Genomic DNA, 139,722 nt, shown 5'->3' with positions numbered 1-139,722 from the left:
ATTTCCTTAACTACTTTTAAGAGGTAAATGTTGGAATTTTTAAGAGTTCTCTTTTGAAAACTTTATTTTCAAGGAAAGAATTGTGCAAAAACAAAACAAAACAAAACAAAACAAAACAAAACATGTGAGTCTGTAGGTTTGTGAGAAATGGGTTTATTGGGTCAATATTGAGTGTGCAGATTTAAAATGATATGATCTTAATTAACTGATATCACACCCTGTATTCATTCAGTCAAAGTCCAAGCCAAGCTGTCATATCTAGCTGTTCCTAGTCGTGAAGGATGTGAATATCATCTGAATGCTGAGCCATAGAGCCAACAGACTGAGAGGCTCAGCTGCTCCAAGCCTTGTCAACCGCAGTTATTGTCACTGTCATCAGCAGGAATGTATATCTGAAGAAGTAATACTAAGACAGGACTGAAGACTTTAAAATGAGCTTAAATGAAATCTATGGAGTTTTCTTTTCAGCACTCTTTACATTCAGTGTTTCTCACCAAACACACTGTGTGTATTTTATTTTTTGTCTGCATTGTTTCAGTTTTGCTATGTGGGACACTTTGGACTGCCTTTTTCTATGAAAGATGCTCTATAAATAAAGTTGTTTCTTTCTGTTACTGACTCAGTAGAACAAGTTCACCAAAGAAGACTAAATAGTCAAAATGGGAACTCACTCAAAGGATCCCCATTAAACTTTTTTTTTTTTTTTTTGCTTCAGCTGTTGTTGTTAGTCATAGCAGTGGTAGGAGCCTTGGCAGCAGTTGCAGTACCAGTAGTGGAGTGTTAGAGGCAGGAGCAATAGTAACAGCAGGAGTTGTTGCAATGACAGTGGCAGTGAAGCAGTCGTTTTGGGGAAGCTACTCTTCAAATTCAGTCAACAGAAAATGTCATTCACAATTATTCTTCATTCTTTTGTCCTTAAATCATTTTGAATATAAAATGTATTGATCAAAATGACATCCTCCTGCATCTTTGTGCTTACAGTTACAGTTTCCATACAGATGGGTGACACTTATTTTGGGTCCAATGGTTTCATATGATTTGCTCGTAAAAACATGGCGATAAATTCCTCGGAAGGTGTTTGGGAAAGATCATGTAATTTAATGTAAATGTTCTTGTTCTCTCTAATGTTCTTTGGCGGAAATTCTTTGCAGGAACCACCTCAGGAAATTATGGACCTGTTAAATAATGCATTTCCCAAATCAACACTTACAGTTTGATATTGCAAAAGAAAATGCCTGTCAATAAATGTGTGTTGTAACTACAGATGGGATGACAATTTAAAGGACAAATCTGAATAAATGAGTGGAGGAACACCAAATGCAGATGTTCCATACAGGGCACAAGGGCTCACTGAATGGAGCATGAAAATGATGGGAATGATGGCATGGCGTTCACAGTCACCAGATCTCAACCCAGTCAAATATCAATGGGAGATTTTGGAGCCGCATGTTAAGATGGCACTTTCCTCCACCGTGATCCAAACACTAAAGACAGAGTATCTTTTGGAAGAATGATGTTCATCCATTTATGGAGAATCTATGCAAACAACAACAACAACAACAACAACAACAACAACAACAACAACAACAACCAAAAAAAGGTTGTTTTTAAGTAATGATTAGCATTGCATTTGTAACCTCTTCTACCTTTACATTAAAACATTCATTAAAAATCTAATGAAATAAGAATGCATTTTAGATTGTCCTTTGGCTGTTCATCTCAAATCTTTTCTCTTGCTGTGCAAAGGTTAGTATGGTGAGTCAAGAACAGGAGAAAAAAATGTAGTTCCATATTACTATGTTGCCATTTGTTTCATCTCATACATTGACTGATGAGCAACTGAAACAAGGTGTCAGAAACTGCAGGGAAGTATTAGATAGATAATTAAACTAGTGTATGAACAACAGGAGTTAAATTGGATGGAACATTGTCAAAGGGTTTGGGGTCAGGGAGGGCGAGACCCTCCTAAACTCTGAATCTTCTGTTACGAGGTCGTTAGATTGAGTTCTCCATAGCACAGCAAACAGTGTAGATGGTTTTGTGGTTTAAGCAGATCAGTAATAGTAGCCAGCAGTCACAAGTTTCCTGCTGTGTCCTGTGCTTTTTACTGATAGACACTAAATAATGACAATAAAATGTAATACAAATGCAATGACTGATTTAATTTACTAAAACAAAGCACTTTAGAATATGATAAGTTTGGTGTAATATGGTAGGCCTTGTCCTTCTTTTTCTGTTTTTATTTATTTTATTTCATTCTATTTTATTTATACTCTTTGTATATAATGTATACAAAGATATATAATAATAATAATATTATAATAATGTATAATAATAATGTATCTATTTTATTGTCTGTTTGTTGTACTTATTCTATTTTTTACCTCTCCTTTTATTCTGCTGTTGTCAGAAGAGAATTTCCCCTGGCTGGAATCAATAAAGTCTTATCTTATCTTATCTTATCTTATCATATCTTATCTTATCTTATCTTATCTTAATCATGAAATTGTTGCCACCACATTTCCCAGTGGCTCATTTAACTTATGCGTACCTCTAATCTTATAAAGCTTTCAAAGGTTCTGCTTTGACAACTTTTTTCTTTGTGCATTTAAGAACAGAGGGCTGGAAAAAAAAAAAATGTTTGACTTGCAGTCAGTAAAAACGCCGGCTGTCACTCAGGCAGTAAAAATCCTAACCTCTGATGTAGTCACGCTGTAATCTCGCGTTGTACGACGAGACTTCTGGCGCACCCGGCTCCCGGTGCTAAATCTTCTCAACTCGGCAAGTGAACGGCTGTAACATATGGGAATAAACATCTTATCCACAACGGTCTGTTAAACAGGACACGTATTTTCATGATGTGCGATACACGAGCTCCGTATAAACTGTAATGGTCGATGCTGTGAAGATATTTTACGGTCAGGGCGCTGACAGCTCAGGATCTTTATCTTGTCACCGCTTGTCGCCTCACCGGCAAATAACTCTAACGTTGAGGTTATGTTGAAAACAAACGTTAGCTAGCTGAGCTAATTTATCAAGTGGAATTAGTGAGAGGACCCATTTTCACTTCACGTATGTGTTCGCGGTGAAAAGCCACCAACACAGAGAAGTTAACGGGCAGCTGGTAGTTTTCCTTTCTGTACCGGCAGGAATGGAGGACATGTGACGTGGTAGCGCTCGAGGTGTAACGGTGGCCTGTAGTTCTCTTTGACTTGGCTCTCAGCCGGTTGACATTGTAGCTAGAAGAGTGTTCATCTCTTCACCGATGCACCAGCAGGACTCGTTGATGCCTCACTTGCTCGGTGATGTATTGTGCCAGTGCCGATCCGCCGAGACCCACCCAGGGGTCGACCCGGGCGGCGGAGGCGGGCATACCGAGGATCCCCCCTCAGCCTCCCAATCGAAACCGGTCACTCGACAGCCCGTGGCCGGTGAGTGGCACCTGGACCGCGGCCAGTCAGCGCATCCATGTGACATGTGTGGAGGACCTGAGCAGGAGCACAGACTGAAGGTGCTGTTCCAGGTCCTGGATGTGAACGGTGATGGAGGCATTTGTGTCAACGACCTGACCATTGGCTTGAAGAAGTTAGGGGTACATCGCACTGAACATGAGCTCAGGGTGAGTTGACACTGGCCTAGTTCATCTCAGATGAGTCGTTGTCTTTATGTTTTATTCTTCCTGTCTTGTTCTGTTGCTGTCCGTATTTCTGTCTTTACATTGCATTTCTCATTGGAAGATAGCAGTGCATAATTGTGTAAGAAAATACTATTCTGAATGCGAGGAAAACTATTGGGTATAATTTGTCAGCAAGGGAAATAAGTAACAACAAGACACTCCGATAAAACAGCACAACAGCTGGGAAAGCCCCAGAACTGTGGAACATAAGAAATGGACAAATATACAGTATCACAAAAGGCTGTTGACATATTTTGGGGAAAAATGTAAAGCCACAAGTGAATCCAAATTTGAATCAGATATGCAAGTGACCTAATGATTTGGTTATTTGTGGGCCAAAAGACACCTAGTGTCTGGATTAAAACTAACTAACTAAGTTTGGTTGACAAGTGAAAGTTGATTTCACTTGTCTTGGTTCTCATCGGTGGATGATACATATTTGATTTTATACACATCGTGCAGCAGTTGTAGTCGCTACTTTGCAGAAATAGTGACTGAGGGAGTGCCATCTGACCTCATCTGATGCCTGGACTGGAAGCAGATCAGAGCTGTGGAAATACCTGCTTCTTTGGAAGTTTCTGTCTTTGTTTACTGAGGATAGTCACATTATCTCAGTGCATTATGATGCATTAGTGCATTATTATTGCAGTGGCTGAACATGGTGTAGGTGCCAGGCATAGTGTCAGCATTTGAGAAATGCAGTCACCCTCCTGGTGTTTTACTCAATGTGCATTTAAGAGTGAGTGATGTTGCAGGAAGGTGGACAGATATGTTCAAGCTGACTGGCCTTGTCAAGCCACAGGTACAGATATAACAGCAGTTGACTAGAAGTTAGTTTTTAAACACACACATAGTTGAATCTTAAGATTAGCTACAGCAGAGTCTCAGTGATGGTGATGGTGATAAACTTGTGTGGAGAATGGTACACTTTAGATACATTTTCTGTATTGCATGTTCTATACCAAGATATTTTGATGTATTTCGACTCAACAGAGACATCAGTGCAATGTAATAAGTTTGTTTGCTGCTGTTTTTCTTCCTGGGCGTTTTGGTAATGATGATGATGATGATGAACATGTTGATTAATGCATAAATAGGGTACAGTGTGCTAACAAGTGTATGTCAGCTGTTGTGTTCACAGCTTGTTTCTGCTACCCCCAAGTGGCAAATTTAATGACACACATTAAATCGCAAAAACAGTCACAAGATTTGTGTTAAAACGGTTTTAGAATTTTTATATTCATTTACAGTTTGATGCTGTGAAGACCAAGTACATAATATAGTATGTAGTGTAGTTTTACCATAGCAGGGCCTGTTGACCATTACAAATGTGTTATGCATGGTGCTCAGCCACTGTGGAGCGTCAAATGTTTAACAGTCATACGTGTGATGCACACCCCCTTCCAAGAAAAACAGTATAACACTAGTTTAGTAAACTGTAACACTTCCTCTTCCTACCATACAGTGTGTAGGAAGGGTGAGTTCAAAATGAGATAAGTGCCCGTTCTCCATGAAGAAGAATTTGCAGACCACCCTCCCTGCTCGCTGATAATATAGTGCTGACTCACTGCCATTATTCAGTTAACCAGAGACAACAGCTTGTAAAACCTACAGTCAAATGACACAGCTGCTCACTGCCAACCAGTCGAGATGACGGACGACCAACGAAAAGTGCATTTAGAGAAAAGACATTGTGCAGGAGACAGGCATTAGATTGAACAGTAATGTACTGATATTCCACCAAATTAGACTGAAGTCTTTTAAAACATATACACATACAGATACAAAGCAACACTGACTGAAAACCAAACTTTGCATTGTATTATATTGTAATGTATTATATTTTAGCAATAAGGCATGAACATTTCTTTCTTCTACTTCTATAATGACAGTAACAGCGACATCAATAATGTCTTGTAGTTTAATAGTAAAGCAAAACAGCAGCAAAATGGTACCAGTAAAACCAGGTCTTGTAATTCAGGTTGTGGTCTGAGCTGTTACAGACATGAACTTTTTGAAAGCCGCGTCATGGTTCAGTTGTGACCTGTTATACTAAGCCTAGTTGTGTGCAGTCACATGTTTATAGTATCATAGACAACTACAGTTGACATTTTGAGTCTGTTCACCAACATTTCTTCCTCCAAATAATGAATACTTGATCATCTGGTAAAACTGGGAAATTGTTTACAACTTGTCTGATCACCTAAATTCTTGGTTTACTTCACCCACGGGACTGTTGCCACACCCCCAGTTAACAACAATAAAATTGAGGATTAAGATATTAACATGAACAGGAGTGACAACTCAGGCTGCCCAAACATGCTTTGCAGGGTATGGCTGGCAATATTATGTATTTTTCTTTTTGCCAATAACCCCCACATAAAGAACAAAATCAACAATAAATATAAGCTGCTAAGAAGTGTTTGTATCAAAGCCTGAAATATTTTATTCCTCTGAGCTCCAGTGTTATCCAAAAACTATTGAAAACACATCAGTGAGTCACAGTGTTGCACTGGGTGACATGTTCCTCCATTACCATGAACACACACACTGTAGTCTATTTTGACTCAGTCCCACACACACACTGTCCTGCTGTCCCAATTACTCACTAGAGCACCAAATGTGGTGACCAGCTGGAAATTACAGAGCCTTTCCAACATTGAAACTATATATTTGTGAGGTGTTTTTAAATGTTTATGTCTTCAGTGGTAACCATCCCTTCCGTGTCTGTTACTAAGTGTTCAGAGATGGACTAATACACTGCTGGTTTTGGTCTTTTCATGGGATTTGTTATAATAATGAAGAAATGTAATAATGCCAGCCTTATCCTTTAGTAAGTGGAGACTTTTCTTTGCTAAAATGTAAAAATCCCTCATGCTGGTGGGGAGAGAGTAGTTATAGTATTTGTGAATAGGGTCTTCTTGCAGGTTTTATGGTGGATTTACTGTAATTAAGAGAACCCTTGTTTCTGTCAATAATCAATTGGCCTGATCAGTAGGACCGGACTGCAGAAAGCAGCTGGAGATAATGAGGATTTTATGAAGAGATGGACATACTTTGCTGCGTCACGCTGTAGTTTTCCCAGCGGGAGGAACTCAGTGCACTGACAAGAAAAATGTGGCGGAGCTCGGTTGCCGGGTGGATGTGATCGCCTGCAGAATGCTGACGGTGTGTTTGGAATGACTCAGAGGGAATGCAGAAGGACAGTGAGGGAGGCATCACTCAGCAGATTCTCTGCTGTGAGGAAGGTGCCACTGAGGGGAAACCCTGAGCGCTACCCTGCCCCCTCCTTCTACTTTGGCTGACAAATGAAAGCATAAATTAATTTCCATGCTGCTATTCTTCCTCCATTGGCTGAGGGGCTTGTTCCACGACAGTCAGACCTGCTAGTATGGGCTGCAGTGATTGGTCGGGCTTGGCTGCAGTGAGGATGCAGGTTTCTGGAGGCTCTCTCTGCTGCATTTCTCTAGCCGCTGATACTGAAGCTGGCTAAGTGGCAAATCCTGTCTGTCTTTCGCTGCTGCCATCATTTTATCATTCTCAACAATGTGAGATATTTACAATGTGAAATTCTAGGTTTGATAAATTGAGAACTAATCGTGCCTCAGAACTTACATGGTCAGAGTTAGTTTGGAGCATTTTGTTTCATCTTGCTGCATTTGATGTCTATGGACCTGAGCCTGGAGGTCTGCCAGTGGAGTGTTTTTAATGAGAAAAAGATCCATTAAGAAGACGAGACACGGAGACACTGAACTTGAGCAGTAAAGTGGAAGAAAATGGAGGCGCCCTCTCTGCAGTCCCACACTGTCCTCAGATGATGACCTTTCTACACTTAACCTGCTAATTCAACTCTTTGCTTTCAACCAACAGACACAGTTAAGTGTTGTTGTTGTTTTTGAGTGGTGGGAAGTCACCCGGTTTTAGGATGCTGCATTACATGGTGAGTTTCCTGTGCCAGAGACTTTTTGGCATGACACAGTGTAAGCCTGCTGAAACGCAGTTGCAAGGGGAGAAAGAGACTGAGGCTACTGGGAACTGCAGAGAGGTGCAAGCTGGTGTCCACGAAAAGACTGCACACTGCACCGACAGTAAAGAAAGCAGCAGAAGTAATGTTACTCCAAAGAAAACCACAGTATTAATCATGGTGGCACCACCTACGGATCTTCAACAGGTAGGATAAAGCCGGTGGCTGTAATCTCTTGTCCTACTTACAGTAATGTACTGTAGGTCAAGGATGGGGAACCTGTTTCTTATCAAGGCTCATTTAAATTTTTATAACATCCTTTGACGGCCATACTCGGATGTTTTTCAGAGGGGTAGCACACAGGGGTGTCACTAGTGATGATGATGATGATGATGATGATGATGCTACTTGCAGCTGGTTTTCCATGGTTGGGTCAGTCGATCTCGAGTGGAACTTAGTCTTTGCAGAACTGCTCTCAGAAACAGGTTGATGCTTTGCAGCTCAATGATTTTGTGTGGTTGGTTGTCAGCTGGTTCCACATTAAAGAGCACAGCAAATATGTTCAGTTCCTTCTATTTACTTTTCATGTTCTGAAACCTCTCACCAAATGCCTGAAGGAGTTTCCACATTCATCAGCATATTCAGATGCCATAGCAGCTTTTGTTCTTGCACAGTAGGAAAATGCACAGTTTTTCCTCTTTCTAGTTGCACTTGCCACAGCTTTAATGTCACTTCAAATGATTTGATGTTTGAAAGCAGAGAGCTGAGAAGCTGGCTGGAGCTTGAGGTTCAGCTCTGAGAGGTACCTGGTAATGTCCACCATGAAGACACAGACACTTGCTATCACTGAGTTTCCGCATCAGGTTTTGCTTCATCTCAGTGAATTATTCCAGACAAACAGACACTTTGGAACTGTTTTACTTTATCCGATGTTAGCACCTCCAAAGGGCCTGCAAGGCACTTCACAAATTCTCCTTCTGAATGAGGTTTCAGCTTCTTAGTTTTTAGCTGACTCGTCACAAACTGCATAACACTGCCTCTGTCAGAATCTGGTCTTGTAAAAGCTCCTTGTTGGGAATCCAGACTCCACTGAAGAGCGTTAACTTTATCCAAGTGCATTTGTCCTTGCAGCTCATCCAGTTTACCATGGTTGAAGCTGTAATGACTCTTGAGATGAGCCTTTTTCATTACTATGAGCTCGTCCCCACAAACTAACTGAGATACACTGGCATACCTTTTACTTCAACAAACACATAACCTTTTGTTCACTTCTCTTTAATAGCGCAATACTTCACAACTACTTTTTTTTTTTAACTTTCACTATCTCTTTAGCGCCTCTACTAACTACTTGGGGCAGGCAGCGTGATGTACCAATACAGCTGTCTTGCAAGCTCACATGACTTGGGCACTGCTTACCCCTTTCTCGCGGGACGTGAGAGGAACTGTTGTTGGTGGTAATGCAGCTTTATTGCATCTTTGTTGTTTTCTTTTGGAAGCCTAAAGTTTCCATCTTGAAAAAAGGTAGTTTTAATATTTTGAGTCATATATTTTTAAACTCAAGTGTTTACAGAACAATTACTAAAGGTGATGCATACCGTTACCTTGATATAAAATTTCATATGCCCTGATAGAAGATTTTGACTGTATCACCCACCCCTACATTTAAATACCAACAACAGGTGTCAGGTGATCAAACCTGCCATTTACTCTTCAGTTCTCCAAAAAACTTCACTAACACTCAAAGTTACAGAAAATGACCAGTCAGTGATATTATGGCATGTTGACTTCAACATCTGGTGTGACACACTCCTGTGCCTATGTAAAGCCTTACAGAGCTGCTGAGCATGGCGGTAGGCTCTCATTCTAGTTAACTTGTTTACCCAGTGCTGGTTCTCTGAGTTAGAAGATCTTTTCCAGGAACACACCTGTCCTCATTTAGACATTTACACTTGGATGCCCGCAAGTACACACACACTGATTGTTTGGGAACTGGCAGCTCTGGTGGAGGGATATGTGTCTTGCACTGTACCTTGGTTGTGAGGAGGGTCAAGCACTGCTTTTTCACTTCACCCAACACAATTTGTGTTCCAGTCTGGAGATTAAACAGGAGCTTGATATTTTTTCCCTTCTATTTTTGATCTTTATTGCCTTTTATCTCATTCCAAAGTGACTGCTTTTCCCTTCTCAAGGTTTGCTGTTTGCTGCTACAGAGATCTTTTCTGTTACCTCAGCAGGGTTTCATCAGCTCTGAGCAGCAGTCCAGACAGAGATGAAAATGTGCAGTTGCTATCTGTGTGTTTGTTGTTGTATAATTTAGTGTGCCATAAATGGCTAATGAATGTATTTTCATCTTGTTTAGTCCCTTAGTTAGTTAGTGATAGTTTTTTCACTTTGGTCGTGGTACAACTGCAAGGAACATAAATTACTGAAAGTGTTTATCCATTTTTTTATATGACTTACAGTGGAATTAACTAGAGACTAGAGTGTGTCAAGGAGATGTTACAGATGTCTGCTTTCCTCCTGTCTTTACTCAAATGACCACTTATGTTAGACAGTGTTGTGGCTGATTGTTAACCTGTCAGTTGTTAGCCATTGTATTCAGGTATGAGAGGAAATAAAGCAACTTGCATGGAAGTGAGCTATCAGTAATTATGATATTTGTGATATTTGGCCTAGATACCGTGCACAGTCAAGCAGCTTTGGTCAAATCATCTCATGACAGCTGCACAGTTTACATTAATGTTTCAGCAACTCTGCATAAAGTATGATGACTGAACTTCTTGAACACTTTTCTTTAAATGGTTTTTAAATAAGTCATTTTATCTCATGGCATTACATGTGTATGTTTTTGAGAAAAGGCGGTGCACCATCCAGCTGCTTATGGTCAAACATAAGCATGGTGTTTACCATGTTAACAGCTGATGGTCCAATGGGAAGCAGGCTGCAGTGCTGGTGGGCAGGTGTTGAGCTCTGTATATGCTTCATATCGGTGCTCGAATGACACTGTTTTTCAGGAATATTCCACAAAGAGCAAACAGTCTGCCTTCTATGTAGTACATTTACTTCTTAGTGCTTTCAGTTAGACAGTAGAGGAAACCTGATGTGTCTGTGTCTCTATGTCCCCGTGTCCAATGTGGACCACAATAAATTTGAGTGTTTTGAATCAAATGGATTACCGTCTGGAACAAAGTCAGTGTTCAAGCTGAGCTTATTTCTCCCTTCGCATGAATTGGTGACATATCGTATGTGGAAGGTATGGTAGGTTTTAAGGTTTTAAGATTGTTTGCTTATTTGCAGAATTGAGGGTACAGTTGGCTTTGTTTCTGTGCTGTGTAGATGATCTGTCTCAGTGCAATAAGGGTGAACCTCTCTTTTTACCAATTGCCTTTGTCAAATGATACTCTCATGTACTGTTTATTACAGGTGGCTTCTCAAATTCTGTGTATTTTTAAATGTGGCATCATGTATTTGAGTAATAATTTCTACTCATTGTCAAAGATCAAGTGCTTTGCCAATGACAGCAACTTATACAAATTAGGCTTTTTTTACTCATGTAACATCCATCTTATTAAGCATGTCATAATCTGTTAATAGGTTCAATAGAAGTAGAAGCAATAGCGATGCTACCTGGGAAATTGCACTGAGAGTCACTATGCCTCACAGCTTGTAAAGTACTGTTCACTGTCCAGAGGACCGCTTTATAAAAAGTGACTAATGGTGGCGTCTGTGTAGCAGTACATCAGTGTACACTGATGTACCCCTCTGTGTCTTTTTGGATACTATCCAACTATCCTACATACGTAGATTTAACTGGCCAACAGGAATGAAGCAGGCAGCTCCATCTCCACTAGCTACAATGATAAAATGGTGCTTACATGTTAATGCATCAGTTACTAATTATTTTCATTAGATATTAATCTGTCAGTTATTTCTTTGATTAATTGATGATTGATTGATTAATCATTTAGTCTGTAAAATGTGAAAAATGCCAAGGAGTCCAGGGTGACTTCTTCAACAGTCTGAACCCCAAAGCTATTCATAGTACTGCAGCTGCATTACCTTGCCATGTTAATGTGTTCTAACTTTTAAAGATGTAAAAGGCAAAACATGTAAAAATGCTGATCATATCCTTTTAGTTGTTTTTTTGCAGTGATATCATGAATTATAAAAACACAATGGACTGGTCTCTACCATGTGGGTCACATGGCTGATTTATTTCAGTCAGTTTTACCCCCTTGCTAGCAGAGCAAGTCATTTGGCAAAGTATTGCTTAGGTTCATCTGGTGATAGACAAACATGTAGATTTCCTCTGTAGCCTGTAGACCCAACTGTTCCTTCCCTCAGGTAGCCATTTCTTCCAGTGAGTGCATATTCATGTTCCAGCTAACTCTTAATTCCTTGTAGAAATCCTTCCATTTGGCTTGACAGGCTGTATTGGCAAAAAGTGCCATGGACTGTTCAAGATGCTTAATAGCCTTATATGTGTGATGGCTGTAAAGTGGTCTAAATTGCAGGCTGAGTCAACAGTGCACAGATGGCAGGAGATGGAGGAAGCTTCCTCGCTCTGACCTCTGCTGCTGTTTGTGACATCACTCTGTCCACAAAGTGAAATGGCTGCCTTTAATAACTGCGATGAACAAGTTCAAGTTAATATCCTTTACAGATAATGCTGCTGTATATACAGCTAATGCATCATGATAGCTGAAACATGTTGACCTCATTTAAATACTAAAATGAGGCAAAATAGTCATGAATTGCTGTCCCCTGTCCCTCACAAGTTTGTTTCTCAATGAACACGTGTTCCTCAAAGGGTTCTCTTGTCTCTTCTCTCCTGACAGAAAATAGTGAAAGCAGGAGACAAAGACCTGGATGGACAGTTAGACTTTGAGGAGTTTGTTCATTATCTCAGAGACCACGAGAAGAAACTTCGGCTGGTCTTTAAGAGTCTGGACAAGAAAAACGATGGTAAGCAGTCTAGAGACTTACTTTTCAGGTCTATTTTGGGTTCATAAGTACAGATAGGATCTACACAGTAGACAAATAAATGGGTTTTCCTCAGTGATTTGGGGTCCTCACAAGAGGTGGAAGGAGAAGAATGTTCAAAAAGCAGCAGTGGCAGTGATATCTTAATTCTGATCCCTAGTCTGGGTTAAGATCCAAATAAACTCTGGATCCTACAATTCCCATAATGCAATAAATAGCATCTTTTTTGTTACACTTGATAAAGCTTCTCCAGAAACTCAAAAGACATATACTCCACCTGTGTTTACAGGCTGAGTGTAACACACTCTGACTAGTAAACTGACCTTTATGTATATAATCAGTGGAGTTCACCTTTAATGAATAATTACAGTGCCTAATCTATGTCTGTGGTGCAGGGCGGATAGACTCACAAGAAATCATGCAGTCTCTGCGGGACCTGGGAGTGAACATCTCTGAGGAACAGGCTGATAAAATTCTCAAAAGGTGAGAGTGATGCTGTGGTCCACATTCTTTAATACACTTAACAGATTTACAAATCCCTCTACTCTTTTCTGTGAGTTTGTGCCTGTGATGTCTCTCATCTTTTTCATTCTGTAATATAACTCACATGTGCATGTGATTGCATTTAGACAACAACTACAGGCAGCAGTTAGGTCATAGTTGGGCCAGTTTTTGTCGCATTCTTCTCTTTAGCCTCTTTCAGACATGTACCTCTTTACATAGAAGTGTAAGAATAAGCAACTCTGAGTTGCTTATAGACCTGATAATAATCTTGCGTGGTCAGGCCCGAAATATTTCTGGATCATTTTCAACATAAGTCTGAATTGGATGTCATCAGACTAACATAAAGGCTGCAGCAGCAGCACAGAGTTAAATACACAGAGATTGAATGGAAGTCCTCTTCCACCTTTTTAAGAGCCCTGTAGAATTGATTTTCTTATTTTATTTATTGTTATCATCTCCTTTGCACGAAGACAATGAAATCAGTTTGATAGACCAGAAAACACTGTAAATGAGGTGATTTTACATTCTCCCAATGTTATTCTACTTTATCCTTTTGTTGCCAAGTGTCATTTAGTGATCGTGTGCTGTGAAACATTTTGAAAAATGTAGCACAATTCTCTAATAAATGATAAAATTAATAAGAATATTTAGTTGAGCATAATGGCCTCATTATATCTGATTGACAACAAGCCGTCACTTTAACAGATACATTAAGCTAGCAGTGTTCCATGTGTGAACACGGCTTTAGTCTTTAGCAGTGGTGCCTGTCACTGCTCATTGGACCATTTGTTCTATGTATTTAGCAGCAAGTGGCTCATGTTGTTAAGGCCCAGTGTGTCTAGTTCTTCTAACCTCCTGTCTGTGTTTCTGTCTGTCTCTTCTCTCTGGCTGGTCTCAGAATAAGGAGGGGTCATATCTGGGCCCCTATCTTGTAGTAAGTAGTAGATTCTACAGTCTGCTTGCTAAGCTAGTGCAACACTGATCACCATTGCATAGTGTGTCTAATTCAGTTAGCAGCTGCCATTTTATTGAGTGATTTTAAATGAAAAGAACAAGAAATATCACATTGGCCAGACAAAGAAATGCTATGATAATATGGTGACTCAGTTGTGGCACAGAGCACTCAAGCATCCTGCTACAACAGAATGCACTTGAACTCATAAAGGAAGCCATAAAAACAAATGTTACTATTATTGAGAAGTAAAAGAGCATGTGATCACATTTGTGACAGTCTGTAATTCCTGTGTTATTTTACGTTCCCAGTATGGATAAAAATGGCACAATGACAATTGACTGGAATGAGTGGCGGGATTACCACCTCCTGCATCCAGCAGACAACATTCCTGAGATCATCCTGCACTGGAAACATTCCACGGTAACAACAACAACATGGTTCCGACAGACAATGATGAAAATACCAATGAAACATTAATAGGCACTTATCCACAAAAGTAATAGTAATGAGAAAAGGATTTTCCAAAGACAAGAAAAGTTTGTTGCTATAAAGGGAAACTGAGCACTTTTTTGTCATGGTGACAGCAATTCATAGCCATTATGTTTAATATAATGCTGTTAATATTTTTTTCAAATTCCTTTTGCATTATATTTTTATATGTTTTAAAAGGACACAACTTCAACTCTGTTATCACAATAATTTGTTGAATTAAACCCACTTCAGACAGGATTTATTAGAATATTGCATGCAGCAGTTAGTGACCTTAATCCTGTTCAGACTGCATGCCAGATTTTCACCCATACCCAGTAATAATTACAGCCACAGTTACCTGTTGTTTTCAATGCATTCTTTGGTCGTCCTGTAATTTAGATCCCAGATGACCAGAGAGACACGTTTTAAAAGTGCATGTGAGTTTCAGTTTCATCAGCTCAGTGTTTGAATTCTATGTCGCAACTTAATAAATAAGAAAGGATTTTTCTGCCTGATAGATGCCAGCACATTAATACTCAATCAAACTCAATACTCATCAAATAGACTGCCACGTTGTCACGTTACAGGCGAGTCTGCATTTGTATAGCTCAAACCGATTCTATGTGCAGTGAGTGAGCAATGCCAGTCCTCTTGTCATAAGTAACCTATGATTAATAGTTTTTTCTCAGGCTTCTGACTGGTCAGCATGGCGTTAGAGTGAGAGCTCTATTGCTGCCTGCTGATTTGGCTTGCTCTTGACAGCGCTGTTTTTCAGACTTGTGTCCATCCTTGGAACCTGGTGGAAATGTTTGACATTTAGTCCATGAAAATGTGTGGGAACCCTGAATTGAGTTTTTTGATTTCTGTCCAAATTGAAGCCAAGTATTTCTCAGCTCTGAGGCCACATTATTAAAATGTCTCTTTTTATACCTAAAACAGACCAATATACAGTTACACTGGTTTGTCTCAAGTAGCTCAGCAGGACAAAACCATGAGCATCACACAAAAGGGTATAAATTCAATATTATAGCTACATTTGAAACAACTGCTTCCAAAAGTACCTCTAGAGTTCTAATGTGAAATGATTGCACTGTGACTTGAACATCTAGACTGGCACATCTTTAATGAGCATGGTGCATGATGTTCATTGATGTCATGGACTCATGCCTCTGGAACTCCAAAAGGCAACTGCCACAGTGCGTGATGACAGTCCCTTCCTTACAAAAAGAAGTTTATTTAAATATACTATTAGTATACTTCTTTTAAACTAAAAATGAGAGAGGATACTTTCAGTTGACTTTTGTTGTACTTATCAGAGATATACTTAACAAAGTTATACTTAAATATACTTATACTGATAAGTATACAGAAAAGTCTAAGTATATTTGGTTTATACTTGTACCTGAACTTTTGATCGAGATATACTTAGGAAAGTATAATAATGTTCAAGTATATTTGGATTGCAGTTGTGCTTATTCTTTCGATAGTAGCCTATTAAAATATTTTTCCCATACATATTGGCTTCTTTGAAGTACACTGCCGTGTAGACGTGTGTGTGTGTACATCCATTTGATATTGCATTGATATTAGTATACTTGCTGCATAAAGTATACTTGGGAAAATGTACTTAAGCTTTACTTAAGTATACTTAATAAAATGAACTTGAAGTATACTCCTTTTTTTTAGAACTGCCACAGTGCGTGATGACAGTTCCTGCCTACTCTCGCAACGCAAGTTCAGTGTGTAGACGTGTGTGTGTACATGCATTTGATGTGTGCACACATGCACCGTTTGATATCTTCCTGTCCGACAGCTGAATTGCGTTCAGTTGTCTTGTGTGAACAGTATTGTTGGCATTAGCGTTTCCAGGCATGAACCCTCTGCTTCCTCCTCAGATCTTTGATGTTGGGGAGAGTTTGTTGGTGCCTGATGAGTTCACGGCAGAAGAGAAGAAAACAGGAATGTGGTGGCGACACCTGGTGGCTGGAGGAGGAGCTGGTGCTGTGTCTCGAACCTGCACAGCGCCGCTGGACAGGCTCAAAGTTCTCATGCAGGTAAAACCCAACACTCAGCTGAGAAATGACAGAGAATTTTGGCAATTGACTCTCAAAGAGGGATTTTCATTCTTGTCAATGTGAACAACGGGATGTGAAATAGTGATCACAGTGTGACCGTTTGTCCTGGTCCTGGCCTTCCCAGGTTCACGCCTCCAAGAGCAACAGCATGCGCATTGCTGGGGGCTTTGCCCAGATGATCCGAGAGGGCGGTGTGAGGTCACTGTGGCGAGGCAACGGTATCAATGTCATCAAAATTGCACCCGAGTCTGCTATTAAATTCATGGCCTACGAACAGGTATACAACAATACAGCTGTGACTCCAATATACTGCCATATTTTCAGTTGTTGATAACAATAAAGGATGGCCTATCCTTCAGATTAAGCGATTGATTGGAAGCAACCAGGAGACGTTGGGCATTGCAGAGAGATTGGTGGCAGGCTCCCTGGCTGGGGCAATTGCTCAGAGTAGCATCTACCCCATGGAGGTGAGAGACCACTGAACACAGACAGAATGAGACTATTTTTCAAGACCGTGCTTAAAAAACAACTCCAAGCAGCCATTCAGCTTGTTAATTGTGTAATTGTCATTGTTTGTATGCAGATATATCCAGCTGGATTCTTTTTGTCTTGTGACTGACTGCCAATTTTAACTTTTAGCCTTGAACTCATCATGTGAAACTGCACTGTGACCTCTTATCTGGAGGAAATCAGACCTTTACATCTAGACTCACAGACCTTCAGTTATGCACAAAGCGTGAGCGAGTCATTTATGTAAATGAGGTTCATGACAAAGCTTATTTTCATATCCAAGATAATGCACGGCACATGTCAGTCTGTTTGTTATCTCTGAAAGATTTTCTACAACTCTTGGACAACACAGTGGGGGTTAGTTTCATCTGTCAGGAGGCCTGACATCACTTCTTGTACTCTCAGGTCCTGAAGACACGGTTAGCTCTGAGGAAGACTGGCCAGTACTCAGGCATCTTGGATTGTGCCAAACATATTTTCCGGAAGGAAGGCGTGGCTGCTTTCTACAAGGGCTACATCCCCAACATGCTGGGCATCATCCCCTATGCTGGCATCGATCTGGCTGTCTATGAGGTGTGTGGTTGTTGTTGTCATGGGACAACTTCTCTTTTTGTTTATTGTTTTTTTGGTTCAGTCTGACTCCTTTGCGCTCCTCCTCTCTCAGACGCTGAAGAATTCCTGGCTGCAGCGCTTCGCCACAGACAGTGCTGATCCAGGAGTGTTTGTGCTCCTGGCTTGTTGCACCACCTCCAGCACCTGTGGTCAGCTGTCCAGCTACCCACTCGCCCTGGTCAGGACTCGAATGCAAGCACAAGGTCAGTCATTGCCAAGCTCTACTGTATGATTATGAGTTTCCCAAAAGAGTGATTACTCATTAGTCAGCCAGTTTATTAGAATGAGTGGACTTCATGCAAGAACATTTTTGTATTTTTATCCTAAATCTCTTACTTTTTCTGTGAAGCTTGTTTCTATAAGTTTTCCAGATTTGATCCAGAAAACTCTACTAACAAATTTGTCTGAAATCATTTGTCTCATACATATTATATTATACATAACATTTTGTTTACTATGACATACGTTTCTTCATTTTCTCTCCCCATTACATCTCTCGACGAATGTGCCTCCAAACATGAACATGTTACTACAGCTACGCATAGCACTTTAAATGTAATACAGCATCCATTGCTATAAAAACTGTGGCCGCTGAAATACTTTGGGCTCTCGAGGTGACCTTTTTCACTTGACAGTGCATTGAGAGTACATTTACATGATGCTTGAAAGAACTGTTAAGAAATGTTGTTTGGAACAGGGCCGACATGCTAATGTTGCCACAGTGCTTTTCAGACTTGTGTCCATCCTTGGAACCTCGTGGAAATGTTTGAAATTTAGTCCATGAAAATGTGTGGGAACCCTGAATTGAGTTCTTTAGATTTCTGTCCAAACTGAAGCCAAGTATTTCTCAGCTCTGAGGCCACATTATTATCATGTCTCTTTTTATACCTAAAACAGACAAAACCATGAGCATCACACAAAAGGGTATAAATTCAATATTATAGCTGCATTTGAAGCAACTGCTTCCAAAAGTACCTATAGAGTTCTAATGTGAAATGATTGTTCTGTGACTTGAACATCTAGACTGGCACATCATTAATGAGCATGGTGCATGATGTTCATTGACGTCATGGACTCATGCCTCTGGCACTCCAGAAGGCAACATGTGAGTAGCAATGGTGCAATTGGAGTACAATTAAGGGCAATTTGCTCACTGAATTTGGAAACATGCATTCTTGAACAGAGAAAATGAGGTTTTAGAACTGCCACAGTGCGTGATGACAGTTCCTGCCTACTCTTGCAACACAAGTTCAGTGCGTAGACGTGTGTGTGTACATGCATTTGATGTGTGCACACATGCACTGTGTGATAACTTTCTGTTACCAAGGACTTTGTTTCCATCATCTTGGCTTGAGCTGAACTAAACATGCCACAGCCAGGCTGAGTGAGTTTGGGCAAAAGTGCACTGCTATAAAGGAAAGGTCTGCGCTGCATTATAATACAAGACAAAACGAGAGCATCCTTGGGAAATGGAATGTGGTGCACTAATTGTATAATTTCATAATCATTGGAAGCCAAAATCATAATTGAAAATAAAATTTGATTGACTTCCTATACCTGTGTTTGATGAGCCTGTCCTCCCTTTGTGGTCCTCAGCTACCCTGGAAGGAGGCCCTCAGATGAGCATGACAGGCCTGTTCAGACATATCATTAGGACCGAGGGGGCCATGGGACTCTACCGAGGCCTGGCACCCAACTTCATGAAGGTCATTCCATCTGTCAGCATCAGCTACGTGGTCTATGAGCACCTCAAGTTGACACTGGGGGTCCAGTCAAGGTGAAGAGGGAAACAGAGAGGAGATCAAGACGCCAAAGGTTTTTTTTGCTTGTCTTTGAGCTGAAGATTGACTGAGTTTGGCTCTAAGGAACATGCAACTGACATTCAGCATATTTAAATCAATCAAATTCCAGGGTTTAAAAGGTGAATGTGAGATGATGTGAATGAAGACGAATGTAAACTTGAAAGCAGAGAATTTGATGAAGACTTTCTAGATGCAGGAAGTCTTCATTGAAGAAGTCTGTTATTTGCTCTTATTTAAATCTTTCTTTTAGCATCAGCAGCTGTTGATCTTAGCTTAGGAAAACACAAGTTTACATTAAATGAATTTAAGTGGTTTATTGGTGTACCAGTAAAATGCATCTGCTTGTTTTGGGCACTGACATTGATGTGGCAGGAGCAGTCCTGCTATAAAAAGAAGCTTTGTCTTGAAGGGCTTTGCTAAGGCGTATCACGAAGCATTTCCCACATCTTCCTACTGGAAGGCTTGAACACTACTGATCAGCGAAAGTACACTGCACAAAACCAGTGTGGATATAACCTCTGTATGTAATATGCTCCTTTACGTTGATCTAGATGAAATCCACCGCTTTGTTCTGTGTAACAAGGTGATCAATGGTCAAACAAGACCTAATTAAGTAATGAAATTAGTGAAAATGTATTCGACTGCAGCTACTTTTTTATATCTACAAACATTACTGTGGATTGGGAAACTAGGAGCTTTATGTCATTGATGGTAAATGGACCATTTATATTGCGCTTTTGTAGTCTTAATGACCACTCAGAGCGCTTTTACAGTCTGTTCCTTCACTCTGCCCAAAGGTTCAGCCTTCCCATTATGGCCACTCCAAACTCCCTCAGGCCTAAATGTGAACTTTCCACAGTTCACATTAGTTTGCCAAAACAAAGGGACGAATGTTGTAATGTGACTCACCCCTTGTCTCCAGCGCTACCCTCACATTTTTTACTCCACTTCTTTAAGGATCTAGGAGTAGCATTGTTGGTTTTATGTTGTTTGTTCCGTCCCACACTTTTGTTTTGTGGATGAAGTTTTGAAGAGAATGGAAAAGTCTTGATTTATGATTGGTTATACTATTCCAGTCATCATAATTTTCATTTGAATCGTCAAGTTGGAGATTAAGGACAGCCTGACCTGTCAAACAACTTGACGTAGTGCACTTTGATGTCCTTGTTTCTAGGACTGGGTCAGTTTCGGAATTTACTGTTCCAGAGTTCCAGCTTCAACCGGTTTGATTTCATGCGGACTAATTCAAGTGTTTGTCATGGAATATTGTAACAAATCACACAGAGACAAGAAAAAGAGTGCTGTTAACTTTATTCAGTACAGAGAACAAGATCTCATAAACACTGTCGGAAAAATACATCTATTCAATTCAGTTTTATTTATGTATCACCAAACCACAACAGAAGTTGTCTCAGGACACTGTCCATGTAGAGCAGACCAGGACCATACTCTTAATCTACAGAGCCCCAACAATTCCCCCATGAGCGAGCACGACTGGGACCAAGAAATGTCAAAGCTACTTCACTAAAGGTTTAAACTTCAAACTGGCACAAAAATGACATTTACCAACATAAACCACCATGTTCTGAAGAGACGCATTACAAACACTACCAAAAAGCAACATTTGCATTTTGGTACAAAAAACAGCTAACTGCTTAGTCCAGCACGAGGCATGCATTATGAGAAATGTGGGCTGTCGCTACAAGATTAAAGATTTGCATTGATCTGCATGGCACGGATGCAGGCAGGAAATTTGCATGAAGGCAACATAAAGGGAAAGTGAACATGACAGAAACCCTTCATTTCTTAACAAGGCCTTTAATGTGAAGGGTGTGCAGGAATGTGTTGTGGGAAAACTCATTAACTTGCAGGTTCAGCGTTTGAAATTTTGATTTTGAACTTATTTTGACATCAAGTTGCACCAGGCCGAAGTCTTGTTAAATCTATTATTTTGATGTTAAAATTAAGAAGAGGAAAAGTTAAGTTGAATGGTTTTTATGAGAAATAAAAGCCCAATGTGTCTCTCAGTTGTCATTCATGGGCCCTCACTATGTTCCACTGAGTCAGGCACAACACATCCTGGTAAAATTTGCCATTCCCGGTCCTGTTCAGTATTTGGCTCAATATATCAATTATTTTTTTATTGGCCCAACACTTTTTGATGCAAATGTACACAGCAGTGACAGCCTTCCCGATGGCTGAATGAGTGGCATTTACAGGATAATGACACTTTGAATTTCATTTTGTCACCAGTGTTTCCCTTGAGTGAGCATCTTTAAAGACATTCAATTACATTCAGTCTGTTGCTTTAAAGAGCGAAGTGTAACCACAAGCAGGAAATTACTAAAGTGTTCCCTGGTGGGTACCTTGCATTTATACTTCCTATTTTAGTGTTGCAATAGAACCACTGAAAGAAATAGCAGCACATTATTATAAAGGTTATAATGTCAGTGAACTGACTCAGTAATGTATATTACACAGCATATCTAAAGTTTGCTAACATTAGCTACTGAATATGTTTGTAACAAAATACAAAATGCTTTGAACCTCATTCAAAAGTCATAGACATAAAAAATCTAAATGAAGTAAAGCAACAGGATGATACTCTTTTTTGTTTTTTTGCTATAAATCTGTTGGAGGATGAAACACCACACGTTCTTCAAACAGTGTTTTTCTTTGGTAATGTCATATTTGCAACACTAACAGTACAATGTTGTGAGGTTAGTGTTCCTCCTAAAACTCTACAGAATCTTCTTAGAAGTCTCTTTGGGATACACCTCCATTCCTCTTGGAATCCATATCCTGTTGCCGCTGGCAGGATTTGACATGCGTACTTCTCATAAACATAACTCCTAGACCGTTTATGATATGTAGACAATTCAAAAACTACCAGAAAGCAGAGAAATCATTATAGTGGCCCCCAGGACTTCCACAGCTCGACCATTCCAATCACAGACAAGATTCACTACCGTGTCACACATTTGTAACATGAGCTTCTCAGTACTGTAACTCCCTCACCCATTGAAGTTGACACCCAAAAGAGCTCCAGGAGTTTAGCCACCTCTCAACTGCCACCTCTCGACTCCAGGTGAAATTTTCTCACACTTTACAAAAGTACCTGGGCTTGTTGCCGTACATGGCAGTGCTGGACCTACCAAAGGTGGCAGACTTTTGGAGGACAAATTCAATTTTCCATGTGGCCTTCCCCTCCATGGTCATGTCCAGGGACAGGGTCATGGCAATTTCTTCCAATCTGCATATGAGTGATCCAGCAGAGGATGCACTCAATGACCAGAAGAAGGGCACAAGGGAGTATGACTGTCTCCTCCAGGTCAGACCTCTCCTGGACATCATGAGGAACTGCAGCATGTCGGTTTACCATCCATAGCAGCACATCTCAGTGGATGAGAGGATGGTTGCCACAAAAGCCAGGATTGCCATCAAGCAATACATGAAGGCCAAGTTGATCAAGTGGGGGCTGATGTTCTTCGTGCTGGCTGATGTGAATGGCTACACACATCAAGTAAGGGGCTCTCTTATGACGTGGTGGCGTCACTGGTAAATAAAGACTTCCTGGGGTCTGGATACATAGTTTTCTGTGACACCTTTTACACAAGCCCCCTCCTCTTCCGTCACCTGGGCTAGCAGGGATTTGGGGCCTGGCAAAGGAGTGTTGATGTTCCAGCCACCACAGAAAAAGTCAGCAAGAGGCTCCATTCACTGGATCAGGGATGGTGACCTTTTACTTGTGAAGTGGATGGACAGCAGAGAGGTCTCCATCTCTACAAACGTACATCCTGTTTACAATGGGGATACAGTGCATCGCTGGCAGAAGGCAGAAGAACAACATCAGAGGGTCCCTGTCCCCAAACCAACAGCTGTGAGCAAGTACGACAAGTCCATGGGAGGGGTGGACACATCGGACCAGATGGTTAGAACCAACCCCACCCACAGGAGAACCAGAAGGTGGCATGTGAAGGATTTCCAGCAATTTCTGGACATTGCTGTCACGCACAGCTACATCCTTCACAAGGAGTTATGTGCCAGCCAGCAGCAAAGGCCCGAAATACACCAGCAATTCCAGGAGGAGCTTGCTGCATTGCTCCTTGGAGTCCCACTGGACGGCAGGCCACAGAGGACCCCATCACTTCCGTGTTCCCACGAGCCAAAGACAGGAGAAGGCACAGAGAGCCAGCCTGTGGCAACGGCAGTGCACTCTGTGCAAGAGAAGTACCCTGTGGCAATGTGAGGTATGCAATGTGGGGTTCTGTCTGCAGCTGGAGAGGAAATGCTTCAGGGACTACCACACCAAAAAACATGCAGAAAAAATTGAGAACCAAAAGGCCAGGACTGACACTCTTTTTGTATATATGTAAAATAGTTCAAAGTTCAAATTGTTCATGGGAAGTTGTTCATGTCATTTCAGAGTTCTTATCCTGTTATAAACTCGAAAAATCCAAATCCGTTTTTTGTCTTTTTTCCCTTTAAACTGTTATCGCACAGTCAAAAACCCACAGTAATATTGAATAACTGCCAGATATTGAAAGTTGAAGTGATCTTGGAAAAAGGGGCAGAACTCACTCAATTCATAATTGAGTGAGTTCTACAGCCATAAAATCCAAATAAACCACTGCATTTTATTGTCTCTGTGCTGCACTCTGTCGATGACAATAAAGTTGAATCTAATCTAATCTAATAAATCCAGGTGGCCTGAAAATAATTATAGTCATAATATTACATGACAGTATGATACCACAGTATATCATTCATCATGTTCACCTTTAGTTTCCCAGGTTCCCTTTGCACAGATTTAACATTAGCCACCAGGTAAAAAATCGACTTTGTGACGAGGATTTACTGGTTATATTGCTGTCAGTGTTTTTTCAAATGTTGTTGGGACTCTGAAACTAAGGAATCTCAAAGGAATATGTGTAACTGGCTTGTCAGCTCAAGACATTTTCCATTCTTGTACAATGTAAATAAACACTCCTTTAAGTCACATAGCAGGACATGGAAGCAGAGGCAGCAATCTCGACTGATGCCTGTGTCAAATGATCACAGATTCCCCTGAGTGCCTTGTGTGCCAATCCTCTCTTATGTAAACGTACCTGAATACTATTAGAGGTGGAGTCTGTGGAGCATTGAATGCACTTTAAGGTACTCTGCTTTAATCCCTGTTTTTTATTTATTACTGTATTTATTTATTTTTACAAAAAAGGATGAATGGCTGAATTTATGATCTGTTGGTTCTGCTCAATATGTAATATTCAAGTGGCATTTTGAGTAATCTGTGGTCTTGGTTAAAAACTGAGGCTCTTGGTTTGTTTTTGAGTGATAGAAGTGACTGATGTGGTTTAAAATTCAAAGCCTCAAGGATGTGGAACCCCAAAGTGTTCACTAATACTTAATAATCATATGAATACATTGTGTAAAATATATTAAGGAACCAATCATTTGTGAAATACTTGAAGAAAATTCTTAACTTATTCTTATAAAAGATTTTGTCGTTGGTCATTCTTTGCTGGATATAATTTTTATTAGAGTACAGATATTTTTATTTCAAATGCCCCTTCTCAGAACTTCATTTCATACTGGCACTTTTATTTCATGTAAAGTTTTATTATCTAACTTTGCTTTTCATTTCATTGGTGTTTCATTTCATGGTGTCGTCACGGCCTGCCCACCGTTCATGCCTCCTGCCTCTCTGAAGCTGGCAAGTGCTACAACTGCTAAACAACTTAGCCAGTTAGCTAGAGCAACAATGTCAAATTAATGGTAATTAACCCTTTTTAGTTTTTTGCCTTAGCTTAAAAAGGCCGCTCATGCTACCTGCCTTTTCATCTAACTAGCTAGACTAGCTTGTCATCTTGGATCATAACTCTGTGTGAAGAGCCAGTTTTAGCAGTGTTAGCTAGCTCCTGTCAAATAGAGCAACACGGTGAAAGTAGAAAGTCTTTTTTGTGTCTTTCTCTGCGCAACATCTTTAGAATAAAAGTGTGTCAGACGTAATATTAACTAACTAATTATTACTTTGGCAATGTTGTTGATCTAGCTAACACGTGCTAACTGGCTAAGTTATCTTGCCATTGCTGAGCTTGCAAGCTAAAGAGACAAGAGGCATGTGATAGGCTGAAAGGTGCGAGGGGATGTTGGACCACTGCTGTCATTAATAGTGACATAAATTACAAAAAAAGAAAATGTTTGGAAAAAGATCCTTTCAAATAAATAGAAATGAAATTGTATAAATCTCGTACAAAAATAAGATGAAATAATAGTTTAGAATGAGTTCAGTTTAAAAATCAAATTTTATTTTTTGTCTTAGAAATATTTTGCCTAATTTATTTATATTACTCTCATTTTAGAATTATTTATTCATTTGCTATTGAACACTTTGGGGCCCGATACAAAGATTCTGCCATGACACACATTCTAAGCAGCGAGAGATACAATCCCAACAAGATCTTATCATATTGAATCAAGCCTGTATTGTGGAAAATACTGTAATAAGAGGAAGGATGTGTTCATTAAAAGAGCAGCTCCCCTGCTGATCAAAGCAGCGTGCTGTACACTCTGTGTGTCTCTGGTAGAACTGCAGTCTCACATGTTGGACTCTCTGCTTGTGACCTGCAGAATGCTGCTTTTGTCAGCTGCCTTAAGCACCATGTCTGCATTTGAAATCACACTGTGTCTTTGTAGCAGGTGGAAAGGAGATGATGGGTTTACATCTGCTCATTTGATTGTTGATCCTTACAGGTGTAGAAGCAAATGTCTCAGTCCATCTCTCTCTCTTTGCTTCTATTTCTTTTTCGCTCAACAAGTGTGTATCTGACCCCTCATTCTGATATCAATTCTGCATAAATTTGTGACGCTGAATGATGTCAGTATGTGGCTGCATGCAAATGTTTTCCATATTTTGTACAGCGTAAAGTAACCATACGATGTCTTAAATGTAGCCCTTACTGTATGTTGTACTGACCAGCAGGCAGTTAGGCAAACTGCAAGCGGGACTTAAAATGTACACAAACTACTACACTATACAAACTGAAGGCTACAATGCATATTGGTAAATGCTGGCATAGTTTATGAAGTATATTCAGTATATATGTTGCTATTTTATTATGCTAGCTATATGTGACAGAGATGCCAGAATGAGTATGTGAGTTCTTGTACAGCAGTTGTTTGTAGATGCATCCATTGAAAGAATGTTGGGGTGTTATGCTTGTATATCTCAGATGTGAAATAAACTAGTTCAGCAGTGTTTTGATTTGGGCTCATTTGATGTTCATCTCTACAACTGAAATCATTCCTGAGTTTGCACAACGTGACAAATGTTTGTTGTTTATGTCAATGTCATAAAAAGCAAAGCTTTACAATCATCTTATATGATGTTATTGTCCTTTCTCAAGTGAGTCATCACCTGGAGAAGACATTCACCTGAGACTGTAACGTCCAAATGTCACATCAGGTTTCAGTGGTAGAGGGAGACCGAATGACAAAGACAAAGACTGAAACTGAGTGTGTCAGGTTGCTCCTCCAAAAACCTTGCAAATGTGATTTTATGTTGTGACTGTTTACAATCCTGCACCAGAGAATCATTTGAAATAGTCAGTTAACAGCGGATCATGCTAGGCCCTGTGCAAGGGGACCACCAGTCAACTCTGCCTCCACATCCACCCTTCCATGACAGGGCCCTGTATGAAGAACAGTGGGGCTCCAGGCACGGCAGCGCGCACTCACAGGACAAAATACATCACCTCTTGAATTGTACAGGCTTGTTCACAAGGTTAAAAGACTCAGGGGGTGGGGAGCCAAAATCATTAAAAAGTCTGATAGAAAGCAGTTACATCAAGGTACAGAGTCACAGCACAGCCAGGCCGTCTGGTCAGGTGGAAGTGAAAGTATGCAAGTTATTCCAAGTGCAAAAACAATGAGACTCAACAACTTTCAGCTGGTTGTGGACGTGTAGAAGCCAATTGAAAAAGTAGTAAGGTGTCTTGAGTGGGAAATACTTCCTGCCTTGTATGTATGGCTGCAATCACATAATATTAATGTATCAATAAGGTCAAGGTATCCAACGTCAGGACTAATGGATTTCACTCTGACGAAATTGTTGCATTAGACCTGGCTAGGAAATTAAAACTGATGTTGCACATAGATGTAGACAAAGTTTAAAGCTTTGTAAAGCTGCTTATTACAGATAATGGTACCAGGAAAGAACATCAATTCTAAGATTGTTTTTCCTTGTGTTCTAGTGTTTTTTGTTCAAATTTTAAGTCAAGTTGGAATTAACATTTTCATAGAAAGTCGAGACTGAAATGAACCATTCACACATCAGCTGCAGTTTGTTGAAGGCAAAAAATATGCATGAACATGAACATGAACTCTTTATTGTTAAATGCTGTGCTCTCAGCTTGCCTATTGTGATTGTTCAGTTGGTGATATTCCTCAAGGCAGTTCTCTATTTCAGCAGTATGTTTGGGGTGGATGACTCACCTCCTGCTGGCCAGAATCCGGCCCTCAACGCCATGTGCTAGAGGTGGAGGGCTGGGGGCTGGAGATCCTCGCCTGCTTATCGGGAATCACCTGTTGTCAACAGGTGGAGGCTGGTGAAGATGAAAAACCTGGTTAAACCAGGTCAGAGTTATACATTCAGGGAGCAGTTACATCTTCATAAAGTAGTTGTGACTGATTAAAAAAAATAATTAATTTCATAAAGTTCACAGCATTCCACAAGGTCCATTTGTGGTGTGCTTACTCTCCCTCAGTCTGAGTCTGATTTCTCAGTCAGGGATTTCCAAGATGAAAACGTGTGTTTTCTACTGTCTTTCATCTATGTCTGCAATGGTTAACTAGGACGGACCCAAACGCACAACACAGACTGAGCTTGAATGAATAAGAAAATGTTTATTGGCTGGTTTCAGGGGATGACGTCTGCCCTGTGGCAGCATGTGCTCATTGTGGCTCAGTGCCAATGTGAACCAGTAAGGACTGTGTGCTATTTTAATGTCCAGATAAAGTGTCATCTGCTTTCAAAAACATTTGGCTGGCAGTCAGTTACAAAATAATGATTCTTAGCAAGTGTTAGATATTAGATGATACTCTGGAATTATTGAAAAACTTACGGTTTCATAAGAATTTTAAACCCTTCATAAACTACAAGCTTTTTTGTTGGTTCAATCAAGCTGTCAGAAAACATTTATAGTGGCAGAATAATTTTTCTCCTTCTTCAGAACCATTAAACTAAACAAAATTCTTCTATTTGTAGATGTAATGGAATCCCACTCACTTGTATTCATGCTGAATTCATCCTGGAGAAGATTGGAGGGTATTAACTGTTCCATTCTGTGAGGGTATTGCATCTCTTTGTTCAAAGTGTGTGTCTTCTGTCTGCTTGTTGTAACACTGCCATCTGCTGCTAACAGCAAACTGGCTGAGGAGACCTCTGAGCTCTCTGAAATCATTTGGCAGCTGAGGCCAAGTGTGAACACTGGCAGCAACACCAAAATGAAGTCAAATAAAGTGTATGTATGGCAGCATCATGATTGGTGATAGCCCTCCATAAATGGATGCTGGTACATAAACACATAATAAATGACAAAATAATACAGTTTTACAACTGTATTATTTTGTCATGAAACATATCTTGAAGTTGTAATTGTTGAAAATACTGTATATTTATACTCCAAAATATCCCTTATAGCTTTATTATAATGTGTTCTAAACAATGTATTAGATGTTTACATATTTCTGATAAATGATAAATATTGGGGTTAAAATACCCAAAAAAGACTGAAATTTAACTTAAACATCAATGACTCATTATCTCACTTGGACGTTAGTCTCTTGACTTGAAACAGGTTGATATCCTCCCTGACCCCAATTATTATACATAATGTTATAATAAACTCTTAATTTTTCACATATACCTTGAATGAATCTGACAGCAGCCAATCATGTCGTGTGAGTTGGAGAGAAAAATGCATTTGTCAGTGCAGACAACAGATGATACCTGGAATGATCACAGTCACTACTTGACAGAAGCTACTTTTGCTTTTAAAAGTTTATTTAAAAGTGATGAATCAAACTCCAAACTTTAAAAGCAGTCCTGCTTTCTGTACATTAAGCCTACTAGCTGTTACTGTGCTTGTGTTTCTAAATGTACATTTTCTGTTTGGGGTTGTACTGAAAACTCCCTAAAACTGCCATATAGTTATACAATATACTTAAATGGTTGCCATACAACCATATAAGTGTGGTTGTAGCTAAAAGGGTTGTTTTGAGCAAATGGGAATCTGTTTCTCATCCTTGTTTGAACGAATGGATAAATAACAAGGTTTCTTTTCTTTATTTGGAGGAAATTGGCTACTCTGCATCTGACTCTTGCTGTCAGTTTGTTCAAATTGTAGGATCCTTTATTAATTATATCAGAAATCAAAGCGAATCAAGTACAAAGACGCTGTGTCTGTTGACTTATGTGCCCCTCAGTGTACACTTTATTTGAACTTTTTAAATCCGGCCCAGTGTACATCTCCCAGCTGTGACAACGTACAGTTCAATTCCAGCCAGACATCTCTGTCATGGCGGCTGCGGACACTGGAAACACAGCATATCAGGACATGCATGGACAATCATTTGCTTCTCTGTCAACCTTCTTTGTTTTTGTTTTGATTTGTTTGGTTTTTCTATGTTTGTTGGAGGGCAGTTTGAGGTGGGAATACCTTCTCTTAAAGCTCTAAATAAAAGAAAAAGGAAAAATGCATTACATTTCTTGAGGGAGCATTATGACTTGTTTAATACTTGAAACATGAAGTTTAAGACTTGGACTTGACTTGGGACTTTATAGCCAAGACCTGACAGTTGTGACTCGCAACAAGAAAAAAAAAAAAAAAAAGTTCAAGGCAAACATTTTGACATGTCATGGTAGAAAAATCACAGGTGTTACAGATAACATTAACAAAGACTCTGCTCTGAATGTCCCACTGAGTCATGACAGTGTGATGGTGAGCCTGCATGGATCTGAAACTCAAGTAACTAAATGGACTTCAGCCATCATTCATTTCCTTCACTACACCTGTACTTTTCTTACCTGTCACGTGAACATGTCCTCTTTGAAAAAGGCCTAGGACTTTGTCCCACATAAACTATGTGTGTACACAGACAGGGTGAGTTATTATTATTTATTTATTTTTCCCCAAAATAATCATTTCAAGCTGAACATGTCAACATGATCTTTTCAGCTCTGAATATTTTAGAGGTAAAAGTGTTTACTCTTGTTTTTAGGTTAGGTTGTGTAAATAGTTGTAAATGTATCTTGGGTTTTTCTGTACACACACTCACACAAAAAACATAACATTTAATAGACACATTTTACATTACATATTACATTATTTTTAGTAGTAGTACTACTAGTAGTAGTAGTAATAGTAGTAATAGTAGTAGTAGTAGTAGTAGTAGTAGTAGTTTTTAAAATAAATAGATTTTTTAATTGCTTTTATTTGGATTCATTTTTCGTATCAATTTTCTAGTCAACAGAAAAAAACATGCTCCTATTCACAAACTACGTCTGTAGCATAAAGTGACATAACTGTGAGAATTTTTATTTGGCGTTTGAATCACCGTTTGTTTGGCTCGTTGAGTGACTGGCGTTTGATTGAGCCAATAGGAAAAAAGAATCTAGCATGACCGCGAGATACCAAACCAATTGGATCTCAATGGGCGGGGCTACACGCCCAGCTAACGTAAGCGTTGTTAGTAGGAAGAAGAAGCCGATTCTGGAAGCCATTACGTTGCGCACATCAATTGAGTAAATCCTACTATTTTTGCGTACAATACGCACAATTACCTCTCCAAAAGAGGAATTTCTGCGGTTATGGCATCGGTCGCGAAAAAGAGAAAAATGAATTTCTCGGAGAGAGAGGTGGAAATTATCGTGGAAGAAATAGAGAAACAAAAGCACACACTGGTTAACCACTTCAATGCTGGAGTCACACACATGGCAAAGAATAACGCGTGGGTGGATATCCTGAAAAAGGTGAACGCTGTCACCACCTGTCCCAGAGAGTTGCCTGAGGTGAAAAAGAAGTGGTCTGACATGAAGACGGAGGTTCGGCGAAAAGTGGCCCAGGCGCGGGCAGCCATAGAGGGGACCTCTGCTGACTGCACTCCAGTTCCCGTCATCCTCACTGCGATGCAGCAGAGGATCTGTAACCTCCTGGGAGAGGCCACCATCATCAGCTTACCTGCGGCAGACTCGGATGCTGAGATAACTTTACCTGTTACAGTGAACACCACCGCCACCGTCACACTGGCAGAGAGTAAGTTGATTGAAGTTTTTTTCCACAGGATACAGTGACAGTGGTCGCTGTCTGCTGCTGGACAGCAGCAAAAGTTCACAACGTTATGTCATGTGTTCAGAACCTGGTGAAAATGTTGCTTCTTAAATGTGCAAAATGTAATAAGTAAGTAATAATTTCATTTTAAAGCATTCAAAAATGAACCAAAATTATCAGCAGAAGGTGAATTAATAACTGTCTCGAGTAATGTCAAAGGCGTCTGTGTGTTGTGTTGCAGATATCTACTGAAGTTAGCATGCTAACCAGCTAGCCTGACCCATCTTGTCTTGTAATACCACTTCATACCTCTAGAGGCGATAGTCCTATAATAGGCCCCCGCATTTTTAACTGGAAGCTAAACAGTTTCCTATGTTTCACCAGCTCTTTTAGCTTTTTTCATCTCGTAAATAAACAAAATAAACTCACAAAATGTCCAGAAACAAAATAATCCTACGCCAGTGTCCTTCAGAATACAACCACGCATCTTTTTAAGTCAAGTTTCTCTCTGTTACTGATCTAAGAAAAGCTTAATTGCCAAGTTAACTCAAAAAACCAAATCAAATTTACCCAAACCGTCTTGTCTTTCCACTGTTACGACAATCACCACTTCTGGTTTGTTTGATATACACACTTAATTCACACAGTTAGATGTGAAAATGTGTGCTGCTGATGCCTCGCCTGTCCCCGCCTAGAATGTCCTCGTCATCCCTGGAATCAGAGTCCTGGTGCGAGCCATTGTAAACCCCTCTGAACTGTATTCCCTGTCATGAAAGTGACCTCCATCAGTACAGAGGCCACATTCACAGTCCAGCCATGTTCACTGGACACTGCTGAGCCTGGTTCCGTTTTCTGCATTGTAAACACCGACATTCAAGACTTCAAATGGCCCCAGAAGACATACTCCAGTCAGCTAATAGGACCACTCTAACTACATGGCTAACTGAGCTAAGTAGCTAATGGCAGCTAGTAGCTAGCCAGAGCAAAGAGTATAGTGAGCAGCAGCTGCCATTACTCTGGTGATATACTGCCCCCTGTTTGTTTGGAGCGACGTACGACAGGTGGCCGATTCTTACATATTTCACCTTTAAGTGGACTGAGAGGCTGAGGCTCACTGCAGGTGCAAAATTGAACACAATTCAATTTAATGCTTTAAAATGAAATATATATCCAACAGCAGAACAGATGCTGTAATACTCACAGTAGCTTTTGCTAAAAAGTGACAAGAGAGCATGCAGCATGACACTGTGCACCCTGCTGTGCAAGGATTTGAGAAAAAGAGTGCTGGATTATGGCGAACACTCAATTAATTATACAGGAGCTGATGCATTATTTAATCAAACCCGTGAAACCAGCCTTGGCAAAAAAGGATTCAGAACTGCAAATGTGCTCAGATTCAGCATGCACCTCTGTTGCAAATGTTTAATTAAACTGTGCCACCCTAAAAGCCCCTCAAGGTCTGCAGGTTTCCTTTAAAGTAGCGGTTCCCGGCCTTTTTGGCTTATCACTCCCCCAACACAAAGCTGTCTACATGTGACTCTCATCAGAGGTTACATATGTCAACAGCTTGTAAATAACTGAAGACTGAAAGAGGAATTATTTCATTTCGGATTTCTTTGAATATTATTGTAATATTGAGGAGATAAAACAAAACAATATTCTACAAGAAATCAGTAAAGATTAAAAGAAAGTGAGAAGGTAAACCTAGGTACAGTGTGTGTCGCTGCGTTGCTATCCTCTGAATCCTCTGATGGCCCCAGATTGATCTTGCAGCCTCTCAAGGCGTCCTGACCCACAGGTGGGGAACCAGAGCTTTACAGCACAAACATTTCAGGAGTTGATCTTGCTCATTAGTTCCACCTCTCTTACCAAAGCTGTCTCAAAAACGCCCTACTACCCTCACCCCTTTTCATTCGTGAGCCTAAAACTAATTAAGTCATTTAAAGGGGCACTCAAATAGTAATCTATTACTCCTCTGTGGTCAAAATGGTCTGTGGTCAAAATTGAAGCAGCAGAGACTAAAATATTCAAATTTTAGTCCCTAGTATGAGTCCTTCAGAACAGTGGATCCCACAATTCCCATAATGCAAATTTATTTTGTCTTTTTGTGAGACCCTCCTTGCCTTTTAAAGGTTCATGTTTTCCAATTCCTCAGGCCTTTAGTGGTACATTTATAGTCTCCAAGCCCAAATTGAGATGACATCATCAGGGTTATTTTGTCAGATTTGCCTCAGAAGGCACAACGTGACGGTTTTTACATATGAACTGACATGTAAAATCAGTTGAGTGTTCTTTTAATTGCTGCCGACTTGCCACTCATGCAAGCATTAGAGGAAACAAGCTGGGAAGCTTTAGGCTCCCCTCACATTAAAACCTGCCCCCCCAGCTTGATTTTTCTCCACTGATAAGAATAACATGTGGTTGACAGGTAGAATTAAAGCTCCCCTCCACATATTTGAAAATAATGTTCTTTGAATAATAATTAGTGTCTAATTTGGTATTTACACAAAAATGTTAAATTTCCTTATTTAAAACTTCTTAAATTGACATCTCCTTCTTCCTTATTCAGAAAAATCCAGAATCTGTGAATATTGTTCATTTCAGGCATTTTACTGCTGGACTGTATGTGACCTGGAGGCATCAAGTTTCCGCATCGCACTTTTGTTAAATTGCTACTGGACCATGACTGGCTCCCAAACTTGTGATGTCACAAAATCATGCTTGTACATAGATGTGTTCATCTGAGATTTAAGGGGAGCACATGTTCTGCAGATGAAAATAACAGCCTGCACATACATACAAACAAGAGGCAAAACACTTTTTTTGGATTGGAGGTGACATTTGATTAATGTTGAATTAATCATGATCTATTGAATTCTCTATTTTTGTGATTGTCTTTAATGCTGGTATTTGTGGACGTTTTTGGTGATTTAAGCGAACAGCTGCCCCAGCTCTAGTCTCTCTTGTCTTCTCTCATTCACCACATCACTCGCTCCTTCCTGGTAGGTAATGATGACCAGTGGTAATGAGGGAGGAAAGACAAATGGGATGCACCTGCAGACTCTGACCCTGATGGCATGGTTGTCTGTCCGTGACTCACTGTAGACTTGTACACCATCTCTCAGCCACTGAAACGCTTTGTTAATGAGTTTCATACATCAGTCCTACTTTTCCTCCGGTGCCTCCTCCATGTATTGCTTACTATTATCCTCAATTCTAGATCCAGTGAGTCGCATGTTTAGATTAGATTCAACTTTATTGTCATCGTCAGAGTGCAACACAGACAATGAAATGCGGTTAGTTGTGGCATGGAAATAGAATTCTGGCACTCTTAGGAGAAAAATATTAAGGACCATGCAGTTGTTTTTGCATGTTTTAGCTGATTTGTATTTTACTGTATTTTAGATTTACTTATTCTTTGATTGTTGGTTGTTTTTCTTGTGTTTTTGCATCACATCCTGTCTGTATTTTTCAGCTCTTCCAGCTGGCACAGGAACAGTCTGCGATGAGGCAAAGCCACTGAATGGTAAGGGGTTTCTTTCTGCAATATCCCTCCATACCTGCATAATATTGTATACATGCAGAGCAGTCACCCTATTACTTAGCTGAAAGGACACATATCTCCGTACAGTACAAAGGATACAAATATTAAATTGATCATTACATAAGATTTCTTATCAGCATAAACTGTGACTGCAGATACCTGAGGCGTATGAAGATAAATTAAAGAGTATGTGTCCTTTAATACTCTCTGTTGGTAGAAGTTACTGATTTTTGTGTTTTTTGGATCCATCCATGAAAGATGAAAGAGCCTGAGTGACAATAATGATGCCTGATTGGCTCTATTACATTTTAAGAACCAGTTGGTAGTTTGGACAAAATGCTGACTCGTCACACCCAGTGTAGACTCACTTCTAAGGACACTCAGGCTGTAAAGCGTCACATGGTCAGCACATGTCATGTCTGTGTGCATTTCTTGCTGAGGTACTTTCTGTCACTTTACAGCTGAGGAGGGTGTTCAGATGAATACTGAAGTGTTTTGGTGATTGTTGTTTTAACTGTCCAGTGATATTAATAAACATTTGTAATAGTTTAGACAAAGTTAATTAATACAATTAAATTGTGGGTAGAAAGTCAGTGTGTCCAACAAAGGGGGTTAAATGGGTGAAAATGTAATATAATAAATTGACTTGCATATTCATGACCATCCAATTCAAACCATTCCCACCTGAAATCCACCCTCCTGGCTCCACCCTTCACCTTCTCATCTCAGCCTCACCAAGAAAGCAAGCAGGTTTCCCAAAGTGTTTGACACTCCTTTAACTGGTGCATTGTGTGAGGATTAGAGATCACCACTTTATTTTCAGTTTTGTGTTTTGAATGGAAACTTAGAGACTCGTCAGACACAATAACAGTTTTTTCTGTCCTGTTTCCAGCTGAAACAACTTACCACACTCTGGAAGATGGAGGTGTGGTGGAGTACTGCACCACCACTGTAAGTGACTCTGCTCCCACTGTGGTGGCGGCCGTTGAGGCTCCAGTGGAGATGCTTGCTTCATCCTCAGCTTCCCCGCCCCCGCCTCAGGGTCAGGCCAAACCTCAGGAGCTGAAGAGCCGTATTGCCCTCAACTCAGCCCGCCTCCTGCAGGAGCAGAGAGTCACCAACGTTCACATCCGACAGATCGCCCAGCACCTGGAGGGCCAGAATGAGCTGCTGCAGATGATGCGCCGCTCCCAGGAGGCTCAGGCCTTCGCCCAGGAAAGACAGGCCCAGGCCCTGGAAGGTACCCAGGCTGCCCTTCTAGCATTGGTGCAGATGCTCAGGCCTGCTCTGAAAGACCTGCGCAAGTTCCTGCAGAGTGGGACTGAGGTTGCAAACCCTAGCAGCTCAGCAGCAGGAGCAACAGCTGATGGCGCAGGAGCAGAGGAACAGAGCAGGCCCAAAACACCACCACCTCTGCCACAGCCAGCCAAAGAGACACAATAGACTCTGTGTGTGTGTGTGTGTGTGTGTGTGTGTGTGTGTGTGTGTGTGTGTGTGTCCTGCCTGCATTGCAAATTGAGAAGTCAATGCGCACAGACTTCAGAGAACAATGAAAAGCTTGTCAAAAGTTGCCTTAGAGAAAGTGTGTACAGAATTTGACTTCTTTTGTGTGACCGTCAGAGAAGCTTTGAAAAGGTTCTGTTGAGAACATTATTTTTATTGTGAGTTGATGTTATTTAATACAGGTCACCACCCTGATTTGGGAGGAACATTTAATTCTTTGTTTCTTCAAGTCATCCTACAGTTCACCCTGAATAAAGAACAGTCAGTCTTGTTTTTAAGACCGGATCCAGCTGGGGTCTCCAGTTAGTGTGCATCATGTCTTAACTGAATAAAATGTGAAGAAAAATCAGCTGCCTGTGTTTTCCCTGCAGGGTGCATCATACTCATCAACCACAAGAGGTCAGCAGATTTCATTTCTTAGGGGAAGGCTCTGATTATTGTTTGAGTCTTTGCAGTGAACAGCAGTTTGGAGTATCCAGCCTTCTGAGAGCCTGTAGGTGGAGTCCTGGAAAGGATACCGCCTTGGGACTCTATGGTTACTTCTACTTCAGCGCTCATTGTTTCATTGTTTCCAGGGTTGGGCGTGCAGCTTTCGGCCCCAATGTTCTGACAGTCGGCACTACCCACGGGATGAGCTGCTGGTAGCTCCTGTCAGACCAGTCTGATGACCTAAGCCTGTCACCTGTAATGACCAACACAAGTAAAAAACATTGTTTAGTAGCTACTCAGGTCATGTGTGAGAAGCAGACATGGAATCCATATGAATGGGACTAAAATTAGGGTAGCTCCTGCTGTCAGGATGGAAATCTCAATCAGAATGGACTACGACCACAACTGTAGATGTAGTTAAAAGCAGAGTAAGCTCATGCTGTCAGGTAGGTAATATCTATGGGCATGGATTCCTACCTCTGTGCATGTAGTTCTAAGTAGAGTAGCTCATTGTCTGTTTTAGAAAATTTATTAGACTGGACTTCTACCTCTATAAATGTGGTTAAAGGTAGCTGACTGTGAAGTAGGAAAAAATCAGAATGGACTTCTACCACTATACATGTAGCTATAGCTCATTCTGTCAGGTAGGAAATATCATACTTACTACTTCTGTTTTATCTCACGAGACAACTGTTGCACTACATTTTTCAAGAGCAGACTGAGAGTACTAGTTCAAGATACTTCATGTAATCAACCATTTACAGGCACAGAAATGACCAATATACTGTCAATTTCATGTTACATGTAATTATGGAGTGAGATTAATTTATGATGACATGCTGGATCTCTGTATTATTCTCTATGACAGTTTTAAGTTCAAAGAAGAGGAAACATAAAGAAACATATACTTGACACTTACCTTCTGTTCTTGCGATGTGAAGGTAACTCAATTACCTGAATCCAAGGCAGTCAATCAACTGTAATTAACAATGATTTTTGTGCTCCAAGCATTTTTGTAAGTCCTACCTCATCTGACAGCTACTTCATCCCTTTAAATGTTTTAATGATGAATTGTATGTTTTGTATGGTTCTACCACAGCTTCAACTCTTAAACACTTGTGACCAAATCTGTAAAATTTGTGGGAAAAAGACAAGAGTTTTATATGAAAATCCCCAAATCAACATCTCGCACTTAATACTGCTTCAAGTATTAAAAGTATTCCAAGAAGGATTTGCACCTCAGTCTAGTCTGTGACATAACAAAAATGGGACTGTTCTTACGGTCCTATTTGAACATGTTGTATAATACAATGCCAAGCTGCAAACCCTCTCTCTGATTTCATTTCAACTTCCTGTCTTCTTTTCCCGAATGTCTTTTTCTTCACTGGTTGTGTCTCTTTCCCTTCCAATTTAAGAAAAGAATGTTTTGCTTAAGGATGAGTCCGTTTTGTAACTGATTACATGTGGTCTCTGGTTTTGAAAGGTGGTTCATTGGCAGAAAGAATTTCTGCTGTCAGTGGTGTTTCTGTGCTGTCTGCCATTAAGTGCCCTCTCTTGTATGGTTTTATGTTATGTTGTATGGATACTTCAGTCAATGACTGTTTGTCAGTGACAGCGTGATGCACTGTAAACAACCTATGGTCCGGAGAAGTCTACTTCCATTCTACTACCCTTCCTTCCACTTTTTCTGACATTGTAAAGGAGGATTTTGTTTCCGATGTGAAAAGTTAGATTCTTGCTTTACGTAGGCCTCTTGTTTCAATCACAATTCCAGAATCCCTTTCTTTTTGTTCAACAAATGTCCTGCAGCCATCAGTCACAGGGAGAATCACTTCTTAAAACTGCAGTATGAAGAAACAAAACGTTGTTTCTTGTGGAAGCACAGAACACAAACTTTCCACATTTCTTTCATGAAATGTTGAACAAGGTCTGTTTATTTGCATTTTTCAGGTTACAAAAACAATTAAACAAAAAAATACAGCCAAATGATAAGCTGGTTTATAGAAAACAAGAAAAAACAAACAAACAAACAAACAAAAACAGATACACACAGGTCTAGATGAACAGAACTGTCTGAGTGGATCGGAACACACACAGACTAAAGTCGCTCCCCAAGCTGAGTAAAAGTCAAGTTTTTCCTCATTGTCTCAACTTCTCTGCCTCAATATTTCCTATAAATGTCAAGAAAGGCTGCCAGGTAGCATAAACTTCTTGATTGAGCCTTGAATAGAGTATCTTATTTTTTCAAGTTTGAGATATGTCATAACCTCCTTAACCTGATGTGAATAAACAGGGGGGTGGGGGTCCTTCCACCTGAACAAAGTAAGTCGTCTGGCTAGAAGCGTACAGAAGGCCAGAATGTTGCCATGCCGTTTATTATTAATATTTGTATTCTGTGGTAGAACCCCACATAGAGCAATTAATGGAGATGGATTGAGTGGAACTTTCAACATCCTGGAAAAGGCTTCAAAAATGGAGTGCCAGAAAGTAGGCATTCATTTTTATATGACTTATAAAAGTTTGGTAAGTCAGTAACACATTCTCAGCCTACTGACTAAATGCAGAGTTCAAAATCCTTTAGAGTATTATGAAACTGTCTGAGAAAATTATGACTAAAACATTTGACTAAAATTAGACAAAAACTGGATTCGACCGACTAAATCTCGACGAAAACAAAATAAAAGATTAAAATGTGACTGAAACCAACTAAAATTTTCAGTGAAGCAACTAAGACAAAAACTAAAACTAAATTTAAAATTATTTTCAGTAAGTGACTAAAACCAAACTAAATTTAAAATTTGTCAAAATTAACACTGCTGTCTACAGTTTTGGTGTGTATTTCCTGTCCTGACAGTAGGACTGACTTGAGAGCCAAGCCTATACCTGAAGTGACCCCACAGCGGAGCCCTGCAAAGAAAAAAGGTTTCTGGGAGGGATGAAGGGCCACATTGACCTCTGTAAAATGTGAATAATTCATTCAGTTATTACATTGGGCATTTACCAGTAATAGCAATAACCGTGTACTGACAAACGGGATTTGATGTAAATTCATTCCTCATACCATATGCTGGTTTCTCAGGCAGAATCTTAATATCAGTCACAGAGATGTTTTACGTTAATAAAATATTTAATTGAATACATTGTGCCCATTTACTCCAAGAGAACTTTGCAGGCTCTTCTTTTGTTAAGACCTGCATATGCAAGAGTGGGTCTGTCCTGGGCCGACAACATCTACAGAAAGCTCAATAGAGAAATCTCCTAATCAGGCATCATCCTGATCGACCTAAGTCCTTCTTCAGAAGACTGCTTGCCTATGCAACATCCATGTAAATCAGAGGCCCATGCTGACTCTTGTGCAGCATAAGCGATCAAATCTGTGTATGTATTTATTAATCATTTACACATGCCTTCCCCAGCAATAGGCTCTGTGCACAAGCCTCGTGACGTACTTCCGATTCCGCCTGAAATCGGCAAACCAGTTTCCGGTTTACTTCCCTCTCCAGTCAAAACAGCGCTAATATAAATACAAGGAATGAAAAATGAATCAACATCCACGAAAGAAGACGAAGTATAATGTGAGAGGGACTTTTAAGTTCCAGAAGACGGTGGGTGGCTCTAATGAGCACTGTTGTGTGCCACTTTGTGCCAGCTCAAGTCGCTATAACAGCGAGCTTAGCTTCCACTGCTTCCCGAAGGACACCGAACTTCGTGCACAGTGGCTGCAGAAAATATGCAGGACGGGATTTTCGGTAACTCAGCATACGAAGGTATGCAGCCGACATTTCGAAAATGCCCAAATTCGAAATACCCCCAAAGGTAGACGGGTTTTAGCAGCAAACGCAGTGCCAAGACTGTTTGAATGGAACAGTTACACAGCAACCAAGACAAGAGCCGGTGTTTGGGATCGCCGCCCTCGACTGACATCAAGCCCAGAAACATCACCTGTGCCCTGATCTTTGTCTGACACTGAAATGGACATAAAGTCAACACAGGTAGCACAACAAGTAACAGTAAAGAACATACGTTGCTAACGTCAGCTAGTCATCACAATGAACTTTACAAGATGCCTGCAAAATCTGTCAAAGATATCTATCAACGATGTTCATCGTATCGTGGATGCCCACTCTCCTGCTCCGAAGAGCAAACGGGAAAAAGGGTTTCGTCTCTACATCTCTAGTTACGTTCACCAGTACGAGGATAAGTGATTTATTGGTGACGTTAGCTGACTAGCTGACGTTAGCAACGTGCTAATTTTTTAGTTTTGTGTTTGCTTCGTATGTTCTTTACTGTTACTTGTTGTGCTAACTGTGTTGACTTTATGTCCATTTCAGTGTCAGACAAAGATCAGGGCACAGGTGATGTTTCTCGGCTTGATGTCAGTCGAGGGCGGCGATCCCAAACACCGGCTCTTGTCTTGGTTGCTGTGTAACTGTTCCATTCAAACAGTGTTGGCACTGCGTTTGCTGCTAAAACCCGTCTACCTTTGGGGTTATTTCGAATTTGGGCATTTTCGAAATGTCGGCTGCATACCTTCGTATGCTGAGTTACCGAAAATCCCGTTCTGCATATTTTCTGCAGCCACTGTGCACGAAGTTCGGTGTCCTTCGGGAAGCAGTGGAAGCTAAGCTCGCTGTTATAGCGACTTGAGCTGGCACAAAGTGGCACACAACAGTGCTCATTAGAGCCATTCACCGTCTTCTGGAACTTAAAAGTCCCTCTCACATTATACTTCGTCTTCTTTCGTGGATGTTGATTCATTTTTCATTCCTTGTATTTATTTTAGCGCTGTTTTGACTGGAGAGGGAAGTAAACCGGAAACTGGTTTGCCGACTTCAGGCGGAATCGGAAGTACGTCACGAGGCTTGTGCACAGAGCCTATAAGGCAAAAAAATTAACACACTGTTTAAAAGTTCCAACAAATCAGGAGAATGACACAGTTTGAGTTCATAGAAGAGTAACAGCAACAGTTTGACGTCTGAGAGCAGCTTTGTTGACAGACACACGTCCACAGATTATGTTACAACCCCTCATTCATTTGCTGGCAGGTTGAGATACAGACAAATATGCAGCTTGAAAAAAATCACAAGAGGACAATACTGTTAAAACAATTGCACACTGTGTGAGTGGTTTGAGATCATCATCTTGAATTGTCCAGGAGGACTGAGGGTGTCGATCTAATTCTGTGTTTTTGGTGCATAAAAACAAGCCAACCAGGCTGGCGAGCAGCAGTAGAAATCCCCCAGTTTCCACAGTAATCCACGTCACTTTGAATGCGAACATTTCTACAGTTCGTTTGTACATCCTTCAAGTCGAGACCACACGTCTCAGCAGCTAGAGGTGTGTTATTCTCTGAATGGATGTTTGGACTGGATGTTTTGACTATTGCCTTACATGTTACTCAATTCAACTATCGGAGGGCTGTGGGTGAAGCAAGAGCACGGGGACAACTCTTTCGGTGTAACTCGATCCACTTTAATGTCCGAAAAAGCGGAGGACAACTGAACACTGACAACCAAAATGGCATCTCACATTTTACATATCACTCCGCCAATCTTAACCATAACTCACATTACCTCCATGTAAAGTGCACCATATTATATAGTTCCAGATAAAACTTAAACAGTGGAATACCATATTCATAATTAATTAAATTTATGTGGACTCAAAATAATGAACAATGTAAAATAAGGCAATCTGCTGAATATGTCCTCACAAAAATAAATCTAATCTTCCAATAGAGAGAAGTGTGATTTAGTGCCTTAAGTTGTTCCCGACTCATCTGTAATAAGTGTGTTATATGGCGAACTGTTTGGGCCGAGTGTCATTTTGCTGTGTAGATGACAGCTAGCCTCCAACGCCTCGGCTAAGAGGCTGCTGCTTCGCTCTTAGTTAGTTTTATTTGTGTTTATTGCCAGCTTTTGTTATTTCATTTGTGGGGCCAAAAGAGTAAAAGCAGTATATTGTGTTGTTTATTTCATGCTAACTGTGTGTCAGTCACAGGCAGAAGGTAACAGCTGATTTCACATCAGCTTAAAGTGGCGATGGAATATTTTCTGAGAAGAGAAAGAGCTGATATTTGCCACATGTTTTGTGTTAAAAATGTATCTGACTTTGACAAACCGCAAGGTTTACAGGATTTGTCTGGCATTTTATTTTCCAGTAACCTTAAAGTAAAGGGCAGGAAAGTGCATATGTATATATTTTGTGGAGTGGAGCTCTAAGGACCACTAAATGGGTGAATTATCTTAAATATTTGTTGAATAAATACCATCAAATGATTTTCTTTTTCTCTTTTCTTGGTTCAATAAATAAGAACAATTAAAAGCTTAAGGTTTAACAAGTAAGCATCAAGGGTTAAAATATCAATTCACACTATCATACTTTAGTTTCATAGAAGCCTTTAAACCAGGACAGACCGTTCAAAGAATGACAAAGTTGGTGGTATAGAGTGTGTTAAAGTAAAAGAACCCAGGGCGCTCGACCTCATGCTAACTGATCCAGAGAAAGTGCCACACAGCTTTCACAGCAGTCACATTAAAATCGGTCAAAAGTAGTTAAGATATATCTAAAACCACAATCTCTTAAAAAAATGAAAATGATCACGAAGTTAAAACTACTTAAACACACACACAGCAGAATGCAGACTCACGCACAACTTCTCTTAGTAACTAGTTTTTCTGTAGTTATGTGTTTTTACAGTAACCTTTGTTTATGATCTGACCACATTAGACAACCAAACGTTCATGTTCGTCCTCTTGTTTACAATTTTCCAAACCTGCTTGTAATTATTCAACACCTGAAAAACTAATGACATTCCCATCAGCCTCAAATGTAATAATGAGCTAATGTTAGCATGCTAACACACTAAACTGAGCAGATCAGCCTGGTAAACATATTAAATGTTTGCATTCATACTCAATAAATCAAATGCCACTTGAAGGGCTCCTCAGTAACCATTTACCGAACATCAGGCTGGCTAAAGCTGTTATTTACAGGGATGTTTCCCTTGGATGAAACATGTGTTGTCAGTCACAAATATCAGACATGTTTTTAAAAATGTTGAATAGAACAAGTGGCAGTGACTGGATCTGAAGACTACAATCACTACAAATCACACGCTGTGTGATTTTGAACACCGTCTGACTCAAACTGGAACTGATCCCGTCCACCTTGGTCCGATCAGTCGTCAGTCATATTTGTAATCGGCTCAGCAGTCATAATGTGTCCCCTCACCATAAGAGAGACGAGGGGCTCTATTTCCGTCCCCGCCGCTGGTGCAGTGGTATTTCCGTGCAGCGCAGGCAGGCGCGCAGCGGTTTTGGTAAACCAAGGCGCACAGAGGTACGCCAGGATGGGCGTTGAGGCGCAGTAGGGGGATGTGTCGGTAGAATCAGCCGGCGGTTTTCGATTTTCGGTTCATTTTGGTTCACGCCGGCGGCGTAAAAGTGCGCTGAAAGCTCGCCACCCCAGACCTGGTCAACTCACAGGTTTCCACAGTGTCTGGCATTTCACTGCGATCAATAATTAGCAACAGCCACGATTCAATGCAAGTCAGCACATACAGTCAGACCTAAATTTAGATATTGTGATCAGTATCTCATCTGACCACATCGCAAGCGCGTTTGGCACGTGCAATGGTCACTCAACCTGACCGAATGTACACAGGTGAAACAGGGATGCAAACTAATCAGTTAACGTCGCTGTGCCAACCAGACAGCCAAACAGCCGTGGCATCCTACAGAGCATATATACTGCATCTATCTCAGAGCACTCGAGAGTCAGAGAGAGACAGACACACGGAAAAAACATATGTGATGATCGTTGTCCGTTATTGCCCACGTCATTTCATTCAAAATACAAATAGCGCCTTCAAAACTGTAGGCTATGCAACTTTCTTTAATCATCTACTCTTTTGCATGTCACAGGAACAAATTACATCTGCCAAGGGAGGTCGTCGGCGTGATAGCGCGCATCCCCGGCTGCGCTCTCCGGCTGCGGGCTCAATCATCCTCGAAACTTGCCATGCGCCTCGCATGGGGCGTTTTTAAAGGTGAGGCGAGGAGTTGGTGTGATTGGTGAAGATTGGACTCGGCTGTGTCAAACCAACTCCACGCCTTCTCCCCTCCCTCCTTCCGAGTTGCGCCGCTGGGTGGGACTGAGATGAGAAGGGGGAGTAGTTGCGCCCGCAGCGCTCATCTCATCTCATCTCATCTCATCTCATCTCATCTCATCTTCAACCGCTTATCCGGGGTCGGGTCGCGGGGGCAACAGCTTCAGCAGGGGGCCCCAAACTTCCCTTTCCTGGGCCACATTAACCAGCTCTGACTGGGGGATCCCGAGGCGTTTCCAGACCAGTGTGGACATATAATCTCTCCACCTAGTCCCTGCTTTTTTTTTTTTTTTTTTTTTTTTTTTTTTTTTTAAATTACATTCAATATATTTTATTTTGTGGGAGAAAACTGCAGCACCCAGAGTAAACCCACACAGGCATGGGGACAACACACAACCTTCACACATAAAGTCACCAACCAGTTGGCAGGTTGGTTCTGTGAGGTGACGATGTTAACCAGTGCACCACCATGCCGCCACATACAACCTGTCCTTTACTTGCTGTTGTTTTCTGTCAAGATGTTTCTGAACCCTTCTTTTCTGATTTGTCGTGATTAAGTGTCAGCCCTGGCAAGCATCAAATCAGGAACAGCCAGAAGTCATGACGGTCTGCTATTTGAAATCTTGAGTGCTAACTCAAGAATAGTGGGACAGGGGCAAAATGGAACATTCATGTGGGTCCCAGTACGCTCAGGGGTCCGGGGAAATGAGAGAGCAGACAAAGGAACAAAAGACGAGACTTAAACTCATGATTTTGTTTTGCAAATACAAAATGTACAAACAGATACACAACAGACAGTATTTCTAATGCATCATGCTTCAGAAAGAAACCCAGCATGTCTCAAAAAAAATAAAAACAAAAAACCTGATTTTTACTAACGATCTTGCTTTTTCACAGTGAGGCAGATATGTCGTCTGTGTGAATTCAGGGCTTGAGACTACTTCAGGAAGAGATTGATCAAAAATAAGATTTCCCTAAACATAGTTTTAATGTCTGATGACTGCAGATATTTTTGCTCTCTGCTTCCCACACCTCTCAAATGCTGAATGGAGCTTTTCATGGGTTAAAGTTTCCTCCTCTTAGTCTCCTGTATTTCTCAGCACATCACCATTGTTCACTGCTTTACCTGGTATCCACTGGTCCTCATTCAGTCATTTATTGTCATTGCTGAATTTATTGTATTCATTTCTTCATTGTTACCTCTTTTGCACGAGGTTTGCTGAAAGCTGGAGGTACAGCGATTTTCCAGATATATTCCAAAATGTAAGTGTTAGTTTGTAACATTAGTGTTTGTACAGTCATGTTTGTAATGCGTGTCTTCAGAAAATGGTGGTTTATGTTGGTAATTGTCATTTTTGCACTGGTTTATAGTTTGAGCTGTGAGTGAGTTGGCTGGTATGTTTCTTGACTCCAGCTGTATTGAACAAAGTGTTTGGGTTCTTGTTAGCAGCATGTTAAATGACTTTGTTACCGGGGAAAGGTAATCCATGACTGTAACAGGCCACTTTTGTAATGCGTTACCATGAATGCTGCTAATCAATCAGTCTGAGATGAAAAATGGGTTCTAAAACCTGTTTAGAATGTTGTCAGTGGGGCAGTCCTTTCGTTTACTTTTGAAGAAAAGATTTCAATTTTGAATGTAAACATAAAAAAAAAAACTGATCAAAGCCAAGACCAAAGCCAAATAAAATGGAACCTTGTGACATCATCAGGCCTATGTATAAGGCAGCAGCAACATTGTGATAGAAAGGAGAGAAAAAATCTGAGGTAAACCACTGACACAGACGAGATTTGTTCATCAACGGAAAACTGCAGCTGCACACAATAGCATTTTTTTTTGGGACTGATTCTACCAGCCAAAGAAAATGAGCTTCACTAAAACAACAAGAGGTACCAGGAGAGTGCCCATGACCGGCAGGTCTCGGAAGAACATCCTGAAGAAGCGTCAAGATTGTCTTAAAGATGGTCGCAAACTCAATGAACAGCTGGGCGCAGAACCAAAGACAAAAAAGTTCATCAGGACAGCTAACGGTATCGAAAGAGTGCCTGTCGCACACGAGTCTCCGAAGGACATCTTAAAGGAGTGCCACAATCTGCACCAAGATGTTCATGAACTCAATGAACAGTTGGCCACAGAGGTGGCCAAGTCTTTCAGCGAGCAGAGTGCAAGAGTCGTTCTTACCAAACAGCTGGATAGGACCAAAAACCAGTGGCGAAGACAGAAAACCCTGAAAGAAATGTACATCAACAGGGGGAAAGAAACAAAGAGGGAACTGGAGAGGCTGGTAAAATACAGCAATCCAGAAACTCTCAACACTGCTAAGATTGCCACTCAGGTGAGAAACACCGCCAAGAGAAAGAAGAAGAGAGATCTTCAAGTCGATTACGAGGAGCTGCAGGTGGCTCAGATCATCAGCAAGGAAAAGTTCACTGCTGATCTTCAGGCGGAGAAGGAGAAAAACAAGACTCTCCAAGAAGAACTGGATAGAATGGTTTCACACCAAGAGGTCAGCCCACCTTGTGACACTGACGTCATCAGTGTCAGACAGCAGGTTGAGACCCTTCAGTGTGAGCTCAGTAAGCAAGTCGAGCAAAAGAACAACCTTCTGAAATATTACCAAGACCTCCAGGAGGCATATGTGACGATCCAGCAGAAGTTCACGACAGAGCTCCTGCAGGAAAGGGAGAAGAACAAGCTTCTCCAAGGAGAACTGGAGAAGATCACTGTTTCACACCGTGAGGTCAGCCAAAGGTATGAAGCTGATGTCATGACTGCGAGACAGCAGGTCGGCACCATTCAGCATGAGCTCGAGAAGGAACTCCAGCACAAGACACGCCTTCAAAAACATAGTAAGGAGCTGCAAGAGGTATGTACCCTCAGCCAGGAGAAGTTGACAACCGCTCTCCAACAGGAGAGAGTGAATAACAAGCTTCTCCAAGAAGAACTGGAAAGGACCAAAATGTCCTACCAGGAGATCAGCCAAAAATATGAGACTGATCTGATCACTGCAGGACAGCAGGCTGACACACTTCAGCGTGAGCTTGACAAGGAAATAAAGTCTCACGCGGTCACGGTGTCAGAAGGCTGGCGCGTGATCAACACCTTGAGGGCTGAGCAGGACACCCTTCGTCAAAAGATGGCGGAGGAGATGAATACCTTGCAGCAAAATGTTGGGAGAGAAGTAGAGGAGCTGAAAACTCAGCTCAACGATCAGATCTCACTCAACCTTCAGCTTTCCACTGAGCTTGAGGCTGAGAGAGAGGATGGTCGACCTCCCCGAAAGAAGGCCAGGCGTGAAGAAATGTGTGAGGATGAGCCATGGAAGGTGCAAGGGTTCCTCCTATTCCCTCCTGCGAATACACCTGTCATCACACCCCTGAAAGAGGCTCAAGTTGCCCTTGAGTCCACGGAGGAAGCAGAATCTACTAATGAGAAGCTCCCAGAGACAACACACACTACTTCTATGTGGAGACGCACACGCCAATTTTTGGGAATCAAGAATTGGAAGAAGTAGAGGACTTCAAATCAGAAAAGAAGGCTTCAGAAACATCAGTACAGAAATAAAATATATAAAATAAAGAAAAAATATAATTCCTACATCTATGGTTGTATTTTGCACTTTTTAGTCGTTGCATAGTCAGTCTTTTAAGAACTGGCTGTAAAATGTAAGACCATGTCTCTCATGGTGAGGGGACACATTATGACTGCTGAGCCGATTACAAATATGACTCGGGCCTGATGACTGATCGGACCAAGGTGGACCAGGTCGGTTCCAGTTTGGGTCAGATGGTGTTCAAAATCACACAGTGTGTGATTTGTAGTGATTTTAGTCTTCAGATCCAGTCACTGCCACTTGTTCTCTTCAACAATTTTGAAAACATGTTTTATATTTGTGACTGACAACACATGTTGCGTCCAAGGAAACATCCCTGTAAATAACAGGTTTAGCCAACCTGATATTTGGTAAATGGTTACTGAGGAGCCCTTCAAGTGGCATTTGATTTATTGAGTATGAAAGCAAACATTTAATATGTTTACCAGGCTGATTTTCTCATTTTAGTGTGTTAGCATGCTAACTAACTAAAACTTATGGTTTGTCAAAGTCAGACACATTTTTTAACACAAAACATGTGGCAAATATCAGCCCAGCTGATGATTTACTAATCACTAAATTAATAGTAAGACCCAAGAGGCAGACAATGAGCATGGAAATGAAGGGAGCCGTTGAAACACAAACGGTTTAAGTACAAGAGCAAAAAAGAAAACAAACAAACAATGCAAAAGTAACTATGGGAACAAACAACAAACGCAATCTCCTAAACTCAAAAAAACTCCTAAACTTTGGAGAACGGGTTGGAAATTATATCTGCAAACTTAAGCAAAAGCATTTCGAGCTAGGAGATAAGCCTGACAAATTACTTGCTTCACAGCTAAAAGGCATACGGGCTGACAGAACAATACACAAAATTTCCTCTGCCACTGGACAATTGATAACTGATCGCAAACTGATTAATGACAGATTTTTTGATTTTTTCAGTCAGTTGTATACATCCTCCTAGATGATTTTCTCAATAGCTCCTTGAGTCATGTCCACCCCATAAGATCTAGCAGTGGAGGTGGCTCCTTGGACAATCACTGCCATTGTCCATTGTTTCTCATTGTCCAGTTCAATGAAACACTATCTTGATGGGTTCAGCAATGGTAGATTTCTGATTTCCGTATATCATCAATGCCAGCTTTCATGAGATGGCCAACCTGACTGGATAAACCACCTCACTACCTGGAGCTGGGGGTCTGTTGCTGTGTGGTCCATGATCTCTTGCATTCTCTTTGGTTTAGCTGGGACATATCTCAGGACTGGTCAGGACAGCCATGTTGTCAAAGAACATCTCATTCCCAAAACTTTGCAGTGGAGCAATGGAGAATGCTACTCCTAATGACTTTCCTGATGTGTACACGGTCTCTGCTTTGAAGTGCCCAAACGAACATCAGCAGGCTCTTGCACCTCATCGGGACATTGTCAAGGTCTTTACTGTTTATTAAGGGTCCAGGGGCTTGTGGTCAGTGATCAGTTTAAGGCTGTTATGTTCAACTAAGCATTCTTTCTCTATTTGAGTGTACCTGGTCTTTGTGTCTCTGAGTCATTCCAGTCCTCACCATGCAGCTGCAGCAGAACCCCACAATGCCTGTAACTGCTAGTGTCAGGTGACACCACAGTGAGCAAGGGTGGAAAGTAGAGAGCTCAGATACGTTTTGAGGCTGTAGAACATTTTGTATACCAGCCACTTCCTCTGGGTCCTCACTCTCATCAAATATGTGATTCATTAGGTGAATCTGCTGCTGTTTGAACATGGGAAATGCATATTCTTTGCATCTCCATAGGCAGAGGTGGGGAACCTTTGTCTTCTGGGCCAGTCTCCAGCCCTTATGCATGCTAGACTATTTGATATGGCAATATAGAAAAGCAATTAGTTCTAACTGCTTTAATAGGCAACTGTTGACATTAAGGCTGTAGCAAGTGCAACTTGAAAAAGAAAACACTGTGCATTTTCCTACTCTGTAAGAACAGCTGAATATGCTGCTGAGTGTGAAAAACTCCTTCAGGCATTTGGCGAGAGGTTTCAGGACATGAAAAGTAACTAAAAGGGGCTGAACGTATTTGCTATGCTGTTTAATGTGAAACCAGCTGATGTGCCTGACAACCAACAACATGATATCATTGAGCTACAAAGCAACAACCTACTACTCTGAGCAGCTCTTTTCAAAACCGACTCTTGCAAAGACTCAGTTCCACTCGGGACTGACTGATCTAATCCTGTAGCATCATCATCATCACTACGATCTGACATCAAACACCTCACCAAAGAGAAGCAGTTCCAGCCTGTCTTTTCTCACGACAGTCATATCTGCTCCTGTATCTATATCAAAGGTTAGGTATTCCTTGCCGTTGTCAAGAGTAACAGTCCATTTAACAGGGTTTGCTGCCTCGGTGACTTGTCCCATACTCTTGGCGAGTTTGTCCAGTTTTTTGGAGCAGCACAGAGTTCATGCCCAGTGTCTTTGCTTATTGTCATCTTTACATGCACTCTTCAAAGCAGGGCATTTCTTTTTATTATAGTGTTGGGTGCCACACCTACCACAGTTCTGGAGTCTTTGCTTCTTGTGCTGTGTTTCCTATCCTGTGTTGCCCCTTTGCCATATCCTGATGTTAATGTTAGCCATATGCAGCCCCAGTGAGTTTGACTGGAGGCTAATTTGTTTAGCTACCCTTTTGGCCTGGCACACTTGCTGGATAAGTAGTGCTCATGTCAAGTCTGCAGTGAGCTGGACCTTCTGAAAGACCTCCTTAACTCTGATGCATATTACGAGGTGATTGCAGATATGTTCATGCCTTTTGTCATCAAACTCACATTTCTCCACTAACTTGTACCGAGCCCCTGTCGATGCTCCTGCTTTCTCACCGGGTAGCTGGCTTCTTTGATGAAAGCATGTCCTTTCATATGTTAGGATCAGTCTTGGAATGAAGTAGTCATCAAATTTCATCAAAATTTCTTATGTTCCTCCTCTACAAACTAGGAGACTGACTATCCTTTGAGCTTTGTTGCCCATGGCATAAAGGAGTGAACAGATCTGGACTTCCCTGCCTGTCTCTCTGTCTAGCTGGGTGGCTGTTCTGAAGCACTTTGCTTCCACTCCGGCCAGCCCGGCCATTTGCCTGGGCTGGCGACATGTTGATCTGCTCTGGTTACCCACTCCACTTCTGATACCATGTAATCTTTACTTAACATCAAAGTCAAAGGAGGCCACTCAGAGAAGACAGAACACTCAGCAGCGTTTAATGCCTGAATGGTACATTTCAACATATATGTCCAAATATAACAAAGTTACAATTTTGAATTGTGACATATGACACTACTATATGCAACACAGAGTCCTATACTTTTTTTTTTTTTTTTTTTTTTTTTTTACATGTATTTATATTTTTATATTTTTTAAAATATTTTTTTGAATAGTTGACGGCACTTCTGGTTAGATGCTAACCTGCATTTTGTTGTCTCTGTGTTGCACTCTGACGATGACAATGAGGTTGAATCTAATCTATATTCATTCTGGACATATCTACAGCTGATGTAAGTCACCTCTAAGGAAGGAACGAATTGCAGTTGATTATATGCCAAATATATAAAAACGATAAATGATTTTATACTTCTTTAATATTTGTACTTTGGTATGACTGTCATTTATTTGATTTAGTATATTTGTACATATTTGACAAGTTCCAAATTTTGAATAGTTACCGATATAATAATGTGAATGTATGTCACATTGCATTGCACTTCGTACAATCCATATTTGGAAGCATAATTGATTAAAATAAATGCAGACTATATACAAATAACACATGTAAACATTTTTTTAAATACATGCCATATGGTATTATATTCATTTGTGAAGTTATTCCAGTTTTGAGTATGGGCATATACTGTATGGCATTACAGTATATATATATATCATATAATGTATGTGGCTCCAGCATGTAGGCCTACATACATTACTTACAGGACATGCTCAGAAACGCGTATATGAGTTTTCCATAGGGCCCTTCCTTCCAGCCCTCTGCTCAGACTTTGTGGACGGTCCCTGGCCCCGTGAGGTCTGAGGCGTTCACGGAGCCGCTCTGACTGACTGTTGAACTCTCTACGGGAGAGGGACAAGTTAGTGAGGATGTACTGAAACTGAGAAGACTGCTAAGAAGCCACAGTCCAGTTCTCTGCAGCGGCACACAGCTGTACTGTTTTAGCGAATATGAGGAGCGTCAGACCGACGGAACGGTGAGGTTTGCTGGAAGTTTACCGGAAAGGTTCGAGTTCTAGAGAGTCGTCGAGTGGAGTCTGTGTTTGCGTGGCAGCTGTCTGCAGTAGGAGAGTGCAGTTAATGTTAGAGAAAAGACGAGCAGCTTTACGGATTTTTAGGAGTCGTGTGTAAAACCATTAAAAAGCTTTGATAGTATGTAGGAGATGTTGTTAGAGCTGCAGTGTGCGGTACCAAACACACACACACACGGCACAGGATTTACACAGCTGTCATCGCTGCACAAACCTTTACACGCAGTTCAAACGAAATGACTTTATCATGTTGGAGAACTTCAACAAGTGTATGTTTTTTCAATTCCAGGTCTAACCAAATCTTCAGGAATGACGGACGTTGAACCAAAGACGGATTTTCAGCCCCCACTTTAAAGCCAAACACGGTGTACTCATTGAATTCATTCATTGCTCATCGTACCATGAGCGCACTGCAGCAGCTGGGGACCATGGCTTTTTTGATGAAAAAGAAGAAGTTCAAGTTTCAAGTGTATTTTACGTTGGAGGAGCTCACAGCAGTCCCGTTCGTCAATGGAGTGCTTTTCTGCAAGATCCGGCTGATTGATGGCGGGGACTTTGTCATCTTGTCATCCAGGTATTTAGAGCAACCTGCCACTTCCTCATTTAACCCGTAAAACCTCTGTTATGAAACCAACGCTGGTGCTTTGTCTTAGTTTGCCTCCAAAGATGTTATACGTTATTCTTTTCTATTTCAGCCGTTTCTATTTTCAACAAACAGAGCAGGAATAGATTATGTAGACACCTTGTGCTCCAGAGAGGAATGGATACCTGACGTCTTTTTACTGGTAGTAGTCTACCTCTGATAAGGGAGAGAAACTGGTATAAACCTGCATGTCTTGCACGTCAGACTTGTGCACACTGTGTGTTATTTCACCCTCATATCTGCTGGGAAGTTGCCTTCATGATATTTCTCAGCTCCACCCTGGCACACAGTCACACTGGGAGCTGCCAGCATGTACGCAGCCCTCCCCTGCTGGCCTTTGAGCCTCTCTGTGGGAGTGTGTTGAGGTGATGGGGTTTGCTCAAGGGCTCCTGGGCAAATTGTTGAGGGAGCAAAAATCAGCTGCTTGCCTACTAGGATACCAACGATCAAACATCTCTTACACCCCATTTACCCCTGGTATTACAATTGGACCTGTCTGCAGATAAGTTATCTGGATGACAAACGATATGATCTTGACTTTGCGTTTACATTTAATAATTTCATTTCATCTCTGCCCTCCAGTCCAAAACCTGTGCATGAGTAGTGGAGTTTTGTGAGTTGTATTAGTGAAATGCTGTCTTGGACAATTTCTAAATTGTATGTCCCCCTTTCAGCAAATGCAATAAGTTATTCTATAAGCTATAAGCTATTGGTACATACAGCTCACTGGCATGATTTGAGTAAGACTTTAATTACATTTGTGGCTTAATATGAGTAAGGTGTGGGGCAGTGCCATGACAGGTCCGCAGGTTCGAAGACAAACAGACAATCCTTTAAAGACTACGCCAAAGTTTGTGCATGCTTTAACCCACAGAGCAAACCATGATGTTTCAGAATGTTTAAAATGTTTTTGTCCTCCTCTAGTTTTTATTGGTTTATTTACAGCTAAGAAATTGTCTTGCAGAGACTTCAAACTTTCTAGATGCATAGCTAAGTATACAAATCACTACTCAATGATAACTTGGAGACACTTGAAGAGTAGCTCAACATCTAAGGAAATACACTTATTTGCTTTCTTTCCTAACCTGAAGTGAACAGATCAGTATCAGTCTGTGAGCTGTGGGAGTAAAGATGTGGTTAGCCTAGTTAAGCATTAATCCTTGAACTAGGAGAAACACTAAAAAATACACATACCAACACCTCTAAAGCAAATGAACTCATGGCATTTTTTTATTTGGTGTAAAACAGAAATAGAAATGTTTGTGGCTTCATGGAGAGACATGGCTGTAGTGTGGATGGCCAGATATGGTCAGTGAGCACAGGTCCTGTAAAGGTCTTCTTGTAAAGATCAGCGGTACTAATCCTGACAACTTTACTGTGATGGCAAGACTTCACAAAGCCTGACTGTTGTTCACAGAGAAATAAATCCAGCAATGTATCATCTCACGTGATCTAAACAAAGTGGAGACTGGCATGCCACAGGAGCTAATGCACTTCAGGGAGAAAACACAAAGGCAGATCAGAAGATGGTTGAGGCGACACCGTCAACACTGGTTGTCTATCTTCAGCCAAAAGTGCAAGTGAGATGTCAATATCTCGCAACACTAGTATGCTCGCTAACTAGGCTTAATTTCATTCATATAAACTTTGACTTGTTTGTCAGCAACCTTTTTTCTCTGACTGAGAGGATGATGAGACGGCACCCATGTCATTAAACACTGTGACTGTATCAACATGCACTTTTGTTGATGAAAAAAGACTAAAATGTACTTTAAGAGATAAAAACTTTACCAAAATCTTACAAAAAGAGGAGCCAAAGTATCATAGAGTCTTTCAATGCAACAGTTCTGCTTCCTGTGCTGCGTTCGCCATTTTCATGTCCTGTGCTGCGTGCACCATATCAGGATTACACCAGCAGCACACAATCAGTGCAGTGAGGACTCAGAGTAACAATAAAAATTGTAGTGAATAGGGGACAAATCGTCCCAAAACTCCTGTAGTCTGTAATTTTCCTGGCAAGTACAGCTGTGCCATTTTTCAGAGAATATGAATGATAAGAGAAAAACTTTTTTTTTTTCTGTCATGGTTAGTGGTTGGGTGAAGCCATTTATTGTCAAACAACTATCTTTACTCTTTTTAAATCATAATGACAGCAGAAACTACCCAAATGACCCTGATCAATAGTTCACATACCCTGGTTAATTTGGCTTGATAACATGCACACAAGTTGACACATACAGGTTTGATTGGCTGCTAAAGGTAACCATCCTCACCTGTGACCTCTTTGCTTGTAATCAGTATGTGTGTATAAAAGGTCAGAGAGTTTCTGGGCTCCTCACAGACCCTTGCATCTTTCATCCAGTGCTACACTGATGTTTCTGGATTCTGAGTCATGGGGAAAGCAAAAGAATTGTCAAAGGATCTGTGGAAAAAGGTAATTGAACTGCATAAAACAGGAAAGGGATATAAAAAGATATCCAAGGAATTGAGAATGCCAATCAGCAGTGTTCAAACTCTAATTAAGAAGTGGAAAATGAGGGATTCTGTTGAAACCAAACCACGGTCAGGTAGACCAACAAAAATTTCAGCCACAGCTGCCAGGAAAAATCTTCGGGATGCAAAGAAAAACCCACAAATAACTTCAGCTGAAATACAGGACTCTCTGAAAAAAAGTGGTGTGGCTGTTTCAAGATGCACAATAAGGAGGCACAAAAATGGGCTGCATGGTAGAGTCGCCAGAAGAAAGCTACTATGACGCAAATGCCACAAAGCATCCCGCTTACAATATGCCAAACAGCACAGAGACAAGCCTCAAAACTTCTGAAACAAAAGTCATTTGGAGTGATGAGACCAAAATTGAACTTTTTGGACACAACCATAAACGTTACATTTGGAGAGGAGTCAACAAGGACTATGATACACCATTCCTACTGTGAAACGCAGGGGTGGATCGCTGATGTTTTGGGGATGGTAAGATGAATGCAGCATGTTATCAGAAAATACTGGAGGAAAATTTGCACACATGGGCCCAGAAGCTGCGCATGGGATGAACGTTCCAACATGACAACGATCCAAAACACAAGGCCAAGTCGACCTGTCATTGGCTACAGCAGAATAAAGTGAAGGTTCTGGAGTGGCTATCTCAGTCTCCTGACCTCAATATCATTGGGCTACTCTGGGGAGATCTCAAATGTGCAGTTCATGCAAGACAGTCATGCATGGCTGAACTGTTGATCCTCATGCAGTCAGGAGGTTCCTGCATGAGGATCAGAAGTTCAGCCAAGTCAAGCAGAGCCAAACCTTGTAAAGTAGTCACTAAAACCTGTAGTTCAATGCAAGCAATAAGCAGATATGGCTCTGTGTCAGGGCATTTGCCTGCATGCAAATAACTCAGTTACTGTTAAGGCCATGTGTTTAGGGCTGACAGTTCCCTATAAGCTTCCATGACATGTCCTGTCAGTGGCAGAGTTAGTGTGTTATTACTGATGGGAAGTTCACTCTGCTTTAAGATGATAAGACATAGGAAGAAGCTACAGGTGAGGAGCCTTTTAGGTGCAGTATACACTCAACATAATCATCCAAATGTGGCCCTATTGGTAGTCTTTTTTTTGGTGGTATGATGCCATGTTGAATTAAGAATTGAACAAAGAGATTAAATGTCTTGGAGTCAAATAAAGCATGGAGCTAAAATGTCCTAATAATATCCTAAATAACAGCAAGGTCAGAGGTACACTGAGAGCAGGAACACTTGAACAAATTCCTCTTCCATACTTAATTCAATAGAACACGGGTGTTGCCCCGGACAATCAGGCACTGTTACACAATAGACAAACAGCTGTGACTGATTGTTCACAGGAGTCTTCTTTGTTTTTGTTTGCTGAGGCAGGTACTGAGAGAAACGCAGTGCACTTTCTTCCAAGGCACTAACGGGTTCACTGATTTGACCTACACTTTGGGCAGTGTCTACATTGCCAGTATAAAAGTGAAATGGACTTCTTATGTTTGCCTGTTGATTCATATCTTGCATTTGACGACATATTTTCTTGTATGCACTGCTAGGGCCTCCAAGCCACCATTTAACCTGTCAGACCACACACAGGAACATGCTGGAGGACGTGCAGCTTTCATGGTGCTGCAATAAAGACGGTGTCCTTTGAAGCAAGGTTCATAGAAATACTGATGAGCAAGTTAATATACAGTGGCTTGGATTGATGATTGCTTTGAAAATACTTTTCTAAATACACTAGATCTATACACTAGATCTATACCAGTCTTATGTCTGTTTGCGTAAAATGGAGCGGACAATTAACTTATCTTAGCATTATGACTGAAAGCAGTGTTCAGTGTGATACACAGGCATGTAATACTATGATTTGACAAAATGTATGATTTATAATATGGTGCTGAAACCCACAGGAACAATCCAAATCAAGCCCAGGTCAAAATCGGGTAGGCAAACGAAAGGGCCAACTTCACCAGCTAAGGGCCTGGTGAAGAATGTTTGGGAATCAGGCAGGAATAAGTGGGTAAAGGGAGGGCAGGAGGGTGTGGCTGGGTCTGAAATGACACAAGAGTTATTAACAGGGAAAGAAACAGGCACAATCAATGAATGATTGAGGGATTCATGACAATGATAATCGTGCTTGTGTCAATTCACCCTTTGATTCAATATGCTCTGAACTTGATTCAGTTTCCCAGGCTAGCGGAGTGGGACCCTGCTGGCTCTGGAAACAATTTTTCCAAACTTGATTTTCATTTAGAAGTTGCACCATTTCTCCTTATATTTTGGTTCTGAATGAAATGTCTCAACATCCACTGAATGAATATCCAAAATCATTCAACACCAAATGACATTTTGTAGAGACATTCATGGTCATTCTAAGAGTGTTAGCATGCTAGTGTTAGCATTTGACTTAAATCACTGCTGTGCCCAAGTACAGCCTCACAGCAGCTAGTGTGACTGCAGACGTCTTGTTTTTAACAACCTCATGTTTCTCCACACAGGTAGAGTTTTCATTAGTTATAACTCTTCATTCCTGATAAATAATTTTTTTCCTCAGCTCAGCTCACTGTTGAATGTTTCTCACTGCAAACCCCTCAAGAACTTACTGACTTCTCGCTTAAAATGGTAAATGGACTGCATTTATATAGGGTTTTTCTAGTCTACCAACCACTCAAAGGGCTTTACAACACAAGCCACATTCATCCATTCTGAAGCAATTTGGGGTTTGGTATTTTGCCTGAAGACACTTTGACATGCAGGCTGAGAGCTGGGGATCAGACTATAGAACTTCTGATTAGTGGATGACCTGCTCTACCTCCTACGTTTTAAAGTTTCCAAGATACATCTTCAGATGCACTCAGCAATCAATTATATGTCTGAGTGCATCTGAAGATGTATTTTTTAACATTTTTACATTTGTGAATGAAAAAAGGTCAAGTTCTTTTATTTCTTTGAACCACTAACATGCAATGGTTTAACAAGGACAGCTTTAATTTACTGTGCTAGCAGTCAAAAGCACTTACATCCGTTTTGCACACTGGCCTGTGTGTTTGTCCTCACAATTTATGGTTTCTTGACTAATTTTACATTGATCTGAGCTGATGTTCTTGTTGTAGCATGGTGTGGAATGCCCATGTGACACTGGTGTGTCCTGTAGTGTAAACTGTTGGGCAGCTTTATTCAGTAGTTGGATTTGGCTTTTGAATTAAGGGGAGCTCAAAACCTGCACAGAAGCTGCGTCTAGTTGCAGTATTGCTCTAGAAAAGGGAAGTGTAACCAGCCTGATGCTCAGCTGATGAACTAGTGAGACTGCTGAGAGTCTTCTTTCTGCTGTGACTTTATATAATCCTTTTTGTGCTGTCACTGCTCAGTGTAAGGTGTGTTTTCATCTTTGGACAGAGCAGACGTTACCTATCGCTGCAATAATATTATACAAGGTTACAATCAGGAATATTGTCTGAAACCTTAACATGTTCCCTGAGAGTCATCTTTGACAAAACATGAAATTGTCTGCAATCAGAAAAACACAGAACAAGTTAAATGACAGCCATGTGGATAAATGAAGTTAAGTTCAACATGTTGGGTAACATGTAACATGAGTTACTTATCTTGATTGTTGTTCATAATGTTATAAATGACATGTGCTGTAAAACATGTAATGAAATAGAATGAAGGAGAGATAAAGGATGTGAGTTACAGACTTCTATCTTTGGATTGCTTTTCCAGTTCCTTTTTTCTGTTTTCAGGACTGGAAATCTCTTTCAAGATGCTCAAAAATACTCTACTACACTGTTATTATGAGTTTGTGAAAGTCAGGTTGTGTCAGCAGGACTATCATGAATAACCTGGTAAAGCATCACTCACATACAGAATGTGTCAAATAATACAGGCTTCAGAGGTGGAGGAGGAGCTCCCTCACAGATGTAGTCAGTTTGGATTTACATCACACACAGTAGATTTCAATGGCACTTAAAAAAGGATTCTCAAACCACTTCCATGACATGACCTACACCTCCTAAATCCATCTGTGTGTTTATTGTGATCCAAACACAAATATGGCTTAATACACTGGTCAGGATTAACTTAATCAGTTATTAGACTGGCAGCTTTAGCACACAGTTATATTGGTGGGAAGAGGACTACACTCTGCTCCAGTGTCAGACACTTAATGCTTAGAATGGTCGGAAAAACCCAGATTTTTACAACTTGGATCCACATTTTGACAGTTTGTGATGTTCCGTGTTTTGCAGTTGATTCCATTTTTGTTATCAAAGTCCACGATGCAACCATGCATCCCAGAAATCATAGTTAATGTCACCTTTAAAATCTGATTGTACTTGATTTATCATCCATTATTGACAGAGTTGCAGAGCAGTAAAAGGGCAATATGATCACCCCTGCAACACCAGTTACCTCTGTAAACCTTTACATTTAGACATGATTACTTATTTCCCCTTTACTATCTGGGAAAATGTTCTTAATGCATTTGCATTCCATATTATTCAGTTGACCTCTGTAATAGGCTAGAGGCAGTGGTGGAAAGTAACTCAGTACATTTACTGAAGTATTGTACTTAAGTACCATTTTGAGGTACTTGTACTAGAGCATTTCTCTTTTGTGCCACTTTCTACTCCGCTACATTTCTGTCATTGGGTCATGAACTAACAGGGTTGAACCCAAATGCAGACCAAAAGACAGAAGAAAAGACAAGAAATGCATTAACTACAGTGACTAAACATAGACTTAAAAGCCAGGAGGCTGGCGAGGAGCAAAACCAGAGTCCAATTAGGCAAATGATTCCAACAAAGGAGCATGACTCCAACAAATTAGACAATAAACAAGTCTAGTAAACAAAAGCTAAATCCAAAGAGGCAGCAAAATCCAAACCAATAGAGTCTCAATACAACAAAGTTAAAGGAAAGGAGGAGTACAAAATCACTGAATTCCTGGAAAAACTCACACTAACAGGAACACATGGCACCAGAGGGAATGACGACAAAGGGGAACACACTTATATAGACAGGGAGGAGACCTAATCAGACACAGGTGAAACAAATGAGACAATCACAAGGGCGGGACAACACAGGAAGTAAAGTACTATATGACAAATGATGTAAAACTTCAAAATAAAACAGGAAACAGCCCAGATCATGACAGTTTCTGAGGGACGTATTTTACTTTTTACTGCGCTACATTTATTTATCAGCTATAGTCTCTTCGTACTTTGCAAATCACAAATGTCACCATCCTATAACATATTTTTGTAGATCATAGGTTTTCAAACTCAGACATGGAGAGAGAGGCATGAAGAACATTTACTGTGTGAGGTGATAGGGACAGACAGCAGAACGTTAGTTATTGAAGTTTGGTCCCTGATTTGACCAATCTGTTAACACAGTTGCAGCTGCATTAGTTGCTGTGACACACAGCTCTTGGAGGCAGTTAAGGTGCCCGACTGCTGCAGTTTGCATCAAGCATTACACTTCTTCTTGGAGTCATAACGCAGCCGAGTCTGAACACAGACATGACGCACATTATATTTTTAGATTCAGTGACTTATACTTCCCGGATATATCATTATCACTGTTCACTATGAATAAAGTTAGAAATCCTAAAAAAAAAGATCAGGTTAAAGTTTCCATCAATATCCAAGTAATCCAGTGATAATTAGCTATGTTCATGGCTACATTACAAACAACTGCTAATAGCTAATTCAGTATACTTTTAATGGTGCCAATTTGCCAAAATATAAACAAATATAGGCAAAAAAGAAAAAAAAATGAAAGTTGAAATATAAATCCACTGACTTCATGAGAGTACCATAAATATGAAGTTTTTGCATGTAATAATAAGATAAACCTTTATTAATTTACTTCAACTGAACGAGCTGCAACATTAAAATGCTAGTGACATGTTTAGCATAAGTGCTGTCGAAGTAATCCCATATCTAATATCATAAACCTCTGAAATTGCATACTGACTTCTCTAATGACCCCTCCTCCGACATAGATGGATAGATTATTCAGTTAACTGGCTCAAGCCTGTCTCTGCTTACTTCTTCTGATTTCTCAAACATTATTTCTTATGTTTTTAGACATAACCCCCACAGTTGCCTCACATTCACTTTCATACAGCTACAGACATGCACATTTGGGAGCAGCCCAAGACATCACTCTCTCAAACCCACATTCAACCTTTAAGATCCCTCCACCTCAGATATACGCCTGCAAACTAAAGCCAATTCATTGTTGCATAAGAACCCATACATCATACTCTGCCAGTGAATATGAAAAACACACACAAACACGCACATAGCAACCAAAAGACACACATACTCAAGCTATAATTATTATTATTAAAATTATTAAAAAAGCAGAGGGTGGATTAGGAGATTTTAACTGTAAATGTGTTTGTGTGGACGCGTGTTACTGAGGTCGTGGGGACATAAACCTATTTACACAGGCACATTGTGGGGACTTGCCATCCTTTTGGGGACAAAACACAATCATACTATCACATAAATCATTCAGCTTCAGGTTGGATTTTAGGGTAAAGGTCAGGCTATAGGTTAGGGTTAAGTAAGTGGTGGTCATGGTTATGATTAAGGTAAGTCTCCAGGAAATTAATGCAAGTCTACGTAATGTCCCCATAAGTTATGGAAACGCGACTCTGTGTGTGTGCGTGTGTGTGCGTGTGTGTTTGCATGTGTCTGCTTGTGTGAGTGTATGTATGTCAGGCTCATTTGCAACTCTGTCTCATTCCTCAGATTCTTCTAGCAGAAAAACAGACAGAGTAACCAATAGGAGGACAGAGTTTGTGAAGTGGGAGTTCTTTAATCCAAACACATATGTGGAAAACACAGTCAAATACACTCAGCACAAGTGAGAAGTTCCTACAGTATGTGAGCAGACAAGTGCAGATGCTGTGTGGTGTGAAGATGGTACTGTAGTGAAGTTACAGTCAGAGTAGTGCACAGGAGAATCATGGAAATGTTGAGCCCAAATCAAACAAAGCTCTATTAGCCAATAGTCTTTGATTGATTTATGATAACAATCATGCTCATACAGAGTGAGGAGAACAATAGAAACCTCTGATTGGTACTGCTTTGGCTCTGATTAAAGACCTAGCCATTCAGGGATTTTGAAGATACTCTGCTTTGAATAATTATTTGTTTTCCACAAATCCAAGTTCAATTACCTACCATCTATCCCCGTATTGAAAAAGACAGACCTGATGAATGAATCAGATATGAGTGGAAAGGTTATGTCAAGTTAAAACACCATCAGAGGTGGTGAAGAGGAAGACTGTTAGCCAGTAATGCTGATGATTTAAGATATGAAGGAAATTTATTCTACACATTTGGTAGAGCTCAATGAGACACACTATATATTTTTATATATATATTGAACAAGAAAACTCCACAGGGCACCTTTAAATGTTGTTTGAATACATTGTAGATGGAACTTAAAACCACAGTGAAATGGTACTTTGAGCATCTTTATCCTTTGCACAGTCAGCAGAAATATTAGGAAGAGAGAAGAGAGGGATTTGACTTAAAAAGTCTCAATGTATTTGTCATATAAACAGAGGTAACTGAACACAAAAATAACGGGTTCAAACTTGGAAAATGTCTCTTTTATTTCACTGTCTTCAATGTGTACTTGTACCCATGTACTGTATCTTTAAGATAGAATTTACCACATAAATGTATAATGTATAAAATATGACCAACTAACCTGGTTTTCATGAGGGTGTGATGGAGTGTAATGGTCGAACAGAACTAGATGGCAAATGTTGCCAAAGAATAATCATTTCCTACTCTCCTAACGGTCTTATTTTTTTGTAAGTGCTGTATGTTTTTATGGGTTTGGTGAGGGCTTTCAGTGTGGTCTTGCTCCTATATTGAAAAAAGAAAATGCTTTTTCTCTGTTGTGTCACTAAATGACCCTGAGGAACAGTCCCTTGGAGGCTGTGACCAGCGAGGCATATAAAGCATAGCTTCACTGTGTGAGGAACTGTTGCCTGTATCTACTGCTGTACAATGGTGTGTTTGTGAAGGCAGGTTGGGCTGTACTGAAAGACGTGGCAGAACCTGTTTAGCCATTTTTTGCCTCTCCCATGCAGCCGGCAGCCTCCAGTCTTGTTGTTTCAAGAGCTGTAAACTTCAGGTCACCCTTCAGATAAGTGGAGTGGGAAAAATTCCTGTGATAAAGTTAATGTTAAAGCCAGTGTTGGAAAATAATGCCTGGAGATGCTGACTGAAGCTCTTATGATTGACTGCATAAAAACAAGTTTGAAAAAGAAAAGTAATGTTAGGTTCAATGTCATGATTCTGTGTTTCACTCTACTACAGCAAAGATGAATGCAGCTCAGAATTATGGAGAACAAGAATGCGATATCAAAAGAGATTGGAAAAGATAGGAAGAACATGAAAATGTTCAAATAATCAGTGAAAACATGTCCCAGCATGCAGCCAATCTGCCCCATGAGTGCTGACATGTAGGTCTTTACATATGAGCAGCTCAGCCGAGGTTTGCATTTCACTCGCTCTACATGCAACGCGTGTAGCATAGCACCTGAAGCATATTTGCATTTGAAGTCTATTATCTTCCATTTTACACAACTAACTACAGTGATTGTGTGTTGGGCTCTGAGCACTGCCAAAACATGGGTGATCCATGTCCTGTGACAGACACAGATGGAGCACTGAAGCTGCTGCTGCTGGTCTGCTAATGTGCTGCTAACGCTAATCCTCCTGTGTCGACATGGTGTAAGACTACTTACATCAACAACTACTTCTCATGTTATCAAAAGTGTTGAAACTGATGGCCAGGAAAACGGAATAGAAAAACAAAACGCAGCAACCATAACTTTTCTTTAAAGCTTCACACATTCTTATACTGACTGTAGGCCAAATGACTATACAGTATGTAACATAAAAGGGGTTTCTCATTGTGATGAAAATATAGCATTATTTCCTGACTGCAGTTCTGCTCAGCTCCACTGATTGTTTTAGCCTCCTTTAGCTCATTGTTTTGGTTTTCCAGCCTACAAACTCTGCCCTCACCTGTTTGATGTATTCAGATGTTTTTGTCAGACGTTGGTGGAGACCAAAGCAGAGCTAAGAAAAAGAGTGCGTATTGGATTTACATTCATCAGGTGGACACAAACACCATCTCAAATGGATGCTAATGTTGCTCCATGTCTTCTGGATGTGTAAAACGGCAACAACTTTAAAGATGAAGATATGTCTTGGCTCCCCCAGGTGGCCATAAGTGGGTTAATGGAGCTTTAATTTAGCTTAATTGGTTGGACAGAGACCATGCAGAACCTGAATGTGTTGTTAATTGTGCAGACCTATATATATTGAACAAAATGTATTTTAAACTTGAGGATAGTAGTAGTGACACTGTGTATGTCATGCATGAACTAAGTGATGCCCATTTCAATAGAAGTTGTCAGTAAGGTGGTGATGGGCAGATTTTCTTATTTGAAATGTACTTCCTATATTTTTGTATAGCACATTCCAAAGTCTCACATTCCATGTGAGACTATCAGTTGTCAGCAGAGCAGCAGGCTGTGGACTATGTGGGTTGTGTAACTGAAGTACTGGTCATGTAGAGAGATGGATGATTCTCATGCAATACTTTGTCTAACGTGAGCTGGGCAGGGACAGATAACATCAGAGTTTACCAGCCAAGTTGGGACAAGCCCAGCCTGCCGATGGCCTATCTGTGTAGTGCGTATGGAGAAGTTAGTGAACCCTACTGACAGCTTTTGGACTGGATTCCTCATAACACTGCTGTGGTCTCAGCTGGTGTAACTTACCTTTGCTCTTTATTCATTAGCTTAGTGAGAATAGACTGAGGGAGGGACACACTGGGTCAGTCCCACAAGGCTTCATTTTTCTTTGTGGCCTCCCAGATTCCATAAATGAGGAGATAAAGGGCACACTCTTGTTTGGCCTCTATTGTTTCCGGGCTCCAGCCTGCTTCACATAGACGCAGCACAAGGAAATGTCAGTAGTTGTGCTGATTGAGGAAAGAATATTACTTCTTACTCTCTTCACCCAGATAACTTGTAGGCCACCATCACCTCCACACCTTTACACTGTAAATATGAATCACTGTCATCCCAGATCATACATATATGATCTGGATATATATATATATATATATATAACATGCAAAACATGGCATTAATACACATATAATATGTATAGTTGCACGCGCATGGGATGCCAAGTATTGGAAGAGCATCGTGTCTCTTTCTATAAATGATTTCTGCATGTGACTCTGCGTCATTTTTTCAAGATAAAGCAAGGAATGTTCTACACCAAGCTACATGTAGATAAACACTAAATCTGTTTTCAGTCTGGGTGAGTGGGAAGCCCCTCAACAGATGCAAATGTGATCATCAGGACCGTCATCTGCACTGCCTTGTGAGAAAAGGCAGGCTGTGGCTTCTAAAGTCATTTTCAGTGTTACAGCATGTGCTACAGATTCAGTCACAAGCTACAAAAGTACTGATAGTTGAACAAATAGATAGATACATTTACAGTCCATAAATATGGCACTTTGTCCCTGGTCAGCTGAACAAGACCGCAACAGCATCGGTCAACCTGTGAAACAACAGCAACACGACTTGCCTCTGTGTCATGTGGCTAAAGTGGTATATGCATTGCATTGTGCAACCATGGCACTGTTAATGGAGGAGTAGCAGCCATAAATGGAGATCCGGGGGGGCTGGAGCGAGACAGCTGCTCAAGAGCATGACCAGGGTTATAGAGTTATAGAGCTATCCATTTACACCAAAATACATGGAGTTTTTCTTTAAACCGTATGCATTGTCAAACATTTGTCTCACCTGGTGTGTGTGTGTGTGTGTGTGTGTGTGTGTGTGTGTGTGTGTGTGTGTGTGTGTGTGTGTGTGTGTGTGTGTGTGTGGGTGCGTGTGCGTGCAGGGAGGAGGTGCAGCAGAACTGTGTACGATGGAGGAAGAAGTTCTCTTTCGTGTGTAAAATGAGTGCTAATCCAATCACTGGAGTGTTGGACCCCAGCATCTGCAGGGTCTCTGTACGCAAGGTAAACTACAATTCCCAGCAGCCACCTCCCGTTGCTTCTCTGGATTATGAATTCAAAGATGATGTAATTTCACGCTAGCCAATAATGCAGGAATGATGACTCTGTGTGATGAAAGTAATGTACAGTAGACTTGGTTTGTCCCTCAGCAGCTGTCCCAGGGATGAACTCCAGGTTTCATATTGGTTCCATATGAAGTCATATAATGTGATATATTTCTGGAAATGACTGTAGAGATGGCCGTCATCAGTGTTCAGTCCTTCACTGTTTTGCTGTCTATCTTTCCAGGAGCTCAAAGGAGGAAAGGCCTTCTCAAAGGTAAATTTATTTTCTGATTATATGTGATGAGCAACCACTACAATACGCAATGTAAAACTGATCTTTAATCCAGCTGAACCCGAATTAGGTTTGACAGTGTGATAGTAAAAACTGTTAAATAACTACAATTTCAACATCTCAGGGGCATGTGACAGTGTGTGTGTGTGTGTGTGTGTGTGTGTGTGTGTGTGTGTGTGTGTGTGTGTGTGTGTGTGTGTGTGTTAGTAAGTTAGTTTGTGTGTGTGTTGTAGCAGCTGAAGTTTAAGCGCCAGTCCTGTAGTTTAAAGTATCAGCTATCTGAGCTATGTAAGGGTACATACGGTTTGCAATGTTGTCATGTCATGCCCTGACTATAGGGATTGTTTTGTCTTTGCAGGTTGATCATTAGGATCCCTCTGTGCTGAGTGATTTGTGTACAATGTGTGTGTCACAGTAGAGCTTTGGTACTGTTTGTCTTCACTGTCTTTTGTTAAAACGTCATGAGAAGGACAGTCAGTCAAAGTTATGAGTGATCAAATTAATACTGAAATGCGTAGTTAAGAGTTATATGGTTAACCAGACTATATATCTGAAGCCCTGACATGGTTCTCATGTGGAGCCAGTCTACTTTACAGACCCCAGTGGATCATTGTGTATATAGTATCAAGCTGATGTTCATCTTGTGTAAAATCTTGTCACCATAGCCTATAGTAATGGAAGCAATGCCTCCAGTAAATGGAGCCACAGTTTCTATCACTGCAGCGACTCACTCCAGCAAAGGTGGCCACATAGAGGGTCTTAGAGACACTTTAATTAAAGCCTCACATTCATGACTGTTAGCAGAGGAGAAGACAGCTTTGAAGATTTCCTTGTCCACACTAATCATCATTTGTGGCTAAAAAGGTTATTAGTCTGTCTAAGTGTTTTATTTCTCCTCTACACTCAGTTGGTTCAGGGTACATTAGAAGTGTGCATAACACAAAGCTAAATGTACGAATCATAATGTCTAATGGTCAAAGAGCAAGGGTCAATGTACTGCCGATCTTCTGCAGATCTTCTTCACCGTGACCATCGTCTTACTCTCAACATGCCATATTGACTACAATAGGCTTCAAGCTATTGAAAATGTTCTATCAATTATTCAATTGATGTTTCCAAATGATAGTCATCATCCTTTATGTTATGTCCTTGAAAACTAACAACAGAAAAAGACCATGTTGGGATGGAATCATGGGATGTTCCGGCCCATGAGTAGTCATTCCTGCATTATTACAGGAGTCTCAGTGCTCATTGGTCGAATCACACACATCTTCAAACCTGGCCTTCATTTTAATCTCAGCTATGCAGCTATGTTTCCTGACTGTATCTTGCACAGTTATGACGCTATTGTGACTAATCTGTCCACAGACATATGAACACCAGGCAAAGTAAACACCCCAGGGTAGTTCCCACTACAGTAGGTGCCCACATACAGACTCACAAGGTGAAAACAATACCAGTTGCACTGTCGCTGCTGGTCATAATGGTGATGCGGGTGGATCAGCTTCTGTGTTGGCTGAAAAATTACAGTGACACAATAGATAGGTCACTTGCTACTGGTGAAAATAAGCCACCCCTCACAAATAATAAGAAAAAGAAAATTGGAAGAAGTATTGAACAATCATGTAAATCTGTTCTGTACAGGTTAAGAAAAGATAGACTTGCACTTAAATTGATCCACAAGGGGGAAATTCAGGTATTATTTTTACAGGTGAGTGGCAACCAAACATGAAGTGAACTACAGTGTTAGCTGTGGTTGTTTAATCTTTCTACAGAAGACAGATCATGTTATGTCAATGACACAATGCTGCAGACCATAAACACAAACATGTTAATGGTCAGTTCAGTGAAGTAGGAATCTCCTTCATACGTTGTATCTTGCAATTTTTAAGTGTATGCATATATACTTTATATACACAGATACACACACACACACACACACACACACACACACACTATGCAAACACCTGGCTGCAGGGTGTGTGTGAAAACCAGTGGGACACCTGTCAATAGTTTAATCTACCATTCTTTATCAGTGCTCATGATATGAAGCAAAGTGCAAAGTCAATTATAACCTGGTGTGATTACGTTGATTACTTACGTAACGTTGATCAAGCCGAGACATTTTAGTGTGGATAAGTGCTGTAAGTAGACATATATATATATGGCAGCAAATAACAGCTAATATAGCTAGTTGCCGATGTAAGCCTCTTACCTGCTACACTTTCTGCTACACTTTCATCAAATTGAAGCCATTGCTTTATGAATAATAGTCGTCCCTCCAGATACTTTCTCTGTTTTGTCTATTTTCATTTGAGCCATGCCTACTCATTTATATACAGCTTGAAAAGCCAAATGGTAAATTTGAAATGGCAAATGTGGAATGGAAGATGGCAAAGAGCAAATGCACAAAGCTTTGATTTGAAGTATTTCCATTTTAACTTTTCTATTTCCCATTTTGAGTTTCATATTTGATTTTTCCTTTTTCTTGTTGCCATTGTCATTTTCAGCTTTATCTTCACCACTAAAGCTTCAATTTGAGTGTTTCCAATGAAGCTTTTTCATTGCCACTTTACATTGTTTTCTCTCACTCTCCTGAAGTCTTTCCTTTAAGTGTTTAAATAAAACAAAGACATAACTCTCTGCTTACAATCCATGTTGTCAGTACAATCAAAAGGAGTTATCCTGCATGTGAGTGTAATTGTGTTCAGCAAATTTCAAGGCAAGAAATCCTCCTGAGTGACTTCACTGTGAAGTCATTCGGGTCATGGTTATCCAATGAGGGTTGCATTTAGGGCAACTTGACTTGGTTGTAGAAACTCGAAAACATCACCTGTCATCCAAGGGGCTTCTTCACTTCTAATTGGAAGTCCCAGGTATGTTTACTTCTGTGGGGTCCATATCTTGATTGTTGAGAGCACTTGGGTGTGGCTTGCTGTGTGACAGTTGTTATGGCTGTCACATGAAGTCAACTGTGACTAGTTGTTAAATCTCCTGTGAGGGAATGAAAGGACAGTATTGTAGGTGTGAGATAACTGGTGTTGTAGACCTCCTGCTTCTGGGATGGTTTTTATGTATTTATGATTTTATGCACCTTTACTGATTTTTCAAACCACGTGCTCTCCCTGTCCAAAATGAGTGCGCTGCTGTCCTGGAGTGAGTGTGCCTTATCTTTCAGGTGGAGTAAACTGCTGAGTCAGTCTTGTTCTGAGGAGTTGGATTCCCTGTGTTGAGCCATGCATTTGTTTAATGGTTGTTCAGTTTCCCTGAAAAATGACTCTGTACATTCCTCTCTGCTTTGGACTGCAGTCACTACACTGCTTTTCTTGTGTTGGGATGTGTCGTCTTTTGGATGGATCAGTAGCTCCCTTAGTATATTGCTGTTTCTGTGATACTCCAGATATGTATGGAATGATGATGTTGTGATTCTTTTTCTTTTCTTCACTTTTGTTCTTCCTGCATCTTGTGACTGTTTTTACAGTGGTCCAGTTAGGGTATCCACAGGCTTTAAGTGTATCCCTCAGATGTTTGTGCTTCTTCTCCAGGGCCTCTGTACATATCAGCTCTGCATCGTAGGGTTCTGACAACTCCTAAGTTATGCTCCAGTGGGTAGTGAGAGTCAAAGAGTAAGCATTGGTCTGTGTGTGTGGGTTTTCTGTATACTCCTCTGCAGAATACTGTGGTATGTATTGGACTGTCCAAACAGGCCAAGCTGTTGTTCTTAACTTCTTCTTGTGTGAACTAGATGTTACTGTCCACTCAGCTGATGTATTGTGTAAAGGTTTCTCTCCCCAGGAAGGTGCCTTTCCTGGGTTTTGACTGTGACCCATGTGTCGCAAGGTTTCTACTAGCAAGTTGCGTTGCCCTTGCCCCTCCTTGGATAGGCAAGATTATCAAATGTCTCAAATTACAAGGCAGTGTTGTACAAAGTTTGCTTTCTAGCTCTGAGAGTGGCACTAGATGAAAGCTTATGGACTGTCTAGAATCAAAATGGTTTAGGCTCTGAGAAGCATGAATAAACAGAGGAAATGTCGCGATAATCTGTCCAAAATGTCCACACATGGGTATTTTAACTTTTGTAAAGACATGAGAGGAAAAGTGGAGGAACAGTCCAGCTTGTAGTTTTGAGGATGAAGTATCTTTCCATGTGTTGGATGGACAGGCCAACCAGATACTGGCATCCTTGTAGGTCAAAAACAATCAAGTAAAGAAATTGAATGAGGTTTGTTTTGAGGTGCAGTCTGGCACAAAGGAGTTGCTTTACTTGGTCCAGGACATCTTCGAATTTTCAGCATCAACTTTGCAGAAAAGAATGACAACCTTCTCAGCAAAGCATTCAATGGGTTTAATGACATTTTCAGATTCACTGAAAGCACAGATCAAAGAATATATTAGTAGGACTGACAATGACAATGAAGTAGACACACGCTCACGTAAAAGGCCACATCCCCACGAACTGTGACCTCTCAAGTGAGAAGCAGTGCTGACTGGGCAGAAAATCATGAATGAAGAGGTTAAAGGGGGTTATTGACCTACATAAAGTCACGCTGTCCTGTTTCCCTTCACTCAGATCTGCACATGACAGATGTAATAAACAGTATGATGACAGAACAAATAAGATCTGAACCAAAAGGATGTCAAAACATCTCATAGGAAGAAGACCCATTCCTGCAAAAAAGAAAAACCAGAGTGGACCAGACTTTGTTCTATATTCAGTATTTCCACTTTTCTCCTTAAATGTTTTCAATCGCTGTTGTTTGCTTGTCCCTGTCTGTCTGTCTGTCTGTCTGTCTGTCTGTCTGTCTGTCTGTCTGTCTGTTTGTGTCTCCAGCTAGGGTTTGCTGACTTCAACATTGCAGAGTTTGCTGGTTCAGGCTCCACAGTTCGCTGCTGCATCCTGGAGGGTTATGATACCAAAAACACTCGACAGGACAACTCTATCCTCAAGGCAGGGCAAATGCAAATACAGACACACACACACACACACACACACACACACACACACACACACACACACACACACACACACACGCACACACACAAAATTCCATAATTTTTGGGGACATTACATAGACTTACATTCATTTCCTGGAGACTTACCCTAACCACACAAAGTCCCCACAATGCGGCTTTGTAAACAATTATGTCCACACAACATGAGTAACACACGCACACATACACATGCACATACACACAGAACTGATCTGTGTTTTTTTTTTTTTTTTTAAAGGTAACAATTGGCATGACTCTTCTGTCTGGAGATCCCTGCTTTAAAACGTGAGTTCCTTCGTGCCCCCCCCCATACATGTCTGTATATGATGGTTAGAGAAGAGTGTTCCATGAATATAAGAGCCGTGTTGCTGTGATTTAGTAATGTCAAAACAATTTTCTCATAGTATGCATTGCACTTTTTGTAATATTCATTGTTTTGTGCCTGTCTTTACCATCAGGCCCACCAGCACAGACAAATCTGTCTCTACTTTGGGCGACCCCACCCTGCAGCTGGACTGTAAGGGTGAGAGCACTGATACTGCACTGCAGCCACTAGGAGGCATCGTGGAGGGTCCTCGTGCCTTCAAACCCAGACAGTTGTCAGTACGTAGCTCAGGTAACTACTTCCACATCATTGTTCCCTGTGACCTCTCTAACCAACTGAAATTGAAGGGTAATTCCATATTATCACAACTTGGGTGTTATTTTCATAGTTTGATTAGATCTTGGAACACAGTGACATGGCAAGAGCAGTTGCACCTGAACTGAGGTTAATAACTGCTCGTTGTACAGGAAAGCTGTGTGTACACAAGTATGATAATGACAGCAGGTTCAAAATAGGTCTTCTTACCTGAGAGTTTGTTTACAACCCGTCTGATCATGTGACTGCTCGTTTTTCAGGTCCAGTCTTACTTCTTGTTTGCGTTATCACCATGTTCCCAGATATCAGCAGTTAACATCTTGAGGGCAATGTTATTATTACTGCCAAAGCAGCTCTGACCCGTTGAGGCATGCACACAGGGCCTGCCTCTTAGGATGTCCTGTGGCATCTGGCACCAGGATGTTGGTGGCAAGTGCTTTAGCTCCTGTGGGTTGCAAGGTGGGGCCTTGATGGACTGGACTTCTTCCATCACATCCAGAGAATGCTAGATTGGATTGCGATGTGGAAATTATTGGGGGCCAGGTTGGCACCTTGAGCTCTCTCATGTTCCTGGGGCCATTCCTGAATGGTTTTTTTTTTGGGGGGGGGGGGGTTATTTGGTTTACAGCGGTGTCTAGGTGGGTAGTATATGTATAAGTAACATCCACATGAATGCCAGGACCCACAGACAACAGAGACAGTCGGGTGTTGTTGATCTGCAGTCAGTGTCAGTGTGTGTTTGCTGTGTGTGTTCTGCAGGGCTACCTGAGGAGGGAGACAGTGTGTCCAGTCCAGATGAGATCTTTCACACTGGTCATTTCCGCAGCTCCAGCTATGCCAGCCAGCACAGCAAGATCTCAGGTCAGAGAGTTTTCTTCTCTCATGCCTACAACAATTATTCAACAAAAGTTGGTTTTCACAAGCCGCTGGCCAGCATGAACACAAGACTGGTTACATATGCACATTCTAAAAAAAACTTTAGTTTGTTCATCAACCACAGGTGTGTGAAGGTACTACTGTTATTATTATCAGTCATATTTCTATTATTGTATACATATTAATATTGTTATACACACACACACCATCATTTATTTATATATAAATACATTATTATGCTCTCTACATGTAGTCATATTTCTATTATTATAATAGCTTTTATTATTGTTGTTGCTGTGCATCTCTCTCTTTCTGTCTCTGTCTCTCTGTCTCTAATGCCTGGATCAGACTACATGAATCTAGCCCAATTTTGAGACCATTTCATCGAGGCCGAGCAATTACCAGTGTCATAGTCGATCGTGAATGTCAATCGGGTGTCTATAACTGTGTAGCATGACATGCTAAGCGATGGGACGCCCCAGCGCATTTTCTGTCTTGACACGTTTAGTGTGACATCTCTCATGAGATGTTCCTGAGCGTTTACAAATCAGGTGCTCTCTCCAGAGCACAGTCAGGTAACCATGGCAAAGAGGAGGAGGAGGAGGGATGCTGAGGGTGCTGCTGTCAGGTGGGACGACAAAAGAGAGAAAGAGTAGTCTTGCCAGTCACCCAACCAAGACATGGCAAGAGTTTATGGCACTGTGGTCGTTAGATCTGACACGGCGACCATCGTCAAAGACAAAAAAAAAATCGTGTAGTCTTATCCTAGAATAAATCCAAACACTCATGCAGATGGCTGCCCTGCCAGAGCCTGGCTCCGTTTGAGGTTTTTGCCAGTTAAATAAAAATTTTTCCTTGCTGCCATCACCAAGTGTTTGCTCATGGGGGAGTTGTTGAGTCTGTAAATTAAAGAGTATGGTCTTGACCTACTCTATATGAAAAGTGTCATGAGACAACTTTTGTTGTGATTTGGCTCTATATGAATAAAATTTAACTGGAAAGGTCGACTTTATACACTTTTACTCCTTTTCTAACCTTGTTTTTTCCTGTTCCTTTCACTTTTCCTCCTCTCCTCCCCTACCCTCTTAGGCTACAGCACAGCTCACTCCCGATGCTCCAGCCTGACTGACCTCAGTCACCATAGGAATGCCTCCTCCAGCAGCAGTGTCTCCTGTGGGTTCGCCCACCCTTCCCAACCATCTCCCTCCACCCCCACCGAGCCACACCGACAAGCAACTCCCACCAAACCAGACAGACCTCCTCCGCCCTCTGCAGTAGCCATCATGTCCAACAGATCCTCCAGGTAGATCCACACTCACCTGCACACAAAACACTCCTGCTTGTTTAGTTGCTTTCAACATGTATTATATTACATATCAATAATTACTTTCATTTAACTTGCTTTACAATATTATAGTCTGTGTTGACTAATGCATTTTTGATGACATTAGTTTTGCATTACTCTCAACAAAGTAATTGCAGAAATTTGTAATCTGTGCAGCTATCTGCACCGGCTCCGTGCAGGCTCACCTCAGCTGCCTCTCAGGGGTGTAACCATGACCTGAAGGGTTTTATTTATGCTTCATGTCTGTTTTTTGACAATACATACATAAACGCAGGATTTGTGTGCGGCTGTCTGGACAGACCCAGCCACACACACACACACACACACACACACTCACACACATTGGTGCAAACTTTTGCACCAAGTTTGCGGAAAGCTATATCGATGACTCACATTTCCATTGTAGCATTATATCACTTTGATACTGGGAAAGGTAGGTATTGCTGTAATACATTATTTTTGTAATGCATTGCTCCATTGGAGAAATGTCATTGAAAAATGGAAAAACCCTAGTGATGAGTCGATCTCACTGTAAGGCATGTCTGGACTCCATCGCACTGATAAAGTCTAAGGCTGAATCTCAGGCATGTGTAAACTTGCATGCCAGAGATTCTTCAGCAGCATTCTGAGAGGAGGGGAGTGTGTGACGTGCTCTGTTGGTCTCGTGGAAGGGACCTCAGACTAACAGCAAAACAGGGATGGAACAGCTTCATGCCCTCACCCCTCATGCCCTCACCCCTTCATCCACTTTTATCATGGAGCTACGATAAAAGGAAAAGTGTGTCAGCGTATGTCAACAACTGGACTGAAATAGACTCACAGTAAAGACTTTTGTCTTTTTATTAGTAAAAAAGTTTGCGTTCATTTCTATTTGCATTCTGTCAAAATAACTTTTAAGAATCAAGACTCTTTTATTCCTTAAAAGATCATTCTTGGTTTTATGTTCCTAGTTTTGGCTGTTGGTTCTATCAGTTATAGAGATGTTCATTTAAATCAGCTTCCCTAACTGATAATTGGATGTGTTAACAATAGTCAATTCATTATTTAAAAAGTATTTAGAAAATTATAAATTGTATGTTTTTCAGTATTAGCAGCATTTCTAAACTACTGGCACTGCACTCAGTCACAGCAATGTCATCCTGGTGCTCTGTTGATCACTTGGTCCATCACATTGGTTCATTCTGAACTCTCAACCTCTACTGGATGGACTGCAATGAAATTTTCTACAAACATTCTGGTTCCCAGAAGATGAATCCTACTTTGATTTGGTGATCCACTTACTTTTCTAGTGTAAGCTTTTCAGAAATCCAGGCCAGGACCCAGGTCAACACCTTTGGCAATGTGGTGGTTGGTGACCTTGTCTCCACACGGTGAAAGAGCTGCTGCTAGAGAGAAAATTGGATTTCTGAAGTAACATTAATTGTGTTAAAAACTCTGAAGTGAATGAAAATAGTGACATGCCATCTCACCACATCCCTTTGTCTGTAGAACTTACTTGAAGAATTGAGAAATGTAAAGGTTTTGTTACAGCATGCTCAGGATTTATATGTGCATCCTCTATGACTCACTCTGACAACCCGTTACAGGACACCAGTGCCCTTCATGAGTATGAGTATACGCATCAGTTTGCTCTCAGCGTAAGTTCACTGGAAGTAGTTCTCTGCTGGGTTAATCATCTTATTCAAAGAAGAGTGACACCTTTGATTGTAATCGTCATCAGACGATAAGGGTGATCAACAGCGCAGCAAAGTTGTGTGTCTGTGTGCCAAATAATGGATTGATGGCCTGATATGAGCCTTTCTGGGAGCAGGCAGGAGCTCAACCCAAAAGAGTCTGCAGTGAACGTAGTGTGACACTTAGATTTATAAAGGAATATTGGTTGAGGAAACGATCTCGCACATCCTGCTCTCTGTTTGTGATGTTTGTTGACGTCCGTTTAAGTGACTGAGAAACTGAGATATTTGGAGGAATGTGAATATGAATATGAATATGAATATGGTGTACTGGTTAATCAAGATAAAGCAAAGTTCACTGCTATTTTTGGATGTGAGGTGACAGACATTATGGTAGTTACACATATCTTGGAGCCATCGTTACTTCTGATGGAACTGGCTAAACCTTACTTGCCCTATATGTCAAATAGAAGACAAAGCACTTCAATAAATTGTCTTCCGACTTGATGCCTCGTTGTGTGTCAAACTAAAGGTTATTGAAGACTCTTGTATGGGTGTGAAGCTTGGTTGAAAGGGCCCTTAAAGTCTGTTGAGTCTCCCTACACGACCAGGTGTTAGCATGCTAACACGCCAAACTAGGATTGTAAATATAGTAAACATTATATTTTGTAAACACCAACATGCTGAATTGTAATTGCGAGCATGTTAGCATGCTGATGTTATTGTTGAACAATAAGTTAAGATGTTAGATAAAGCAAATAACGGGACACAACTTAGAGGACATAAATGACTGAAAATGACACAAACACGCTGTTGGATCTGAAACTTAAAACCATGTCAAATCCATTTCTCTTGTATCAGCTGTAATTTAATTAGCAGATACCTACTAGACATAAAATAGACGACACCTGTGACTGGCAAAAGACTGACTGGTTTTATTTAAGATAATAAACAAGCCTTTGCTACTTGATTACATACTTACTTCCACCAGTAAACTGGATTTACAGTCATTGAGGGGTGAGCACTGTTTAGACTTTTGTTTTGATGTTGTTGGAAAATGCTGGTCGTCCACAATGTTAGCAGTACAGCTGCAGAGGTGCTTTCTGGTTTCTGACCCCCCGTCTGCCGTGACTTAGCCACTGCGAGCTGCTTCTGCTGATACTGTGGCCTGTGGATAGCTAGCAAACCTTGAGAGGTATCAGACAACAGCTCAGCGGGTGTTAATTAGTGTCTCTAATGTACCAAATGGTTACTCAGCTGTCACACTGCCACAGTGAGCACAGTGAGGAGCAACTGTTTTTCATCCTTGGAGGGGAGTAGCCCCTATAGGTGGTCAGCACACACCTGTACATATCACATCAGCAGATGCATCGCCTGATATGATGATTTGCTGTATGAAACAGAGCCTTTATGATCCTTCACTTCTTGCAGAGTGTGGCTGTGTTTCAGATATGAATCTTCTCTCTCTTGCCCAACAACAGGAGGAAGAAGGACACGGTGGACAGGCAGCCCAGCTGTGTGGACGACACCCGCATTGATGCAGATGACATCGTGGAGAAGATTGTCCAGAGTCAGAACTTTTCTGACAGCAGCAACAATGAAGGCAGGACAGAGTTTCTTTATTACGGATTTAGTTTGAGCGCAGCTTTTGTGTATCACAGTGATAACTTCTCTTCTGAATTCCTCGTTTCCATTCAGACAGCAACTTGAGACTGTTTGTGAGCAAAGATGGGACCACAGCCCTCAGTGGGACACAGCTCGCCAACAGGTACGCTGTTTTACAACACACACTCATTTACTGTTTCTCTTCACCAACCCAGTCTCTGTCATGTAAATGAATGTGTGTTTCTGTATTTCCCCAGAGGAACACCTGGTATTTTTGAGCCGGTGGTCATTGAGACTCACTGAGAGATACGTCAACATTCCTGCAGCTGCATCAACTGGTTGTGTGTGGTTGTGTATGTGCAACTGTGTGCATACATGTCCTCAGTGGGTATAACTTTAAGTCAGATTGTTCTGATATTGATATCAAGCCTTTCTAGTATATTTAATCAGGTGTTGGAAGGCATGTAACACATGATTACCATATGTTTTCAAATAGTGGACAGGGCCTTTTTTTTCACCTTAAATGAAGAAAGAACCAGGTCTTTATATCTAATTTTACTGGTGTTATATTTACATTTGAAAATCTTCTGATCTGCTCCCATTTGCCGTGTTAATTCGCAGTCCTTGTTGTTTGCTGTTAACGCAGATTTAACACGTGTGTCTGTTTTACATTAAAACACTTCCAGGGAGAATAGTTCCTCCCCCTTCCTGGGAAGCTTTTATTGTGGAAGATCTGCGGGAAGTGTTGAGTTTCACTGGAGCATAATAACTGCAGTGGCAAATTGCAGCAAAGTAGAATCAAACATAATTTCTTCAGCAGTGACTGAGTACAAATTTTTATATGCTCATGCGCAGGAATTAGTCATTTATGCTCTAAAATTACCTAATTGTGCACAAATAAGCAATTCATGCTCCGGAATTAATGTCAGGTTGCTTTAACATCAGCAACTGAAGTTACATTTTGTTATTACTCAGCTCAGTTCGGGTGGAGCACCCTGAGTGTTAGCATTAGGCTAGCTGCTGTGCTTTGATGCTGAGGTGCCTAAAAATACTGAATTCATTCCTTCATATTGGTATTGTGTGGACAGCAGATTCATCTGTCCCCTTATCTCTCTAGTTTATACAGTTGTGATGTAACATTCCAGCAATACAGCGATACAGCAGTAACTCACTTAGAGTAGTGGAGGTACCTAATGTAGCACAAAATAAACACTAATGCGTTGTCATAGGTAGATTTCAGATTTCGCTCGCTAAACAATGTTGTGATCTTTGAGATCCATAAAACATTTGTTGAAATATTCACAATATTGTTTAGTTAATTCATGCACATCCATTTTTAATTTGATAGCATTAATGATCCATTTCTGTGTTTTTCCCTCCTGAGTCTTCGGGATGAGTGTCTCTGTCAAAAGGAGAAACTCAGAGCAACAGACATGGCTGTTGTTATACTGATAGAAATGATGTATGCATCTGTATAGTGCAGATAATTAAGTTATTTATTTTTTCTGGGCTGTAATTTAAGTGCTGAATTCAATCTGAGAATTCACTGTAATAGAGCAGTTATTTCCTTTACACTGGGTGTGTGTCAGACCAGTCTCTGGTTCAGTAGGTTCCAGTAATTCTCTGCAATGGCCCCTCAGCAAATTTGCAGAATGATTTGTAAAATGCGTCGAGCATCTTTGACTGGAAGTGATGTTACTGTACTTCCAGCAGACCACTTAAAAATGTTGTCAAGCATAATAGATTTTTCCCAGAGCACATTATAATATGTGACAAAAGGAACACCACAGTTAGTGTAAATATGTGTAAATGATAAAGTAAAGCTGGCTGAGGTCTGCTTAGCTTCTTCAGTTTCAGGGTTCTGGTGTAGTTCATGCTGCTTCACTGTCACACTGTTATTATTTGAACAGAACAGAGACGTCATTACTAACACCTGTCCCTTTTCTGCCCTGACACATCCAAGTGTCTGCTGGGAAAAGCTTAATGAAAGAATTTGCTTCCTTGCCTACTATGTGTTCATTGGAGTGGTGATGAAAATCAGACAACATAAAATCATTCATCATGTTTGAGAGGAGAACGAGGCGAAATCTGTTGTCAACATCTCAGAGCATGTAAAGCACAGTGCAGCTAATAAGAGCAGCAATTAATAGGTTTGATTAAACTTTGGCAGTAGAGCATTTACAATGATAGAATTTTTCAATGAATGACATACTAATATCAGACCATGGGAAATCTTACGAGCTGCAGCTGTGCTTTCCATGAAACAACACAACACACATGAACACACTTAGCATATAAAATGAGACACCATAATTGACCTCGGCTGTAGAGGTTGTTTTTGGTTCAGCTTGTCTGTTGGTTAGTCTTTAGGCAGGATAATGGAAAAAAGTGCTGGCCTGATTTTCATGACACTTAGAGGACAGTTGTAACATGGGCCAAGGAAGACCTCATTAGGATTGGATCCGAATCACATGGCGGATACACAGCATTTTTCAGTTTTCACTTGCAGATTTGCATATCATAGAAGAGTGGACTATTGGCCTTGGACTTTAGGGTAACAGTGCTTATATAGGTGCACAGTTTATTATTTTTAAACTCTTGTTTTTAAAGAGATACAGTATGTTGCTGATGTGACAAGAAACTGATCAGTCTCCTAAATTTCAGTAAATCACTGACTTATTCAGTAAACCTGTTCGCTGTACAGGGTTTTATTGCGTACATCACTGAACAAGGGACCAGTCTGAAACACACCCAGTGAAACTTTGACCAGTGCTAAGTGCACAAATTACTTGAACAATACCCCGAAGACCATTGCATTTTGAGAACTGTAGTGCAACACTGAAATAGTGGTGCATTCAGGAGGGCCTCATCAACTTGTAAAATTGGAAATTTCTGAGTACCTGATCAGCCAACAAAATACATACAGGTGGTAAAGTCAGACAATGAAACCCAGTGTGTCACTTGAACACATGATGGACACCTGTAAAGTGTATAAGGTTAATACCCATATAACTATCATAAGGTGTAAATACAGGTAAGAAACAGGAACTTTATGTTTGGTGTCCTTTATTTCCATCCCACAGCAGCTTTTTTCCACTGGTTCAGTTTATGAGATGGATTTACCACTGACTGATAACCAGACAAAGTCAAGTCAAACTGGTAAATTTGATTTTTTTCCTGTTATGATTTTCTGATTTTCTGAGTTGATAAGGGCCACTGAAGGCAGCACAAGAGGCATCAAAGGCTCTTCTTGAGGGCTGATGTCCTTTAGACAGACACCGTCAAAATCAGCCTGGAACTGAAACAGTAGCTTTTATCCTTTTATTATATTTTGATTCTATTTTATCACTGTGTATATGTACTTATTATACTATTTTGCACATGTGTGTTCTTTGGCGAGAATTGTTAGAAACCACTCCTAGGAAATGGCAATAAGCACAGGTGTCTCAAATGACATATGACATGTTCTGTGTTTAAGTTTCTTTGTTCTTTTCCACATTTCATTTCAGTACTTTAGTTAGAGGAAAAATGTAGTTTGGTGACTCAAATGCTGCTCATAGGAGACAGCACAAAGCCTGTGTTCATATGGCTGGCCATATGTAGCATTCATCTATTCTCTGCACTTACTAAATACTTATTCACTCCTTGAATTTGAATGCTCTTGTAAACTAATCAAGATTGTGAGGTTTTAAGGTGATGTACTTGCCTTTTTTTTGTTTTGTTTTAGCTCTATATCTGAAATTGCTGCTGCTGGAAATGGGGAGTAGGGTCTGTGCCCTGGAAAACCCAGACAATGATCCCTTTTGTCCTATATTCAGTTGAATATAGAACAAATTATGTTCAAACTGATCTATTTTTTGCAAATGTACACTCATTCTCGTTGTGGAATGCTCCAAAATGCTCCTGTTTGGAACATGCATATTGAGACTCAACCATGCAAATAATAATAAAGTTTATTTGTATAGCACTTTTCATGCAGTAATTGCAGCTCAAAGTGCTGTACAAGAAAGAGCAAAGCAAAAACTACATATTAACAACATCCAGAAATGTCTTGTCTTTGTACTGTACTCAACTGAATATTGCTTGAAAAGAATTTGCAAATCATTGCATTGCATTCTGTTTTATATATACGTTTTACAAAATGTTCCACCTGTTGTAGGAATTGGGCTTGTAATTGTTGGATCCATTGTCAATACTTAAAACATGATGAGCGTAGCTTTAAGACCGCATATATTTTAAGATTGATGTGGCTGTTAATTCACTTTGGAATCACAGCTTGTGCCACTTTGGAGGATCTGATTGGCACATTCATCACTGATTGATCATCAGTTGACTGCTGCTGGACCAAATAAATTCAGGATATTTAAGTCAGTCAGCCAACTTCATTGCAAACTGTCATTGAGAGGCTCAGATTAACAGACCTGACAAGAACACTGGCCTCCTACTCACTGCTTCCCTGCCTACATTCTGCCGGCACACTGACTGCACCAAGTACACTAACTTCAGCCAGAACTCATTGCACTTTGTAGGGAGGGATTGACAGTTTTTGTTCTGTGAGGGTGCTGCAATATACTGTAACTTTAACTCATAGATTAACAAGAAATTCCTATTTTCAGTATCATAGTTGAACAGCTTGTGTGAACTCTGTTCCTGTCACTTTAGAGCTACTGTAACAGTGATTCTGTGGTGAGGTCTGTCCTACAGCTGCAGCAGCACAAAGCCCCTGTTGTACCCGGACTGACAATATACAATAGATCCTCACCCCTCAGGATTCATGTGTGTGTTTGTGTATCTGCAGTGTGTGTGTGTTAATGTCTTTGTTGATACTGTGCAGTATGTGTGAATGTTCCACTACTGAACATGCATGCAGGCCATGCATGTTTGAGAGATGTGATAGGATGTATATCAGATACTGGAAAGCTTCCTTTGTGGTCCATCAAGCCCTGGTTAATCTGGGTAAATACTGTGTAAGACAGTTGTACAGAGGTACTGGTGAACCTGTAGTTATGCAGAGGAGAACTTTTCAGATGCTGTCTAGCGTCATGTAGGGCTCCAGCCACAGCAGCATCTCCTAAAGCACAAAAACAAAGAATGTATATAGAGTACCATGTCTGTATCATTTCTTTATCTTTAAATTAATGTGCTGTTTTCTCCGTCGCTTCCAATAGCATATATTTATCTCTTCATAATTATGAATATAGTTCTCAGCAGTGTCTATGTACATGTGGTCAGTCCATGTACATATGGAATGTGTGGGGTTCCACTCAGAGAACCACGGTTACACATGTAACCCTCCAGTTGATTTTTCTTTTATTTTCAGACCAGCAGGCTGGTCTACAGATTTGTATGTAAAAGCTAATAGTGTATGGTTGGATGGGACTGAAAGGATAAACAGTTGTTCTTTAAAATGAAAGGTGTGGTCATTAGAGAATACATACAGTAAAGGGAACTGCTGTGTTGGTGAATTGTTTGGTACTGTGATTTTTTTTTTTTTCTTCTATAAATTCTTGCTTTAGTGTAACCTGTGGCCTTATTAATTATATTTACATAATTATTATTATTTTTTCTCATTCATTGAAAGGCTTTTTTTCTTTCCTGGTAATTTGAAATGAAACAGAATCACTGCATAATTAGATTGCAATTATGTTACATTTGTAGCTGTAATACTGATTTTGTTTGCAAAGGAAGGAGGTTTTGGTGAAGATAATACAGAAACTATTTTAACTTTTGTAATTTACTCAGTTTAGATAAAGCTCAGCAAATTGGATATATTCTTGCCAAATTAGTAGAATTATAATAAATGCATATAAAACCCTTCTCTCACATTAATATGCTAAATAAACACCATTCTGTCTACATTTTTGGTATACTTTTGTTGTCTTCCAAAGTCAAATTGTGAATTTAAAAATTTAAAACTGATCTTTTTTTTTTTTTTTTTCCAGAATGTACTGATCTTTTTTTTTTTTTTTTTTCCAGAATGTATTTTGTCTTCAAATACAAATATTTCTCTCCCTGTATTCAAATGGAGAAAATGCATGTAAAAGTCACATTAAGCATTGAGATGATCTGTGCTGTTAATAACTGTATGTAAGCAGTGCCAGTGTGATGTGAATCATGATTTGCATAAACATTCCTACCAAATAAAGTGGTAAAGCCTGGAATCATCATCATTCCTTATTTAGTGTGGACTCATTTATTTATCTAGTACACATGGCTGGTGCTGATGCACCACACATTAATGTGCCTGTTGACATATTAAACTGAATCATAATCATGTAAACAATAATAGAATAAAATAGTGGGTTAATTACACAAAATGTGGCAGATCATACATATCTGAGGTGACTTTTCTCCTACTGTGTGCTACATACAGTAAGGGTTGATTTAAAAGTGCTTCACTTACTGTCTTTACTAAAAGGATCTTGAGTAAGTTTTTCAAACTGTTTCCATGGTCAAAAGTGAACTGTCTTGCTCAAAATTAATGTAGTTTAATGAAATAATATAACGTATGATGGACATATGTGATGGTGATAATGATTTTATGTGATATCTGGTTAGAAAAAAAAAAGTATTATTTAACCAGCATAGAGGCAATGTTAGTGCACAACGTGGGTTATGATGGTTTGCAGCTTTCATGATAATGTTGTTTCTTACAAATGTAATAATTGCAGTTGTCATAATAATTAATATACAGTACAATAAATATGATCACTACATTTCTGTATTATTAGATGAAAGATGTACATCCATTAAACAAACCCTCATTTGAGAATCTCCAATAGCTCAGAGCTTACGCTACAAACTGCCCCAGTGTAGCAAAAAGGTGCATACACATACACTACACCCTGCTGCTTTAAAATGTAATATATACATAGTAAACTTAATTCACATGTATTTGGATGTGTCACTCTGAGCCCAACAGGTTGTTTGCATGTAGTTTATGACATTGTAAATATATTAGGAAATGTACAGCAGAATGGAAAAAAAGTTTAATTTTAATTTACAGATAGCTGAATATGAATGGTAGTTACTTAATCATGCATAGTTTGGGTGTACATAAATACATTATGTACGTGGTACATGAAGTTGCCATGAGCGTCATTATTTTAAACTGTGCTCTGCGTGTCGACCAGCAGGGGGCAGCAGAGACTTTGTCAGCAGGATTTTTCAACAGGAAGAAGAACAACAACAGGAAACGTCAGCAAACAGCGGGCATACCTGTCAGAAATGGTAAGAAAACTAAGCCAATAACAGTACATTAAAAGCAGCTCTTTGAAGCTTTAACTCAGATATCGGTAATTAGTTGTAACTCTAAAAGAGCAGACGGAAAACTTTGGACAGTCTCGCCCCATGGTGATGCTAGCAGCTAGCATTTAGTTACTGCAGCTAATCCTCACGGTTATGAGGAACATGTTGGAGACATTAATGTTACCTTATGGCTTCGTAGTTGTCCTAAGATCGACTATTATAATCAGCTTTTCGTCTACGTCATAAGTGTACAGCCAATTTAGTACTGACTTGCAAATGTGCAAACCCCATAAATAACTACTGAAAACCTTTACGCTTCTCTCAACTTCAGAACAGATTACCCCGCAGATATCCCTATGCCAGTCATATGTGTTTAAAGGCTTATACACATTTTCCATGTCGATTTAAACAAGGGGACATTGATGATTCTTAAGCTACATGTATCTGGCGTCGACGTGCGTGTGTTTATAGACAAATCAGCTGTTACCTTTCAGCTACTTGAATGGAGTGTGGCATGGCTCTCTACATGAATGAGAGCTGTGACAGAATAATGAATGTTCTATGCATTGTTAATTGGTGCCCGTTGATTGGCTTCCAGAGTCACCTAAATACACTATTACTGAAGTTCAGATATGAAAAAAGCTACTTTAGATTCCTTCTGTGGCCTTCAAGTGTCATCAGGTCTGTCTTGAGAATGAGCCTGTGTGTCTCAGTGGGATTAAGTTGTCTAAATAGAGGTTAAATTTTACAAAGAAATCCATGTCAAGTGTCACCGAGAGGAAGACAGAATCACTTTATTTGTCAAGTGTACAATGTGAAGAGGATTGGACTTGGTGATACAGCACAGGGAAACAAGAAGGTTAAATGGTTAAAGAAACATAAAGACAAGAATTATATAAATTGAGAATGCAAAAATATGCAATGTCATGTGACATTTACTGGGACAGTTTGATCCTGAGTGCCTTCAGCTCTGTGGATGTTTCTTTGTTTTCAGGCTACAGGAGTGGATCAAGCAGCTGGTATGAGTCTTGTTGTCTTCAGCCTCCTGCTGTTTACATACTACTCTGTCTGGGTCATCATCCTGGTAGGTTCTGTTTGTCTCCCTCAAATCCAAATTAGAGATCCTCATTTCAACGAAAGGCTTGTTCGAACAGGTTTGAACTTCACGTCAGTTTCACAGATACCGTGCGCTGACAGTGCAGTTTGGCTGCTTGAGTGGTGGTGAAATAGTGCATGATTTATTCTCTCAAAATAAATATCAAGTGGATAGATTTTTACCCCTGCGGCCATTTCTTAAATAGATCATTTGAAAGCCAGCCACCTGTATGCTTTTACCGTCTCACAAAATATTATTCTTACATGCAAGAAGAAAGAAATCTTAAAAAATGAAATGTATGATGTTGTAGTTTGGAAAGAGATGACAGGATGAGGAGGAAGATAAAACAGAAAGGAGACATGCTGAAATTATTCAGAAAGAAATTGAAGAGCTGAAACAAAGCTGTGACTGTTAAACTATGTAAACTACATCTAATCAGTCTAATCTAATCAGTAAATCTAAACTATATAGACTATATGGTCCATTTGCTATTTTCAGATCTGGTGTCCTTTGAAAGATATTTTAAAACAATCACCAAAATGCTTTACTGACTGTCACCCAAACTACAGTGAGAGAAGATGCTGCTTCAGCAATCACACAATTAATGGCAATATTAAGATAATGGTTAATAATCACCCTGCTTAGCACTCTTTGTGTTGCTTGGCAACCATTCTGCTAAATGTCACTGAAGAACTACTTTGTTTGGCTGAAGAATGATTATTTGTTCTAACTAAGTTATCGCCTTTTCTGTTGCTGTGTGTTTATTGTATTCAGCCTCAGCTGTAAACGGTGGCCTCTCGGGGCACATTGCTTTATTTTCCAGCCTTTCGTCGATAGTGATCATGTACTGCACAAGTATTTTCTTCCTCGGGAGTACTCCGTCATTCTGCCTGGTGTTGCAGCAATAATACTGCTCCTCTGTGTAGGTGAGTAGACTCATTCTAAAACAAAGCCCACAGTCAAGTGTTGCGAGATGCAAGATGGACTCTGCAGATCAGAGGGGTTCTCTGATCTCTCTTCGTATAAAATTAAGTGAGGTGTGAGAAAAGGTAATACCATTCTTATCTTCTCAACAGGGGCCTTCACTGCAGTTATCATGTGGAAGAATCACAAGCCAAAGAAAGTGGACTGACCTCGGGATGTTAGAGTGACTGCTGTGGGTTGAAGTATGGGAAAAGATCCTGGATGCTCAAGCCGCTGGTGGCCCTACAAACAAACAAAAAATCATTCCTCCTTTCTCTAATGATGGCTTCTGAACAGCTGACATTCACTCTTACAAAAGTTATATTTGTTAAAAAGACAGTTTCTCAAGATTTATTTAGTAGTTCACTAGAAATCAGCTGCTGTGTTTCAAAGCCACCCTATGTCGGCACGGCTGAGTGGACGGGTGGAAAACACTGAGAAGACTGGGAATTACTTTGCTGAAAGCAGCACATAGAATGCAGCAATTTCACCAGGATTGTCAAATTTTTCTACAAACTTCCAACTTCTTACAGCTTCTGAGAATAACTTAAAAGATCACATTTGTCCAAGGGTTTTGGAATTGCTCAGTGAATCCCTGCTACAAAGAGTGTTCAGTGTGTAGACCAGTTGCTATGTTCTCTCCTCTTGTAGGCAGTGGGCTGTGTTAACTGGGATCTGTTTAGCTGAAGGGTTATGTCAGTGTCATGTTCAATAGATGTACTTGATATTACCCCTCACCCCTCTCTCTGTAGAATTTCATAGGGGTCCAGTAGATAGTAGATCCTGATGACCTACTGCAAAGTGAGAACTGAATCTTGGAGTTCGTCAGTGTCTCAGTGGACTGATTTCACTTTTATCTCTCCTGTTGTACCATATTGGCCCAAATTATGAACCCTGCTGATAAGAACACCCCCCCTTTTTTCCAACAGCTATTTTTGGATAAGTGACTCTTAAAAACAAGTTTTTCTCTTATTAAAGTGAAACCTAAAATAAGCCCATCAGGTCAGGACACTCTCCTCTCAGGCTCTTGAAGCAGTCACAATGATTCTCTCAGGCTGCTTTGTCATTGTTTGAGTCCTCATCATGGCGTTCTGTGCCAGCAGTAATTGTCTGACAGGTGTTTCAGTCCACTTTCTGTTTCTGCAGTAAAGACGTTTGGAGATTCTTTTCACTCTTTTTTCCCACCGTGGCAGCAAAACATGTTACACAAAATCTCAGAGCTCCAACTTCATTGAAAGTAGCGTGGGTCTTAAATTCTGTAAATACTGTGGTGTGTGAAGTGTGAATGATGGTAATTGTGAGTTGTTTTGATTGGAAACCAGCATTTTGTCTGGATCAAACCTACAGTAAGGCTGGACATGGGGCCAATGGTCCTTTTTCTTTGTTCAATAAAATGCTGACGCTCGCAGCTGTGTTGTATTTTTTGAATCAGAAATGTATTATTTATCTTCATATTTGCAAATCTTTCGCACAACTTTTGTCCTTTTTTAATTAGAGGTAATTTCAAACCATCAAATCATCGAACAGCTGGGACACCTCCACCTTTTCATGAATTGTCCTTATCCGCTGGGAGAAGTTCATCAGTGTATTACAGGATGGTCCCCTCATCAGGCTGATGTTGATGACCTCAGTGTGCCTCAGGAAAATACCAGTTCTGTAGTTGGTCACTGTAGAGTGCCCTGCACAACATGAAAACAGAGCCCTTTGTGTTTGTGTACTGGACACCACAACTATGCTGAGGTCTGTGTTATTAGCTTCATTTCAGCGTGTGTCTCATCTGATGTGCTTATATTCTTTCACTGTAAAAGACAAAAAACAAAACAACAAACTTAAATAATAATAACTGAACAAAGTCCAAGTAGGGATTTGAGATACTATACTTTCATGCACAACTGCATGAAATGACTGCATTTTTGACAATTGAATGCATTAGCTGACCCAGTCAATGGTTTTGTTAACAGCTAATATTAGTTCAGCTCTAATTGCAGTTAGCAAATGTGAACAACACTTCACTGGCTGCCATAAGCAGATTTCAGCTGGCCAACATTTACCTCTGATCAGTTATTGTCCTTAGGTCAGTTATTAGTTGAACATTCAGTTGTGACTGGATCAGTGCACCTGATTGCAATGAATGGTAGCTAACATTAGCTGAACAAGATAATGTGACTAGTCTGTATCAAGCAATGTTGTCCTTCACACATTGCTTGTTAGATGATGTCTCAGTGACGGTCATCAGTGCTGAGATCGGCAGCATAAATGTGAATGATCACAGAAAGAAGAAGTGTAACTGCAGACAGCTGATTACTTCATATATTTCTCTGTTAAAGAGCTGACCTGCAACCTGACCTGACCTGTACTGGGACCAAGTCTGGGAGAGAAGACCTGTTACTGAAAACAGCTGAGGCATGTTGAATGGTATCCACTCTCCCTAACACTTTTAGGACAGCTGCTTGTACATCATGACTAAACTGAAGTCATATTTTTAACAGTTGTTAGAACACAGTGATGGTTCAGCTCGGTCAGAAATGTGTAAATTAGATTATATGATGATTACTGAGGTCATCATTAAAGGTGGTGTTGTCCTGAACTACAGAGGTGTTTCTATTTTTTGTCCTCTGTATTTACATACATGAAAGGGTCAGAATATTAGGAACAGCTCTGAATAAAATGCAGCTCAGGACAACACCACCTACAATGACCTGGATGCTTAAACATATAATTGAAATAACACCACATGACAGCGTAAAAAACCTTGAACATTACAGGCAGCATAAAAGATGAAGCTTGGATTACATTAGGTAGTACAGCTGTACCTAATAAAGTGCAGACTCAAGGATTTGTCTGTATGCTGGGATGTGTGGTCACTCAAAGCACTGAGCTAACCTGCTGTGATGGAGCCACAGAATGCCTATCAAATGGCTACAAATACTACTTGGTTCACTTGATGCATCTGAAAATGTAAGATGAGAGTTTGCACTTGAAGTAAACAGTCATTATTTAATGTCAGATTCTGTAGTGGAGCACAGAGCCAAAATAACAGAAATGATGCTGATGTCCAAACACATATGGACCTAACTGTAGGTGTGTTCCCTCACCATTGTAATGTCAACCTCATGAAAATGTTTGGGAAACACTGGCTTTTAGTGTATATTTCTATCTTTCAGTGTATTAACCTGAACACTGTTTCATCTGGCTTTCCCAGTTCTCTCAGCAGCAGCAGGCTGGACTTGATTCAGCACCTGGTCTCCTCTGGGTCTATGACATGATGCCCCTGGGAGTCGAATGTTCTCATCAAAACATTGAAGTAACTGCATTGTGGTGTGGAGTGTGAATGTTTTTGCTGTCACTGTGGATCAGCAGTTTGCTTCTTGTTTGGGTGTGTGGAGATGTTTTGAACAGTGATCATCCAGTGAAGTTTATTGAGCTCTCACAGTCAGCTGTCCACATCTGCTTTTCTTCCTGCTGTTGTGGTGGAAGAACGTAATGGCTGCTCCAAAAACTTGCTTTCTGCCATATTTCTCTTCTATAGGAGGTCCAGTAAGTTTCTTTGAAGACTGTCCATTCAAGGAAAAACTTATCTAGCCAATAATACTAAGTATTAATGCATACATACAGTAAATCAGTGGTATAAGAGTGGTGGTGGTACTCAGTTCTTTTACTCAAGCCAAAGTAATGATACCGCAATGTAGAAATGCTGTGTTACAAGTAAAAGTCCTGTATTCAAAATTTGACTGAAGTAAAAGTACAAAAGTATGAGCATTAAAATAAGAGTACAAAAAGTAAAATGATCCATTTCAGAATAATGTATATTATATTACAGACATTATATTTTACGCACTTCTGGGTAGCTTGTGAATTTCATCCTGGAAATCATATTATCTTATCCATAATATTACATCATCATTTATTTGTTGATTATCATTTCTGAATCTGCTAATTGTTCACTAATTATTAACTGGCAAGTTCTGAAAAGAGTTAAGTTATTTAGTAATATCAGAATACATTTACATTGTGCATGCTGGAGAGGAGAACATATACATTCTACCATAACCTTTTTTAGCACAGGTCAGACAGTGAGCCTCAGCCAACGAGGCATACAAATCGTTGGCCCGGTGGTCTGAGCAGACGGAAATACAAGTAAACATAATCCATTGACCACATGCTGGGAGCCTTTGCCTCTGTACCTTTCACATGTTTTTCTCTCTCTGTGTCCCCATCATTGTTCACCCCTGCAGCACCCTGGTGCCCCTAGCATTTGCCTATTCTGTACTCAGCAACTGGCTCTGGGGGTGGGGGGTCAATAGGTGGGCTAATCCAGACTTGCTCATTGTACTGTATGATCACTTCAGCGCCACACCTTTTCACTAACATTGCTGTCATCTGGTTGAAACTCACAAGTCATGACTGTCTGTTGCCCATTAAGTGTGCAAGTACTTACATCTGTGTGTGGTCTTATCTGTCTACTTCTGTGTTGAACAAGCAGCGAAAACTAATCGTCCTCTGGGACTTAAAAGTTTAAGGTCAAAAACCCTCTGGTGTGTTTCAGGAAGGGAGGAAACATTCTGTGAGGATTTTTATTTATGCAGCATAGAGAGGAAACAGTGATTCTGTGAGGAACTGTGGTCTTTTCTGACTAATGTTTCATCAGCGATACCTGAAGGCAGATTCAAGACAGATATCTGGAGCGGAGAGCTAGACCACAGACTGCTGTCATCAGATGACTCTGAGTCAGCAGGGTTTGTTCTGTGGCTGCAATGCTTACAAACCCAAATAATGATAGGAATGTCTTCCATTTCTTCTAATGAAGAGGTGCATTAATTGTGAATATTGGTTATTTCATATGCACATATGCCAGCTGATGACTTGACTGGAGTGGACACAGTGCAGGCTGCAGTGCGCGGGTGGGCAGGCAGTGACAGTGTATGGGTGTGACCGCAGACTCCAGCCTAAGCTCGATGTCATCAGGCTGCAGGCTGACATGTGACACACACACACACACGCGCGCGCGCACACACACACAGACCGAGCCGGCGGCTGCGAACCGACCTGCTTTCACTTCGACGAACCACATGGAGGCAAGTAAACCGCTTTAATGTTGATGAGCTGTAGTTGAGAGGAGCTTGAGTAGTGCTTTTTCATGTTGGCACATCACTGCTACAGAGAGGAGAGTTCAGCGCTGCATCCGTTCATGAATCCTGCTCCTCCAGCTCGGAGAATTCTCTTAACTCGCTCATATTCACGTAGGCTGCTGTGTCACAGTGTTGGATGTAATTCAACAGAGCCAGGTTTTGTTATCCTCATCAGCAGGGAAGCAGTCCACACTCCCATTTAAGGCTGGAAATACCCTTTTGAAACCATCATAATTAGTCTGGCTGTTGGCTAGTATTAATCATACCAGTGAATCATACTACATTGTGAAATAGTCCTGGCAACACATCAATCCAGAAGTGATTAGATTATAATAAGAGTCATCACAAGGAAGGAAACTCATGCCATGTGGAGGGAGTGGTGTTGAAATGTTATTGACCTTAATGTCAAACTGTCAGGCTTCTTGGTGCTGTGGGCTCAACTCAGTGAAACAGCAGTTATTGAGAGGGTTGTGAACTGGCTATTGGTAAGTCCAGAGCAGGAGTGGGAAACCTTTTCCTATCACAGGTTATTCCAGCTGTTATAATTTAGCATCTTTACCACGATAACCTCTATCGTGGCTGGAAGTGTTTCTCTTTGTCAGATGGTAGTGATGATACTGCTGCTTGTAGTTGATTTTCCAGGTTTGGGTCCGTCAGTCTTGAGTGGAAAGCAGTGGTGATATTAAATGGTCAAGGTATTTCATTTAAGCTGTTGTAACTTCCATCCTGCACAAAAATGACTAATGTGTGAATGAACACGCACAATGTTTAATGACCATGACCATAAGCATTTAAAGCTTACTCATGGCTGGGGAGACAGAGGGAGTTACATGTCTGAAAGCAGCCATCAGTGTAGCAGCATGAATGTAGAACACACTGTTGTTGCACTCTGAACGAGTGCCGAACGTTAATAGGAGGTCGTGGACGTGCGTCACTGGAGTGTATTGAACATGTGGTTGACTTGCGTGCCTGCCTGAACTACTGCATGCTCCATCAGTTAAAGTTATGGACCATGCAGAGACAAAGTAGAGAGTGTATGTATGATTGACTGATTGATTGATTGATTGGCTGACTTCATGGACAAATCACAGGAACAGTGCAGAGAGAGCTATGTGGTAGGTTTGGTTTGCTTTTAGTTCTGTTAAGAGATAGTGGTGTCACTGTCAACATATTACAATATTCTTTGGCCACTTTATAATGATAATTGGCAGCTGTAACCAAGTTTATTCCATCCGGTGCTTTGACCTCATTTAATGGCAGGGAAGCTTCAATGAAATTAAGGCTGACAAATAATCTTTCCTTCAAGTTTTGCTTGCCAGCGCAGAAAAGCAAAGCTTGCTTTCGCTTAAATTATACAAGCTAACAAAAAGCATGCTTTGGGAAAAATTGATTTCAGAATCACAGTCGTGATGATAATCGTGTAATGCATAATGTGCACAGAGAGTGATGACCTTAGGGAACACACAACTGAGGTGTCTGGTGGTCCTGGTGCTGATGGAGCTGAACCTGCAGCTGGATGGAAGCTTTCTGAAAAGGCAGTGAGCCGGCCGTGATGGGTCCGCCACTATCCTACTGGTCTGCTGTCTGGCTCATGCAGAATATTCACAGGACTGGATCCTGTCCTGTGAGCTGCCTGGCTGTTTGCATGATGGTTGCATTGACGTGTTCTTTGATTTTTTAGTTTGGCCCATTTCCCACTAACATGGAGGGGGCAGGGTTTATAAACTGTAGTGCAGCTAGCCACTAGGAGGGGATCAACATGTGTTGGCTTCACTTTGGCCATTACAATAAGTCTGCAGATATAACACATGTGGTGGTCTGTGTCAAGCTACAAACATCATCCAGACATGGAGCAACATTAGCATTTGTTTGAGTTGTATTTCTGTCTCCTTGATGAAAATCGAATATTTACTCTCCTTTTAGCTCTATTTTTAGTGATGTGTCGGTCGTGAACGAAACGGCTCTTAGAGCCGGCTCTTTGAAGTGAACGATCGGAGCTGGCTCCTGCCTGGGAGCCGGAGTAGGAGCCGCTTTGGGTTTTTTTTTTTTGTTTTTTCTCGACGTTTTTTCCATTCAAGCTGCACGTGATTGGTGCACACACGCGCACACACACACACACACACACACACACACACACACACACACACAGAGCTGCGACAGACAAAATGCTGGAAAGGTGAGAAAATGAGTGACCGCAGGAAATGCAGTAAAATTTGATATAAACTATGTTTTGCACATTAGTAATTAATTTTACATAAAATTTTACATTATTTTGGTAATAAATAAATTTAAGCAACAAAAAATCTGAAGAGCCACTTGCGAGCCAAAAGAGCCGGCTCTTTTATGAGAGCCGAGCCGTGAGAACCGGCTCTCTTAAAAGAGCCGGAATTCCCATCACTACTATTTTTGCTTCCATCAACCCCTCAGGCAATCAAGGATATTTCTGGTTTTTAATTTCCTAAATGTCTCTCTATGTTCATGCTTTTCAGCAATGTTGCAGGGTGTAAAACCAAAACATTGAGATGAAAGACACTAAAAAGTTCCATACAGCTGAGGGGAACAGTCTGCTGGTTCCTCACCACCTGCAACGTTTATGCCACTACAGACAGTCCAGGCTTATTTTTAGCCTCGTCAGCCTTTATAGTGCTTTTTAATATGGAAGAAGTGAACTTATCTAAATTCAGCATTAGAGCAATTTTAACATTTACGTTTTCTCCAACATCTGACATTTCCTCTCCAAAATCGTGCTTTGCAGAACAGTAATGAAACACTCGCTGCCTGCCTGAACTGCTCTCTTGGAGATGTGATGTGTTCAAACCCCAGCAGCCTGAACACTCAAGCGGACCATCAAACACGCTCACACAAGGTTGTGATCAGACAGGAGGCTTTTGTCTGGCGGTCAAGTGAAGCTGTGAGCGTTGCTAGTAACAGAGAGAAGAGCTTAAAAGGTGCAAGGAGCTTTGCATCATGCTTGTTGCTATGGAACTGTCCAATAGCAAAGCCGGCTAACTTACAACAGGGGTTAATTTTATGATGTGATTGCCGTGGCAGTTGAAGAAGTGGGACAGGGAGTGAAGGCTGGAGTCTGAGTTTTAAGACATACATGAGCCCTGGTTAGTCGAAAGTCATACAAGAAATAATGATGAAAAGGGAGCGATCATTATTTTAAGAGGGTTATTTTTTCCTAATTATTTCCTGAAGCTGTTGCAGTCTGTGGTAGCACAGTTTGTAGAAAACAAAAAAGATTTATATTATTTGGCCATACATCAATGTGGAAATTTTTTCAACTCTTAGTGTAACAGATGCTGCTCTTAATAATGCACACGGGGCACAATTAGTTCAGCAGCCCCCTTTATTAGTTTTCAAACTGCGCCTCTGAATCTTGTGTTTACTTGATGACCAGAAGGTTAAAGGATCAATTCACTCAAATTAGAAAAAAAAAATGTTCCAGCTGAAAATAAAAATCTTAAAATACAAATTATGACACTAATATCCTAAAATAGCTGCTCACTGGAGTTTTTAACAAGGGTTACTCAAACAGGAAGTAGTCATGGATTTGTCAGGAACTATTTTCAGCAATAGACATATTTGGTGTACATGTCACCCATCACAGTGTGACTCATTGATGTGTTTTAAATAGTTCAGTCCCATTTATTAATACACTGCTGTCCACTTGTTTCTTGGCTCCTAGCTCGTCTAATTCTAATCAATATGATATTATTGTACTTTTGCTGTTGTTATTAAGTTGGCTTCAAATGAGGCTAACATTCACACAGTTTCTCTTAACTGTTCCTCAATATTACAACATTTGTCCAAAATCACCCCAGCCATATCAACCGCTGACGCCAAAGTTCAACAGACTAGCCTATAAAATAAGCAGTTAAACAACATAAATCATGACAAAACCTACAGCTTCCAGGATTAAAGTCCGGTCTTGGACAGCCGGTACTGATCCATTCTTGAGCTTGCACCGTCACTGGCCCTTGTTGAAAAGTGTGTTGTAAAGTGCACACATACATTCCAGTTTTCCAGTGGTTGTGGAGACATTTCTTTGGCATATACTGCATCTTAAATTACTATGGCTGAATATCCAAGTCAGCCAAAACACTGTGAAATGTATCCTTATCAGTGGCATCTTGTGCACTCATAGTTTGGGATGCCATTTTCACTATTGGAAACGTAGCTAGTTTACAATATGAGCAAAGAGAACAAGGACATTTTGTTTTGAGTGGCAGCATGTCCCCCTGCTACCCAGAGGCAGAGACTAGAAATCTAAGATGAAGTAACCTGTAGTTCTTCCTGTACACCAACTGCATTACTGTGCATGTCAGATGACAGTGCTGGTGACAGGGGAACAACAGATTTTGCAGCAGGAGAACCTGTCTTTCTCGCTCAGTAGAGCACACACTGAGGAATTTATTGTATCATGACTACATTTACCATCAGCATTTATTGGACATCCACATAAAAAGTGGCCAATTTTCCCTTTAAGCAAGAGATGTGTTTGGTTGAAGGACCAGCATTATGCCATTAACCAAAGCGTAACCCATGAATCCATGACTCCTTTGTGTTGGTCTCCATAGTTACCCTGTTAAAGACTCCACCGGCAGTCAGCTGTCTTTTGTGTTGTTACTGGCCTCTCTGGCTTTGACTTACTCTTTGATTTCTTTTTGCTGGAGCTTTGAAAACCTCATCTGTGTTTCTAGTACAGTGTCAGGTGACTGTACAGCAATCAAATGTTTTTGATTTATGGATCATTTTGTATCCCAGATGGAGATGTCAGCAGCTGCAAGTGGCCTGGAGACTTCTGGTCACCGTCAGTGCTCCGGCACAGTGAAGAGGAGGAGATGGGGAGGTTTGAGGCAGCAGTGGAAGCTTCTGGGCTTGTTTGAGATCGATCAGCAGCATGAGTTCTACAGCCTGACCTGCATGATGAAGGAGGGATTGGCAGCAGCCACCCAAAGCACCACTGACAACGCACCGACAGTGAGTACGGGTCAGCAGAGGCAACATTTCAATCATCTACACATAATGGACATACAACCCCGATCCAAAACAGTTGACTGAGTAAAACATACTTTAAACAAAATGTGTCAATTTAATAATCATTTTTTACATGTCATCTGAAAAAAATGCTACAACAATACATCCAATTTTTTTAGCTCATCAACTTCATTATTTTTGTGGATACATTACTATTCTGAGTCTGATGCCAGAGCACATTTCAAACAAGTTGGGACAGAGGCAACTAAAGACTGGGAAAATTGTGGAATGCTCCAAAAACACCTGTTTGGAACATTCAAACAAACAGGTTCATTGGTAACAGGTGATAGTATCATGATTAGGTATGAAAGGGGCATCCTGGAAAGTCATTCACAAGAAAGGATGCAGGGTGGTTCATCACTTTGTGAACACATTCAGGATGTGAGGACATTCAGGCTCAGGAACACTGTGAAAACGCAGTGGGAAAAACAGTTTGCTTGTGCATAATATTTAAAATTGACCCACTTAGCATTCAAATTGGAGTACACTGATGCATTAAAACACCATGTAAGTTAAAGTAAATATAGCCAAATTCAATGCATAAATTTACAGACTTTAATAGATAGTAGCCGTCTCCAGTGAAAACAAACAAAGCAAGATAAAATAAAATCAACACACTAAAACAAACAACAGGTTGACATTACGATATCGATTAGTTCATTTTAGCCTTCATAAGAACATAGACGTTCATGATCACGAAAGACAGGGTGTGGAATGCAGTCACTGTATAAAATATAGAAATATACAATGAAAGGAGAGTTTATCCATATCAGTCCTATTTCTTCTTTCAGTTGCATTCCAACACTCACCCATATAGCACATAGGCATTATACAATTGTTTGGTTGTCTTTCTATCTCTGTAAAGGTTGTGAAAAAATACTGGATTATTGTCTGATAACAATAAAATGTTTCATTAAAGATTTGGAAGTTGAGACAGAGTGACTGATAGCAACGTGGTGTCTGTTCAGGAAATGGCATCAAGATGGTTGCATGCTGTTTCTACATCCCCGGCAATAATGTGTCAGATGCAGTCATCAGATATCAAAGGCCACTCTGAAATGGAGCCAGAAAGTTGAGATGAATGGTGACTGTCAGCTCTTCATATATCCAACGGGCCTGTTTTCTGTGTGTTTCCTAAACAACACAGGCATCCAGCCATTGATTATGGGAATATTTAACTGGCCATGGGTTCCCTCAGCTATACAACTTCTTGTTTCCTCCAAATTGTTAAATTGCCATGCATAGGCCAAGGCTCAACTTTAACAGGTTAATAACTCTGAGTTGAAACAAAATAGTTTTTGTGTATGAACAGGGAGGCTGATATCAATGAGGTCACATTACAAACATTACTACTGGATGACATGCTTCATTGTTTGCTGTCAATCCTTCGTGTGTAGGTAGACACTGAAGTGGGAATGGCAGACTCGAAAGAGGAGAGTTATTTACAGAATGTAAATAAAATGGCTATTGTTGAAAAATTCCAACCATACAATAAATCAGGGGTGGGGAACATTTTTCCTATCGAGGGCAATATCAATTTTTACACATCCTTCGAGGGCCATACTAAATTATTGAACTCATACTGTATATCTCTGTAATGGCTGGAACTGCTTCTCTTTGGTGAAGCGTCTGATGGTAGTGATGATGATGAGCAGCTGATGATTGCAGCCGTTCTTCCAGGTTAGGGTCCGTGAGTCTTGAGTCTTTGCCACAGTCAGTTTTGAAAAGAACTACTCACAGTCGTAGGTTGTTCCAAACAGATAAAAACTTTTTGCACATATCGCCTCAGAGTGCAAAAGTCCTCAGGACGTATATACAGTTTATAGAACTTGAGCAGAGGGAGGTTGTTGTACCTAGCTTTCAGCTAGCTTTACTGTGCAGTTCAGTGATTTTGTGTTGTTGGTTGTCAGGCACATCGCCTGGTTCCACATTAAACCATGCAGCCAATGTGTTCAGTTCCTTTTGTTTATGTTTCATGTCCTGAAACCTCTCACCAAATGCCTGAAGGAGTTTTCACACTCATCAGCATATTCAGATGTCATATCAGCTTTTGTTCTTGCACTGTAGGAAAATGCACAGTGTTTTCTCACTGCAGTTTACTTGCCACAGCCTTAATTTCACTTCAAATGATTTCACATTTGAAAGCAGAGAGCTGAGAAGCTGGCTGGAGCTTGAGGTTCAGTTCTGAGAGGTACTTGGTAATGTCCACCATGAAGACCAAAGCACACAGACACTTGCTATCACTGAGTCTCCACAACAGATTTTCCTTTTCACTGTTTTCTCTGTGAATTCTTTGGAACAGTTTTACTTCATCTGGCACTGGCAGCTCCACAGCAGCATCAAGGCACTCTTTCACAAATTCTCCCTGTAAATGGGGTTTCAACTTCTTGCCTATTAGATCACTCACAGCAAAATTGGCCTGCATAACACTGCTTCTGTCTGAATGTGGTCTTTTTGTTGGGCCTCCAGACTCTAAAGAGCATTAAAACTTTATTGAAGCACATTTGTCCTTGCCACTCATTCAGTTTAGCATTTTTCAAGCTGTAATGACTCTCGAGATTGACCTGCTTTGTCACATCCCCAGAAACTAACAAAAGGACACCGACTTTCATTTTACTACAGCGAAAGATAACCATTTAGCCGTTTCTCTGCATCTACTGTTCTTTTCTTGACAATCATCTTGATGCACAAAGTCATCGATGAGGCATCCGCATAATGTGGGTGTTGTCTTTAGGGACCATCTGGACAGATGTATTAGTCAACTATTGTACGTATGCTATTTTCTTGTATTGCAGGAAAAAAACTAGCTGCTGTCTGTAGACTTTTTTGTATTCCTGAATTGCTTCTTTTAAGCCTCTGCGTGAGCAATAGACGTGGCCAGAGGCATTATGTTTTGTCTGTGTAGAACATAATGCTGTTGTCCAAACCTACGTACATACTCTCACCTGTCCCATTCTCATGAATGCAATATCTCAGGAACACCTGAATGGAATTTGTGTTTCAAATTTGGCATAGACATTTAAAGACTCAAGGATGACCTGATTAGATTTTGGTGGTCAGTGGTCAAAGTGACCTCCATCCCATTCGTTTGCTAATTTTGACAAATTTTCACACAAACGTCTCATAAAATAAAATGAAGTAGTGATTTCATACCCCAAAGGTTAAAGGTCAGCTTCACTGTGACATCATAAACACTTTTCTGTCCATTATTCAGCACCATAGCTCAGGAACAGAAGGTCATATTGTGACTATATGTCACATTTGGTCAGACACTGAATTGATGACACTAATCTTTGGTCTCCACCTTGAAGCTGTGCTGATTGTTTCGATCTTCTGTGCCTTTGGGTTCAAGATGTGTGTGAAGCATCCACATTTTACAGTTTGTAGCTTCTTTGCAGCAGCATCCATATTTGAATCATCGTAGTCCACCATGAGCTCATTGGTTCTGCTGATATTGAGTTCAGGTGATTGTTGTTACACCATGTGATGAAGCTGTCTATCAGTCCTCTGTACTCCTCTGTAAAAATAGTCTCTAAGTGAAGACAGCATGTTTCTCACTGGAAAGTATTTACTGAATCGTCAATATAGTGATCATTTTTGTGGTTGTTGTTGATGTTTTGTTGTTGAATTTATGGGTCTCTGTAGATAAAAGAGCTCGGCCTGTACCAGCTCTATATGGAAAGTGTCCTGAGACAACTTTTGTTGTGACTTGGTGCTATGCAAATAAAACTGAAATGAATTGAATTGAATTGAATTTCCATTCTGCCAAAAAATACTCTTTATACCTTTTATTGAAATCCTTCAATCACTACAAATATGAGTCTGGACAGACATGGATGTAAATTGCAACTTGATGGAGACATACAACCATGAGGCATGAGGCAAGTTTAGTTTATGGATCAGATTCGTCTTGCAGGCTGCATACTGCCCAGGGGCTGACATTCCCCACCCCAGCAGTAAATGGTTCAAATTTAATGAAAATCTTAAGTTTTATAACATTACTGCTGAACACAAATACAAAATGATTAAAACATTTTAGAACAGGAATACAATGAAATAAATGTCCATCAAACATTCTAATCAAAAGTCAGGCTGAAGAGGTCTCTTTACCTTTAAAAGTATCAGTGCTTTCAGCTGCTCTCAGAGCCTTGTTAGCCTTGTGAAAAAACTCCAGTCCCTGAAGGGCCATCCTGGTTCATATATTGCCAGCATGTCAAACAAATAGGCGGGTGCTCATCCATAAAGTGCTTTAAAGACAAGTAAAACCAATATGAAAACTGACAGGCAATTAATACAAGGACTCTTATAGGTGTGATGTATTCTCTCCCTCTGTCCTAGCACTCAGGTAGCAGAGGTCTGAATAAAATGTATCTGATTTATGACTTTGTTTGGGAGAGCACATAGGAGAGGATTACAATAGCCTATTTGTGCATTTGTCTCTATGTGTCACTTAAAGAGTGATGACAAAGATGACATGTTTTTTGTCCTACAGAATTTCATTTTGTGTCCAGTCTCTCTCTCTGAGCCTTCAAACCTATAACTAAAACCTCATTTTTTTATTCTGATTGAGCTACAGGGCCTTAAACCAGTGGTGGTATGCACTTTCCAACCTGCTGCTGAATGAACAGTCATGGGGCAGGTCAACACACAGTGCTGCTGCTTCACCCTAATCCCAGTCAAACACACTCTGCTGACTCTGCTGATGCATGACTGTCCTGTCTGTTGTGTTGTGTCTGTCCCAAAAAAACACCACACATGCATACACATGCCTATTACGTAGAACATACAGTGGCTTTACTCTTTACCCCTTCCCTTCTTACTTATATTACTGTGTAAAAATAAGCAAAATATAAGTGATGAAATGTTTTGCCATCGATTTACACACATTGCATGATAGTGACAGACCTTTTTTTTCAGTATTTTGTATCAGTTCTCTGGATGATGATGCTGAGAAGTATATATATTTCATGTTAAGGCATGAATTATGACCACCTCATTCAGGATTTTTTTTTCTTAACTGTTTTTATTCCTCTTTAGGCACGAAAAAACACTTTTTTTTTAAAACATGCATTTTTCAAGACGGTTTTCACATGTTAAACTGGTGTGTTCACATATTTTCACATGTTCTAACATGGTTCAATGCAATGTTAAAATGCTGGACATGATGAAAAAAATATACATGATGACATAAGTAAAACAATGAATGCTATGCCAAAAGAATATAATGTTATAAAGGCATGTAATGTAAAAGGCGCTAAATGTAAAAGTATGTAAAATGTGTAAAATAGAATAAGTAAAATGAGTAAAATAATGATTTCAATGTAAAGATGATGAGAATATATGGGTATCATAGTACATCAGTACATGTAATACATAAGTATAGGGTTATATGAATAAAATCATGATAAACTAAAACCAGAGGTATATGGAATCAAAGTAAAACATCATTCAATGAAAAGTCAATCAGCAAACTTAGGGTAGACAGATACACAATGATAAAATATGACTTAACTTTAATACATTTTGGAATTCTTCGGAAAATTGAATATGTAAGATAAGATTGAGAACCATAGTGTTAAATATTAAAAGTAAAAAGTTAAATATGACTTTGAACGGTTAATCATAATTTCCCCCCAACATGAAAGTAATGAAATAAGAATAAACAAGAAAATCCTTTATTAATCCCACAATGGGGAAATTTGTGGTGTTACAGCAGCAAAGGGATAGTTTAATACTCGTAAGAAGTATCGCTATAGAAACATAGGAAATATTGATATTGCACACTTTGGTATTCACTGATATTGCACGAGTGAATTTGTCAGTTTGAGTGTGTGTGGTCTTCTCAAAGCAGTGCTGATTGTAAAGTCTGACAGCAGCAGACTTAATAATCAGAACTGTAATCTCTCCTTCACACACCATGGGTGAAATAGTCTGTCACTGAAGGAGGTGTCCAGTGCTGTTAGAAGATCCTGCATGCATGTTGTCCATCAGGGATGATAGCTTAACCATCATCCTCTTTTCTCCCAACACCTCCACTGGGTCGATGGGGCATCTAAGCACAGAGCTGGTCTTCTTAACCATGCTAAGCCTATCCCTGCCCCGTCAGGCCAGTCCATAGGAGATGCCACAGCAGTGTAAAAAAATGTCCTCAGGGCTGCCCCCTGCACTCTACAAGACCTGAGTCTCTTGAGCAGATACAGTCTGCTGTTGTTTTTCGTATATAATGCATTTGCATTTTCAGCTCAGTCCAGTTTATTGCTCAGGTGAACACGCAGACCTGCAAGATTCCACCATCTCAACCTCCTGGTGTAGGAGGAGAGTTTTTGCACCTGCAGAAATCCACCACCAGTTCTTTGGTTTTCCCTGTATTGATCAGGGAGTGTTTCCACTTTCACCAGTCCACAGATTCATGGGTCAGTACTCTTTACTCCCTGTCGTCCGTATCTGTGATGAAAGTGATATTTGCAGAGTCGTCTGAGAGCTTTTGCAGGTGGCAGGTAGGTGCTTTGTGTGTGAAATCTGTAGTATAGAGGATGAATTGGAAGGGATCCAGGACTGAGGGTAGAGGGGTGGAGAGAGAGGTAGAGAACAAGAAAGAGAGATGCAGAGTAATGACAGTAACAACAGCTATAATAATAATAATAACAATAATAATAATAATAATAATAATAATAATAATAATAATAATAATAATAATAATAATAATAATAAAGTGATCTACATAGTATACATATCATAGCATATAAGTATATGATATATTTATGCATGTAGTATATGTATATATTAGTAACAGATTGTATATGTTTATAATAACAAGACTATAAATCTTGTAGTAATGGAAATATGACTAATAGTAATAGCAGCTGCAGGGCCACTGCAAGAGACACAACCATAATCCACAATCCAGGTTTAGCCACTATACGTATGAAACGGTGAGACGAGCCAGCCCTTCCAGAAAGTTTTATCAAAAAGTTAAGTTTTAAGCTTATTCTTAAATGTAGAGATGGTGTCTGCCTCCAGACCCGAGACTGGAATATGGTTCCACAGGAGAGACGATAGGAAGAGGCTCTGGCTCCCGTTCTCCCATTACTAGCATCTACTGTGGTGGCTGATATGCAAATATACCATGAAAGGCCATGCATGAGGCTTTTGAATAGCTGTCCACTGTAGTGACCACTGTGTGTGAAAGAGATATGCGATATGCGATATAAGATCTAGATTTCCCTTCACTGGACCTATTGGCCCACACTGCAAAAACCAGGACAGCGTGTTATTCCTCTTTGTTAGTGTGAGCTTGTATTGCCTGCCAGTTTTCACCCACAGTAACAGTACAGTTGCAGTCTGTTACAAACAGTACAAAAAGTTTACAAACTGACTTTTTGGAAAGATTGTGTCAGTCACAGAACTCTTCAGTACAACCCGTTGTACTGAAAATGTCAATGAAGATTGCATGGCTGTATGCTTGTTTTTTGTCCATGTTACAGAAAGAAGAAACTGCAGGAAAGATTTTTTGGATTTTTTTTTTTTTGCGTAGTGTGTTTTGCAATATGTATTAATTTAACCAAATCCCACACTTGTTTCTAAGTTTGCTATTTTTGATAATGGGAGCACTGTATTTGTTGATCACCCTCTACTTATTTTTAGCTTGCTGCATTATGTTCAGTCACAGGTCAGTCTGCATTGAACTTGACCTCAAGAGGCATGTTGCTGTGAGGATATGATTGATATGACAACGTTTAGGTCTCTCTGGACTCATGTAGACAGGCTCAAACAGGAATAAACCTTAGTTCCACAAGATGTTCCAGTTTCTGACATCTGATCGTGCACCATACAACACAGTGTAGTCGGGACCTGCAGACTGTTCGGGCTATGTTCATGCTGTGACCCAGATCTCTCCTCTTAAGATCTTTGTCAGAGTGATCACTGGTAGTTGCTGTAACAAGAAGGAACATCTCAAAGATACTGATGTTGTAACAAGGATTATCACTCCAAAAGCAGAACAACAAGCAGAATTCACGGCAAAAGCAGACAGTTCATTGTAATAATTTACAGTTAGTATGAAATGTGCAATCCAGATGAGCTGAGCCAGGCTACCAGGGAGGAATGGCAGACAGCAGTAGACTAGTGAGGTGAACCAGAGAAGGTTGGCTGGCTTACATCAGGAGATCTAGGTGATGTCTGGCTCTGGGTTTTCTAGGACAGAAAGGCAAAGCACACATGTTGATAGAGAGCATGGAGGAAAATCACAAACTAGACTCAAAAGAGAGCCAAGTGGTGGAGATTCCATGTCTGTCTGCATGTTGCTTATTCTGTTCCACGGAGCCAAGCAGAGCAGATCGAGTGTTCCGCCAGGGTTGGCAGCAGTGGCAAAGGTGTTTTTTTTTACGGAGGGAATACAGTCTTCCCCTCCTGGCCTGGAAACAAAGGAGGTTAGTACCCCAGTGCAGCCTCAAATGTGACAGCCCAGTCAGGCTATTATGGGCATATTCAATTCAGGGAAGTTGCGAACACCAGAGAGAGGGATTAGTGGAGTTAACAAAGTGGAGGACGTTCTTGAGCATCTGATTTGCCCGCTCTGACTGACTCTTAGACTGGGGTTGGAATCCTGACGTGAGAATGTCTGTGGTTCCTTGAGCCTTACAGAAAGTCTTTCATACCTGAGAGCCAGACTGTGGATCCCAATCTGAGACGATGTCATTGGAGAACTTGTGAGCCACAAAATGAACAGCCTTGTGAGAACTGGTCAGCAATGGTAAGAATTAACAACAATTACAATTTGTGTTAGCTTGAGAGGGGGTAAGTCCATCAAGTAAGTCCAGGGTGATGTGGGACCAGGGGACAACTGAGCAAGAGCAATGGCTGAAGTAGACCAGCGGGAGGATGATGGAAGGCCTTGTTTTTTCCACACACAGAGCATGCTTGGATGTATTCTCAGTTTACATCAGAGTCCATTGTAGGCCACCAGTAGCTTCTCTTGAGTAATGACAGCATACAATATTTACCAGGATGACAGGTGAAATGGGCAGTGTGAATCCAATGTGGAATCTGAACACGTACTGCTTCAGGCACAAATGTGCATTTGGGAGGACCGTTACCTGGGTCTGGTTGAGAGCATTGAGCCTCCCAGATCTTGAATTCCATCTCTCAGGTAACAGATCTGACTGGATGGGAGGCAGGGTAGTCTCAAGGCTGTCAGGATAATCTGTTGACACATACTGATGGGAGAGAGAACCAGGCTTTATTTTTCTAGATCCACGCTGGAATATAAAAAGACAGAAGTTGAACCTCCCAAAAAAACAGTGCCCACAGGGCCTGGCAAGAGTTGAGGCATTTAGTCATCTGAATATAGAACAGGTTCTTGTAGTTGGTCCAGATAACGAATGGCATCTCAGAGCCTTCCAGCCAGTGACACAATTCCTGCAATGCTAGCTTGATGGACAGCAGCTGTCAAAACTCCCACTGCTTCTGGTGAGCCCGGTCTTTTGACATAATTGACAGGTTGCCAACACATGTCCTTTTCCCCCACAGCATAAGCACTCACCAGCCTGAATCCTGCATTGCCATTCCATTAGCATCAGGCATGTCATTCCCAGCTGCATGGGTTCCTCAGATGGAGCGTCAGGCCGAGGTGGTGTGTGTTCAGTCGGTAGAATGCCATGAGTCGGAACTGTAGAGGAGCAGGGGCATGCTTGGTGCACGTTGGGCAAGAATGACCCGGCGTCTCTACCAGTTTTGGTTATCCTACTGAATGGCTTTGGAAATTAATGCATCTAAGTCAGCTAGTTCATCATGAGTAGCTAAGTCATCTTTAAGTGACTCAGATAAGGTAACAGAAAATGCTGTGGAGAGCAGCCTCATTCATTCAAATTGTCAAAGGGGGATTTAATGGAAGATGACCGTCGTACACATCAGTTCAGACAATAAATTCCCATTCCTGGGAATGGTGCTGTACCATCAGCATTTTATACCCAACTGCTCCTCCAAAGCAATGCCTCTGTTCACCCTTACCAGTCAGAAAACTGAGAAGGAAGGCTGGGAAAACCAAAATCTGTGTCTTCAGAAAGCTCAAACCCATAGACTGGACTGCTGACTGTGACTGCGCCTTCCTCAAGTCTCTTTTGAATTGTGCAGTCCTGACTCACCCGGACTTCTCCAAACCACTGATCCTTTCCATTGATCCTAGTTGAGTCCCCAGACTCCTACTGGATGTACTTTCAAACACATCCTGAAGGACCCAGTTGTGGTTGACTGCAAGAGCTATGCTGGAAAACAAGTGACAAACCTCCATTAAGCTGCTAACATTGCTCAGCAGCATGCAAGGAAAGAGCTGCAGCATCAAGCTGGTGGTTACGGGAAGAGAGTGTGGGGCTGAATGTCAGTAACAGAGTTTTGCTTGCCAGTAAAAACGTAGAGAGGAAAGAAGAACTTGGCAGATAAGTGGGAACCCACAATTTATACTGTCCTGGATCATCTTTAGACTCACAACTATACAGTAATAGATGAGAGCGGGAAATCCAAAATTGTGCACTGGAACTTGATTTTGGATGTAAGCTTCCTACCAGTTGGAGAACAAACCAGTATTAAACTGGATTCAGGTGCCTCAGATGAAATAAGTGAGTTAGAGCCTCCGTTCACAAAATTTGTGCACAAAAATCCCTCACTTGTTACACCTTTTTGGTACTGTATTAGTTGTAATGTTGCTCCCTCGACTGATAGTTAGCATGTTGCTGTGAAGGTATAATTCAGATCCAAACTGAAATATCTCAGCAGCTGGATGAATAGTAGAATATATGATTCTGTACAAGCATTCATGGTCCCTGGAAGATGACTCCTGATGACTTGGTTATCCCCCGACTTTTCCTCTAGCACCAACAGCAGGTCAAAGTTTTCACTTATCCTCTAAAATATCATCATGGCTGCTACCAGCTTGTGCTGATACTATGCTCCCCCATGGTTCTGTCACCAAGCTGTGATTGGACAGTTGATTGTATTTTGTTTTGATATGGATGATGCTGGCACGGTGGCGCAGCAGGTAGTGCACGTGCCTCACAGCAAGAAGGTCGCCGGTTCGATCTCCGGGTCAGGCAGGGCCTTTCTGTGTGAAGTGTGCATGTTCTTCCCGTGCATGGGTCCAGCATGCATGCATCAGTCCAGCATGCATGGGTCCTCTCCGGGCACTCCGGCTTCCTCCCACAGACCTTGTTAGGTTAATTGATGACTTTAAATTGTCCTTAGGTGTGAGTGTGAGCGTGAATGGTTGTCTGTCTGTATATGTGGCCCTGCAATCGGCGGGCGACCGGTTCAGGGTGTACCCTGCCTCTCGCCCGTTGACAGCTGGGTAGGCTCCAGCCCCCCCGCAACCCCGAAAGGGATAGTTGGTATAGAAAATGGATGGATGGATGATGCAGCTCCATCTCAAGGAAAAAAACTCCCTCACATCTTGTCATGAAAACTAACAGTACTTTGTGTGCATTTGTTATGAATAGGTCTATGCTGTTTATTTAGACAAAAAATACCTAGAAAAGTGCTATATAAGACTAATGTATTAGTATTATTATCATTGTTATTAAAAGGCTGCAAAATTGTAATGTCTTATTCTCACTGATGTCTTTCCTCTTCCTCCCACACTAGAATGAACTGTCAGATGATGATTTCAGATTAGAGACCACTCAGATTCATAAGGTAGGTGGATGTTTCTGTGTCTCTGTAACAGGACTCAATTTAATCATCATGTTGAATGCTTCCACCTGCACATTTAGGGGTGTGTGTGTGTGTTTGTGTGTGTGCGTATAGGATTTTACAATGGAGACGTTTGCAGGCCCGGTGTTTGCCAGCCTGCGCAGCTCCTTAGGAATGACAGAGCAGGAGTATCAGCAGTCGCTGTGTTCTGAAAACTGCTACCTCCAGTTCATCAGCAACTCCAAGAGCAAGGCGGACTTCTTCCTGACGTGAGTCACTCACAGATGATTGTTCCATTGTTTACATAAGAAACAAACCTTTACTTTAGACTGAAATCCTATTTGCCTAACCTTAAGCCCTAAGTGGATCTGTAACCATAACTAAACCCAACTGTAACCTCAGCCTTACAGTTTGCCCAGGAATGATGAAAGTCAATGTACATGTTGACACTGACAGAGTTGTACTTACAGTCGGTGTGCAAATGCTACTTCTATTATCTTACTGTTTAAGAAAGCAAGTTGTTGCAGCTCTAAAGCTGAGTGACACATTTAATGATTACCTTTAGTATTTTGTGTTAGGAATTAGCAAATCTTTAATTTAATGTAATATAAATAATAATAAACATAACAGCTTTTCATTATTAAAGGGTCAGAGTTTGGGTTGTTGCATTATTGATAAGATAGAGATCTACTTTCTCTGTGCTTTTGAACTTCTAGAAATGATAAACGCTTCTTTTTGAAGACCCAGAACAAAAGGGAAATCAAATTCCTTTTGGCCAACCTGAAGATCTACATAGAACATCTGAGGAAATACCCCCATTCACTGCTGGTCAAGTTCCTAGGTATACACATCACACACACACACACCATGAAAAACTGTATTTGGGAAAGATAACTAAAAACACCGAATGCACACTCGGACTAACTAATAAAATATAGATGTATAACATTTTCTTTTATGGAACATGGAATACAAATTGTACACATATATATTTAATCATATGAATTTAATTATTTTAAGACAGGGTGTGTGAGACACACAGTAGTGTGAGGGTAAATAGTAAAGGGTAGCAGGTGGCGTTAGCAAAACACGCACACGCACACACACACACACACACACAAACTGTAACACACAGTACATTTAAATAGCCATGTGCTCATATATTGGGTATAAGTTGGATAGCTGTTTTTTAGTATTTAGGTATTTAGGGCAGATTAAGTGAGGATGATGTGATGTGAAAAGATTCATTGACTTTACTCTTGAATTGACAGAGTTTGCCTTTTGAATATGGGTAGGAAGACAATTCCAAAGAAGAGGCAGAGCAGGCCCTGCTACCTATTCATGTTTTATTTATCTTAGGAATTGTAGGAGACCGGCATTTTGAGATTGTGGAGTCCTAACAGGTACATGAGGAGTGGCTAGAGGAGATAAGTAGGATTTTGGAAGTCTGTCTAATATTGTAAGACGTAAAAAGCAGAATGTGCAGGGAGCCAATATAATGAAATAAGAACAGGGGTAATATGATCACATTTTCTAGTTTTGGTTGATATTCTAGCAGCAGTATTTTGTACAAGTTGTAGTTTGCTAAAATTTGATTTAGGTAAACCAGCTGCCATTACTGTAATCAAGTTTAATGAGACAAATGCATGAAACAAGTGTTTCAGCATCAGCCATGGAAAGAATGGGATTCATTACAGGATATATGCGATCTTTGTAATGTTTATATGTTCTTCAAAGCAGAGATTAGGTCAAGTAAGACAACAAGATTTCTTATACAAGGGCTTTGTGAAATTGTGGAAACTGCCATGTTCAGAGTGAGATAACAGAAATTATTTCTAATGTGCTTCAAACCAAGAAATAACATTTCAATTTTCTCAGCTTATAAAGGTGGAAGTTAGATGACATTCATCATTTGATTTCTGATTGATGCATTCTTCCACTTTCACCAGCTGATGAATTGAGTTTTGAAAAGAATGACAGAATTGTGACTGGTCTGTGACTGGTCTTGTCTCCTGCACTGGTTTACCATGGCTTATGCTGTTGAGTACAAACTACAAAAAACATATTACCACACCACAGATGCGTAGATTAACTGTCCAACATCCAGGTGGTTCTAGTAAAATTAATTTGCAGAGACATAGTTACATAAGCATAATGCAGTTACAAGCAGAGACTGCACTGAAAGCTCTGTGATGGTGTGTTTCAGGACACTTTAACATCTCACATTCTCAATAGAAAACTAATGGAAGAAATAGTAAGATGATTAATGAGAGTGAAAGAAGGAAAAACAACTTTTTTGGACCTCTCCAGTCTTTCATGTTTGTATTTTGTGAATGCAAGAGATAGAGGGTGCACCGGTTATAGGGCTTGTTGGCATCTGGTGGTGGCTAGGTAGTTAATTCACTAAGGCAAGACTTAGAGGATACGGATATGAGAAGCTTTTTCAAAAAGAAAAAGGATTAAGGCAATGAGGCACAGGTGAGACTAGAAGAGGTGGACTAACAGTTGCCTCCTGCTGCTGGAGAAGCAGATGAGTCATGATGTAAGAGTGCCACTGTCTCATCTACAAGCTCAGGTTGGTGAAGAAATGGCTGTTTAATCAGCTAGTCTAGCTCAGAGGTTCTCAAACATTTTTGTCACAATTACACAATTTACAAAAACAAGTATTTCCAGGGCACACTTGTACATATGATTATCACCGCAGGTGCACATAAATGGTACACATGTGCAAAAAAATCAGTGTAATGTCGCTTGTTTCAAAACGCACCTTTGTGTCTGTGTCCTTGGACTTCCTTGGATTGATTGAAATTGGTGCTGACCAAACTGCACAGGCCATGACTGGTTGCACTCGAGACGCTTTTCAACAATGCAGACTTGGGTGACTGGACAACAGAATTGGTCCCATATGCAAAACAGAGCTGCTGTTAACGTTGATGTGTACAACAGCATTTTAACAAAACTAGTGCACTGCATGCACCCTCGAGAACTGTGTGAAATTAAATGATCGCAAGGTTCTTTACTTTAAGAAATGTAATCACATTGTTGTCAAGCAAGCTCAAGGTTTATTTTCAAAAAGTTTTATCAAAAATACTGTCATGCTGATAAAGTTGTGTGAAGAGAATCTGGGTTGTGCAAGGCCGCCACCGTTTTGGCAACTCAATGATGTGCACCACTGTGAGAGGAGGCACTTACAGCAGGCAGGAAAATGCTTGGCAGTGTCCTCTGTATATGACTTGCTCCAAAGAGTATATACAAGCAATCCAGATTGACAGTTACGGAGGTTACAGAGGTTTAGAGTCGATTAATAGGCCAGTGGTTGAATGACGACATGCAACTAAACATCATCACTTGTCAGATATGGCAGCGGCACAGATAAAATCACAGATTCGGACATTGTCTTTGCATATGCACACACTGACTTAATATTACTTTTAGTAACCTCTGATTGGCATAATTTGGTGTCATTACCGCCAACGTGAATAACAGCCTAACTTCACATGTTCACTAAAAACGTGCACAAATAATCACAGACGACTGCTCTGTAAATGCACAATTGCATTGTACAGTTTATTCAACTTCAGCAATATTGCTCAATCCTTCAATAAATAAGCCTCTGTTGTCTCAGTACAACTCAAGCGGCCATAACACAAGCAACCACACTAACAGGCATAAAGGCAGCAAGAGTGTTCCACAAGTGCGTGAATGTGTCTGTGTGTGTGTGAGCATGTGAGGGGGAGAGGGAAAAGGGAGAGAGAAGACAAGACATGACTGTGTCAGTGATTATGTCATGTGAGGTTCAAAAACCACAAAGCTTGACAACAAGATATGAGAGAATAAAGAATGTGACCACAAGATGGTGGTGAGCACATCCAAGTTATATTACATATATTATATAAGGTGTCTGTGCGTGTAGAAACGTGAATGTTTGTGTGTGGGGTAGTAAAGGAGAAACAGAAACAACAGACTTGTAAACCATCCGTAGCACGGTGCCGCAGAGATTGAAGGCCTGGAGTCTCCGCAGAAAAAGACCCTGCTCTAGTCCTTTTTGTAGATGGCCACAGAGTTCCTGGTCCAGTCCATTTTGCTGTCTAGGTGAACACCCAGGTATTTCTACTCCTGTACAATCTCCACCGTCTCTCCATTAATGGAAATTGGAGTAGTAGAAGTCCTGGATCTCCTGAAGTCCACCACAAGCTCCTTTGTTTTGTTGATGTTTAGCTGCAGGTAGTTCAGCTCACATGAGTCCACAAAACTGTCTACCACCTTCTGGTACTCTGCCCCGTCATATCTTAAAGAGCTCATAGTACCTAACTGTGCAAACTCAGTGCAGGCTTGGTCAGCAGTAGCACTGTTTTGTTAACTGATAAAGTGCAGCTTATTGGCTTTACCACAGTGGCAGAAAACTAACACAAAACAAAACAAAGCCCAACAATGTGGGGCACCCAATCAAGGTATCATGCAAAGCACACAGAAACAGGCAGCAAGCACTGGCATTGAGTTATCTCACAGAGCAACAACAAGACTTATCAGTCCATTAATTTCACAACAATACAGGAAAGCTTATGCAAAAATGAAGCTTACAGCAACACACTATTATTAACCTGTCTCTGCCCAGACAAGAGCCTTTTACCTGTGATCACTAAGGGAGTGATAAACGTGTTTCAGTCTGTCAAGTAGGTCTGGCAGTGTTTCTTCAAACTAAAATGATGACAAGCCCATTCTGTCAGTGGTTGGTGGTTTAACAGCAGGCAGGTCCGCGTAGAGGAAACAGCAGAAAGCGACTGTGATCAGCTGCCGCCATCATCAGAATCAGACGTCTCTTCATGTGATGTCTCATTTCACCAAAAACATATTTCCTTCTCTCTTTTCCCTCTGCATGCTTTCCTTGTGTCTCTCTCTGAAGAGACTTTGGATGTACCCATTGTGACAGAAATATTTCTGTATATCGTCCTGACTACCAGGAAAAAAAATATTGTCCAATCACAATTTTTTTAAAATTCCTCAATCTTTGTAAGGTAATTAGAATACTGACAACATGAAAAAAAGAAACCATTTTTTTTTTAACGACACTTTTTAAACACTTAAATACTATGCTGAAATAGAGTTAAAATAATTCAGACAATGTTTTAATGTGTTGTTAAGAGACTTATCGAAGATATGCCAATATTCAAGCCAAAATTTGCTCAATAAAAAGTGTTATGCACTTAATGCGCTTGCACTGATGGACGCCATTTTCGTTAATGAGAAAGAGAAACGTACCAAAGCCCCACCCCTTGAGCCCTAAATGTTCTCTGTAGATAGGAAAAGGAGTTAATTCAGTAGAATGCAGTGGGTGGGAGATATTTAGGTTTACAAATGTCCTCCACAGAGGACAAATTTGAACTACTGCTATTCAGGAGGATATATTGATTTTTGTGCAAGGGGCCATAAGCCAAAAGGATTTGGAACCACTGGTTTAATCTTTAATAATGTATTGTATTATATAAACTTACATGTTTTTTAAAGTAGAAGAAGTGTAGATTATAAATTAGCATAAAGAAATCTAAATTACAATAAACTGTAAATACTCAAGCAAGTACCTCAAAACTGTACTTAGGTGGCGTACTTAAAAAATGTACATGGTTACTTTTCACCACATACATTTGATTATTGTGTATCATCTGGGTTTGGTTTTCTGTCAACATAAGTTATTAATGCAATTCTTTTCAGCCTTGTCCTGTGTAGAATCTGTGGCAGCGCACATAAGGCACACAGTGTCTACAAGTGATTTTGGCCTCTGATGTGGCTCTCTAAAAAATATTGCCACCCCTGTTGTAGATTTTGCTTGGCAACTGACTTTTCTTGTGTTTGTTTGAGTGCTGTTGAATGAATCAGTTGGTACTTTTGAAAACAGTGCTTGTTTCAGTTGCAGTCCACATGGCCATTAAGAAAAAAAAAGTGGCTGTCTGAAAAGAAGGAAATGTGTTTCAAGGGTTTTGGTGGGTTTAATAACAGAATCTAAAGATCTTGAGATTGGCACTCACCCACCCCATTTTGAACACTCATAGATCAAAATTATCATGTTGATAATGTAGTGTAATTAAACCTGCACTGATCAATATTTCATCATCATTTGACACTGAATCTAAAGATAATGCGTAATGTGAAAGGAGTTGCTTGTAATGACAAATTCAAAGAGAATTATCATCCAACTTTGCTACTCTTCATCTCTATGGAGCTTTTTAGCCTCTTTAAGTTCATTGAGGTAGTTTCATTGTAGTGTTAACTCTCACTGTTATTTCAACATAATTTCCAGCAGCCACCTGTTTTCAGTGAAAAAGCTCTGATAACCCCACTGTACCTGCTCAGCACAAAATGACAAAGTTAGCACCCAGCTGTGGAACATAGTGGATCATTATGCAGCTAAGGTGCTGGATATTTGTCAGGAGTTAGTGGAGACCAAAAACAGAGCTAAAAGGAAAGCAAAGAATGGACTCCCATTCATCAAGTGGCCATAAAAATGACTAAAATTAATTCTAATGTCATTCTGTGTCTGCTAGATGTGTAAATGTTGTTTGTGTGTATGGTAGATGATTTGCACTGGACTGAATTATTTTTCACTGTTTTTTCAAGGTGTTCACAGGATCAAAATCCCACACAGACGGAAGGTACAAATCAAATTGAATTATTGTTCAATGTGGCATTATGAATATAGAATGTTTCAGATCATTACAATACAGCACATTTCCTTTTTTCACTTGTCTTTTGCAGAAATACTTCATTGTTATGCAAAGTGTGTTTTATCCAGATGATCGAATCAATGCGCGGTAAGTCCCCATAAATTCGAAACATGAGTAGTATTATTGTGTTTGTGTGGTCTGATATAATTAAGTAAGAAACACTTTATCTAAAAAACCCTAACCCTAGCACAGTGAAAGATTTATTAGACACAGGCTGAGAGTTTAAAAAAGAAAGACAACTGGAATAAGGGTGTTAGCTAGACTGGAATTATTATAGCAGACTGTAATCAGATTACCTGACCTACCATCTGAAAACACAGAATGTGTAGGGGAGTGGTTAATAGATCGAGGTATTATCCTAGCAGGAATACTGACTGAGGCAAGGGAGATACAATCAGATGGGCTCAACGCAGGTTAGGAGATAAAAACATTTCAGGAGTATAAAGTCAAGTCAGTGTTGGTTGATAAAAGGCATGAAACTGAGAGGGATGGAAGCCATCTGGTCTAAACAGCCAAGTCCTGTTTAAAAAGGCAGCAAATTGTCAACAAAGGTGGTATCTCTATTCTTGCTGTACCCCTTGAGCAGACCAGAAAAAAAATTATCTGTTTTCCTGTGTACGGTGCAAGGTGCACGAAATCTGTTGTGAGGATCTCAGACCTTTTGTTTTTTTAAGTCATTTATGACAGCAAGTACTGCAGGAAGATGCTGCACTGAGGTGATGGCAGAAGGCAAGCTCAGCTGAAGAGGTTCAGATTGATTGATGTTGATTGATGTCGCCTTGCAACTGGGAGTATGCCAGCAGGCATTGTCCACAAACAGCCTGTATGAGCTAGCTATAGCAATAGCAGTGAGGCTAAAAACAAACATGGCACTAGCTAAGCCAGCCAGGTGAAGGAGCAGTCACTCGCTAGGAAAGAAACCCACAATTAAGGCTTCAGGAATGAATTGGGCTATACTCATACTCAGGGTCAGGTAGTATGGGAGTAAAGGCAGAGGTACAAGTCCACCAGCAGCAACAAAAATCGGTTAATCCTGTGTAGAAGTCATGCGAGACAAAACAGAGGAAGCAGTTTTTGAGCAGTGTTCCAGATGTGACGTCCAGTCAGAGTCCTGTAAATATCACTTCAGTCTGTTCAGATGCTAATGTGGTCCTTGCTCTTCCTCACTACTGCTAATAACACGCTGCCTGACCTTGACTAGTGTTAGTTTGTTTAGTACCCCTTCCAACTAAGAGAAATTGTGTATTTTGTATTGCCAGGTATGACATTAAAGGCTGTGAGGTGAGTCGCTGGACAGAGCCGGCACCAGAGGGAAGCCAGATTATTGTGGTTCTCAAAGACCTCAATTTTGAAGGCCAGTTCATCACTCTGGGTAAGAGAACAGAATATAATGTGTGCTCTGAGTCATATGAAGCTGGGTAAAAGTGATAAGGGTAGTGTTATTGCACAACCCTCAGGCCAATCAGTATTGTTTCTAACACTGTGTCAAAATGCATTCCTTTATCAGTGAACCATGTAAAAACATCTAATTAAAATAAATCTCGATCAAATAAAAATTCAATGCCAGTGATGTGTGTAGATACCAGTGGCTGTATTCATATATTGAACATATTCTGTTTGAATTTTAATGTTGTGTGGTCTGTGCAGACCAGCAGCGTCCCTGGCTCCTGCGGCAGGTGGAGATTGACACACACTTCCTCCGGAGGCTCAATGTGTTGGACTACAGTCTTCTTCTGGCCCATCAGCCCTTACACCAGGATGAACGCCACCAGAGTCTCTCATTCGCTACTCTCATCATGAGAACCAAAAAGTCAGTGTCTTTAAGTTGTTTTCCTTTGTTTTCAGAACTGGGTTTTTTAACTTTTTGTGGCCTGTGGTCCGCTGTTTAATTACCTGAGATGCCATGAACAGTGTAGTTAGAGAGCTGGGATGCGATTAAAAACACTAACCTGCACCTCCCCTAGAGACATAAATCCTGTCCTAATGGTGCTTATGGGTCCATAGCCATGATAGCAGCCCTTTGAGGCTGTTCTTAAATGTAGGCACAGTGGTGTTTTGAGCTAAATGCTTACATCAGCATGCTAACAGGCTGATGTTTAGCAGGTACAGTGGTTTCCATGTTCACCATCTTCATTTAACACACTGAATAACACCAGCAATAAAGTGTAGCTGAGTCTTAGATTTGCAGGGATTTGGTCCTGCATGGTACAAATTGAAATTTGCATTGACTCAGTCCCCTCCAGACATGTTTTAAGATAATTAAAAATAATCTGCTTTGAAGAGTAATTTCTCTCTGTCTAATATACTGTCTGTTTTCCACAATGTTCTCCCTCACAGAGGAATCTATGAATATGTAACTTTGTCAGTTCTCACTGTACGCGCACCGGATGCTTCATGTTTCCACATCATACTTTTTTAAGTTGCATATTTGAAAACCACAGTTTCCATGGAGGGTTGAATCAAGGGCAGCTGGTTGTAGAAACTTGACAACATTTTGCCTCTCATCCAAGGGTGTTCTTCAGTTCTGACTGACTCTGGGGAGGTCCTGGGTATGTGACCTCTGTGGGGTTGTTATCATGGTTCTTGAAACCACTTAGGTGTGCAAAAATACAGGGATGCGTTGTTTGTTGAAAATCCTCCTGCGTTTCTCTGATACTCCAGATATGTATGGAATAATGATTCATTTATTCTGTTCTTCACCACCTGCAGTGTTGGGTTTCTTCCATGACCTTGTGGTTGTTTTCACAAAGGTCCAATTAAGGTATCCATGCTTTAAGAATATTCATCGGATGTTTTTGTTCCTTGTCCTAGGCCAAGGCATTTGTTGGTACACTATCAGTTTGGTGTCGCTGGATGCTGACAAGTTCTAACAAATGCTCCAGTGGGTGGTGAGAGTCAGTAGAGTCTGTCTGAGTGTGGTTCTGTTGTTAGGATGATGTCTTGTAGAGGTTGTTTCCTTACAGTTTCCACCGCCTCAATAGTTGGAATGCATGTACACAATGAGGTCAAATCATAGTCATGTGGGTCCAATTTCAGATTTCCTTTTGACATTTTATACCTGGCTCAACAATGTCTATCACTCACATATTGCTAAGTCTTTAAAAATGAATTAGAGCAATTAAATGTTTATTATAGGAAAGTATGGAAATGGAGGACTGAAGTGTCCTGCCTAGGATGTCACAAAAACATGCATAAAGCACAAAAATATACTACAACAAAGAAAAGCGGTCAGAGCTGCTGTAACTAGCTGCCATGCTTGTGGCACCATTTTGGATATTGTTGAAATAGGTAATGGGTTTGAAGGTAAAGGCTTGAAAGACATTAGATGAAACCACAGAGTAGATTGACAAACTGGTAAGGAGTGAGTGGCAATGTCCAGTTAAATATCTGCAGGGCTGATGAGGGAAAGTGGAAACAAGTGAGAGAGTGGCAGAGTAGGCTTGGTAACAGCAGAGCAGGTGAGGGAAGTGAGAACAGGTGTGTAGTTGGGTGTAACAGTCAGGTGATGGGGAAAGGGGAGAAAGTCCAATGGCATCTGGTGGATCATTGGAAAATGGCTTTAAAGTGCCTGGTATGCAGACTGTGATACTTTGTGTTAAGTGCTAATTAGCAAACATTAGCATGCTAACATGTTAAACTAAGACGGTGAACGTGGAAAACTTTAAACCTAATTTACATCAGTCTTTTAGTACTGCTGTACCTAAGCACAACCTTACAGAGCTGCTAGCATAGCTGTAGACTTTAGGCCCTTTCAGACACAACATAACAACGGCACCACCACGCTCTGATACACCTTTTTTCCAGTGGCTTAATGACAGCTTTTTGCTACATCGAGCAAAGTTGCGCACTTGGTGAGCTTGGGCAAGGAGTGAGTGAGAATGGTCCAGTTAGCAAAGCACACGTTTTCAAATTAATAAATGTATTTTTTGCTTTGCTTTCTAGACAGATTAGAACATTTTGCATCACAGATGAATTGTGAGGAAGGCCATCTAATTGCTCTGACTCATACCCATTCTCTTCCCGCTGACATTTTAGATCTGTGAATCCAGGCTCCAGCCCTGTCCACACAGGCACAGCTGCTGTTCCTGGGGCAGTCCCAGAAGATGACTCCACCTTACTTTTGTCTGATATAGATGGCGGCTGTTTGAAGCAGTCACAGGCAGGAGATGCATCAAGTGGTGGCACTCTTCAGACTTGTGCAGAGCATGCAGGGCCAGGCCGTGACGCAGCTGAGCTTCAAGATTTTAGGGCTCAAAACCGACGCTTACTGCCCAATTTAAAGAATCCTCTGCACGTCATCGATGGGCCTGAGCAACGCTACTTCATCGGCATCATTGACATTTTCACAGTTTACAGTTGTAAGAAGAGACTGGAGCATTTGTGGAAGAGGCTGAGACACCCTGGTCGGTCCTTCTCCACCGTCAGTCCACAGACTTACTGCCTCAGGTTATGTAGCTGGGTACAGGACCATACCAAGTAGATCCTGCATGAGTGGTTGAGACTCACCACCAACTTTTGCTGAGCATGTCCAAACAACTAAATGGTCAACCGAATTCCACACACATGCACACACGAAAAAAGTTTATCTCTACACCTGTTCCATGGTTCCAATCCTTTCATCTTTTCACATGATCAAAACACAAGCCTGACATCTATGGCACTATATTTGTCTTGTTAAGGATTGTGCAGTAGGCATTTTGAGCACAGGAAAATGCTTTTTGCAAGAATGTAAATTATATTTTGTAGAGAAATTAATATCACATACTATAATGAAACTGGTGGCATGCAATTAACTTGAGCAAACAAAAAATGTGTTGTGTACTCTCTAAATTTACTGCTGTGGACTACATAGTCCTTTTTGTAAAACAGCTAAATAAGCAGGACAAACTGCAAGTGAGTTTAAATTCACTCTGTGTCCAACATTAACAAATTCCATCCTGTTGCCATTCTTCCAGTTCTTTCCCAGCACTGGCAAAGTGCTGGCAAACTTCAGAGTGCACATACTGTAGCAGGCATGTTGACAGAGCAAGAGTGTGTGTGTGTGTGTGTGTGTGTGTGTGTGTGTGTGTGTGTGTCCAAGGGTTTGAGAGTGCATAGAACAATGAATTTAAAAGAGGGCAAATAAGTGAAATTAAGTGAGACAGATTATTATTATGAATTTAGCGGATAATAGCCAACATGCAATTAGATTCATTGAGCATGGAACAGATTTTTGTTTGCTCTTGCTAAGTTATTATTTTCATGATTGTAATTTCTCTGCAATATATCTTTGCAAAATATTTTCAAGCGTGCACTCACAAATTTGACACTTACAATTCTATAGGTAACATCTTACTCAGCCAGACTCCCCAAATACAGTACAGTGGTGAAAATGGCTCCCAAACATGCCCAGCGTGATGCATCATAAGAGAGATAAGAAGGTCTTTGCTTTAGAAAATGAAAACTTGCCGCTGATGTGCCTTTTTTACAAAAACAGTAAAAAAAACAAACAAACAAACAAAAAAAAAACATACGTAGGCTTCATAGGCCTGCATGTACTTCCAACCCATATTTCATGATCGTTTTGTTTACAGAATGTGGCTGCATTTGATAAATACTGTATTTTTTTGCAAGCAAAGAGAGTCTTGAAGATAAGGTATTGGCAGCACTGCATGCCCTTTCTCTTAACTTTAAGCTGTGACTGTCTGGGATGAAACAAAAGATGACCGTTTAAAATGTCACCAATCCAAGACTTGCAGTCTTTTTAGTATATTAACATTTTTCAAGACTTGTGCAATGGAAATGCGGTTTAAGCACAGATGGTCCTTAAGTTTGCCTGTAGTTTTAATATAATTTTTTTTCCAGAATTTTTTGTTTGCTTTAAGGGACTGTAACACTCAGTATTCAGTAGTACAGTATACTCAATGTTCTCACCCACAAAACATGAACAGCTAATCAATAGTTCTAATAATAAAACTATATTAATTCGATTTACTTTGTGTCTTAAGGGGAGTGCAAACATAATTTCCAGTTCACATAATGTCAAACCTTACATATGTCCACATAAGGAGGATAGATGATGACAGACTCAATGGGGAAAAAACACATTTAAATGGCATATGAACTGCATTTCACAGGGCATACTTATTCAAACAATTCATTCAAGCTGCCCGCTCACCAACCTATGGCTTTATACTAGACTAGTCCAGCTTATTTGATGTGTTTATCACTAAAGCAGTGGTGATGGGGTGTCTCTCAAATCATTTGTCAGACTACCTGTTTCTCCTCGGAGTCAGAACAAGATTGAAGAGACTTTCCACTGAGCTGCTGTGTGGAAGTTCGTGGATATAGTCGTCATTGTAGGCAACGAACATTAGCCAAAGTCTTGAGAGGTCAGGCGATTGTTGCACAAGCGTGCATGAAAAGGCACGTTTGATATTTTTGGTCTGTCCAGCAATTATGCAGATAATTTATGTAATACAAATAGCATAATTGTTTCACTAATAATTGTAATGTGATTACTGAATTTAGGAACGGTAACCTGTTACATTGCTGCGTTACAGACAGATGTCACATAATTACAGTAATGCCTTACTCCTGTACTCTGTAATGTATTATTTTGTAATGCACTAGCCCCAACAATGATTTCTTCATATGCTGATGTGGGCTATGGAGGGTTTTAAGGGCTGAAAATAAATATACATAAATCATTATGTAATAAAATGCTCAAGTAAATGAATAATTACAGAAATTAATACTCAATAAATATATAACTGTGTAACAAAATGCTTAAATAAATTAATACATACAATTACAGTATACAGTGTAATTTAATGCTTAATTGTTTCTATAAATAACAAATGAGATATTGAATATATAAATGTCAAAATTTATTTGTGTATTTATTTATTTATTCATTCATTCATACACACATTTATTCATTCAAATTTCTTTGTAGTCATTCATTTGTTCACATATTTATTCATCAATTTATAATATTATTTATTTTGTATATACTTTCATTTATCCATAGCATAACTTGTTGCAGTGAAATAAATACATGTCAACTTCATCCATCAAAAGTCAGGGCGGACTGTGCCCTTCGATTGGTGGTTGAACTTCAATGCTTGCTTTTGCCTAAATCAAGATGGCAGCGCCCGTTGCGCATTGTAATAAAAACTTGCATGCTACACTGGTAGATATGTTGGATGTAGCTGAACAGATGCAGGCAAATGCCAATTCCTATGCTTTTTTAGATCAGATGGAAGGTTTCCCAGAAATAATTGGAATGCTATTGGCCATGACTAACAGAAATTAATGTAGCTGTATTCACAATCCTTGCAGAGATAGTACAGGAACTGAGGATGCAGGGAGATAGAGGGCTGCAACAGCAGCACTGGTCGACCTGGCTGTTTTGCTCTTTTGATTTACCAGCTGACGCAATTGCAATTACAACAATACATGCTGTGTCCATGATCCATGATCTAGCAAAGTTGTCTGGAGTCTTCAAGTGGACCATTGAGACATGAATGGAGCAGAGTGGCATCAGGTAAGTTAAGGTTAAGGTGGACAACCATTTTGTGGTATTTACGGTATACACACACACACACACACACACACACACACACACACACATACATATAATAAAAGTCAAGCCAGGTTTACTTATTTATCAGTGCTGTCAAAATTAAGGAGTTAATCTTTGAGTTGATTTGAAATATTTAATACATTAAAAAAAAGCTATCATATCAAATCAGCTATCATAAAGGGGAAAACAGGTTTAGATACATGGCCATGCATGAGCTTATACCGCATCACTTGAAACAGTATCCAGCCCATCACTACAAATGGAGGAATAAAACAACCTAATTAATCCCATAACTTGCACAATTAATGACTTTTTTTCTTGCTAATATTGAAGCCCGTTATAATAGATATAAAAATGTAAAATTGTTAATCCTGAAATTAATGTAGAAGCAACACCAAAGAGCTATACTTAAAATAAAATAATATTATTTAACAGTGTCTTTTTAACTTTGAACACAGATTATCTCCTGTTCACTCCAGATTTCCAGTATTACCATCAAGGCCATTGACTGTCAGCTTGAAAGTCATATTTTTTATTTGAACCGACAGAAGTAATAATAAAACCTGGGGCAATATGTTAAGGCACAACTTGATTTTAAATCACCAAGGCCATTAATTTTTGATGTCAGCTTAGAAGGCAATAATTTCTGTAAAGGTTATTAAATGATCATTAACAATAATAAATGTGTGTTCAATTGCCAGTTGATTTTCACAGTGGTAGAAAGTCCACAGTAGTCCATGCAAATATGAAAAACAGAACACGGAAGGATTCTCTTTGTCCCTTCACAAGATTTAGTCCTAAAATTTAACTTTGGAGCCACCTTCCCAACAAGCTAGCACAACATGGATGGTACCAATGGATGCCTTAGGTTGTGTAGTGTCACATGAATATATTCACTTCACATCTTGCTGTGCCCAACATATGTAGATATGTTGATATGTAACGCTATGCTACCACCAAATGGTTATCCAACTCAAACTTAACTTACCTGATGCCGGTCTGGTCCATTTGTGCCTTAATGGTCCCCTTGAACACTCCAGACAGCTTTGCTCATCACGTATTTTCAGGCCACACAGCACATACTGTGAAATTGTGTCAGCTGGTAAATCAAAAGAGCAAAACAGCCAGGTCGACCAAGGCTGCTGTTGCAGCCCTCTATCACCCTGCAGCCTCAGTTCCTGTACTATCTCTGCAAGGATTGTGAATACAGCTACATTAATTTCTGTTAGTCATGGCCAATAGCATTCCAATTATTTCTGTGAAACCTTCCATCTGATCTAAAAAAGCATAGGAATTGGCATTTGCCTGCATCTGTTCAGCTACATCCACCATATCTACCACTGTAGTACGAAAGATTTCATTAAGTTCTGCACCGGGTCCTGCCATCTTGAATTAGCCAAAGACAGTATATTGAAGTTCAGCCACCAACTGCAGGGCAGAGTCCGCCTCCTGACTTTTGCTGGAAGTTACTCTACAGATAAATGAAACTATAAAAAGGTATATGAAATATATATGTATGAATATAAAAACATAGAAAAATCAACGTGTGCATCAAATAATGAATTAAAAAAAGAAAGACACAAGCAACTTTAACATGTTATGTTTGATTTGTGAATGATTTATTTATGGGGACAATTAAGCATTGAAATACATCATCATTTATTAATTTATACAAGCATTGTCTTATCATATCTTTAATAAGCATTCAATTTATAATTCCTTATTTATTAATTCATTAAAGCCTTTTATTATCTAATGATAAGTATTTATATATTTAGTTTTGGCCCTTAAAACACTCAATAATTCTGACAACAGAGTAGTTCCCTGATCTAGCCTGCCCCAGCAAGCCTTATCACACGCCTGCATACTTTACCTATTCATACATTGTGCTTTGTACATAGTAAATGGTCCTGTTCCATAGGAAGAAATTTACACTCCTGTAATGCTGAAGTGCAACTGGAATACTTACAATGGATGATTTGTAAGTGTCACTTACAAACCAGAATCCTAAATTAATCTGAGATTTTTTCAATAAGCTAGAAACCCAGTACAGTCTGTTTCCTTTACAATGTTGTCTGCTAAAATGTGTTTTATTGCCAGAAACCTCCACTTTAGCTTTTACGTTTCTTGATTTTAACCTTTTGTGTGTTGATGATACAATAGAATTGAATGCAACTGTGAAGGCTTGTGCTTTCTCTACATTTTGGACAAAATGCACACCCTGAATCACAGAGGATATTTTTATTATTTTTCATTTTGACATGGTCTCATACAAACTTGTATTCTCCCCTGGAATTCAGCAGTGCCTCTTTGGAATATGATACATAATATTAATTCACCTTAAGCCTAGAAATGCATTAAAAAACAATACAAAACAAACGGTACTAACCAGTACGATTTCTATGCTCACGCGTACAGGTCTGAATACAATGGATGTAACTGTGATAAGACTCTGAAGCTGTATTATACTTTTGAAGACCAACCAACTTGTACACTGTCAACCAACAGAACTCTTTCCTTGCTGTCTCACTTTTACACAATACATGCTTGTGTATGTACTGTAACCTTTGCCTAATGGTTAAAGTGTCTGGTCATTGTCTGGTGTTCTTTTCTTTTGTTGTTTCATCACCTCACACAGACAGCACATCCAATGAAGAGAAAACCCAACACAGAATGTTCAGTATCAAGACTTATTCACTGTCAACAATTCTCCAACAAGGGAGATGCCTTGTGTACTTGATGATTATCTCTGTTTGAAATGAAAGAAGGAAGATGCCAGCACTCTTGCACCTGCATGGCATGTGGGTTTTATCTCATATTGTATATCCTGGTATTACGGAAGCCCTGAAAGGCAAGGTGGAAAAAAAAAATAAAACGGGCAATGTTTATCTCGTACGTACGAGATAACTCGCAATTATTATTTTTTTTCACCTTGCCTCTCAGGGCCACTGGCTACGGAAGCCCTGAAAGGCAAGGTGGAAAAAATAAAAAGGGCAATGTTTAAGTTTATCTCATACGTACGAGATACTATCTCGTACGTAAATTTTAACTTTTTATTCTCCACCAGGGGAGGCAAGAGAGGAGGCGGGACTGCATCAATTTTTAATAACGTCTTAATGTCAAAGGAAGTCTATTTTAACAGTTACTCATCTTTTGAGTATCATGCTTTTGTTTTTAGCAGTCCTCCTGTTCTCTGCATCACTGTTTATAGACCACCCCATCATTCCACTGCTTTTATCAGTGAATTTTCAGAGCTTTTATCAATCATACACACCTCTTACAACAGAATTTTAATAACTGGCGATTTTAACCTGCACGTGGATAACACCTCGGACTCACTGTCCAGAGAATTCTTAAACCTTTTAAATTGCATGTATTTTAACCAGCATGTCACACAGCCAACTCACAACAGAGGACACATCCTGGACCTGGTCATAACCCATGGCCTCTCCACGGGTGTGTCCTCTGTTGTTGACCTGGCTGTATCCGACCATTACTGTGTGTATTTTAACATCGCCAGTCTTAACCATCAGGACGCCCCGGTGAGAACAGTGAGGAAACGCTACCTAACTTCTGAGGTGGCTGCAAATTTTATCGAGATTTTACAGAGCACTCCTGCAGAAGTTTTACCTGCACCCTGTGATTTTATTGTTGACAATTTTAACAGGAAACTGCGATTAACCTTAGACTCTGTGGCTCCACTTTTAACAAAAACGGTAAAAACAAAATCTTTACCCCCGTGGAGAAGTAAAGACGAAATTAAAAAATCAAAGAGACTATGCAGGATTGCGGAGAGAAGGTGGAGAAAAAATAAACTCACAGTCCACTATGAGATATTCCGTGAACAACTCAAATCCTACAATAAAACAGTCAAACAGGCAAGAATATCCCATTTCTCAAATCTCATCTCAGATAACAAAAACAACCCAAAATTTCTTTTCTCCACCTTCGATCTTTTAACTAACACCAATTTTAAAAAATCCCCAGAGACACCAACAGACGCCCTCTGCGAGGACTTTGCAGACCACTTCAGAAGTAAAATCGACAACATCAGATCCAGCCTTGTATCACATCAGAACACAACTTTTAACACATCTGGACAGTCGATTTTATCTGAGGAAACACTGGAGAGTTTTGCCCTGGTTGATGTGAGGACACTTGGTCGAGTTTTCTCCCAGGTAAACCCAACAACCTGCCTTTTAGATCCAATTCCCACATCACTTTTAAAGACATTTTATGGATTCTTCGAGGAACAGATTTTAAATATAGTGAATTGCTCTCTTCAGATGGGTGTCTTCCCTGCTGCGGCATTCAACCATTATGGTCCGAGGCTTTGGAACAGCCTGCCGGAGGGCATCAGGACCGCAGAGACCGTTGGTGTTTTTAAGAGGAGGCTCAAGACTCACCTTTTTAGTTTGGCTTTTAATTGATTTCTTTTACTCTTTTAATTCAGCCTTTCGATCGTTTTTATTCGATTTTATTTTAGGTCTTAGGTCTCTTATTCCATTGTCTTTTAGGTTTCAGGTCTTTTTATTCCATTGTCTTTTACGTTTTAGCTCCAGTGTCTCCTCATGGGGGGCCTCCACGCTGGGAGGTGTGTCTGGCCTGCCTGCTGGGGCGTCGTCCTGGGGACTCCTTGGGCCCGGAGGACTGGGGGGCTCTGCCCTGTGTGTGGAGTCCATCCCGGTCTATCTGGGTCGGGGGTCTCTGTTACGGCGGCGCTCCCTGTGGGCTGCGTCCCCTTGCAGCGTGGATGAGCTCCCCATGGCTGGTTTTTTCCTCTCTTGATTCCTCAGTGCCCTGCCATGTTATTATACCGAAAGCTACGTTGGGGTGTGTGTGTGGGGGGGGGGGGTGGGGTGGGGGGGGGGGGGGTTGCATTTGTGTGTGTCTGTGTGGTTGTATTTTCTATTATCCTGTTTTTATTCTTTGTCAAGCACCTTGTGTTGCATTTTTATGTATGAAAGGTGCTATATAAATAAAGTTTGATTGATTGATTGATTGATTAAATCAGTGCATAATTGCATTTTTATGTATTTCATGAAGCATCAAATAACCCAAAACCCTATTTCTTACAGAGCACATAGCACAGTTGACATTGAAACCAAGGATAGTCAATATGCTCAATGAACGCTTGCTCTGCATCCTATTGAAATAGGTTGTCCATCTATAACCCGGCCAGCATTAAAACTTTATGAAAACTGCCCAGCAGGTGTCGCTGTATCCGCCACTCAAGGCTACAAAACTTACCATCTTGCGTGCAAAGACAGGGTCTCAGAGGGACACCTGGCAGTGGGCAAATCATGGTGTTGGCAAAATCATAGCCTAAGTGCAAGTAATTAAGCGAAACATTCAAAGTGAGATTCATATTTCATTTTGCATAATCATTAACTATCAAAACACATGATAAAGGCATCCACTGTGTGTACATCAGGTCAAATGGACGTAGTATTTTCTTGAAGACGTTTCACCTCTTATCCAAGAGACTTCTTCAGTTCTGGTGGTGGGTGCTGTACCACCAGAAGGACTCCAGACCGGACTCTGCTGGCTTCCAACTCTACCACGCAGACAGAGACGTGGAACTTTCCGGCAAAACTAAAGGTGGAGGAAACTGTCTCTACCTCAACAGTGGTTGGTGCAACGACGTGACAGTGATCTAGAAGCACTGTTCTCCTGACCTGGAATCTCTTATCATTAACTGTAAGCCTTTTTATTCACCCTGTGAGTTTGCTTCATTCATTCTGGTCGGCGTTTACATCCCGCCGCAGGCTAACATGCAAGACGCACAGCGCATGCTCACTGACCAGATACTGGACTCTTTAGTTACTGTCCTTGTTGACTTTAACAAAGGTAACCTCACACACGAGCTCCCCAAATAGAGACAGTTTATTAAATGCCCGACCAGAGAGGAGAATATTCTGGATCACTTTCCTCCTTTTAAATTAACTTTAATTTCCTTCATGGAGACTCCGTCTGGCACTCCCCAAATCACTCCCTTAACCCATTCTCCTCTACTGTCAGTATGGCTCACATTTATCACTTTAAATCGTCCAGTTTCTTTAATCCTCTCTCTGCTCTTCATTCCTGCAGACAATCAACAAGTTACCATCTTTAAGGACTTTAGCCATATGTATATCCCCAGTCTGGTTTTTTTAGCACTGTTGTAAGATTCACTGGACTCATAGAAGAAATCCCCCTCTGCTCACCAAAATGCAAAATGATTTTAACTTCCTTTCCTACCTGACTTCTCTCCTCTATTCCTGATTCATTACCTCCACTGTTCCTGACTTTCTCCGCCCTTGTCTTGATAGAGTTGTTTCCTCTTTTTTCCTTACCTCTCTGACTAGTTTGACAAAATCTCTGTTTCATCACTATCATCAGTAATGTCAGAATCTCCCCACTCAGGTCCATTCACAACATAGTTGTGCCTACCCGCCATCGCTTTCTTTATCTCGTTGGGTTTCCCCATTTTCATCAGCTCTGTCCGTTTCCAAACTCCAGTCGATAAATGAGTACTCAATCTGGGATCATCTGTCAGATTTCCCGGATTGTTTTGCGAGCCCTGTGTGTCCTACTCTCTGCCTGTTTAGAATATTCTCCTCTTTTGTGCATCTTTGTCTGTTCTCACTGTACCCACATCTTGCTGTACTGAATAAAGGTGTCACCCTGTGCTCCCTGTGTCCCAACTGTGTTGCCATTCTTTGATAATGTGCTTTTTAATTAATGCTTTTGCTGTCACTGAGAGATATGTCCATACTTTCCTTATCCATAAAACAAAAATCAGTCAACACTGGGGGGAACAGCCAGGGTGGTGTTACTGAAAATGAAACTGTCGGAGTAAATCTGTTCTGCTTTAATTTCATGTCTCCAGCCATTTCACCACTGACCCATGCAAAACATTCTCGCTTGACTCTTTCTTCCTCCCAACATGGGATCAGTACCTTTGCTGTAGGATGGTTCTCAGCATGGCCTTGTAGGTTTACCCAATAATTCAGCATAAGCTGCTTTCTTCTGAGATGCAGTGGCATTTCACCCACCTCAACCTGCAGAGCAGACACAGGAGTTGTTTTAAAAGCACCACAACACAATCTTAACGCTCGGGCTTGAATCAGAAGCGCAACATTGAAAACGTTCCCGTCTGCAATAGTGTTGTGCGGCACAGTTCCGAACGTTGTGTAATCAAATACACTGGTATGGCGGTATAGTAAAAATTCATATCATAACGAAAATATACCAGTATTTAGTGTGAACTGGTATGCCGCCCAGCACTAATTTCCTGCAGAAACAGGAAGCTGTTTTTAGCATATCAGTTCTGGCAAAACCACTGGATGCTACCTGCCCAGCACCAAACAGCAGATAGACAAAGCTCGCTGTTGAAGAAAGTCAAACAGCAAACAAGCCAGGTGTTTCCTGTAAGAGGTGGAGGAGACCAAAACAGAGAGAGTGGACAGAAACACAACTCAGAATGAATGGTCATGTTATTCTATGTCTGCTGGATGTATTAATAGGCTACTATTTGCTAACACATTAGCTATAACAACTTTAAAATGCCTCAGTTGTGCATCTGTCATCTTGTTGTGAAACTCCTCTGCCCTCAAGTGGCCAAAAAGATAATGCAGCTTCAATTATTTAAATGAAAAAAATGTTGGGCTGCCTCGCCCTCCATGACAGCTTTGTGGTACTCATCTGACTTTCTGACTGACTTCAGGTCTAGTTTCGATGACTCACGTGTCATCAAAACCGCTTGATATGTCAGAGTTAGGTATACTGTTGTTTTTAACATTACATAACATTTTAACCTAAGGCACACTGGCCATCTGATTTGAGTTTTCCCAGTGGGCTGCATGACTTTCTGGTCTGACTCCACACAACAGTAGGAAAAACTATTCAGAGCTATGATGTTAGCCCATACACTGCTTCTGCTACTGTGATTCCAAAAAAGTGAGACCCTGTAAAACATAAATAAAACAGAATCTGGTAATTTGGCAATCATTCTGGCATATACTCAATTGAAAACAGTACAAAGACCATATGTTTATGCTTTACCTCACTGACCTCATTGATTTTTGTCAATACATGCTTAATCTGAATCTGACACAGCAACACGTTTCAAACAAGTTGGGACAGGAGCAACTAAAGACTGGGAAAGTTGTGGAATGCTCCAGAAACCCCTGTTTGGAACTTTCCACAGGTTAACAGGTTCACAGCAGGGGTATCCTCGAAAGGCTTGAAAGGATAGGGCCAGTTTGTGAACATGATTGTTTGAAGGGTGTAACTACATGGGCTCAGGAACTCTTCATAAAACTGCTGTCAGTAAACACAGTTTGTGTGCAAATGATTCCATTCTGTGTTTGTTTACGTTTTACACAGTCTCTCAGCTTTTTTGGAATCTGAGTTCTACTTGGCTACACGCCAAACAAACACAAATTCTATTTCTGTAAATTATGACAAGGTCAGGAAGTGAATCACTTTTCTTTGAGTTGGCATTGACCTCGGCCACATCCTCATGAGTGTGCAGACAGACGTGCAGTCTCTACAAACAGAAACAGTGGCAAAAAAGCTCAGCTGACCATAGATATATGGCAAAATATGTTCCACTCACAACATGACTGTTACATTGTTTGAAACTTGATTTGGACATTTGTCTGGTGGTTTCTACTGTTTGACACAATGATCTGCATAGTACTGATAGATTCATCAGCTGACCAGAACCACAGCTTCAAATGAGTGATAATGTTGCAGCGAATTATTTTTGAGGAAAAAAACTGATGCTTACCTCACATATTGTGGACATGGTACATAAATTGGGACTCTCATTGGTGCTCCTCCTCCTCTCTCTCTCGTCTCCCTTCCCATCTGCATGAATGGACAGATGATGTAATTCCAGATTTTGGTGTAGGCGGCTGGCTACTACCCCACTGTTCGACTGCTAATATAAGACACAGCATGCCTCACAGATGAACAGCTTTTTTCAGGACCAGACTGCAGACAGTCTAACGGAGATCAGACCTGCAGCTATGGGACAGAAACTAATGGCACGCACTCTGTCAGCGGAAGCTGCCTGTAGGAATTCAGGGATAGATATGAGCTCGGACGAGTCTGTGCTCATCCTCATCAAACACTGCCGGGACATGAAGCAACAGGAGACGTGCCTCAGACTCATCACTCTGCTTCTGCTGCTCACATGTATGGCACTGTTCATTTTTGTCACTGGTGCAGATTTAAGGCAACGTGAAAACTCTGGAACAAGTGGACAAGCGGTAAGTCCCAAAACTTTTCTTCATGTGCTGTTATGCTTGTCTTTTTAGAGAGCTTTAGCAATGTCCAAACCACTGATGATGTGATTGATGATGAGCATGTAAATCTCACTGAAGCTTGCATATTGGCATGTACAAAGTAGGATAATTTCACTCTTAATCAATGTCCACCATAATATCAGAATATCTCAATGGACACAGAGTAACTAGGAATGATAGCTGATTAAATATATTTGTTCACTGCTTGTGATGAGGCAGTTTTCTTCCATGCAACCTGTGGCTTCCACATTTCTCCCCATTTTACTTGCCCTTTGCTGCTTGTATCACTGTAAAAACAAGATTACATTTAGACTCATTTTGGGTTCTCATCAAGTCATCATATAATCATATAATGGCAACAATTTAAGGTGTCTGACTTAATATGTTATTGCTCATGATGAAACCTGTCTTCTACCTTATTCCTAGAGAACAACTGAGCAAAGTCTAGCCTACTCCAAGCAAGAGAAAGTGTGTGCTGCAGGTATGCTATGTCATGAACTTCATGTCAAATAAGATTGATTGTTTGTGGAAGTGGGAGGATTTCAAAGTTGACAAGTTCTTATTTCCTGTTCTCCACTCTCCTTGGCAAAGCTCCAGATACCATATCTGATTTTGTTTCATATTTCACAACTAAGACAACATTCTTGTGTTGCATTACTCAGGATTTGGCTTTCCCTGAAATATTATGACCAAGGAAGCAGCATTGTTTTGAACCTGTCTCACCTCCTTTTCTCTGTTTACAGATATACCTCCAACAAGTGTCCAAAGACTGAACATTCATCTGAGTGAGTATCTTTATAGTTTATATTTTGACATCTTTCTGTAATTCCCATCTATTTTATCCATTTGTTATGAATTCAAATGTATTGAGCTAAATGTTTAGCTGAAGGTGAATATACATCAAGTACAGTCTGTGGTCTTCAAGAAGTCAAAACAAAAAATGAACAAATCCTTAAAAAGTCACGTTCAGAGAATTAATCACATGGCAAATGTCACAAAACCAACTATGTTATAAAACCATGAGTCACATCTGGCCTCAGGGGGATAACTCTAAATTCAAACGTCACCCTGGCAGAAAAGCATCCAAGCTGTAAGAAAATATTTTACAACTTGACAGCAAGTTTCACCTCAATGGAGGGTGAATCTCCCTGTACATAAATCTGGATATGAATAGTGAAACGCTGCAGCTCACTGCAACAGCTGGAATAGTTAGAGTGCGCATGAAGGCGAGATCTTGGCATAGGACCAGCAAGGGAAACAAGCTCACATAATGACGTTCTGTTTCAACAATGCATTTCTTCACTTCTCCAAATTTCAAGATTTGACCCTTAAAGACCCATTTCAACATACTCAGAAGTGTAGAATTGATGATCAGATAAAATAGACAAACACAACTTGAGCTAACTGATTTACTGTGTGATTTTATCCCGCAGGGTCTGTGTCTACAGGCAATGTGGGTGATGGACAATACATCAAATGGGATGTCATGTTTGGTGAAAAATACGACCATGAGAAACGTGCCATTGTGATACCTGAGAAAGGCTTCTACTTTGTCTATGTGAGGATTGCTTTAAACTGCCAAGTCGAGGATGGAGCTAGAAACTTCAAGAGATTCTTTGTACGGCTGGACAACTGGAATGAAGGGTACAACAAGACTGTGCCGCTGACAGAGGCCGGGGATGGTATCGCATGCACTCCAGAAGGGTCCAAGAGTTTGTTTGTGGGGCAGCTTTTTGATTTGCTGGAGGGAGATCATGTGAGTGTGTGGATTGGAGAGGGCTACAAACTGATCACAAAGTCATCATTTGGTGCTTATCTCATATAGAGAATATGTCTTGATGAGAATATGCTTTTTTGTCTATGTGTCTCAGTCCTAATAATGGCCAAACTGTGAAGGTCATAGCTTTAGTAAACAGGTGCCAAAACATCTCTACTCATTTATTTGGATTTTTGCTTTGATTTGTGACCGATCTGAATATAATATAATATATAAATATAATGTGTACACACTTGAATAGTGTTTTTCATGAGTAATATTTTACTACTATACCATTGTCTCTACTGTATGAAATCAAACTTTTTCATTGCCTTTGAAGCTCTGAGTTAGCTCTGTTTCAGTCATTCAACTGACTGAAGTGGCTTTTGGATGAGTTACCTGAAATATGCTCTGCTGTTAAAACAAGATTAAGGCTGTTTGTTTTGTTTTTTGAGATAAACCATTCTTTTGTCAACCTGGGAGTTTTTTTTTTTTTTTTTTTAATCAGCTGTTTATTATAAAGTAACAATTATTGCTAACAATGGTCTCACAATGTGAACTTTTTCTTGGTCATGTCATCCATTTTCCAAAAACATATTTAACGACTTATTCTCTGTGATATCTCTGCATAGTTTTAGACTTTTGTTTTTTTTGCTGAGGTTTATTGAGTATCCACTGTTGAGGCTTTAACTGCCACCTCAGTACGACAGAGGCGAATGGAATTTAGTTCGTTGTGTTCGAAGCATGGACATTGAAGAATTAATTGAAAAGATTAAAAATTAGGAAGCATTGAGTCATTCTAAAAACAGTTCCTCAGAATATTTCACATACCGTACTGTCAATGGTGGGTGGAGTAACTGGGACATCGCGTCTCGAAAAGCTATTCAGTTTTTCACTAATAATTTGTCTGCTTTAAGCAGCAAAAAGACATTTCCATTAGCCTCCATTGTACTGAGGTACATTTTTAAAGTCAACAGTGTAACTTAAAGTTATCTTTGAGTGTTTTTGGCTACGTTAACCCAGTGCTAGCTTTTCACTTAAGTCTTAAAAACTGCTAAATTGTGAGGATGATCTCATACAAACTCTATAACATGCATAAATATATCAGACACAGCTAATTTTCAGCACCAGCTTAAAACGAGTTCAGAAACATGCTAACACTACAGAGAGATTTCAACCAGCAATCCATGGCAGAGCTAGTCCTAGACTAGTCTACAGACTCAGGGATTATTTAATTGTGAAGCACTAACTAAAATTAAGAATTTTGAATGAATGTATGAAAATAATTTATGGTTGCTGTATTTTGCTTCTTACTTTGTTCACAAAATGTTTGAGCTGAGAAGATGTAAGTCCATGGCCAGGTAACAGGACATTTGAAATAATGCTCATAGCCAGTGCCAGTGGTAAGGGGACAAAGGCAGATCAGACCATTTATATTGGAAACATTTTGTTGACATTTTTCTTTCATTTCCTTCAGCCTATCTATCTGTGATATGTAACCCTGAACTACCAGAAAAAGGTTATCCAACTTAACCCTAACTTACCACTTGACACTCTACTCTGTTCTCCTCTTCATGGTGAGAGCTAGAGCCATTAGCTTCACTGTAGAGATCTTACAGTTTGAGCCAGTGATTCTGACTGTACTGAAAAAAGGAAGACTATACAACAGCCGAAGGGACAGATAGGCTACGGGTGCTGCTTGGAGTTGAAGGAACATTTGTGAGCACTGTGTCAGAAGTGTGCAGGTTAAGAGACATTGGCTTTTCGTTTTAATGGTTTGTTGGTTGGGAGACTGAAGGATTTTTTTTTCTTTTTTTCTTGATGTGTATGCACCAACTCTTAGAATTACCCTCTGAACCTCTGGTGAGCCGTCGTGCTGATTTAGCTTGGTAAGCTACTGATTACCCATGTGTAATGTTAATACTGTGTTACTTTCTATTTATTTATTTTTTTGATTGATGCCTTACTTTGTGTTCTGTTTCAAGAGCGCAGCATTTCTGCTGTGGGGCACTGATTGTCATTGGGTGCAGAATATTTATTGACTTGTGTTGTAATAAATCATCATCATAAATCTTCTTTCTTATTAGCTGTGCGTCATTTTCTCTTCAGGCAAAACCTTGAGCGGATAGGCCCAAGAGTTATAAAACATCTTAGCGTGTGTGTGCGTGTATGCGTGTGACAAGCAGAAACTAATTTTCCTTCAACCTGCTGACCCATCAAGTAAACTTTGCACTTTGCTTTACCTGTGATGGTGGGGTTGGTGCTATGGATTAAAATAGTACTTTCAAAAGTTGTAGATGAAAATTAGGAGGTTTTGGCTTCCCACCCACTCAGTTTCTGAACGGTGTTTTTTCACAGGTTTCCTCCACTTCCTCTTGTTTTTTTTCTCAGCGCATCCTATCATTGTTCACTGCTTTATCTTATATACACTCGTCCTGAATTCAGTCATTTAAATCACTGTGTTAGTTGCATTCATTCTTCTGCTGCATTTGCTGTTGTTGTAATGCAAGGCCATAAGCTGTGTTTGTCATGCTTCCCTACCCTGTGTGGCTCTCAGACCCAAGCCCATTGGTTCCCACTGAAGATGGAAATCTTTAGAGAGTGTCACAAATGGTAGTTTATTGTATTTTTAAAGGGTTCAGTGATTTCCTAAATCAGCCGTATACTGTAGTTTTTATAGGACTATTTTCAGTAATGGATTAATCCACATTTGGTGTTCCAGTGAATATTTGGTGCATTTGGTGCAAATCCCACATACCTTTGCTATGCTGAGTCATGGAAAGTAATGTAGTGAGTAATGTAGTTAATTACTATTACTTCCTGTAATTAGTAATTGATAATAATAATAATAAAAAAACTGTATGTCTCTTCTTTCATAAAAAACAGATATAAAAACAGCTAAAAAATTAATGTAAAATAAAATGGAGAATAAAACCCACTTGATAATGATAAAAGGGATGAAAATGAAAATCTAATCTAATCAAGTGCAACAGTGCATAAGCATGTTGCAAGTTTCAGACCTGTTTAAGGAAGTCATGTGTTAGTTAAAGGCTAAAGTGAAGAGACAAGTTAGCTTTCTTTTAAAAATATTCAGGCAGCAGGCTCCCCTCATATCTATAATTAACCTGTAATTACCCTAACACTGAGTGATAAGAAATGAGTAATCAGTTATATTTTTCAAATAACTGGCCCAACACTGCATCTGTATGAGCTCTTCCTCCCCAAGATTTCACCACAGAATTACACAGAATTTCATGACTTCATTACAAATGTCACTTCCCATGTTCACACTCTCACATATGTTCTTGGTCATTCTGTTTTTCTTTCTGTCTCGCCCGTTGAGGAGTCAGACAAATACAGTATCTACAATATCTACTTTACATTCCTGTTCAACACAGACCTGCAAAGGACAGCTTCTGTTCAACCAAGGCCAGGAGGAGGGTCATCAACTAACGTCAGCTGATGTGCACTTAACTGATCAGATTGACCATCAATGTGTAGGGTGTGTGTCAAGGACAAGGCAAGCTAATTACAGACAGCAAAATGAATTCAGCACTGAAATGGTTGTTGTCAGCCTTTCTTATTATCAGCATCACCTGACTTCTTCCTTTGCTCTCAGTATGATTCCTGCAGCACTTGCTGAAACGTCTGATTCTGTTGTTTTTCTTCACGAGGAATGTGTATGTGTATTTATTGGTCTGTACTAAATTTGACAACTTTTATAAAAATTAACCAGTCACTTAAATGGACTCCCATTGAAAGGAATCGGGAAGAAATTTGAGAAAATGGCTGCTCTGATATCATCTTGTGTTTTATGTGTGTTGTTTGAAGTGTGATTCTCTCTGGCCTCCGAATGTGTGGATACAATCTCAGCCCAGTGTTGTCAGGTACAAATCACTCACAGTTTCTGCTCCAGTGAAACATGATTATTGGTCAGTATGGGTAGGATTTTCATATACCTCTGCTTGGAGGTTTCCCTCTTTCCCCTCCTTTATAGCACAGTCCAAATGTGGTAGTTGGTTCCCACTCATCTCCTCTCCAGTGAACTTGATGTTTTGATTTTCACAGAGGTGCCATTCAAATGTCTGAATCACTGGCTTGGGAGATCACCTTTGTAGGTGAGGAGACACTGGAAATCCCATAGCACAGCCATGTTTCTGTCCATATATCACTGTACA

At 40.4% G+C, this 139,722-nt stretch overlaps 6 protein-coding genes across 7 annotated transcripts; all 6 read left to right on the top strand.

The window, feature by feature from the left end:
• The first annotated feature begins 2,751 nt into the window (after window positions 1–2,751).
• Window positions 2,752–26,810, top strand: slc25a25b (solute carrier family 25 member 25b). 2 transcript variants are annotated; one of them, XM_076757309.1, is made up of 11 exons: window positions 2,752–3,619; window positions 12,479–12,605; window positions 13,019–13,106; window positions 14,026–14,061; window positions 14,391–14,502; window positions 16,449–16,607; window positions 16,753–16,905; window positions 16,988–17,095; window positions 17,544–17,711; window positions 17,803–17,953; window positions 19,347–26,810. In XM_076757309.1, exons 1-11 carry the CDS (start codon window positions 3,266–3,268, stop codon window positions 19,529–19,531), a joined length of 1,641 nt encoding a protein of 546 aa, XP_076613424.1. In that variant the 5' UTR covers window positions 2,752–3,265; the 3' UTR covers window positions 19,532–26,810. The 2 variants fall into 2 exon arrangements, with proteins under 2 accessions (XP_076613424.1, XP_076613425.1); XM_076757310.1 differs by lacking the exon at window positions 14,026–14,061.
• Window positions 26,811–31,292: 4,482 nt separating this feature from the next.
• Window positions 31,293–37,277, top strand: naif1 (nuclear apoptosis inducing factor 1). Its single transcript, XM_076758287.1, has 3 exons — window positions 31,293–31,866; window positions 35,357–35,407; window positions 36,318–37,277. Exons 1-3 carry the CDS (start codon window positions 31,422–31,424, stop codon window positions 36,866–36,868), a joined length of 1,047 nt encoding a protein of 348 aa, XP_076614402.1. The 5' UTR covers window positions 31,293–31,421; the 3' UTR covers window positions 36,869–37,277.
• A 15,842-nt stretch (window positions 37,278–53,119) lies between these two features.
• Window positions 53,120–85,218, top strand: eeig1b (estrogen-induced osteoclastogenesis regulator 1b). Its single transcript, XM_076758942.1, has 12 exons — window positions 53,120–53,300; window positions 53,644–53,928; window positions 67,464–67,584; window positions 67,870–67,899; window positions 72,749–72,865; window positions 73,148–73,194; window positions 73,368–73,525; window positions 74,309–74,410; window positions 75,515–75,728; window positions 78,925–79,046; window positions 79,142–79,211; window positions 79,306–85,218. Exons 2-12 carry the CDS (start codon window positions 53,756–53,758, stop codon window positions 79,349–79,351), a joined length of 1,200 nt encoding a protein of 399 aa, XP_076615057.1. The 5' UTR covers window positions 53,120–53,300; window positions 53,644–53,755; the 3' UTR covers window positions 79,352–85,218.
• A 995-nt stretch (window positions 85,219–86,213) lies between these two features.
• dpm2 (dolichyl-phosphate mannosyltransferase subunit 2, regulatory) lies at window positions 86,214–89,763 on the top strand. Its single transcript, XM_076758965.1, has 4 exons — window positions 86,214–86,278; window positions 87,291–87,380; window positions 88,216–88,318; window positions 88,469–89,763. Exons 1-4 carry the CDS (start codon window positions 86,276–86,278, stop codon window positions 88,522–88,524), a joined length of 252 nt encoding a protein of 83 aa, XP_076615080.1. The 5' UTR covers window positions 86,214–86,275; the 3' UTR covers window positions 88,525–89,763.
• A 3,534-nt stretch (window positions 89,764–93,297) lies between these two features.
• On the top strand, window positions 93,298–122,393 carry pip5kl1 (phosphatidylinositol-4-phosphate 5-kinase-like 1). Its single transcript, XM_076757273.1, has 10 exons — window positions 93,298–93,430; window positions 98,255–98,470; window positions 110,159–110,209; window positions 110,321–110,475; window positions 110,923–111,047; window positions 116,819–116,853; window positions 116,957–117,012; window positions 118,185–118,297; window positions 118,573–118,735; window positions 120,961–122,393. Exons 1-10 carry the CDS (start codon window positions 93,311–93,313, stop codon window positions 121,403–121,405), a joined length of 1,479 nt encoding a protein of 492 aa, XP_076613388.1. The 5' UTR covers window positions 93,298–93,310; the 3' UTR covers window positions 121,406–122,393.
• An 11,056-nt stretch (window positions 122,394–133,449) lies between these two features.
• LOC143338350 (uncharacterized) lies at window positions 133,450–137,620 on the top strand. The gene is made up of 4 exons (XM_076758689.1): window positions 133,450–133,752; window positions 134,215–134,269; window positions 134,532–134,573; window positions 135,222–137,620. The coding sequence occupies exons 1-4, from the start codon at window positions 133,450–133,452 to the stop codon at window positions 135,611–135,613; spliced, it is 792 nt and encodes a 263-aa protein (XP_076614804.1). The 3' UTR covers window positions 135,614–137,620.
• Window positions 137,621–139,722: the final 2,102 nt, after the last annotated feature.

The sequence above is a fragment of the Chaetodon auriga genome, chromosome 19 (genome assembly GCF_051107435.1).
Source record: "Chaetodon auriga isolate fChaAug3 chromosome 19, fChaAug3.hap1, whole genome shotgun sequence".
Lineage (NCBI taxonomy): Eukaryota > Metazoa > Chordata > Actinopteri > Chaetodontiformes > Chaetodontidae > Chaetodon > Chaetodon auriga.
This window is presented reverse-complemented; position numbering and strand designations above follow the sequence as displayed.

Bases quoted from the DNA above. Each gene is read 5' to 3' on its own strand.
- slc25a25b (XM_076757309.1), top strand. From the start codon at position 3,266: ATGCACCAGCAGGACTCGTTGATGCCTCACTTGCTCGGTGATGTATTG. The intron at 3,620-12,478 runs GTGAGTTGACAC...CTCTCCTGACAG, and splicing joins GCACTGAACATGAGCTCAGG to AAAATAGTGAAAGCAGGAGA. The intron at 17,096-17,543 runs GTGAGAGACCAC...TTGTACTCTCAG, and splicing joins GTAGCATCTACCCCATGGAG to GTCCTGAAGACACGGTTAGC.
- naif1 (XM_076758287.1), top strand. From the start codon at position 31,422: ATGGCATCGGTCGCGAAAAAGAGAAAAATGAATTTCTCGGAGAGAGAG. The intron at 31,867-35,356 runs GTAAGTTGATTG...TGTATTTTTCAG, and splicing joins CACCGTCACACTGGCAGAGA to CTCTTCCAGCTGGCACAGGA. The intron at 35,408-36,317 runs GTAAGGGGTTTC...TCCTGTTTCCAG, and splicing joins TGAGGCAAAGCCACTGAATG to CTGAAACAACTTACCACACT.
- eeig1b (XM_076758942.1), top strand. From the start codon at position 53,756: ATGAGCGCACTGCAGCAGCTGGGGACCATGGCTTTTTTGATGAAAAAG. The intron at 53,929-67,463 runs GTATTTAGAGCA...GTGTGCGTGCAG, and splicing joins TTTGTCATCTTGTCATCCAG to GGAGGAGGTGCAGCAGAACT. The intron at 79,047-79,141 runs GCAGGACAGAGT...GTTTCCATTCAG, and splicing joins TGACAGCAGCAACAATGAAG to ACAGCAACTTGAGACTGTTT.
- dpm2 (XM_076758965.1), top strand. The intron at 87,381-88,215 runs GTAGGTTCTGTT...TTTATTTTCCAG, and splicing joins CTGTCTGGGTCATCATCCTG to CCTTTCGTCGATAGTGATCA. The intron at 88,319-88,468 runs GTGAGTAGACTC...TCTTCTCAACAG, and splicing joins AATACTGCTCCTCTGTGTAG to GGGCCTTCACTGCAGTTATC.
- pip5kl1 (XM_076757273.1), top strand. From the start codon at position 93,311: ATGTCATCAGGCTGCAGGCTGACATGTGACACACACACACACACGCGC. The intron at 93,431-98,254 runs GCAAGTAAACCG...TTTGTATCCCAG, and splicing joins CTTCGACGAACCACATGGAG to ATGGAGATGTCAGCAGCTGC. The intron at 98,471-110,158 runs GTGAGTACGGGT...CTCCCACACTAG, and splicing joins CCACTGACAACGCACCGACA to AATGAACTGTCAGATGATGA.
- LOC143338350 (XM_076758689.1), top strand. From the start codon at position 133,450: ATGAACAGCTTTTTTCAGGACCAGACTGCAGACAGTCTAACGGAGATC. The intron at 134,270-134,531 runs GTATGCTATGTC...CTCTGTTTACAG, and splicing joins AGAGAAAGTGTGTGCTGCAG to ATATACCTCCAACAAGTGTC. The intron at 134,574-135,221 runs GTGAGTATCTTT...TTTATCCCGCAG, and splicing joins AAGACTGAACATTCATCTGA to GGTCTGTGTCTACAGGCAAT.